This window comes from Pseudopipra pipra, chromosome 6, assembly GCF_036250125.1.
Source record: "Pseudopipra pipra isolate bDixPip1 chromosome 6, bDixPip1.hap1, whole genome shotgun sequence".
Taxonomy (NCBI): Eukaryota; Metazoa; Chordata; class Aves; order Passeriformes; family Pipridae; genus Pseudopipra; species Pseudopipra pipra.
In genome coordinates, this window is record NC_087554.1 from 46,093,705 (window position 1) to 46,237,883 (window position 144,179).

The following is a 144,179-nucleotide window of genomic DNA, read 5'->3' on the forward strand; positions in this document are numbered from 1 at the left end:
AATCAAGGTAGTTCTGTATCAATCACCAGAAAGGTGTATTTATGCTTACTAAGAATTTGAAGGAGATTGTAGAATTAGATGCAAAGCAAGGGAAGAAGAGACCATTTCATTGAAGAGCAGAGCATAATCAGAATCAAGGGGAAGGCCAACAAGGCTTACATCCTGGTGGGAGTCTGTTATAGACCACCCAACCAACATGATAAGGGTGATGAATTCTACAAGCAGCTGGTAGATGTCTCAAAATTGCCAGCCCTTGTTTTTGTGGGTGACTTTAACCTGCCGGATGTCTGCTGGAAATTCAACACAGCAGAGCAGAGGCAGTCTAGGAGATTCTTACAGTGTATAGAGGATAATTTCCTGCTTCAGCTGGCAAATGAGCCTACCAGGGGTGGGGCCCTGCTAGACCTGCTGTTGGCAAACAGAGAGGGGCTGGTGGGAGATGTGGTGGTCAGAGACTGTCTGGGGCACAGTGACCATGAAATACTAGAGTTTTCAGTACTCAGGGATGCAAGGAAGGCCATCAATAAAACCTCTACACTGGACTTCCGGAGGGCAGGTTTTGGTCTATTTAGAAGACAAGTTCAGAGTGTACCCTGGGAAACAACCCTTGAAAACAAAGGGGTTCAGGAGGGATGGACATGATTCAAGTAGCAAGTCTTGAATGCACAGGAGCAGGCTGTCCCAGTCTGCTGAAAGGCAAGCCGGCGGGGAAGATGGCCAGTCTGGATGAATAGGGAGATTTTAAAGGAAATTAGGGGAAAAAAGAGAGCTTACCAACTATGGAAAAAAGGTCTGGTTACTCATGAAGTGTTTAGGAATATAGTTAGGTCATGTAGAAAGAAAATTAGAGAGACAAAGGCACAATTTGAACTCAATCTATCCACTTCTGTTAGGGATAACAAGAAGTGCTTCTTGTTGCAAATACATCAATAGCAAAAGGAGGGGCAAGGAAAACCTCCATTCTTTATTAGGCATGGGGGGGAACATAGTCACCAAAGATGGGGAAAAGGCTAAGGCACTTAACACCTTCTTTGCCTCAGTTTTCAACAGTAAAACAGGTTGTCCTCAGGACAACTGGCTTCTGGAACTGGTAGACAGAGACAGGAAGCTCAATAGTCCCCCCCATAATCCAGGAGGAAACACTTAGTGACCTGCTGAGCCACTTGGATTCCCACAAGTCTATGGGACCAGATGGGATCCACCCAAGGGTGATGAGGGAGCTGGCAGAAGAGCTCGCCTAGCCACTCGCTATCATCTACCAACAGTCCTGGCTCACTGGGGAGGTCCCAGATGATTGGAAGTTGACAAATGTCATGCCCATCTACAAAAAGGGATGGAAGGATGACCCGGGAAACTACAGGCCCATCAGCCTGACCTCAGTGCCTGACAAGGTTATGGAGCAGATCATCCTAAGTGCAGTCACACAGCACCTACAGGATGGACAAGGGGTCAGACCCATCCAGCACAGGTTTAGGAAGGGCAGGTCCTGTCTGACCAACCTGATCTCCTTTTATGATCAGGTGACCTGCCTGACTGATGAGGGGAAGACTGTGGATGTGTCTACCTGGACTGCAGCAAAGCTTTTGACACCATCTCCCACAGCATACTCCTGAAAAAGCTGGCAGCCCATGGCTTGGACAGGGGCACCCTGTGCTGGGTTAGGAACTGGCTGGAGGGCTGGGCCCAGAGAGTGGTGGTGAACGGTGCCGCATTCAGTTGGCAGCCGGTCAATAGTGGTGACCCCCAGGGATCAGTGTTGGGCCCAATCCTGTTTAATATCTTTATCAATGATCTGGATGAGGGGATCGAGTGTACCATTAGCAAATTTGCAGATGACACCAAGTTGGGGGCGAGTGTCAATCAGCTGGAAGGCAGGAGGGCTTTTCAGAAGGACTTGGACAAGCAGGAGAGATGGTCTGATTCCAACAGGATGAGGTTCAACAAGGCCAAGTGCCGGGTCCTGCACTTTGGCCGCAACAACACCGTGCAGCGCTACAGGCTGAGCACAGAGTGGCTGGAGAGCAGCCAAGCAGAAAGGGACCTGGGAAGCTGAACATGAGCCAGCAGTGTGCCCAGGTGGCCAAGAAGGCCAGTGGCATCCTGGCCTGTATCAGGAACAGTGTGGCCAGCAGGACCAGGGAAGTGATTCTTCCCTTGTACTCAGCACTGGTGAGGCCCCACCTGGAGTACTGTGTCCAGTTCTGGGCCCCTCAGTTCAGGAAGGATATTGAGGTGCTGGAGCAGGTCCAGAGAAGAGCAACGAGGCTAGTGAAGAGACTGGAGCACAAGTCCTATGAGGAGAGACTGAGGGAGCTGGGGTTGTTTAGCCCGGAGAAGAGAAGGCTCAGGGGAGACTTCATCACTTTCTACAGCTCCCTGAAAGGAGCTTGTAGCCAGGCGGGCATCGGTCTCTTCTCCCAGACAACCAGCAGGAGGACAAGAGGGCATGGTCTTAAGCTCTGCCAAGAGAGAATATTAGTAAAAAATTTTTTACAGAGGGAGTAATCAGACATTGGAATGGTCTGCCCAGGGAGGTGGTGGATTCTCCATCCCTGGAGGTTTTTAAGATGAGACTGGATGTGGCACTTAGTGCCATGGTCTAGTAACCACTGCAGTGTTGGATCAAGGGTTGGACTTGATGGTCTCAGGGGTCTTTTCCAACCCAGTTGATTTTATGATCCTATGATTCTATGATAATAAAAATTCACTTTCTTTGTTTTATTAAAATATGCATCTTGTAAATTGTTCTTTTAGATGACTAGGTGGTGAAAGTTAAGTAAACTGACTGAGGCAAGGAGAGTATAACAAAATATCACAAAAACAATAGGAAGGGATTCTTTAATCTTTTCAATGGAGCTGGTCCAAAAATAATAATAAAATTTTAAACATAATCCAATATAGAATAAGCCTTGCTGTTGTATTATCTGATTCTGCCTGTTTTACTACTTTATCTACTATATTTTTAGTGTAATTATATGTTTAAGTATCCTTACCAGCAGTTATGTTCTTACCTGCAATGACTGCAAGTAGATATGAACAGGTGTGTAAAGAAAATGAGATTTTCTGTCTTGTAAATAGGTAGTTTGCCTTTTTATTGATTCTTTTTAACCTTAATTCACAGCAACATGGCCAAAATTTTTCTGACAACCAAAATATTTAGTTTTGCTAAATTTTGGATGTTTGTTTAGATTTTTTCAATTCCAGAAAAAGAGTAACTTTGTTTGGTAGAACAAAAGATACATGTAATCCTGTTTCTTGCTTTCAGTACTGATCAAGGAAGATCCAAGAAGAGTAGAGTCATCTACAGAGCACTATAGAAACACAGGAAAATCTATTAAAGACCTGCTTTCTTAGTACAATCTAACAGCTTCCTCTGATTATAAGTTCAAGGCCTTCCTGAGTGACAGGTTGTATCTTATGTTTATTAACCTTTCATAGATTATTCTTCTCTGAGTCTGCTTAATGAGTTTTTAAATTTATGTAAATTTTTGGCATAAGCAACACACTTTAACAGCAAATTGCACAGATTAATACTTTTCATGTAGGAAAAAAACAAACCAAAACATGTTGTTTGGTTTGAACCTAGTATATGAAAACTTAATTTGATTTCCATTGCTTCCTATATTTAGAGAAATAGTCATTGCATATAAACATGCCTTCCCCAGGCAAATAATTCTGCTTTAGATCTCTGTAATTCCTCCTTTATTTATGTCTTTTCTGCCTTGTATAATTTTAATCTATTTGTATGTTCTTAATATAGAAGTCATTTGTTTCCTTAATCAGCTTTCTGTCCTTTCAATGTACCTCGTCTTTTTCACTGTATCCCATTTTAGGATAAGACCAGAAATTAAATGATGTTTCCCTTTTCATACTTAGTCCCTTTCTTAATACATCCTAAGCGTCAGTTGATTTAAGTATTTCTTTTTTTTTAATACCAGAACTTGACATGGTTAAATATGTAAACACTTTTAAAAGACCTCCTTTGATTTCTAGGGAGGAGATAAGGAGGAATAAAGCTTGACATGAATATTTAAAATTTAAATCTATAAGATCTTGAAGTAAAAAAGAAATATTTTTCAAATTAGAATCTTGCTATAAACAGTGATTTAAAGAAATATAAACAACAAATTATATAAGTACTATATTAATTAATTTATCGAAAACAGTTGAAAACCAACTGCATAAAATGCCCTATGCATAATTCTTTAACCACACTGGCATTTTCAGACTAACTTTTCCTACTAATGTTGTATTTGGATATATTTTTCAGCAACTGTGATGTCTTTAATTTTTTTGCCTAACATAGGAAAGCCTTCAGTTCTCATAGGAAGTTACTGTAAACAATAAACAATAAAAAAATGCCTTTTGTGCATTCCAAACTCCCATTTTGGAGACTGGAGTTAGATGAATTAGCTCGTGCCAGCATTCTCACGTCTTCACTGGGAAAAATTTATCTGTCTCACTATCTTGCTCTCTGGAGTGCTTGCTTTGCTCCTGGTCTGCCCTTCCCCACCATGGAATTTGCACCACAAGCCTGTGCATGGGGGAGCATCACCCAGGCTGTCAAAGCTGCACACATCACCCCCTGACACACACATCCACCCCCTCTTCCTGGTCATCTGCCTCTCCACACCTGAAAACAAGAATGAAGCATTAGCCCCCTTGACTAATCACAATTTTTGAAATAATTGGTTCTTTTAAAGGGATTTTTTCCCTTCTAAATCTCATTCTGAACACTCTGACTTTGTGAATCCTATTTGAAAAGAACCACAAATGGCCTTTCCAATTTTATTTGAACCACACATTTAGCTGAAAAGGATAAAAAGATTTTGTGATTAAAAAGAAAGGGAAATTGGTTAGGTGACACTCAAGAGTTTTATCAGGTCTTCAATGATCTGTAGAAAGTTAAATATTTGTTCTGCAAAGCAAATTCCACAGCACATTCATCACCACTACACAGCTCTATGAGATAAAATTTAGCTGTGGGAGCATAAGAGAGAAGTCAGAGCTCTGGCACTCCACTGAAAATACAGATGCTGATTCTCTTTCTGACCTAGAAAATGTCACTTAACTTTGAGTCTTTCACCGACCAGATTTAAATAGGCAGCAATTACTTTTACCTATATCAAAAGGAGCTTCTGGAAATCATGTTTTACCTGGCTATTATGAGGGTGTGCAAAGGGAGGGGAGATATACTATTGTTTTCTTTCCGCTTCAGGATGTTTAGTCAAATTTAGTGGTGTGATATGATAGGGACAGAAACTATAGTAAATAGTCACTACTCTTTATCTTGCTCATCTGCCAATAATTATTATGATTATTACCTCTGCAACAAGCAAAGAGTACATTTTAATGCAAATTGAAATGGGACCGATTGATTTTTGTTTTAACATAACAGCATAAACTGAAATTGCTGGTAGATTCCAGCAGCTGAGGTGCTGACCTTGAGGTGGGCAATGTTTGCCTGTGCCTTCCACCGTATCACAGCCAGCATCCAACCACCTTTTTCTACTGAATGGGCCAGATATACCTGCTTTACTATCCTCTTATTGGAGAGGGTCTCTGTAGTTGCTGGCCACCTAAAGGTATAGGAAGTCAGTAGGTGTCCACACACATGTGTGTACACAAACACACACACACAGAGCTGCTGAACTGAGGGCGTGCTTGAGTAACTGGGGAGACTGAGATAAATATTTCCCTTGCACAGTCAGAGTTATCCAGCAAAGTTGTTTTACCTTCATGATCTTTCTGAGACGGGAATCTCTAAAACAGGACAATGAAGGTCTTAATGGAACAAGCTAGCTTTTAGTTTGTATTTGCCCTAAAGCCTCAGCACACTGTTCCAGCATCATAAAAGACTATAAAAGTCAAATAAATTATAGTTACAGCCACTGTAAGGCCCCTTTATAGTATGAAAGTGACAGAAACAAGAAGCAGGTATGTTTGCAAAGTTCCTTGAAGGGAGACTTGTTTGATAAATTGGAAAGCATTGTAATCTTTCAACTCACTAGCTCTAGAAGATTTCTTCAGTCTTTCCTCCTTTTGTTGTGAGGAAAGGTTGGCTTCCAATCACTTTACACTTTTGGCTGACAAGAATATATGGATGGCACTGCCATCCATATGACAGTATCCCTACTAACCTTATGAGCATGCTGGGGAGGCTTGCTCTCAGCAGACCTTTCACCACCCCAAAGACTGTCAAACCTGTTCTCACTCACATGTTTTGGAGTGTAGCATATCCAGCATGGGGGTTGTATATGTGGGAAGCTGAAAAGTTACAAGAAATGGGAATAAATTAGGAAAAGATGGGAAAAAAATATAAGAAGGTCTTTCTTAACAGTACCATGCAATAAAATACAAATCATGATCCACAAAGTGCTGAAACTCCCTGATAAAGGAATTGGAAATGCTGTTGTAATGAACAGCTATACTTCAATCATATCTTTAACTTCCTTCCTTAGATTTAAAATTCTTTATTCAGTCATTAATGCAGGTCTTGAAACTGATAGGATTTTTTTTTCTTTACTCCAGATAAAGAATTGTAAATTTGGCCTTTTGTGTCTGTATGATTCATTCCTGCAGTGTCAAACTGAAGTCTTTAATGTTTGGATTTGATAACCTGCTGCATACAAGCAATTTATCAAATGTGTTATTAAGTTAAAGGCTAGCTGATTACAAAAGATTTTTCTATTTGATTTACCAAAAGTGACACTGTAACCAAACACCCATACTCCCTTGTCTGCAATTGATCTATATGACACTTTTATCTCAAAAAAAGGAACAAAAAAGGGATAAATAGATCGGACACTATGAGTTCTACTTTCCCATCAAAAGTTAAACCAAAGTGTTGCATATGGAATGAAGAAGTGCTCATGCAAATCTCCTGCACAACAGACCTGAATCTCTGCTTGCCATAATCACTACAAATTAGAGGGCAGCCAGGGAAGCCAGTATGCCAGTATCAAAGGCACAGAAGAAAGCACATCCAGAGTCCTAGTTATGTTAAAAGCAAGGTGCTATGTAGAAACCTCATCCTTAAAGGAAATCTGATATGTAAAATTGCATTTTCTTAAGAAAAGAGAACCTTGATAACTCTGTCAAGGAAGGCTGTAGATCTGGATGCTGGAAATAGGAAGCAAGGGTGGCGAAAACACCACAGTGTAGTGGTTCACGTTTCCTGTTTAACCTAACTTGTTTTACATGCTTAAACAAGGACATGCAGTACCCAGAAGATCACATGCCCAGATCATTAGAAAGGCTATGCAACAAACAAACAAACAAACAAACAACAACAAAAAAAAAACCAGCCAAACAAAACCCAATCTATAAAGAGGAATCTGAGGTACCTTAATTTACTGAGTCACTAAGGTTCTAAGACTGTATTTATGGCTGTGATATTCAAGCTAAAAAATCAGTAATGAATTCTCATTAATCACCACTGGAACTTCTTGTTGCTATTTCGTGGGCCCAGACCACTGAAGAATTAAACACCCTCTGCCACTGGCACATCTATTTAGCACTTAGCAGGAGTTCTGCTCCCCCAGTCTTGATTTTAAAACTCCTGATACATATTTTACTCAAATTTGCAACAAAGTTCAAGGAAAAGAGGGTAAAATAAAAATGAGTGAGATAAGTGAACATACATTTCCTAAAAGTTGTGTGAAGATATATATACTAAGATAATTTTTACTTCAGAATGTATGAAAGCACTAATCTTGCCTTTGCTGTCATCAAAGTCAACAATCCACCAGACTATGTCATAAAGTGTCCATAACCTTATCTTTCTGTCTCAGAAGTTTTGTGCTGCAGTTCATTTCAGGCAAGTTAATCCTTATTTCTGATCATATTTACTTAAGAATTAGGGCCACTGGTGGTGAAGCCTAACAGATTTTGTACACTAGTTCATTAATGAGTTATTACAAGGGAGAGAATTTGAAGGTAAATTAAAGAGAACTTGAGACAAGTGCACACAACCAGCTGTCCACTGAAGCAACTGCCCTGAATATAAACTTACCTGAATTGTAAGTTTGTCAAAATTCCTTGGCTTAGAGGAAAAATGATATTTGCAGCAGGAGATCACATGATCCTCTCTCTGAGTAACAGGTATTTTCCTAGGAAATCTATGTAAAGATAGAACAGCAGTGAAAAAGCAGGAAACTTTCAGAAGTCATACCTTTAAAGTAACTGTAAAAAGTTTCTCTGCTGTACTTTTTGTGAGCCATAACTTACCCCATTTTTTAATCACAATTATGAAATTACAATATTATTAGTTACTAAATAGCTGAGCTAATGTTGAATGCATGGTAGCATAGTCCATGAGGGGGATCCCTAGAAGACCCTTTCTGGGAGATAAGAGTGACCAGAGCTATTTAATAGGAAGGCAGAAGCAAGGAAGTGAAATGATTTATATGAACGCGTTGTATATAACTCGCTCTGCTGAGGTCCTTGACAAGTTAATATTTGCTGTTTATCTCTCTTTATCCATGCCATGTGCCAAAAGGAGCAACATTAGTGTCTAATAGCAATATCCTCAAAGGTACTCAAGCAATTTTCTTCTCTTTTGCGCTTCAGGATACAGCCAGAGATATGTAGATAAGCAGAGTGACTGATTCCTAAGTTTTGTTAAAAGTAATATTCAGATCCTATCTGTTTACTCACAGGCATAAAAAGTTTTTTCTTGAGAAGAAGACAGTGCAGAGGTGACTCTTTGGATTTTACTTATAGCTTAGGAGTTCAGCAATGCTAGGAAGAGGATTATCTCTATGGGATCAGACGTTCAGAACAGTTTGACATACAGCTTTTGCTACAGAAATACAGAGCTTATTTCATTTTTGCAGTACTTACTCACTGTCACAAGAACAAGACGTGAGAGCACAGCCATTGCCTGTGAAGGGAACAATGACTAGAATCACTATTTCCATCCATCTGTGGTTTATGTCTCTTACAACTGATCCCCTATTTAATTGTCCCTATACACAGAAACCGATATTGCTCTGTTTGCAATTAACACGTATAGTGATGCTAAGCATTGCTCAAAGACAAACCAGCAAAATAAAAATTTGCATTCATAGCCACCGTTTATCTAAGCAGATTATAAAAATAGTGTACTAAGAAGGCAGAAATAACAACATCAGAAATACACTGAGCAGAGAGATTAACCTTTCAGGAGTTTTATAAATGTGTCAAGCCTTAAAAATTCAGTTACAAGTTCTTCGTGGAATAATTCTAATGAATAAATTTGTAAATATATTTTCTAACTTCTTCCTAAAACTCATGTATTATTTCTCCATTTTTCACAGATGCAAACACTAGTGAAATGATTAATGTAGTTAAGTCTATAAAACATAACTGGAAAAATCACTGCTGCAACAGTTTAGTATTTCTTTAGTTTCTCTTTCTTCCCTCTCGAAGTTAATCCTCATTAGCTCCACCCCAAAGAGAGAGAGCTTTCAGGGCTCCTGAAGCAGCTGTGGCTGTTCCTGCCACAGCATATGCTTTGTACTAGCTGTCATCTGGTTTTGTCCTTGATAGGAGAGTTTTGTGCTTATCCTGTTATCTTTCTGAGGCAGCTTGTAACATACCAATAGGCAATAATCAGAGTTCAAATCCAAGTCAAGCCAAAATCTGAACTAATGATTTTCCAAAGTAGGCAAACAATGAAAGATGCCACCACTGACATTCTCTTTACCCTATTTAAGTTTATCTGAATAGTCAAGGAGGGAAAGAGGGAAAGCACTTGTTACCTCTTCACCTGGATGTCCATGATACACCCTGAAAACAATGAGAGCATGCTGAACGGATGGTTTCCATGCAATGCTATCAGGGTGGGATACCAGGCTACATCAACAGGTAGGTTGTACTCTCTGATTTCTGAGGTTCTCAACCATGGCTTAAGATCTGATTTACTTGGCTAGCCCACTAATTGTCTTTACAGGGAATTCCAAGGATAAGGAGATGAGTTTTAACAGCAAAATATAACGCACTTTCTTTATCTTTTGTAGATTGCTGTCACCTATTCTTTTTACTGACTGACTCAGTGATTCCTGAGGATGCAAGTTACTAGATTCATTTAAGGAAGTTACTGTTAAGACTACAATTTGACTTTTTTACTGTAGAAACAGCGAGTTCCAAACTTCAGTCTTAAGTCCCATAACCCGGAACAAAGAAAACCAAAATACGATCTCAGAATCATGCAGTGATTTGGGATAGAAAGGACATCCAGAGGCCACTAGTCTATGCTGCTGTGAAACCTGTGCCCCAATAGGGAGTCAGTGACTGACATATGGAGAGATTTGCTTGCAGTTCCATAAATGCCTAGATTGTGTGTTGAAAGTGCTTTGATCAATCTTGATTGTTTCTTTTCATTCTGTTTAATAAAACAATAAATATGGAGCTCTCCAAACAAGGAAAAATTGTTCTCCTACGTGCCTAAGTGAAAAATACTCCATGGAGTTTTTAATGGGATTTGCTAATGCATATAGAAAATGTATCTCTCCTAAGAACCATGTCATATCTTTCAAGCAGATATTACAGGCATAAAGGAAAGGGAGCTGGAGAGAATCATGCTCTTCTTAGTAGTGCGCGGTCTTTCTTTGTTGCTTGAGAGATCAGATAAAAAAAGGAAGTTTCAGCAAGATCATAAGAGACATGGGCCCAAACCCAAAATACAGCCATCACAATCTTAGACAGGGAAAACGATGGAGAGGAGGAAACTCAGGATACGACAGACTCATTGACTACTTCCCTTCCTTTGAAATGCAGACTCCTCCTGCTTTCCATTAAGGATCTCAATTTCTACTCCAAGAAGTGTTCATGAGCCTTCTCTTTGTGTGGGAGAGTTGATAACTTCCAATCAATTAGACTAGACCTTAGAAAGACTTCTCTCTTCCTGGCTTGCTGTGACTCTGGTCTAGGTATTTCCTAAGTCATTACTTCAATATACTTCTCTTTTAATAATACGAATAGTGACCTTTACAGCTGAAGCCAAAGTACAGGTGGTGAGGCGTAACATTAATACTGCTGCTGTGGATTACCTTTTCTCATTCTATAGTATCAAATGTGAATTTATTTGATGAAAAAAGTAGCAAAATACTTGACCCAACCAAGACCTGTCAGTAACCAGGGAATGTGCTGTTTTAAATGCAGGTAGCAACATAAAATCAGGAATAACTGTGCTTAATATAAAGATCGAGAGGACATAAACTATTCATGAATCAATCAAAGAGGTCATAGCGTGAGTTGTTCACTGATTCATATGCCATTTTTATATGATTTTGCTCTGCATTAGATACCTTTATCTGCTATTTTTAATTCTTCTTGGTTGAGAAAACTGCTCACTCAAATTTCATATGTTTCCAAAGCCAAATATAGATATGAATTTCTTTGGATTTTAGACATATGTATGGTGTGAAAATTCACAGTGATTCATGTTAGGGAAGAGTTCTGTTCTCATTTCACACTCTGACAATCTGGAACACCTCCTTCTACTTCAGTGAAGACACAGTAGTTCAATCATAAGAGAATGTGGGTCCTTGACTTTAGTGTGGCTTTGTACCTATTGAAGCTGTATTTTTCTTCACTCCAGAAATATGCATCCCATAAACAAAAACTTTGCACAACAGTCTGCCCTTTAAAGCAGAAGAACAAGAACAAATGCTTGGGATTATGTCAACCTATGTTTATACAATTATGTATAAACATAGTTAATGTTTAAAAATCAGGCATCAGATTTTATAGAATATTTCAAAACCTAAAGGTGTAGAAGTCTCTTAGAAAGGTGAGGTACCTTTGAAAATATCCTGGAAATGTATCTGCTTTTTAAAAACTGTTCCCAAGCAATTCAGGATCATAGTCAATTATCAGCTACACAAAACCAACTACAAATAGCTATGCATTGCCATTATAAAAAAGAACCGTAGCTTAAACATGCAGATGGATTTGGCTAATGTTGCACTTTTTACACATATATAGGAACTGCTTAAATATAAGGGTAATGTTTTAAGAAAAAGCCTAATTTACCCATGCAAAGGCTATTAAGGCTTCTACAAAGCAGAAAATTAGTTAATGCATTCAAAACCTTGTTGTCTTTAAATTACACAGTAATGCTAACAGCTTAAAGGCAGTTATGCACATTTACATTTCTTCCCATGCCTGATACCACTGGTGATGAATTCAATGAAAAAATGTTGAAGAAGTTTACTTAAAGTGTGGAGAGATGAAGGTGGTCACAAATAGCTTTAAATTTTATTTGGTAAATTCTGGTATCTTCAAATTTAACTGCTTAAAGTCTGTCAAACAGAAATGAAAAAAAAACCCTCATTCTACAATTCAGATATAATTTTAGTCAAAATTTGCCAAGAAAATTGATTAGATGAAACAGGAAAAAGAAAAAGGATTACTAAATCTAGGCAATAAATTCTTTATGAATTATTTTTAAGGCTTCCTCTTACAAGAGTTTATAGTCTCAATCTACTTCCTGAGCTCCTATCTTAGTCTGTGCCAAGGTGGATCTATATGTTCAGTGACCGTAGCCAAAAAAATCCATCAATTTGATTTATTTTCTGTCTTTTTTCATGTTAATTGTGAATCTTAGGGGCACAAAGTGGTATCCCCAAATATCCTGTAAAAAGCAAAAGTGTAGAAAAACAAAGAAGCAGAAAAGCTTTTTTGTATACTCAGCAGAACCATGACGAGAAGTATCTCCTTGGGCTACTGCCATTATCCTAGCTCTACAGCTGACACCAAAATAGTACAGTAACTGGAGACACATAAATATCATGGATAATTATATTCCCTTTAGTTAATTCCAAAAGCACAGCCACACTTTTGAAATGTCACAGTGGCCCTGGTAAATCAACACTTCCATGTGTTTGACTGTGCTATGATGAGTTCCAGGTCAGCCAGGGCTACCCTGTGGCTGCCCCAGTCTCACCCTGTCCCAAGAGGTCCTGCTGATCACAGCCAGTGAAAGAGCCCCTGCAGAGATAGAGTACTGGTTCCTTTAGCTGCATCTACACATACAAACTTCTTTCTAATGCCTTGCTGGTTCATAGAAAATTGTTTCACTGACATTTGCTATAGTTTGGGGATTTTTTTGCTGAGTCAGTTTCCCTTAAAATAAAGATTTGTTCACATGAACATCAGCAGTTAGTCCAAGTGACCTCATATTCGTTATCCTCTTTGGGGATATTCTATGTAAGCTAGCTTGCATATTTTCTCTTTCTTCTAGATTTAGTTCCTTGTACTTCATATTTCTTTTTTAAGAAAGAGCAACATAGTAAACCCCTATTTTCTCTTAAGTTTGGGATGTCCTAAACTCCTCTTTGTATTTTTAATCTCAGACTTAGTGCTGTATTTAGTCTCAATTTTATTTTTTCTTTTAAACATTTTTGTTTTAAAACATAACACTTACTATTTTGAAACAGAAGCAGGTAGGATGAAATATTTTTTATTTGCAAGGTCAATATTTGTTTATCTGTGGGGCACAGTTTAACAGTAAGATGAAAATGGACCATAACTGTGAACATCAATTAGGTAAATTTTTTGATGGCTTCATGTCTTTATTATTGAAGGAAGGACTTCATAGATGAGGTGGTGACACTAATTTACATAATTTTAAAACAAATATTACTATCAGGGAAATGTGCACGCACAAATTCAAGGATGATTATAAGATTTCATTTAGAAACAAATGAAAAAAAGATGAAAGCACCTTCAAAATTCTAATCAAGATGAAGCTAGTTGTATAGAAAGTACGTTAATATTGAAACATATGATCATCTTAATATGCAACAAAAAGCCACTTGCTTTGTCTTGACTACAGTTTCAGAAAGCATTAGTTGTATTCAGTCCTGCACCAAAAAAGCTTTTGGCTGCACTGCAAAATAGGGATTTGAATGCAAACTGATATAGCAATTTAATTCCAGAGTATGTTTTCTTATTGTGGTTAGCTACCTATTTACAGTTTAGCTGTGGGAAAAATAAAAATTAATTAAAAAAAACCCACATTGTACATAAAATTATAGTTCACATAACTCTTCCGGCATATAAAATTTAACTGTACCTGTATATCATACTAGTATACTTAGCAAAATCTTATATATAGACCATTCTTATATTAATACCTTTATCACATTGTGTAATAAAATATATAAGTACATCACTACAATGAATTGATAAAGGCTTTTTATCAAAATGTGGAATAAAAAAAATGGAAAAAGAAAAAACAAAAAAGTATAAAGAAAAAATGAAAGAAGGAAAAAAAGAAAAGCCAATGTTAGTTCTTTTAGCAACATAAATGACTCTTGCTGAAATATTTCTTGGCCAGAACAATCGCATCTGTTTTTGCCAGCATAGCAAAAGCTGAATAGATTTTTGTTTGTTTTGGTTTTTTTCACGCTTTATCTGACATATGTCACAAAACCTACCAGAGGAGCCCACTCTAAAGGCTTCCCAGGGTCTTAACTAGGATAGCTTATATCTCCATTATTCCTCTTCCTTTACTCCCTGTATATGTTCCTTATGATTCTGATTTGGTTTAAACTTGAGTTTTGCTTATGTTATAACCATGATCTTAGGGTATGTATTTTGGTCAGTATTTTTCTTTAATTTTTTGTATTATCAAGAGAGTTTTATAAGGCAATAGAAACTGAGATTAGTAGATTTATGGTTCTTTATCCTGCAGGAATTGCCTCTGTTCTGGTAGTGTTTCAACAGACATGTTTCAAGTGGTACAATTCTGGGAGCTGGCAAGGTCTTACATAGCTCACTTGGCAAAAGAGCAACTTACCGCAGGGTAAGAGTGTGAAATTACAGCAACCTGGTAGCTGCCAGGTGCATGTTCTTATCCCACAGAAAGCATGGTGGAGCTTTCCTCTTACCTGCCAGCTTGTCAAACAAGGCATTGGGGCGCAACATGCAGCATGCACTGGATGCAAAAATCTTACCGATAGAAAGAAGAGCAAACACCATAGATGAGAAATCTTCAGTTATTACAAGCAACTACAAGATTGCTGGGTTTGTAGCTAACTACAAAGAGGAATGTGAACCAGAGTCTTTAGTTACTTATTTATAAACCCTATACTCACCTCTCAGCACACAACTTTTATCACACTTCTTATGTTTCATCAGTGCCTTTGGCCCAGAAACTCTCCTGAATGCACAGCAGCTTAAGCAGTCGAATGCAAAAGTCTTTACTCAGGGGTACAGAGGAGTAGCAAGAAAACCAGCTGAAAATTAGAAAACGCTCATACAAAGTCTATTCCCTTCTATAGGTAATACCTTCTCACTCTGCCAGCTCCTCCACATGTAAATCACATCAGTTTACACTCCATTTCACTGACTTACACTCTAGTAAGCGAATGTAAGTAGGCCTTAAGGTGTCTAACTGGGCATAAAGGACTCTAAATTACACATTTTAAGTGTCACCTCTGAACTTAGCTCATAGGTTTTAAACAAAAGCAGAGTAATAAATCGATAGTTTGGAAGAGGGAGGACACAAAATGTATGCCCATTTTGGTTTCTTGAGGTTATCACTGTATTTAATCAAAACTAATAAAAAGGTCCTGAATTTTTACTTGAAACCTTATTGAACTCAAATTGAGATATGCACTAAACTCTTAAAGCAATTATCTAAGCAAGTAACAAAAATAGAAAAACATGAAGACACTAAATAAATCAGATTTTGAGTTGTTTTTTCTGTTAATTTTTTTTTCCTTTCTCAATTCTGATCTACCCCTGAAAGAAAAAGTTTCAGACAAATGTATATTATTTTCTGTTTTGCCCCATGCTCTGAAATCTCTATTGTTAAACTTCATTCTGATTTACTGTCAGTTCTACAATGCAATATGCATTTAAGCAAATTGGTAATGAAATTTGTGGCAAAGCTACAAGGCTATGAATAGCATCTCAGAGTCACTGAAATAGTATTTAGAAAGAGTGGAATCTATTTATTACCAAATTACTTACTCCTGAGGTCAATTATTGCTACAAACATTTAATTACATGGTGATGTAAATTTGATGAGCCTACTCAGTAAAAGCCAGGCCTGTTCTGCACTTTGAAAAGGTGAATAACAGAACTGTCCCTCCATCATTCCAGTTAAAATTAATTGGTCTCTTAGAAGTCTAGTTATACAAAATATGCAAATTCTTTGGTTCATCTTCCCCAGAATATTATCTCCATTAACTTAAAAATGTACTGCGAATGAGGTTTCTCAAAGCAGAATAAAGAAATAATGTGACTTACTTTACTAATGAGAAAAAAATCCTGAGGGTTATATCTTGTTAAGGAGGGTTTTTGGAGTGTGGTTTTTGTTGCCTTTTTTTTCCCTGAGCTAGGGGGAGAGTTTCTTTAAGGTATGGTGTGGAGCTGAAAGGGAAATAGTATTTAAGCCAAGAAAGCTGTTATTACTAGTTCTCTGCCTCCACAGTTTTAAAAACAGATTCTGGTACTTATAAGAATGGGGAATTGCATTCCTCTGTGACTTCCTCCCTGATAACAAGTTAATTAGATGCCAAGTGCTAAATTCAGGATTCAATGCATTCAAAGGGGCACTTACAAAAGCAAAAGAATTTGGCATCTGAATAGCCTGTGTTTACTTCTGGAAACATTTATTTATTTTAGGGCTTCAAAATAATGACAATCTGTAGAATACAGCACTAACATTTTAGAGCACATATTTCCTCACAAAGACCTTTTATTTCAGTTTTAATATAATTCATATATTAATGATAATTATATGCCAAGTTCACCCTGCCAGTGCCACCCTGCTAGCTATGAAATCGAAAGACTCACTTTTGTGCATTTGCTGAACCAAAGATTTTCTTGAAATCCCTTTGTTGAAAGACTGCCCAGTGTTATGAATGACAAAATCTTTTGGTCTTCCTACAGGCAACATTTTCAGTAAAATAAAAGACAGCCCATCAATTTACCTTAAGTTCAAATCACTTCAGCCAGTCAGTTAAGAACAGTTAGGGGAGAGACTTTGTGAGTGTCAGAACCAGAAAGACCCAATGAATCAACTGCATTCTTGAAACACAAATGTTGCATATGTATCTGTCTTGTAGTGCCTCTAACAATAACCTGAAGGAGGTGATGAAGTGCCCTTTCTTCAAGTTTGCAGGTGACACCAAGAAGGGGGGCGAACAGTTGATACGGTTGAGGGTGGAGGGACCCAGACCTGCTGAAAGAATGGGGCCAACAGGAGCCTTATCAAATTCAGCAAAGAAAATGTAAAGTCCTGTACATGGGAAATAGAGCCTCTTGCAGTGTTACAGGCTGGGAATGTACTGGTTTCAGGCAATTCTGCTGAAAAGTTCATGGAGGTTGTAGTGGCCAACAAGCTGAGTAGGAGTCATCAGTCTGTACCTGCAACAGCAAGGGCCAACTGCATCCTGACCTGTAGGAATAAGAGGAGAACACATTCAAGAAATCAAGAGAATTGTTTATTCCCATTTATATTCCACTCTTTAGAACACTATAAAACTACTTTGTCCAGTTTTAGCCTACTCCACACAGTAAAGACATTGAAGAATGATAGAATCATCAAATCATAGAATCACAGAATGGTGACTCACAGAATCACAGACTAGATATCATCTAGTTCCAAGCCCTGCTGCTGTAAGCAGGGATGCCATACACTAAATCAGATTATTCAGGGCCACATCCAGTGATGAACACTGCCAAGGATGTGGCATCCACCCTCACAGTAAAGAATTTATTCCAAACATCTAACCTAAATCTCTCTTCTTTTTGTTTAAAACCATTTGCCCTTGTCCTGTCACTATCCCCTCTATTTCACAAGCACCCTTTAAGTATCTAAAGCTTGCATTGAGGTCTCCCCAAGAGACTTCTCCAGGGACAACAACTCCAGCTATCTCAGCCTCTCTTCATAGGAGAGGTGCTCCAGTCCTCTGATCATCTTTGTGGTCCTCCTCTGGACCTGCTTCACCAGGTCCAAGTCTTTTTAGCACTGAGGATCCCAGAGCTGGATGCAGTACTCCAGGTGGGGTCTCAAGAGAGCAGAGTAGAGGAGGACAATCACCTCCCTCAACCTGCTGGCCACACCTCTTTTGATGCAGTCCAGGATATTGTTGGCTTTCTGGGCTGCGAACATACATTATTGGCTCATGTACACCAGAAATTCCAAGTCCTTCTCCTCAGGGCTACTCTCCATGACTTCTTCTCCCAGTCTGTACTCATGTCTGGGAGTGCCTTGGCCCAGGTGCAGCACCTTGCACTTGTACCTCATTAGGTTCTTGTTTGCCCACATCTCAAGTTTTGTCCAGGTGCCCCTGACTGGCATTGCATCTTTTTGTGTCAATCACACCACTCAGCTTCTTGTTATCTACAAACTTGCTGAGGGTGCACTCAATCTCACTGTCTATGTTATTGATAAATATATTAAAAAGTATCAGTCCCAAGATGAGCCCTGAGGGACACCACTCATTGCTAGCCTCTCAAGCACAGAGGTGAGGCTCCCCAGTTTGTAGCTCCCTGGGTCTTTTTTTCTACACTTTTTAAAATAAGAGTGATAGTTCTCTTTTTCCAGTCACCACAGACTTCACACTACCACCCTGACTTTTTGAATATCATGGAGAGTGGCTTGGCAACTATATCAGCCAATTCCCAGAAGACATCAGGATGGATCTCATCAGGCTCCATAGACTTGTGGTTATTCAGCTTCATCAGGTGGTCTCAAACCTGTTTTTCACTTACAGTGGGAGGCACTTCCCTCCTCAGCCTTCATCTAGAAGTTCAGGGACTTGAGAGACATACGAGGGCTGACTGAGGAGAAGAACTCGTTGAGTAGCTCAGCCTTCTCCACATCTGTTGTCTCCAGTTCTCCTTCTCATTTATCAGGGGGGGTACACTCTTCTTGGGCTTTCTTGTCTTACCTATGTATTTATAGAATCTTCTTGTTATTCCTCACATCCCTTGTCAAATCCCATTCAATCCATGCCTTAGCCTTCCTAATTCCACTCCTATACACTCAGATGGAGAAGACTGAGTCTGCAGAGGGGACCAGTGTGATTGGGAACTGGACCCCTGGAAAGAGAGGTTGAGGGACCAGGTCTTGTTCAGCCTGGAGAAAAAGGTGGTCTCAGGGTGCTCTAACACCTGCATGGAGGATGTTGAGAAGACAGAACCAACCTCTTCACAGTAAAGCATAAACTGAAAGAAGAGTGATTCTCATAATATAGGGAAAAACTTTCTTCCAAAAAATGCAGTCAAGATTAAATAGGTTGCCAAGAGTACAGTCTGCATCCTTGGAAGTTTTCACGTTCTGACAGCATAAAACCCTGAACAACTTCATCTGACAATGAATTGACCCTATATTCATCAATGTGTTGAACTAGAGGGAAGCAGTACTGTAGTAACAGAGAAAAGAAAACCTCTGGAAGAGAAGAATTATCTCAAGTGTCGAGTTGTCAAGGATTTTGTTCTGAATGTCTATATCACTTGTTCAAGGTACTACTAGAGTTAATACACATCATTCTGAATAAAATCTACTCTTCCTCTTTCATGCTAATTTCCACCAAGGAAAACAAGCTATGCAGCACATTTTGGAATGACCATGTCAAAAGCTTTTGTACCAGCCAAGCTGTACCTAGTGGCCATGAACTTCGTAATATCTTTATCCATCAGAAACATATTTCATAAATATTTGTGATCTCTGATCTTAGAGATCTGGTTTACTGAATTTATATTAAATGTACCTCTTTCCCTTTGGTTTTGTCGCATTTGGGTTTTTTAAGTGTGAGTTATCTTAATAAGCAAGCAAATGAAATTAAGGTAAAGCCTTGCTTACGACTTTTCAGCCTATTTCTTTTCCATTAGAATGAAGGAGGGGATTATTTAAGAGGTTAGGTAGTAATTGCTGAAAATTCGTATCAAGCACCATGAGTCTACCAGGTAAACATACACAAGAAACTCATTTAAACATCCTTAATAGTAATTAGCCTATTTCCCCCTTAATACTATGAAACTATTATTGGAATGCTTTAAGAAATGCATTTTATTCATCCAATAAACCATTATTCTACATTGTGTAAATACATATCCAGTCATGTAATGATGCTCTTCTATTTGGTCATATTGTATATTTTACAGTTTTTTGAACTCTGTTTACTTTTCAGCTACAAGTCCAGTATACCTATGAAAAGCAATGGTAAACTTGGAGATTGCTGCAAACCTCCAGAAGTGTGCACAAACTTCCAGTAGGTACACAATTAATCATTGGATCTGCTGATATCACTGCAGCAACTCGTTCATAGTTCAACTCTTTGCCAACCAGTGCCAAAAATACTGGCATACTGCACCCATATGCATGTTTTTATGAGATCTAAAACTAATGCAGTTGCTACCAATGTAAACCCTTTTCTGAGATGTGGAGGATGCAGAACATCTGCTATCTGCTTTGCAGCAGGTATAACTGAAACTAAGGATTACATCAGTGAGAACAACAGCCTCGTTAAAAGAAATTCAGAATGAAAGGGTGAAGGACTATCCCTGAGAAAATATCAAACCTTTGCAACATCATTTATGTGAGTCTTTTCCAACTTTTAAGAGATGATATCACCAATCGCTCTGAAAATAGCTACTGCTCTTAAATCAGAAACAAAACAGGAAAAGCAAGCAGGCAATCAGACTGATGTCATTTTTATGACTTGAGAGTTCAGGGCCTTCAAGAAAACTTGAAGGTTTTGGGGTTTCAGCACAGCAAGACATCTACTGCCAGCCATGATGACTTGTGATTTGTATGGAGTCTTTTGAAAGAATGGAGTCCATGAGGGTTTACCTTCAGCTAATCATTGTCTTCTGAGAAGATAGGAGAGGGGGAATTTCCATCCTGATAATACCTAGAGACTCCTTCCCCACTCAACATTTAATGATTAACCACTGAGTAAGACGTCCACAGTAGATGCTCTGTGATTCACATTGGCTTAAAAAGGGCATTGCTCTTTGAACACTGTCCAGACAGCTTTGGGATTTGTAAAAGGCTGTCATATAATTTGACAATTTCCAATAACCTCAGCAAGAGACAGTCCTGTGGTGAAAGGATCCCTTTACAGAGCACTAACACCAGGTAAGCAATGGAAAAGACTGTGCCGACGTGTTCATCTGGAGTAGGACACGTCAGGAAGTGATATTTTGTCTTCTTAGCACTTCCAAAATCATATCCCAGATGTACGAGCTGTGCAGGGTGGGATGGGAGAGTGTCTGACCTTTTCTTAGTGTGCCAGTTTTGCTTAGTTGGCAGCTAGACTTGCTTAATCTAAACATACTAGGATAATACGGAGCGACAAGTTGTATAAAGTTGAATTTTGCTTAAAGATTGTATCAGCACAGGAAAATCCCTGGCTATGCAAATATATTTATTTGTGTCTACATGCATTTGTACACTATAGACTATATATGAAGATCCCTGCCTATGTTAGAAAGAACTGAAGAAAAATTATTTTTGTGAAATATTGCATTGCAAAAGGTAATAAAGCAAATAACCTTAATTTGCATTCGACACTGAAATAATAATGGTTTGCCCTGTTGTTTCATGGTTTGAGAAATACATCCAAATGAAAATAAAAAATAAAAAATATAGAAATGGCAGGCTGCTGGTTAACAACACACCAAATCTAGATTAGTATGAAACAGCATTCAGATACCCACTGCTTCCAAAACTTTCCTTCACCCCTACCTCACACATTTCAGTTTTCATAACTTTTATTTTCCTTTCAGCCTTCCTCTCACACTTCCACTGAAGGTTGCACAAATAGTGTAAATTAGAGTATTCCCTGCAGCTTTTTCTTTAGAGGATTCTTTTTGCTAAAGCTTTCAAATTAAGTATGGTGCCATGAGTCATCTTGTCACTCTTTCACTCTGCAGAAAGGAGCTGATGATAAGTGAGGGGTCACAGAAATGCAGAAAATACAATATAAGGTAGATGAATTATTTGGATTAAAGCAGTGGGAGTTGATTAACTTCAGAGGGGCTTCATAATACTTCCTCAACACACGACCAAAATATGGCCACTGCATTCCCAAAATGTAAAATAGCTCACAGCCTTCTTTATTTCCAAAATGGTTTTGTGCTCTGGTGGATGACCAGAAGGTATCTATTGAGTTTCAGAGATAGCTTATACCGGAAGATAGGGAAGGATTTAAGATATGTGGCCTAAAACACTGCTGGACCCATTCCAGTTAAAAATTCTTTCACCTCAATTTAACTCATGAAGAAGAATCTTGGTGGCAGTTCCATAGAGTGGTAGACCCTCTTCTTGATCACGAAATTGTGCCACAAGGTCCCAAATGCAGTCAGTCTGCCTATCCTTCCATACCTCCTTAGCTTAAAGTTGTCTCAGGCCAGTTCCTCTCATAAATTTACCTGGCAGTACTATTGCAGGAGTAGGAGGGCCAAAAACCATTGCAGTTACAGTCAGGTGGAGAGCCTGAAGCAATAACCAGTCAAGCACACAATAGCTCTAAATGATGCTGTCAGATATACAAACTGGAACAGAGTTTTTTCTTTCACCTGCCATTACTAAGCAGAACTGCGAATGAAAACTGATGTCGTCCCTGGTATACCGTGTGCTGTGTTTAGATAGAACAAAACCCCAGTGGTAACACAGGAGGAGAAAATTTTAAAAGAAGATACAGTTTGTGAGCAGGGAAAATCAAACAAACAAACAAACATGAATAAGTCATATCTAGAAGATTTCTATAAGGTATTTCATTTTATCTTCCACTTCATAGTTTCTTTGCCAATGGGTAGGTTGGGGTGATGTTGGAAGTTGGCAGCTTTTGCTCTCTGTCCTGCAGGGGCAAAAGTGGCTTTATAAAAAGTGGCTTTATAAGAGGAGAGATTAATGGGGGCATTTTCCCTGACCCTTTTTCATTTTCTTTTGTAAGTTATAACAGCATAGCCACTCATGCTTATTACATTCCACTTTGTGATTTAGGGCTTGAAATTCTGTGCTAAGATAAGGGGAAGTTAAGAAATGAAAGGGTAGGGGGAAGCAGGAGGGAAAAGGAGCACAAGACAAGAAAATCAGGCAGCATGAGAAGAGTTAGGTCCTTTGAAGCAATAAATAAGTCAAAGTTAAGAACTAATACTAAGAAATAATTAATCCACAGCATACTTCAGCATAGATAAATAAAATAACAACCTCAATTACACAAGTGGCAGCAGTGGAGCAGCCAATCCATTGGCAGAAAGGAGGTATAAGCTAGCAAAGGGGATTAAATGGCAGCAAAGAAGAATCAGTCAATAGGTCTAAGTGTGCTATAGCTTTTAGCATGACAAATTATATGGCAGGAACAAGCAAGCTATAAAATGGCTGGACAAAAAAGTGACAGAATTTTCCACAGAACACCAGAGATGCAGAGAACATGGGAAGTCAGAGGTAAAGACTTGTCTGTAGCTCTGAGGGCCAGGAAAATGGATTTCTTCTGGCTGCAGCAGTAGGTTTTTCACCAGCTGCCTAGGCAAAACTACAAACTTGTTCCATTCAGATTGTGTGACTATCTGCTTCTAGTGGAAGGTCAGAAGTTTCTCCAGAGCCATGTTATGTTTTATGCTGATGAGGATCAAGAAATAGACCAGAACTAGAATTCTTCAATCTTGCAAACATGGATAGGTGACAGGAGTCTTGGCTAAGTACCTATTTCTTGATTGTTTCTTGAGAATGAGTGGCAGCATTGATAACAGGTGATGTATTCTGCTGTTTTGGATGGAAAATGAGAGAGTGGCAGCTGGGATGTGTAGGTGGGTGATGCTGTAGTTGACAAGGAACTGGTAACCAACAAAAGAGTGGAAAAGAGAAAAAAAATATTTTGTTACTTAAGGGAGTTAAGGAGATGAATCCATTTTGTTTGTGATGAAAAGGTTCATAAGTCATTTGATCAAGTAGCCGCATGAAGAAAATAATATATAATCTGTAGTAGGGTTCAACAGCTGAAAATTCAGGATAGACAAACTCAAATGCATAATTGCTTTGAAGATAATTAACCATCATGATGGATTGTCTGGTTATATTTTCATGCTATGTATTTTTATTCTCAGTTAAAACTTACTATCATATTAAAAATATTTTAAAATCAAATTAGACATACTCTAGCAATGCTTCATAGATCCCTTACATGATTGTATTGCTACTTTAAAAATATAACACCTGTTAAAGATTGACTTGCTTAATTTCATGTACAGAGTGTATACGGATATAAATTATTTCTAGTATTTACAAAATTAATTGCAATCAAAAGTATATAAAAAGTTAAGAAGGCTGGTGAAGTATTTTTCTCTTTTGACTTGGCTTCTGCTCTACTTAATGCTATTTAATAGTTTGCATACACTACCACAAATTTCAGTTTTAGTGAAAGTATGAAAATTAATTACACAGATATGAAAGTAAACTGAGTCTTAGCAGATTTCTTGTGGCTTGATACTATTACTAGTCTAAAGAATACTGAGCACTAAATAGTTTGTTTTTCACCTGAGCTCAAGTAAATACAGTTCCTAGGCCTCTGAAACCAGCCTGCACTATGTAATGATACTACAGTTAGATCTGCCTGAATCTCTGCTAAATGCATAAACAAATAAACAAGACCATATACATATGTTTTCCTTTTATATAAACCGCTATAGTTTCATTGATTCCATTTAAGCTCACAGAGTTCACAGAATATTTTGAGTAAGAAGGGACCCATGAGGATCACCATGTCCAAACTTAAAGTGAATGGCCCATACAGGGATTAAACCTATAACCTTGGCTTTATTAGCACCATGCTTATACCAATGTACACCAGTTAAGAATCTGAACCACAAAGTGTGTACCATTTTATCCTTCTACAGGAATCTTCTGTCTCGTAGCCTTACCCTGCTCATGAGAAGGATTTCCTTGTGAAGGAAAGCATGCTCCTTTGTCCCATTTTACAGATAAGGAATACAGTATCTGTACACCCCGTAATTAATGTTTTGACATTTATTTCTTTCAAAGCAGCCCTCCAAAATTTGGGTTCTTCATCTAATTTACAAAGCACCCTCTGGAACCCAGCTCTGCCAGGTCTTTCAAAATAAGATGTAATGAATAATGAAACAAGTACCTAGGAGGAAAAAGATCTCAGAGATATGCATAAGCAGTTGCATGATAAGAAAAAAAAAAGGGACTATTTTAATTAAATAAAAATAAAACATGATGCGTAATAAATCCAAGAAGAAACAAAAATCATCAGCAACAGTACTTACCCACTTCTGGCCACCAATCTAGTCATTATCAGCTAATGACTGATAATTTTACATCACAAAAGAAATTATTTATAACAAGGGATTTGGAATGCTTTTGAGTTTTAGGCTATGTCAAGGACAATGTCCAGAGCATATAAAATAGACTAGAAAAAAGTCTGTAAGCAACTGTGGGGTATAACAGATCCTGAATACTGATATTTATCCTGCCTTGCTCTAGCACTTTGGTCTTATAGATAAACACTAGTGTTGAGTATAAACACTTGCTAAATCTGTTTAAAAAAAATTAAAAGCAGAAAGCAGTTAGCAAGCAGTAATGGATGATCTAGGAAGAGCAAATCATGAATAAAAATGCAGACAAGTGCAGAAAAACATATAGAGCATTCAAAATGCTGATGGATGACAGACAGTTCAATGTAGATAAATGAAATGTAATTATGACTTTGATGAGCCTTCATGGCACAAGACTACTCTTTGTTCGAGGTAAAATATGAGGAACATAGATGAAAACAGATGAAAAAAAGGGGAGACAAGTCATTGTGCATCATTAATGACTGATAAGAAAAAGAAAGAAAAAGACAAATCAATGCAATTAATGAGTCTTAGTAGTCCAACTGTATGTGTCTGTGGATTAGTATGTGCATGCTTCATGAAATATGATAATTTAGAAAAATAGTGAGAAACAAAAGGGAGCTTTTTCATATACTGTTAAATAGAAGGCGTCTAACTGAGCACTCAACTACAAAAAGATCATCAGTTTCCCTGACTTCTGCTTCTTCATCCATAACTTTTTTAATCAAGATATGTAACTTGAACAATTGGCCAGGTGGTTTATGGATTTTTTGCACATTTCTCTAAAGTGTCAAACAATGTCATGGCCAGAAGTAGCAGGGTGTTGGCACAGCTACACCAATTCTTTGATTCATGGCATCAAAAGTTGTACAGTAAGTCTGATCTGACTCGGCTGACTCAACAGAGTTTGCTCTGCAATAGCAAGAGACATTTTTTGTCCATCTCCAAGTATAGAATTCCAGATTTGTGATATTAACCAAACACATAGGAAGAAATTTCATGCTCTTTCTTTTAGTACAACTACAGAAGAGATATACCCAAAGGATCTACTCCCATGTCTCCAAGAACAGATTGCCTAGTAGATAATAAATTTGATCTTATCCCCTGCAAATCTAGAATAAGCCTAGCTAAGTCAAATAATGCAATCAGAGGATAAGGTAAGTGGCAGTAGACCGCATCCTGAGGATACGGGCAGTGAAGAGCTCACAGCTACTGACTGTGATGCACTCCTTATCTCATATATCACATAGCACAAATATGATACAGCATTTCTAGATATTTTAGAATATGGAAAGAAAGAAAAAAAAAGGGTGGGGGCAGAATCAAAACAAACAATCCAAAGTAAATAAATGCAACCTTAGAAGTAACAAGAAGTGAGATAAAACCAAAGTGTTGGCTCCAAGCTTCTCTCAGTCACAAAACTGAAAATCATGAGATTCAAAATCTGCATTTCTAGTGGAAAGTATAATGGTAATATACAACATGATGTGGAAATCTAACTTGATATTGACTAAGAATTTATTTTTTCCAATAATTATCTTGCTTATTTACAAATAAACAATGTGTTGGTTGGTGGGTTTGTTGGCTTTTTTTAAATTATTTTTTCTAGTTTGAGGGTTCTTGAAAGTTAAAGGGTTGGGTTTTTCATTTTGGTTTGTTTTTTGTTTATTGGGGTTTTTTTTGTTTTGGTTTGGTTTTTTTTGTTTCTTTGTTCTGTTTTTTTACATTAAATTAGAGCTGTGATTAGTCACTCATTTGCAATGGAGGATCAAGCAGAGCTGGTTAAATTTATTATCTCTCCTAGTTTTCCACTCATATCTTTCTTCATTTTCCCTCAACAGGAAGAGCTTTCTTAGACTAACAGTGACTCCTGATAGTTAGCAGTTTACAGCCAAGCATAAAAAAGAAAGCTGGAAATTGACCCTGGTCAGTGCTAGTACAGATTTTGCTGTCATCTGCAGAGGTTCAAGAATACATCTCAGTAATAACTTCTGCACAAAAAGTACCTGCAGGAGCACAGAAAAAAACTTTGATCAATAATTGCTTAAACCACCTCAGTTTAGGTGACTGCAAAAGTCTGCATGTCTCAAGCAATCACCTAACTGTAGAAATATCTCTGTCAAATTATCAACAATTATAAGGAAAATTATAAACCAATTGTTTAAAATGGTAATAGTGCATCTCCTCTGTGAGACTGTTCAATCTCATATACAGCAATGAGAACAACTATGAAAGGAGAAGCACTGATATCACCTTCAATGAGCTTGAAACTTTCTCACATGTAGATGAAACATTCTTTCAAATACATAATGCAATAGACGATCCAGTATGGGTTGGTAAAATTACCTACTGTCTGAAGAAAGAACTGGAGCTTCTTTGTGAGTTTATGATATAGCCCTTCAGAGAGTTGATGTTATGTATTAATCAAGTATTAGATGTTCTTAGTAAGTCAAGTGTGCAGTTACTGGTGGTTATTGTCATAAATGTCAGAGTTCTGGGGATACCCATAGGCCCTGACTGGGTCCGTCCTCCCATGGGAGCTCCCTCCACACCTTCTACACTGGTGCAGGGGCTCCATGTCAGTTTGGGGTTGGCACCTAGACCTAATCTGGTCACTGCTGGAGGTGTGCAGGTCTCGAGTCCTGTCTTCTGGATGGACCTTGGGCACACATAATAGCCTTCATTCCAGTCCCGTCTCCGGTCCTGAGTGACATCTGAGCCTGCCTTTCCACCCTGATGTGTCTGAGACTGTTAATGGACCCTGTTCCAAGCACCTTTCTCTGTCCACCCTACCTCACTTCTGCAGGACTGGCTGTGAGCACTGCCTCTTTCTGGGGTCACCCTTGACTTCCAGCTCATCCTCCCTTGTTCTTGCTGTTCCCCACATTAAGTCTAGCAATAAGCTGAAAATTAAGAGAATTCTAAGACTGGTCATAACAGTGTTCAATAGCCAACAGTGAGCCAGAGACCAGAGAAATGCAAAAACAATGACAATAGAAGTATATAATTAGCTTATTTTGTTCAATATTGGCTGGGACAAATTGTGTTCAGCAAATGCACAGAATTCCAAAGATGTACCTATAGTGAAAACCCAGCTTCTCTGAGCCTGCATAAATCTCTATGATGAACAAACAGTGAAAAACATACCTATGCTTCAAAATTAAAAATGAATGAGCCAAATCCTGAAAACTCTCCTCTCCTTAACTCACTGTGCTTGAATATACTAAAATTCACCAATAAACTATTACACAGTCAAGCTGCTTCATTCTCTTCAGGGAGGATTTCACTGTCTTCTCTAACCCTACCAAAAAGAATAGCTTAACTTCTTAGCATTCTTTTTGCCTGAAGTACAGAAAAGAAGGTCATTTTATGATGCAAGTAAAATGTTCAGTTTATCCTGGAGGTATATTCTTCACTCTTCTTCATAAGTACTCCACCTAGGACATTTTAAGTATGGTATGTTTAACTAAATAATCTCACAGTTGATTGCAAGTGAAATTTGTCACCACCAAGTAAGGAGAATTAACTGAATAGAAAACTCATCAAGAATTGAGGAAGAGTGTGTTTGAGTGGAAAGCAAAGAGGAAGAAGACCACAATTACTTATCTATTAATTCTCTAAGACAATTAAATATATAAATATGATCCAAAATAAGAACTTCCCATGTGCTGCTATCTTTGCATATACCTGGGGGTTTTTATGCAAAATATTCAATACTCTCTCAGAGGCTGAATGAATATGGTATATATAAAGGTGATATAGGTCATACCTCAGGGACTGTTCAAGCCCTTGAGAATAGCAAAGACTGCAAAATGGAAAACACAAGAATACCTCTAGAGGAGTGGAATTTCCTAGCAATGGCTCCGAGCTCAATCAAATTCCCTCTAAATTTGTAATCCTGGTGCAATTCTGCAGGTGGGTTTTCTCTCCAGAAGGTTCCCTCAGCATCCCATAAGGGAAAAAAATTTAGAATCTTTCCCAGATCTGCTATAGATAGTATGAATGAAATTAAGAAAAAAATCTGCTAGCACCAACCAATAAATACTCTTCATGGCATCTGTTAGTAAGTAGCCTTACACCTTTCAGCAATGTATTTCTATTATCCCATAGCACACAACCCTTATATTTCTCTGTCAGCAGGCCATGGTTACCTGGATGGGTGCTGAATCTTTCACTGGTTTAGCAGATCTAGTGAGATCTTTGTTCCTTCTGACAACATTTCCCTTAAATGTAGAAGGCAATGCCTTCTCATTCATAAAGAGATTATTGAAATGACATAAGCTCTCTTTTACTAGATAGTAAGAAAGAGCTTGAGGTCTGAACAAAATTAATCTGGTGACCTACATTTTGAAACAGTTGAAAAGTTGTTGACTGCTGTGACAACCTTCCTGTCCCCTTCAGTCCATCAATCTCTGACGTCCAGTGCTTTGCACTGCTGAAGAACAAGAGAAATGGTTTCACAAGACATTTTCACTGCCTCAAAATCCTCTCAAAGACCTGAACACTTACTAAAAATTTATTAGGATTCAAAACAGATACCATCTGTCTAGTCATTCTGCCTGTTCTGTTTTTTTTCCTTCCCTTTCAGGTAACTAGTTTGTACCACGGTGACGTGTTTTTCTGCCCTCTAGTAATAGCCTCTGAAAATGGGACTTCCTGGTGCAGCAGCATGCAAAGATTTGCTCATATATATATGAGTATATATGGAGGAGTAATCATGTAGCCTCTGCTTCTTAAGCCTGATGGTCAGGGTAATGGCTTTATATCTTCTTCTTTAGGTAATTGAAACCAATTTTCCTTTTCACCTACCTTTGACTTTTACAGTAATATGTTCTAAAATAAATAAACAGAAAAATTTAGACAGGCCTTTACAAAATGGTGTTACCAATTTATCAGAATATAGAGATTAATCCAGAAAATTCAAAAATCAATAAATTTCAATCAAAAATTTACATTCTATTTTGTATCTTATTACATATAATTAGCTGATACTGAAATTGGAAGCGAGTTAACAACAGGCATCAGATAGAGCTCAAAGTATTTTTAAAAACTGTAGAACAGAGTTTGCTAGTCTTGTGTAAAGTCTTGCATGGAAATTAAGCAAATATAAATCTATAAAAGCTATGCCATGAGCCTGGGGTCTATATTATAAATTGTAGCATTTTTTTATGTTATCTCTTTAAATAATATTGAGAGACTTTGACCAGTCTAACTGCTTAAAAATAATTTTCTCCTGTCCAAATTTTATGTATTCTCATAATTCTAATGTTCATTCATGTTTATTGAGCTGAAAAAAACTGGCTCCTCTTAGATCATTTAGAGACACTCTCTCAAAATTGTAACCATCCCCTTGCAAATACAAAAAGTTACAGAAAGGGACTCAACAGAGACAAAAGTGAAAGAATTATTGGAGATTGCCGAACATGTGGATAGGAAAGTACAAATGAACCTCATTTTTTAATCAGTAGAAAATTAGAATGAGTGAGCTTTTGAGGTCCCTTGGGAGACAGGCTAGATGGCCTTGTGATCAGAAAGTGATGCTTTCTCTAGAGCAGATTGATAGTCTGCCTTCTAGCTTTCTCCACTTAGAATAGAAGAAGCACGATCAATGCATAAGGGGCAACTTATTGAATGCTGTGTGACTTTCGCTGAGGTGTTTCAGCCCTACATAGTGCAGCAATAGTATGTCTGACAGAAGTGTGTGTATTTTTTTCCAGAAGCATAACAGTTCAGTGATACAACCAGAGATGGAAAATATTGTTTTATTTTCAAAGCTGGATATGACAATGAAAAGGACCTTAATGATTTTACTTAAAAAATGCAAAAGAAAAAACTTATGTCAGCTCTTTGTATGCTATTCAGAAGATTTTACTTATGCCTTCCACATTCACCCTGGTAAGCAGTTAGGTCAATCATAAATTAACTTTTCTTTTCATACTTGTGTTGATTTCAGCTTTTCTCATTATTCTATTTTCCCCTTACGTTTTGCATACCTGAAAAAAAACCCACAAATGAACCAAAAACCAGCCCAAAGAAACAATGTATAAGAATGTTTAATGACTGCTGGACTCATATCCGTTATGATTTAGCCACTTCAATTACCTTATCAAGTTCAATTAACTGTTTGTTGGACTAATCTGTAGTTGGATAACTGTTGTCAACATGAAAACTAAGTTGAGAAACAGCAATGTAGGTATAGAATTTTATCTTTCCTATAAACTTTTTAACTAAAATAAGATGGCATAATATCTGATGTAATTTTTCAGAGTTTGGTCAAAAGACACGGTCAAAAAAGTATAATTTTTATTGTTTAAAATATAATAAAATCTGTCAGTCCAGTCTTCCTGTCTTACCTATTTAACTATTTCTAACATGTCTATTGGCTGTCATCTGGGTAGATCTGTTTTGATTTGAACAAAATGTGACATGAATCTCTTAGGTATTTAGAATGGAAGGGGAAAAAAAAAGATTTTCAACAGATTTTAAGCAGCTTATTTCCTAGTTTTATTGGAAATCAACTTGATAAATAGGGTCCAAACAGAAAACCTTGGAACATCCTCCTCAGTCTCAATAACAAAAAAAAAAAATCTATAAGACTCACAGATTTCTGTGTCTCCTGGGACAAAGCAGTGAAGGATGGCCAAAGGCAAGCCACAGAAATAGTTTATCATGACACTGTCAAATGCTAAATGCAAAAATCCCTTGGACTAAGGCAGGGAGAACCTCTACTATGTCAAGGCTACAACATGCAGCAACCCAAACTATTATGCATACTCTCACAAGGTGACACTTAAGAACATACACAACTCATAAAAACAAGGTAACAAGGGCAGAATGGAAAGATAGAGGGAGGAAAGAGCTAATGAGAAACATCACAAACATGAATAGCTAAGTTTTATAACTAATTTTATTCAGAGATAAAATCCAATCCCTACACTCCAAAATGGTAGAATTTTACTATTTGAGTCAGTCAACAAACTCTATCAAAGTTTGTTTCAGAAACAGTATGGCATTTTCACACGTTAAACTCACCTCAGAAGTGAGAGCTCAGAGAAAGTACATATTGGGTATGAATGCTTTTCAGCCTAAACTAATTCTAGTCAAGTGCTTCATTTCTTCATTGAAGTGCAGAGGAACACATTCAAACCTTCATCTTGTCTAGAATTCAATACAATATAAAAATATCTTAACAACTCACTTGTCTGCTATTCTAAACATCCTTCCCTTCTCTTCCCTTCCCCTTCCCCTTCCCTTCCCTTTCCCCGTTCTCCTTTCCCCTTTCCTTGCCTTGCCTCACCTTGCCTCCCCTCCTCTCCCCTTCCCTCCCTTCCCCTCCCCCTCCCCCTTCCCTTTCGGTCCCTTTGCATCCCTTTTCTTCCCTTTTCTCTTCCCTTTCCCTTTCCCCTTCCCTTCCCCTTCCCTTTCCTTCCTCAAAACCTTTTTTTTAAGAAGCTCATTTCACAAAATTTGATGAAGAATGTACATAGTGACTTTTTTCCTTCTGTCAGCTGCATGAACTTAAGGCCTGAAGTAAAATTTTACATTACTGACAAAAATTGAGATTATTCAGTATGACTTACACCAGCCTTCCACTTACAGAATAATTTCCATCTCCTTTTACCCTCTCTCTTGCAAGCTGCAGAAATCATTCTAACAATATAGCTGGGAGGAAGAAAAATATGAAAAAGACACTTCCATTTTTATAATATATTTTAATGTTATCCTATTTCATATTCTCTTTAAAATAAGTGAGGTCATATTACAGATCAGCGGACCATCACTCCAGGCTGGCCATCTTGTATGATCACGGGTAATTTACAGACAGTATATTTCTATACTCTCCTTTCAGTTTACAGCCTTTTTACTAGGCAAAGCAGTTTGCTAGCAAATAAATAAATACATGCCTGACACATTCATAGTGTGGTAATGGTGGGGGGGGGGACACTGTCGAAATTGTTTGAAGTCGAAGTAATCAGACTATAACCACGATTAACGGGGGGGTGGGGGAGCGTTTGTAAGGAGCGTGCATCAGTTTAAACAGAGAGTGTTGGAAGGAGAGGATGGGGGAAGTTTCCCCCCGCTGGCCGGCCGCCGAGCATCCTACCGCTGTGCTCTGCTGCCACCTTGGCCGCGCCGTGGGACGTGCAGGCGGCCCCGCTCCGCGACTGCGGAGCTCCCGCTGCGCACCTGCGGCAGCGCTTCTTCTCCTGCCCACGGAACCACACTCGGTCAGGACTAGTCGCGCTCCCCACTCGCGTCACATGCTCTTACAATCAGGACAAGGATGCATGCGATGTCTAAATGGTGTGGGGGTTTTTTTTGAGCGGGGCTGGGAGTTATTCTTCAAAGGAAATTTATTTGCCTGCTGTGCTTAAAATCAGAGCTTAGGAATGTGGTTGGGAGGAGAATAACTTTTTTTTCTGTCCTTTTTGCTTACTGCAGGATTCTTCTCCTCCCGTGTCCAGCCTTATCTTACATATTTGATGAAGAAAGCACTCAAATTCCCATTCATACGGCACCTACCTGACTCTGTGTCCTTCCTGCTATGTGACCACTCTGCTCTGGAAGGAACTCGCGACAGCCCAGCCCACGAATGAGCTCTCGGTGGCGTTCAACTGCAGTTAGAGGTCGTGTCCCCACTTTTTTTTTTTTTTTGGTGGGTGGGAGGGGGGGCAGAGAAGGTGACAGACACATCATAAAGCACTGAAAACATATATAAATTAATATTAGAAAACCAGTGGAGTTTACTAATTTTGTTTCCTCCTCTACATCTTTGTGTTACAAGTGCTAATTCATTGTCTTGACATCAGGCTCTGAGCTAGTGGTACTGACTTTGAAAAGCTTTCATGCACTTCATTTCATCTTTGAATTGCACATGCTTTTCTCTCATTTTTAAGGCTTTCTTGCGCTTTGGAGGAAACATGTTCTGACATGCTGGAGTTTGGTGATGGTAAATATTTCCTTTGACTACAAAGTGCATGTGTGAAAAAAACTTTTTTTTTCTCTCATGGAAATATGGGTCTCACTCACTCCTGTCTCCGTTGTAGTTAATAACCTGTAAACGAGCTGAATCTGGAGGTCTGAGTGAAATAGTACTTTTGGAACTGTACTTTTTGTCATAACACGCTGAGGAAAGTGCAGAAGCTCTGTATATGCACGTATGAGAGGGATTCATGCCACGGATATGACAATTTGCATACTAGACTGGTGACAAAGAGGGACCGCAGGTGAATCCCCAGCGATCTGCTTTGTGGAGAGGATTTTTTCCAGCTTCTAATCACAGAGAAGTATCCAGCTCTCCATCTGCTTCCCAGAGCTGGCGTTTCTGATTTGTTTCAAGTGAAAATAACCAAGAATAGAAAATGGCACGTAATAAAGAGTCCCACGCCAAGCAGCCGTGTTGTCCTGTTCTTCTCTTTAAACCAGCGCTCCCCCCCGTGCTGAGGGCTCGGTGCCCGGACGACAGAAAGGGTTGCAAAGGGTTAAGCCGCTGATTGCTTGGTAGGCAAAGTTTGAGGAAGAATATGTTTGAGGCTGAGTACGCTGCAGCCCGGCGTTTGAAATCTGTCACCCTCACTTACGAGCACTGCATCTGTGGTTGTCACCCGTGAATAATGATCGCACGGCGATAAGATCGCTCTGCGGCGGTGCGCCGGGGCCGTCGGGGGAAGAAAAGGAAATTACGAGGCGTTTAGCCTCTTCAGCGGGGTGTTCTTCAGTGTCATCGGTGGGTGTCAGGGTCAAATGACCGGCTAGAAAGCAGCTTGGGAAGAAAATTTCCTTCCTCCTTTCTTTGAGAGAAACCTTCGGTGATGGTGATCAGTGACAGCTATGGAAAACAGAGACCTCGGTGGTGAACCTTAGAAACAGTACCATGCCGGAGCCCAGCTGTTCTGCCACTTTCTCCCCTTTCAACCTGCCGGACCCAGTGGGCTTTGGGTGACCTACCAAGGAGGACCCATCTCCACAGGAGCAGGTAATGCCCGATTAAGTAATTTTCTGGATTGACATGATCTTGATTTGACGAAAAAATTACCTGAGTATCATCCACTGACTTGAAGGGTAGACTGGCTGAGGGTCCAGAGGCAGGGAGAGAAACAGGAATGGTTCTGTTTAATCCCTCTGAGACTGTGGGGCAGGGAAACTTTCTGCAGTCTTGCAGAACTTTTTAACATTCCTACTTTCTTCCGTGACTGGGGGCACAGAGGGCAGAAATACCTGCAATCGATAATGGTCTGCTCTGCCTTATATGTTGGCGACAGGTTTATAAATACCGGGAGCATGGAGAACGGAGGGATGGGTGGATTGAGGATAAGAAAGTGTTGGTTTTTTTTTTTTCATTAGAAAATGCACTGGTTGTCCATCAGCTTCAGGAAGGAGATATAAATCATTGTCAAAAAAGTGCTCTGAAAAGTATGCAGAGGCTTAAAGAAAGAAAAAATAGAAAGAAAAAGAACAGATTTTAAAAAGTAAAAAAAACCCCACAACCTAGAACAGTCTTTGCAAAAGGGTATTCATTTGCCTTTGGACTCTACGGGGTTCCTGGTCCTTTCATCTCTCGGAACCTGCTGGGAGTTACAGGCAGACTCCACTACAGGGCAGCCCCTGCTCCAAGCCAGGGATGCAGGCTCTCCCCGCGGGTCTGACCCGTGCCAGACCTGCTTCTTCCTGTCGGCTAAGACCCGCAGAGGGCCCCCGGCTGCCTCCCCTCCATCCCGGGGGCGCAGAACAGACCCCGGCCCCCAGGAGGGGAGCGGGGTCTCGTCCTCCACTCCTTTCCGCTCCCTGAGTCTCCTGAAGAATGTCAGGCTACCTGCGCTCCTCCTTCCACGTCCACCGCCCCCCCCCCGCCCCCTTCCCGCCCCCCGCCATCACTCCGCGTAGGTGAGGACGCAACTCCTTTTCCGAGCGGGCAGGCAGCGCAGCGCAGCTCAGTTTGGCTCCGGGCTATCCATAGGCGGGGGCACTCCGAAGCCACCCTGGAGGGCAGGGGGAGGAAGCCAGGGCGGGTGCGGCGGGGCGGGAGCTGTGCCGGCCTGACCCTCGCCAGGGTTCGGCGGCTGGCTCCTCGGTACGGCTTTCTTGAGCCTTTGAAGTCGTGAGTAGTTTAGCCCCCCCAAGCGAAGGGTGAAGGAGGCGCGGAGCTAATGGCGAGTGATTCAGCTTTTGAGGTAGGGCTGAGCAAATACAAGCCACTGAGCAGCCAGGGGAAGCAAACCCCGAGGCATTTCGGTTGCCATTTCTGTTTCCTCGACACATGGCATTGATCAGCTCCCTCTCGTCTATCCCTCCCCAGCCCGTCTCTTAAAGTAACTCTCAGCAAAAGCCATATTGTGAATGTTTTTTTACTAATGGAGGAGTTTGAGGCAAATTCTCTTCGCACATTCCACGTCCTATCTTGACGCTCAAGTGTCCTATCACTCAAATGCTCCTCAGTATTAAACAGTCTTGCCTGTAAGTGGACTTGTCAGGACACGGCAGTAGCCTACTAAGGAGCTGGGCGGCGGGGGAAGGGTTACCCCGAAACAAGCGCAGACAGCCCGGGATGCACTAACACACACACTCATACGGACACACAGTGAATGTGCGTTGGAGACATGAGCGGAGGGGGAGGTGGGGGTGGTGGGGGAGTTGTTACCGCTTTAGGGCAAAAGGCGGTTTCTCCAGCGGTTTTGAAGTCTTTCTGACTGATGATGGAAATCAGAATACTAAAGGAGGTCCGTCTCTTCCCTGAGGGTTGGAGATTCTTTTATTTTGTGTTACATTTGTTGCGCACTGCTACTACCTACCTAAAAGTTCGCAAGGGAGGGAGGAAGGAGAGGGAAAGAAGAGGGTGGGGGAGGCGGGCTTGTCGGCGGCTGCACATGAAATATCGCCATGTTGGTGGAGAGCACGGCTGTAATTACTGCCAGCGAGGGCATCTCCCAGGACCGCAGCTCGGGGAGTTTTTCAGCTCACTTCCCGGTTTCCCTTCCGATACACCCTGAGAGTCCCTGGAGCGGCGGTGCCGGGGCAGTCCCACCGCGAAGGGCGGCGATACCCGCACCTCCCTCTCCCGCAGCGCCGGCCCGGCGCTGAGGCGGGGCGGGGGTCGGGGGTCTGCGCAGCCCCCACACACCCTCGGGCAGAGCTGCCCGCTTGGTTCCCCTCACTGAAAGCAGAGACGGAGGGCGAGTCCAAAGGGACGGAGCTCGCTAAACTGTCCTCAGCAAGCAAGGGGTTAAAAGCGGGCAGGGGGACAAGAGGGGGGGAATAAGGAAGAAAAAATCTAGCCTGACTTTGCCTCTTGGAAAGCTTTAGGTTGCAGTCCTGCCTTCCAAGCATTCTTTAAACTAGAAATGTGGGAGGGACTCCAGGAGAGAGAGAGAGATGGCTATCAACTGAATTCATTACTGTAAACATCTCCCTGGGGTGTCAGGCAGGGAGGAAAAAAAGGCACGACTTACATTAGCAGGGAATAGTGAGATCTGAGGCATCATTACTGCTAAGATCAGCCTGCAATCCCGGCTGGAGGCAGGCTCAGGACTTGGAGAGAGCCAGACACATACATACACACATACTCACATATATGTGCCCGATGCCTTCTCCGACTTCTGAGGGTCCTGGGTCGCCGTGCCTGCTCCTCATGTGATCCTTTCATCATTTCCAGAGGACAGGAAAAAAAAAAAAAAAAAGGAAAGAAAGAAACCCCAAGACCAAGCGTAGCCGCGGTCCCTTCTGGTTTATTTTTTTACCGGAGAAGGAGGAACGGCAGGGGGAAGAGCGAGCGAGGAGAGGAGAGAAAGTGCGTTGGGGATGCCAGAGCCGTGGGCTGCGCGCCGGAGGAGGAGGTGGCGGATCAGGGGGGAGGACGATGCCGCCGCCTCGTAAGGGCGGAGGAAGGCGCGGGGGTCGCTCGGAGCGGAGGCTGCCGGTGGGGCACGGGCCCACGGGGCCGGCCGGGAGCGGCACCGGGCGGAGGGCGGCGAAGGCTACCACCGAAGAGCGGCGGCGGCAAAGTTTTGGTGTGAGGGGCCAGAGGCGCAGAGGGGGATTACGATCGGTGCCGCCGAGGGATTCCCAGACGCCGCCAGGTACAGTTGGGGTTTCATTTCTCTCTCTTTTCCTTCCTGGTAATTCTAGCCCCGGGCGATTTAAAGCCGCGGTGCCCTTTGCCTTCTCCGAGATGGCAAAGTTGAGGAGCCAGGATCAGTTTGTGTCAGAAATATCGCCTCTGCCTCGTTAGAGCCCCATATCCGCGGCGCCGGGCACGCACACGCATGGATTTATGAATGGCCGGCGGCAAGTGCTAGGAGGGTCCCCGGGATATTTTACGCCAGCGTGTGGCTCAGGAGCGGGACGCGGAGCTGGCAGCTGCAGCCGGGTCCCGGGTGGCCGCGTTCCCGGTCGCATTTCAGTGGCGAGCGGGAGGGTGCTGAGCCTGGCCCCCACCCCGTGGGGAGGGCAGAGCCGAGCACTACCCCTGCGGCAGGGGGACCGGCAGGGCGCCTGTGTGAGCACCACCAGCAGTACTATTTGGGAGGTGGTTCGGAGAAACGGGATCTTTAGAGGTGAGCGTTGCTTGGAAGAGGCGGTCGGCTTAGCTCGGCGCTGCCAAGTATTAAGGAACCTACGTGGAGAGTCGGGAGCTGCGCCCGGCGGGAGGATCCATCAGATCCCCAACAGCAGTCTCCGGAGCGGGGCTGGCGGTGAGTGGGTGGGGGCGAGGTTAAGAGAATCGGATCAGGACTTCGGAATACAAAGGAGCCACTCAGAGACCTGAGGAGTTACATGGTGATCTGACAAAATAAGGACAAATACTGCGGGGATTGGTGTGTGTGTGTGTGTGTGTGTGAGAGTGGGTGGGTGGGGATGGTGTATGAACAAAAAATAGCAGGTCGCAAAAAGAAGTCAAGCAGCTGAAATGACCTCTCTTGAACATGATATAATACCCTATAAAAGATAAATAAACAATCAGCAAAGTAGGAGAATAATACTCTCCACCTTCTTTTTGGAGTGGGAATCAGTCAACAGGAGCTTTTAATTAATTTTAATGGAGGAAATCTGTTTTAAGGCTTACAGTAAGCTAATAAATCCAAGGCACAAATCCGTGTAAATTCCTGTACTGTGTATGGAAGGTACTGATTAGATTTCTTCATATGCTACTTTTTGCAATGCAGAGCTCAGCTAAATAGAAAGGGAGAGGTTCCTTGCATGAGGAGCAGGAAAAGATACTAAAGCAAGTCAGACCTCTCCCTCTCTCTCCCCCTTGCTCCTCTCTCTCTCTTGAAGACACGATGTATGTTGAAGAGAGGTTTGTTTCCTGCATCTAACTTTACAGTGCTTGCAGGGAAATTAAACCACTTTAGAGGTTGAGATTGATCACTGCTTGGGTTTAAAAAACCAAACTAACCATACAAAAACTCCCACAAATTTCCATGGACTTAATTCCTTGCTTCATTCATTGACACGGTCTTTCACCAAGAGCAATTTTATAAATTTGTAGTTTTAGAGGAAACCAGTGAATTGGTTTCAGATATGTGTATTTTAGGGAGGAGAAAAATCTGTCCTGGCATTTTTTTCAAAACATCTAAAACATCTCTATCCACTTTTCTTTCCTTTCTTCCTTTAAAGAGTCAATATATGCAATCTTTGAGACAGAAACTTTGCATAATTAAAAAGATATAACAGGTGTAATTTTAAAGGCACCATTTCTACATGATAAAAGTGATGTTAAATGTTAATCTTGTTTCTGAAAATGATGTGAGAGATTTCAAGAGGCCTGCTATTTAAATGGTCATTCTCTATCCTGATACAGTAACAAGGCTGTTGAGTGCAGGCCTGGAGTACTGTAGGTGAAATAAGTCAGAGCACTGTGTAAATACAATGTCTGTAAAACTACCTGTGACTAGAACAGTTATCAGTGTCTTTCAAAGTCCAAGGTTTTAGCAAGAAGTCATGCTGGAATGCACCCAGTGTTCTTAAGAGTCGCTCCTCACATACGTATACACTCTGTATTTTGTATAAGGTGATGTTGTCTGTGTTTGCTTTTGAGAAGTCTGGATCTAATTTGAACCACTATTACAAGTCACATTTATATCCTGACCTGCTGGATAGTTTGATTTAGAATGTAGACATATCTCCTTTACGCAACCCTACACCCTCCCAGTTGGAATCTGCATTACATAGGGTATGCTTTCCTTCAAGAATCAAGAATGTGCTTGCATTTAACTCTTAAAATAGCAGTGTCTAAAATGTAGGATGTCATTAGGGCTAACTTCCCTACCCTTCCCACAGCAAAGAAGGAGGGAAGACATAGTTTTACCAAGTGAAGAAAATAAGTACCACTATCAGGCTTTTCCTGTACTGCACTTTCCATTTAAAGAACTAGAAAGAAGGCACTCTTAAGATAATATTGTTTCCAGGAAGGTGAGGGCTTTATTTCTTAATCATTTTTGCTACCTCTTTAATCTCAAAACGGGTTCATTTTTGTGTAGGATACTTTCATGTAACTTTCAGGCTCTAAGCAGACAGATTCAAATCTAGTCCATTAGTGACCTCTATCTGTGAGAAGTGTATAGTCAATGTTTTTTTTTCCCTTTTTCTTCACCAGAGTGGGTTGGAAACACAGACTATACATTGTTTTGGTGTTTTATACTTGCAAATCACCTAGTTTGTCAGATTATCAATCTCATAACCATTACAGACAATGTGATTTCCTAGTGTTTTAAACAGGAAAATAAGAAAAGCAAACTCCAGTCCAAACATGAATCCAGAACTTTGAAAGAGCTTTGTACCTATTCCATCTGTTCCAGTGATAACATGACAAATATTTGCAAGAATCAGAAAAATACGAAGTAGTACATCTAGTGGTATTGAACATCATTACTAAAGGGATTGCATTTATGTCTGTCTCATGTTTTGATACTTACTCTAAAGCAGGCTGAACTTGTGTGACATTTTATTGCCCCTCAGTGCTTACATAATAACTGAAACTTGAGACAAACACTCAGACCAGATATACTATAAGTAGAGTTTATAGTAGCAGGGTGTTTCAAAAATGTAAAAAAAAAATTAAAAAAAATCCAGCTGTGTCTACATTAGGAATGCATGTCAGAGATCAAGGAAAAAGGGGTCTTTATAAACAGATGGACTCTTTTAGGGGATTATTAAACCCAGCTTCCCAGTACTAATTTGTCTCTTGTTTATATCCACAGCTATAGTCCATGTTTTTGTTAGTGATTGTAAATGGCAGTTAAGGACTTGATCAGCAAAATCTTTGGGTAGATGAATACCACTGTTTGACATTTACCAAATTGTAGTTGATTACCTCAGCACATGGTAATATGATGTCTTTAGGTGTTTCCTTCGCTCCTTCTTGGGCAGTCTTTTTAGGAGTCTTTCTGACAGTGCTATTTATTTATTTCCTTAAGAAACCAAAAGAGTTGGAACTTGCCCCAGAGGTATAAAAATGTCTTCTTCTTTTCTTTTTGTAAAACAAATATTTGTATTTTTCTCTTATTAAAAAAAACCAAAACCAGTAGAAAAGAATAATATATAGTTGTTATTTTTTGTAAAGGTCTAATTTAACATACACTGAAGATATGAGTTTTAGTTCCCCTACAGTTATATGTAACCTACAGTTTCCAAGTAATTGACTTCTTTTAAAGAAAAACAACCACAAAAAGATCATCATTAAAATATGTTTCTTGACAGGTATGTTTTATTCATTTATTTTAAACAAACCTAAACCGTAATCCATAGATGATAGGAAATAATTTTTTGAAGCAAAAACTGTTCTCTGTTTAACAAATTATATTCTAGTCACATCAAGCAATATGCCTCAGGAACAGTGCAATTTAATCTGATGTTTTCAGCCACTGGTGAAAGTGTTGGGACCTTCTTATACTTTTTTTTTTTTTTTAAATTGGTGATTTACCCAGTTCACAGATTTTTGTTTGGTTGGCTGGTTTTTTTCCATCTTTGATTCTTTCTTGTGACGTAGCCCCTTGAACTGAACCAAAATTAAATACTAGCAACAACTTAAAACCAATCCATCATGCTCTATTCAGCATTCCGGAAAACTTAATGATGCAGAACGAGATCCATAAAGTATCCCTTCTAAAAAGAAATCTTATGTTATCTCTCAGCTCTACCTATAAACAATCTCCTGTATATTTTACTTCAAGCTATAACTGCTTTATTTAGTATATTTTATTTAAAAATAAACTGTTTTCTAACCTAGTTTAATGCAAGGATGTATTTATAAAGACATATGGTGCAGAAAATTGTTGATCATTCAAAGGTACTGTCATTGAAACTGATTCTCAAATCCTTGCAGACAAAACTCAATAGGTTTTTGATGTACAGGATCACATCATTGCTAGACTTGGTCCTGCGAAGTGATGGTTTTACTCTGGTCCCAGGTGAGAGGTGACTTGCTTCCTACAGGTCCTGGTCAGTAGGATCTGCTCCTTACTAAGCAGAATATTAAAGGTCACAGATAATATTCTGACCTTCAAGTGAACAGGCTGCTTTCCTAACTCCTAAACATCAGCTAACTATTCACACTATAAATTATCATTGTAATTTTCTGCAACAGTTGTGGATTAAAGACTGCAAAACATCGCGAAGAAAAAGAATAATTTTGAGAGGTAGGTAGGGCAATAATCTGTAGATTACTGTAATGGTCTTCAATGTGGTTTTTCAAATCCCGGCCCAGGCAGAGATATGTCTTGAGCCACAGAATACAGTATTTACTTCCTTTTATCCTCACTTATTTGTGAATATATCACAGTGAAAATGTTTGGATGAAGGGACAGAAGTCAAACTTCCTTACCTTGTCCAAGTTGTCATTGGTAATGTAATTATCTTAAAATATCTTACAGACATCAAACTAATTCTTTCCTGAAAACATACTAGATGAGTAAATTAATCTGAAACTTTTCCACAGTCTCTCTTCAGACAAAACTGTCAAGACTTTTTTAATGTTGGGAATCTCGAGGGAGAATTACAAGCAAAAGACGTTGGGATTCCATATCTGATTTATTAGCCATTCACTGTCATGTACTTCTGTGTTCAGGAAGGTCTGGGCAGGCTAGACACTTCTCTTGTAGTAAGTACTGTAAACTGTATGGAAGTACTACATGACCTGTTAAGAGCAGGAAAGGTCAGAGCTCTGAATCAAAAGCTTCACGAGCACCTCCAGAGAACTGAAATCAGCGTGTGGCAGCGTCACTTCCAGTTCCCACTGGCAGCTTTTGTCGTTCCTCCATCAACACCAACAGGGGAAATTAAATTAAAGAGTAGAGCTTTTCCTGACACTACTTCCAGTCCTGCCACACATAGCAACACTAGTAGCTCATACCTCACCAAGCTGTTCCATAAGAGTTAGACAAGAGACATCATGTTAAAAAGCGTTGCCTTTGTGGGGAAGGGACACAGCATTGTCCTAGCACTGCTGGGAGACTTTGGTGATGCTCATGCACAGTCTTCAATCTTCACATAGGTTGCAGAGGATCAAACCATGGTCAAGCTGCAGTCATAGTATCATCAACTGCAGACTTGTAGGTTCAGAGTAACAAACATTTATTTCTCTTAAGATTTCCTGCATAAGAAGGTGACATTCACAATGTCATTGGAAACTAATATAACAAAAGTAATAATTATTTTATATTAATATCCTACTGATAGAACAAAAGATTTAACATGCATTTTTGAAAAAGAAGTGCAGATTTTATACATATATAAATGCATATATACAGTTTGTGTATGTGTTACATATATAGATGATTGTGACTTTGTCTGTAGTCACAAAGGTCTCCCTCAGCCCCTTCAAAGTGTATATAATTAATTTTAAATTGATTTTGTTGGTGAACTGCAAATCAAATTAAACAATAGGAAAAACTTACATTTTTCCTCCAGTGTTGGAAGTTTCTGTACTGGGTAAAAAGCCGAGGTGCTCCCAAGATGTATTGTTCCCAAGGTCAGTGGAAAGAGTCTGTAGCAAACTTACCTGTGCTTGTGAAATAGAACTTCATGGCTGTAATACTGCATTTTAAGTTAATGTATTTGATTCCAGACTCAATCATTCTTTCTTTCACTGGCAAGTTAATTTCACAGGCACTCTTCTCATGATTAGAGATTACTCATGTGAGTAATAATTTGAATACCCAAAAGTGATGTCATGGAGCTGTAATTGAAGATGATACAACCCCAAGAGTGTGTCTATGGTTATACTAGTGTATATATGCTTTCATTAGTAGTTTCTTCATGTGTGTATGAGAAAACAAGCTATGTAGGTACAAGTAGTTTAAATTACTAGGATTACATCTCTATTAGGATTATAGCAGTGTATGTGTTTGTTACAGGCACAGCCTGCATAGGTATACTTCTTTAAAAAATATCTGTGGACTAGGCATCAGGTGAGCATATCACTTAACGAATTTTGGTAAGTGAGGTGGTTTTAGTGAGCATGTTGCATGCCTGAAATGCTAATTGAAACCATATGAGGTGTCTCTAAATGAAGGATATTTGTTAGTAGTACATTATAATTTAATTTGTGATCTAGGAAGTTTTTCCTAGGTGGTGCTTCTTGTGTCATTGAGAGATTTGCATCCAACTAAATGTACTCTATTTAACAGTCTTGTTCATCTGGTTTCACAGGCCACCTCATTGGCTCATCTAGGTTTAACTTATCTTTAACCACTTATCTTTGGAGTTAGTTGCAAATGCTCCAAGACTAAACATTATTTCTTGAGTCGTATCAGTTGAAAACTTGCTGACAAGTTTCATAATTTGTTACAATTATGTAAAAAAAAAAAAAATCACTGATACCTGAATTGGTGTTATCCTGGATCAGGTGGATCAATTTAATACTTTATTGCTCTGTATGCATATTGCATCATGCGTACTGTAAGCCTCCACATTATTTATTGAAGAGAAATTGGAGGTAGAAAAGACATATAAGGCTAACCAACAGCTCACACTTATTTCTCTAGTACACTCATAACATTTTCATTCTTGATTTAAATGTTTTCAATATTTTGTCATTTTATCCTTTGAACTGCCCATAGAAAATTACTCTCCAACACAAAATAAACTAAACAAACAAAAACTGCCATTATTCAGCCTGTAAATTTCTCCTCTTTTAAAACGAATTTAGTAGTCTAACAACAAATTTCCTCACAGTGCAGATGAATATACAGTTAGGGACTGCTAAAATTTAACAGAACATGATCACATAGACACACAGAGTCATTCCCAACTACATTGCTAAATCCTGTAAATCAAATTGGTATATGCCTGACAGTGATTTTTGAAATAGCTCATTCTGGCCCTGTGCCATGCTGTTCAATGAAGAGCTGCTTCTTGCAACAGTTCAACAGTAAATTGAAAATGCATTTTGTCAGTAGAAGTCTCTTTTTTTTTTTTATTTGAGAAATTACTTTTACTGTATGACAAAATCAGTTTTAAAACTTATTCTTTAGAAGTTGTGCAGCAGAATAACAGGGAGAGATGTGTCTACCTCTATAGCTTTGAAAATATTTAGAAATTAATTAGGAAAGAAGCATAATGGATACCTCTCATTCTTTTAACAATGTACACTTTGAATGCCACAGACAGGGCCAAGTCCCTTTTAGTTGCCCACAGATGCCTAAGCATGTGTGGCAGAGCATCTGACAGTAAGGTTACTCCAATTGCTTTATCTATGTTGTGCACTATAAAAAAAAAAATATTGCTTTTGAGAAAACACACAGGATCACCCTTGAGGAGAAAAAGCAATGCAGAAAGAATCGTGCCTTGCAGAATATACCATCTAAGGAGTCTTTCTGCTGTGCCTTTTGGAACTGGACATGCCTGTCTCGTATTGGCCTTTTCAGCCACCAGTGTGCTTGTAACAAACGTGGGTAGAGCCCTTCCCAAATTTTCGTTCACAAAGCCCAGCCATGATGACTATAAAAATCTCTTTTTTAAAATCTCTTTTTTATTCATGTGATATTACGTATTTATAATGATAAAAATGCACATTGATGCATACAGGGACACCCACAAACAAAATGTAAAAAAAAAAAAAAAGATTTCAAGAGAATTAGAATGTCAAAAGGTCGTTTAGCAAAATCTATTTCCTTCTGAAGTTTAGTTAGCATTTTCCTTTTTTTTTATTATTTAACTAGGTAGTAGGGCAATCAGTGGTACTTCAGAACTTTGAAATAGAAATTATATATGAGTTTTTCTAGTTTGTTTGTTTTCTACCCTAGTGCTTTTCTTCTGCAGTTAATAGAGAACAGTTTTCACAAGTAGTACTCTGTTCAATGCAGTTTTAAAAGTTTGTGTGATACACCAGAACCTTAATTTTTAATTATTCCAGTAAAATGCAGTGATTGAAAATTAAATAAAGATGAAGAAAATAGCCAACACCTCCCCCCCAACAAAACAAAACCAAACCAAGAGCAAAGTTGAAGGAAACCCAAGCCCACAGGTCAGGAACCACGGGAATGTCAATGCCAACAAGATGGTTGTTTTCTGACCCACAGTGGATAATCTTATCGGTATCTATTTAACTTTATATTTAGTACGATATACAGGTTCCAACTAGATAGTCTATTATCACAGAAGTCAAACCCTCAGCTCTATCCTCAGATCAGCACAGTGGACCTTTATAAATCTGCAATAAATGAAATGTTAGAGGTGCTACCAGCAGCTCTGGCAACAGAACTGTTGATCTGCCCAGATTCTCTTTCCTGCAGAAATGTCTTATCGGCAGATCCACACATCCTACATGGTATGACTGTGAATTTACAGATAAGAGGACAGAATGACTGAAAGTGTATGGATGGCATGAGCATAAATAGGTCATGAGTTACCAACTGTGGAGCTTGATCCTGAGCACCAAGAGAGGCAATTATAAATTTCGGAACCCCTCAAAGGATAAGGAACTCTCTATGTAGAAGGGTTTTGCTTTAATTCTTCAGCCTTCATTTGTCCAAAGTTGAAAGTACATAAATCAGTCTGTACAAGGAGAGATGACTGTGAAATTCATAACCACTCATCTCTGTGACATTGATGGAAACTCTATTGGATCAAATGCATAGGTATTCTAATTATAAACTTCTGATATTCAGAACTTCCTTTAGGCCATCAATATCTCATATGCAATCATATTTTACAAGCTGCTGAATGATTGTCTGGTTATGCATGTACTGACTGAGAGAAGTCATCCTACAGTCTAGCCAAACAGCTGCAGAAAGATGATCCTTTTTAAGCACTAAGAGAATAAACACCTTTAAATTTCGGATAACATCAGTGTCAGTTCACAGGTTGCTTAGGTCTTGTGAAGAAATATTTGGCAGTCTTGGGAAGGGGTGCTTAAATATAGCGTTGTAGATTGTTTGTGTTGATCGATAGTTATGTTTGTCAAAAGGCATTCTTTTTAACTCCTTCAATGCTGCACTAAAAGATCATCTGCTTCAAGAAGACATAACGCAAAGATCTGGAGCCTTGCTATGAAACTTACACTCTCACTGCCTTTTATTGACATACATTTATATTCTTTCCTGTTTCTCTCTCTCTCACTGTCTCTTTATTTTTCAAATACATGCAGCAGCATAGGCCAAATCAGAATTTTTAGTTAGCTCTTCAGCTAAGAAGGATCTCTCTTTTAAGCTGGAGTTCATCCTCTTATGTCTGTCATGTCAGGTGCATTGAGGACACAAGTATCCTAAAGATACAATCAAAACTGAAATAATAATGCTCATGGAAGCTTTTATTTTCATTTAAATATTTCTCATATAATTTTTGAAGGTCAAGCATTGCAGTATTGTGCGAAGGGATGATAAAAGCAGGAAAGGGAAAGTGACTAGAAAATAACTGTGGGGAAACAGGATGAAAGTGAGTAATCGAAATTGTTCAGACTAAATGAAGTGCAGAGATAAACAACTCTCTGTGCAACAGAACAGGAAATTGGAGCTTCCTAATCATCACAGTTTTAACCTAAGCTGTTATTCATCTGAGAAGAAGACTGCTGACATGAGAGGGAGAGGTAGGACAATGCACCATCTAGGGGAGAAGCTGAGGCAAGAGGAAAGGATTTGTGGCATTCCTCCAGTTGTTTCTCTGGTGCGCATGGCACATTGGAATTATCACAAAGAGCTAATGCTGTCTTAGAGTGTATTACTTCTAGAACAGAAGCTTTACGGGTTTTGTGAGTCTGGGTTGTTGCTCTTCAGCCTATTCCCTCAATATTAGTCCATGTTCTCGTTTTGTGACCTTAGAAACTGTGTGTGTTAACCATGGGATGGATAAAGCAATTAGTGAGAAACTAGTCTCAAATTTTCCTTTCAGAAGTAGATTTATACACAGAATGTCTGCTTTACATGGATATATCAAGAGAAAATAATTAATATTATTTGTTATTTAAAATATAATATAGGTCCTAGCAGCTTTATTTTTTTTTTTAGACCTCTCATCTGAGAGAGAGAGAGAACCTTTATGTGACAAAAAAAAGACTGAGTTAGAGGAACAATGGGGACAATGCTATGGGAGCAAATAACATTGAAGTGGGTCTTTATTATTGTTGCTTATAAGAAAAATGCTGAAGGAAGTGTTCATTGTGCACTGTAACATGCAGAATTGTGATGTTTCTTCTGCGTCATCAGCGCATTCATGCTGTCCTGTTGATTAAATCACTGGCTAGGTCAAACATTGATCAAACTCTATGTTATGGTCTGCAAGTATGCTTTTGCCTCTTGGAGCTGAAGGCAAGGCAGAATTCAGCATTGGATTCTGAAAAGAGAGAGGGAACAAGAAGTGGTACACACTGAGGACTAAACTGGCAATAGCTGCAGAAACTCCCTGTGCATGTACATATGGGAGGGTTGGCATTTCTCTTCCCCCAGGCACACCAAATGCCCACAATCATCATCAGCACCAAGTCTGAGCACTTAATATGAAGAAGGAGATAATTTATGGTGAAGGTTATACTAAAGATAGATGTCCTTGCTTTGTTAGTGAGGGTGTGCAATTTTTTTTAAAATATCAGCCTTCTCCATGAGTGTTCTGATAGCAATAATACTTGGAACAATATGTAACTCTAGCTGTTTGCTTTCTTGTAATCTTTCAGAAAGTCTAGTAAAGAATCTGACTAGAATTCAATTACTTTGACTATAAAAGAGAAGAAAAAGCTCAGTGTAAAAATGGCACTGTATGAGTTAACATGTTAGCCCTTAATTCTTTCAGATCAAGCTTCCTGTGAGTAATAAAACACAAGGCAAATGAAGTTGGCTGGTCTCAGTCAAGCCTCTCATGGATAGTTGCCCACACGGGAATAACTACCGCATAGATTAGCTGTGTGAATAGTTCCAGGACAGGTGTGGGACTGAACTGCACTGGCAAAACTGTACCACGGAACTTGTGTGCAATGCTTCACTCAGTGGTGTCTGTCTTCCTTTTTAATGACCACTAAAATTTAGCTAAACATGTTTTTTAAGTAATCATTTTTAGGGAATTGGAGAAAACTCAAATTTTGTCAGATTTGCAGTTATTTTATTAGACAATTCAGAAAAAAATGAAGTACAAGTGAAAATTAAAATACCTTGAATTATTTCTTACTAGTCAACATTTAATTTCTGAGAACAGGAACGATGTTATGGCTTCTGATCCATCTTTCCTAACAGTCTAAAAAAATTAACAAAAAAAGTGCAGTGTTTATAAAGCTTATGAGGAGACAGAAGGACACAGGGTTTGTCCTACTGAATACAAAGTCTTTTTGTTGCTATTTGAAATCCAGGCATAGTTTTCCATGATCTATGTGAAATGATATGTGGACTCAGGTAAACCTACCACTATTAGCAGAGCCTTATTTTTCCAGTCCTGGTCAGAAGTGAAAAGATTTGTTAGGTAAGGAGGATGAACTGTGCTTTTACCTCCGCATGCTCTTCTTCCTCTGTTTTTACAAAGTAGAAGTAAACCTAAGTCACACTGTACAAGTCATTGTAAAAAGCACATTATCAGAAACAAACTCTGCACTATTTTTCCCAGCATAAAAATAAACAGAAGATAGGAGGAAGAGTTAATAACAGCATTCAGTCAAGGAATTCTGACGCATAAGCAGATTCGGAAGGCTGCTTGATGTTAGATGTGTAGCACTTGCATAAATCAGGGCTCGACCAGTTTACAGCCGCTGAATATCCACAACATAAAACAGAAAACTTCTCTGTTGAGCTCCTTGTTGAATCATGACTCTAGGCCAGCCTTCCTTTCTTTAGCAATAAGAGGAAGGGATTGCAGTCTGGGAACCGACACTGCTGTTTGTGCCCTGGCTGCCTCAGAATCAATAGAGGACCCTGCTCTTCAAATCTCTCACACAGAGTAAATATTTCTTTTCTTGATTTAACTAGTGATTTAAGGAAATGCTTGGTCATACCACTACCTAAAGTCAGGTTTACAGTACTGCTCTAGTTATTTGCCACACAGTTTGGAGTTTCAGAGTCATATGTGAACACAGTTAAGTAATTTATTGAGACATCTGTTTATACTGCAGTTATGTTTCTTATATCTGTCTCATAGCAATTGCTATGCCCATTGTGACTGACATGTTTTCCACGACATTTTTCATGCATTCCACCATCACTGTATCTAATGAAGCTTGATTTTCACATGCATATGACCATTGTGGGCCTGTAATATGGCTCTAAAAATTTACCAGCCTAACCCTCACCTCCTTCTTCTAGAGAACTACAAACATAATAGTTTTATGAATGCAACTCTAGGCTTTTGGTGCTTGCATTAAATTTCAAACCTACCAGTTTTAATGAATTAAATAATTTCTCTTGCTGCAGGAACTCTTTACTGCTGAAGTAGAGAGAATAATGACAGAGGTCCTCTATTATTTTGCTATTTTTAAATTTCAGCTATGCTTATAGTTGTGCATAGTCTGATAATGGTATAGTCTAAGAAAGATAAGAACAGCATGAGAAAATTGCTGTAATGTTACTGGAGATAATTTAGTATTGCTGCTTTGCAGGGGAATATTTACCTCCAGAATTTAAAGTGAGACTTTACACTCTTGACTCCAAAGAGAAATGGGCAGCAAAGTGTGTGGAGCTTTGCTAGCTGGTAACTGGTGTTGTCTTTTCATTCAGGATTTAGCGGCCTTTTTCCAGTACAAATTTCCGTAGTACCCCAGAGACAGTTAATGTCTAAGAATAAATGTATCCGTTTTGATAGTAGTTTCCTTTATAGAAACTAATATAGTGTTTTACAACTAGATATAAAACAATGTGAATAATAATGAGCTACGTTCTATTCTGTTCTGTGTGATCTTACTCTGCTCATTGCTGTAGTAGCCTACCACCAATATGTAAAACTTCAGTGAAAACTGCCATGACAAAAGAATTCTGAAGTGTTTGATAATATCAAATGTCTTTATGTCATGCCGAGAATTATTAATACACAACATGAGACCTGGTCAGTCAGAATTGCAAAGCTTTAAATTCCTTTCTGATCATGAAATTCAGGGCAGTGGTTTGTACACCTTGTTATTTACAAGTGCATTGATCATATTTATGGCTTCACTGACTTTATACACATGCACAATCTAGATAAGTAATTAGCAAAATGACATCAATTGTCCTGCATATTCCAACTGCAAATGGCAGCGTTGCAAAAGTTACTCTGAAGGGATTGTTCTTCTAGAAATGTAATATACAGCATCTCTCACCCTTGCTCTCTTTCTCTGTGTCTCTGTAACTACCATTGTAACCTCTAATGCTTAAAAGTCTAGATATATTGAAACCTAGGTCTTCCCACCAAGATTAGTGTGTTGCACTTTCACGGTCCTGTGATTCTATCTTATTTTAAGATCTTCTATCAGAGAGAGCTACTTTAGGAAGGAGTCTACAGGTTCACTACTAGATATCAGTACAAAGCTGTCATTTTAGACTGTGGGAAGATGAGATTAGAGCTGATCTAACAAGAAGCAAATCTCCCTTTCCTTTCTCCCAGGTAATTAGACAAGTTGAATTCATGAGCCCAGTGCATTGCCTGCTTTTCAGGCAATTTCCAGTAGGAAGATTCTCCTTAATATAAATAAGTACCTATGCTCTATAATTGCTGACAGTCATATGGGGAAGCTGCATTCTTTCCCTTATATGAATTGCTATGTTGCAAAGAAAATAATGTGAACCAGTATTTAAGTAGAGGAGATTCTTTCTGATAATTTTTCAGTGTTTAAGTCTTCTTGTGGTGTATCACTACTGATAAGGGAAAAGGAATTATAAAACCTGAAACAGAAAGAACTAATGTGTGACTCATCACACTTTCACCACAGATTTTTCTCCAGTATAAATATAGGTTTATTTTTCTAAATTCTGGAATTATTTTACATCTATATAACTGAAAATGAAGAGACTTACTCCTTGTTTCAAATCTTCATGCATAGACTAAAGTATAAAGAAAATGAGCATCCTTGTATCAGACCAATTGACAGTGTCACTGCAAAACATACTTAAGGCTGTAAATAATGAGAAACACAGTGCATGTGCAGACCTTTGTGAAATGCCTGAAGTAGAGAGTGGTGATGGTTTATGAGTCAGTGCTTAGATACCAGTAAATTAACAAATCAAATGGGTAACTACAGTGATCTGCCTATTTGTGCATGCTACCTATATCCATATTAGTTTAAAAAGCAATTGCAAAAGTCAACAACATTTTTGAAAACAGAATCAAAAGTAGTATATGTAGTCCAAAGGATATGTCCAAAAATCCATTTTTTAAAGCGTATTAGATTTTCATTAAAAACACTAATAGGGAAATGAAAAAGAATCCTCTACTTTTTAATATAAACTGTAAAAAAATTGCATTCCATAAACTGCAAAATTATCACACTGTTTGAGCAAAGCTTCTTGATTTATTTTGATGATTAGCATGCCATCCTGTAGAGAAACTCATACATGTGCTTAGTGTGTGGCCATTTTGGTACTTGAGTATGTGGGGCCCAGGAGAATAATAAAAATAAATCCAGTAAAACAATTGCCTGCTTCCAGCCCAAGTACAAACGTTAAAAATGCTACTATAATCAGATAATTCCTAAGGAAGCTGCAGCTTCAAAAATATCTGATTTTTCCATATACAAACTGAATTTGGACTAAGGATGGGAAGGTCATTTTAAGGCTGTCCATAAAGTACAGTGAAAATCTAAAGAATACTGTAGCAAAGAAACTATGCCTGTTGCAACTTCTGTATATATCAGTTTTTACAGAGATCTTCAGACAGCCGTGACTGACTTCTAAGGGCCTTGCTCTCCATTGTAGCAATGTAAGTCAGGAATATTTTCTCATGAGTATCTCTGTGCATATTGCTCCTGAAGGCAGTTGACTTCACATTACTTGATTAACAATTACTTAACTACATTACTCACTCAGCAATATCTAAGATTGTGGGTTTTTTCCCCCAAAGCTTAAAAATCATGCAGCTGTACTGCTGTCCTTTCATGCTAAAACAATTAAATTTTTTTTTGATGTCTTCCCTACCTTCCCACTGTCTCCCAAAAGTGACCAAGATGTTTTTCCTGTGAAATGCAGGCCCCTGTTTTTTGCTACATATGACACTGGCTTCTTCTGTTTCTAGCTTAATGAAAAATAAATTTGTGAAGCAGTCCCCCTTCCGCAGCTGAGGTCAAGATCTTCAGAATTCTTTATACTTTCAATCCCAGTCAAAGTCAACAGGTTTTGAACATGATAACCATTTTGCAGGCTCTCCACATATATTTAAACACATAGAAATTTATTGCAGCTATCTCCATTAGAAGGTTCAAGAAGCACCACCAATTACATTTTCATGTTTTTGAGTGAGAAAGATTTAATTTCAAAACATAGTATGACCTAAAATATAAATCTGAGACAGTTTGAAGTAAAAGCCCTTTCTGAAGCTCAAGTTTTCTCGTGGTGACTTTTTTAAAATTTTTTTTATATTTAAATTGTAGCCATATTGCCTGCAAAGTCCACAAAACAAAAGCAATAAGTAACGAAAGTGATAAGAATAGGCAGCAGGTTGTCTGGCATGCAATGAGAATTAAAACAAAGACCAATCTCCCTTGGTAAATGTTGATATGAATAATTAAATGAACAGTAGTAACATACAGTCTGACAAAACCAGTTTCCTTCAAGAGACTCGGGAGGAATTAAGATTTATTTCAAAGGAAAGCTTTTATGCACGTCTCCAACATCTTGGTTTCCTTGAATTGCAGAGTTTGTTTCTGTGTTAAAACTTCCTAAGCTAATTTCCCAAATAAAGAATGTTGGAATAATTTTTGCAGTTTCTGAATTTTCTTTCTCAAGTGTTTCCTGAAGAGAAAATACTGCAATATTGTAGTGGGTGAGATTCAGTGGGCTAAAAGAATGGCATCCAGTTATTGGTTTGATAATTAGCATATCTGACGATGTTAGAATAGAATATATACTCTGTAATTTGAACATGCAGGTCTGCTCCTCAGTTGGTCTTCATTGTCTTATCATTAGATTAATTGTACTGGTTCAAGACTTGAATCAAGGAGTGAATAGTCTACTAGATGATCTGATCTGATTAGCTTTCCAGGGTAACAAAAAATTAAAGTGAATGTAAGATATCAATGATAAATCCATTCCTCTTAAATTTAACTCAGTCATAAGTTTTCCTTCCCATATTACGTTCATAATTAGCTGAAAATTTTAGAAATATTTAAATAAATTTCAAATTAAATAAATTTCAAAAAAAACATTTTGATTTGGTGGAACAGGATATCTAAAGTGATGCAGAATTACTTATTTGGTGTCCTAAATACTATTTCAAGCTGCATAAAACTCTGAAATTTAATAGCAGTTCATTGTTACAGGTAATTGATTAGTTTGAATGTAGTCCATTTTTAGGTACTTCTGTGACTTAATAGCACCAAAATAGATAAGAATCTGTGTTTTAATATAAATGACTAAAGTTCCTGAAGTCAAAGACTTAGGTGAGGGTTTGGCCTTCAGCAAAATCAATAGAAATAATTCCCACTGACATCAAAGGAATGGGGTAACTTCTTCTGACTACCCTTTCCATATCCCTTATTAAGAATTCATTCAAGCACATCATTGAGTAGTTGCTAAAACTTTTAATATGCTTATGAGGTCTATATGCTTCCTCTCTCATGTAAAGGACTATCCATCCAACAAATGGCCACATATTTTTTATTTATTCTTTATTTAATTGCTAGTTTTAACTCTACTATAAAGACCTACAAGCCACCTGGAACGAGAGGTATTCCTTTTCTTCTTTCTCAGTGCACCAGTGGAACATGGGAACTGAGACAGAAATGCATCCCAAAGGGAGACAAAAAAATACTATACGGGCACCTGGAATGTAAGCTAATACATAGAAGTTCTGAGTATAATTCAGACTCAGTACTGCATGTTAGCATTTTTTATCAAAACCATAAAAATTACTTAAATGATCTAAAGAAAGTTTGTAAAACCAGGTTCCAATACATATATATGTATTTTTCAGATATATATTGTAACATTCAGGCTTGAATTCTTCACAGACCCTTAAAAACTGACTTTCTTTAATGTGTTTGTTTCCAGATAATTAGACAAAAAACCAGTGAGAGATGCTTAGTATCATTTGAGAAACTGAAAATCATGATATTTATCCTACTAGCTGGAATGGAATGCCATTTTTTCTCTTTTAGCCTTTGTCTCAAATAAACAGAACATCAGGATATTTTTCTAAAAGCAAACATTATTAGACAATCTCCAAGAAATTATGTAAGCCTCATTTCTAGGCACATATGGAATTAGCTTTGATAAAGTACCAATATATTAGTGTTGAAAATATATCTGCAGTGATGGAGTAGGTATAGTTGACATAAGGAAACCTTCTTGTTACTTAAGATAATTTAATTAACTGAGTTTGGTCGTTTGGAATAGCAAAAAAGGATTGACTAGAGTTGAGCTTATTGTAGGCTCTGTCTTTTGACAGAGAATGCACTGACTACAACATCGCTTTCTTCAATTGGAGCTTTGGGTGAGTAATTAAGAAGAACACATGGCACTGAATGACAGTAATAACCTATTGAACACTTGCAGACTTTTTGTCCATACATCTATTCATAAGTTCTCTTATGTGTATGCTCCAGGTCTTATATCCATAGACTTTACTTGCTAAACCCTTACGTCTAAATTTACACTCATTTCAGGAAACCACATTCACATAAGAGAAGCGCATATATTGCAGCCAACAGTTAAAGTCGTATATTGTAGAAATCTCTAGAAAGATGCTATGATAATTTGTTATTGGACTCTGCATGCCTCTGGTTCTTCTTTCTTTTCCTGGTCCTCTGTTACTCCCATTGTGCATCTCCTCAATCTCCTTTTCCTTCCTGATGGACTTCAGTGCAGTAAATCAGTTTAAAATAAAACATTGCAAGAGAAGCAATGCCTTGCTGACATAAACTGCTACATTGCACACAAGATAGGGAGGTATATTTTATACTTGATTACTTTAGGTGGATACTTTAGATGACATTAATAACATCAATATTTATATTGCCATAAGCTTAGCTTGCACTAGAGTGTCATTTATATAGTGTTATGTTTCCTGCAAGTATTCTTCCTGTCACATTAATTTCTGGCTTCTGAAGGTAAACATACAGCAGAACAAAGCCATGTGTATGGAGTTTCCAGTACTTTTAATGTTATAGCTATTAAAATAATGACCTTTATGCAGCCATCTGCGGCTCTATGCAATGCCTTCAAACTCAGAGGTTCTTTGAGATTATTAATAGCAATAACATTATCTGAGTAATGTGAGAACTGTGGCTGTCCAGATTGAATGTCACGGGTAAAATTGCATTGGAAAATATGCCCATCTGAATTGGTTAAAAATATAGGCATTAAATCAAAGAATCACTTCTTCCATTTCAATATTTCTTGAGCATTTTGAGCAAAATTCTGGAGAGTTTCTGTTATCAGAAAATGATTAGGATTATCAAGAAAGTATTGAAGATATCCAGACTAAGCTTTTACTAATTTTTGAGTGTTGCTGCAAAAACACTAAAAGCAATCAGTGTTTACAAATTTTTGTGATAAGCTTATTGAGTAGAGTAATGATTTAAAAAAAAAGTTATTTTAAGCAAATATCTGAATAGCTTTGTCAGTCTTAAAAGAAGGAAGATTTAAATCTGCTGGGCTATTCGAGTTTCTCCAGACTGATCAAAAATAGTTTTATTTCATTGTCTTTGTTTCACAGTTTCCAAAGATTTAGGATAGAAAATGTGATCATTGTTATTAGTAAGAGTCCCATACATGTAAACAAGAGTTTATAAAGTGTTTCCAGATCAAGTACACAAATATTGTATGTCATCATCATGTTCTGTGATGCAAATAGCCTGAAATAAGATCTGTCTTTTTTCAGGAATTTTGTTTATAGTTTACTTGATTCAATTTCCATATTATAATGTCATTTTCATTCTCTGTAATAAGTTAATGCTGTGCTGGAACTATTTAAAGGGATTATAGTGTCAGTAAATTTTAAATAGTGTTGCTTGCCTAAGCTTATATTACTGAAATAATGATTGATAAGCACTTTTGTGAAATCATGTGAAATCGAGTACATGAGAGGGCAAAAACTATCACCAGCACCACCAACAAAACAGCCTTTAAAAGTTTAGTAACTGAAGAGTTTAAAAATTTAGTAACTGAAGATCCACTTAGAGCTGTTGTGTTTTATTGATTAGAGGAGGCAGAATCATATTACAGAAACTGAAGTGAAATCCTGGCTATGCAGAAAATGTTGGGAAAATTATGTTGCCTTCAAAAAGATGAGATTTTGCTCCTGAGGCTTATTCCTTCTGTGTCTGCTGCTGACTCACTGAGTTTACTTGGTCAAGTCATTTAACCTTTGGTCCGATTTGGTTAAAAATTCTGACCAATCCCAGAAATTTTGTTCCAAACTGTGCCAGTGAATCATCTTTTGTCTCTAAAACACTTAAAGATGATGCAGTGAAAAATGATCTTTGTATGAAATGTCCCATAAAAATCTAGATATCTCAATTTCTTCAAAATCGTAGTCAAAAGCAAGAGAGGTTTTTTTGTTTGGTCTTATTGCTTTTATTTTTTTTTCCCCCAAAGGAAACATGCATTTTTCCCAACCAAATTTGTTAGTATTGTGGGGAGACACTACAGAAAGGAGATATATTTAACTCAGAAAGAAGATGTTCAAAAGTAGCTGATATTATATTACAAAAGTATTAGATGGATAGGGAGAAATAGAATATTCTAAAGTGTCTTTTTCCTTAGATCTGGAAGAAACTACATACTAAAGTGATTGTATTCTCCATAGTTAGGTACTATCCTGCTGAACTAAGTGCTACAGAACATCCATAAAGTCAAAAATTTATGGTCAGAACAAGTACCAGCTATTTATAGGGATAACAGGACATTCTTGGATATGAAAAAGAAATAAAAATTTATGGTTCTACGTGCCCTTGTACAGGAGTCAATAAGACAGCTGTTATTCATTCAAGAGTTAGGCACAAGCTCAGAAACTTGTTTACAAAGGTGAACAATTAAGAGTTTATGATCTCTTTAATGTTTAGGATCTCTTTCCAAAGCATTTGGCCACTGCTTTTGACTGGTCTAGTTTGTCCTTTTCTCCCTTCTGTGACTTATAGCATGTATTTTCCATATAAAAAAAAATATTTTTTCCACTCAGAACCTTGCCATTTACCATATTGTTAAAGAAGTTACACTATGTTCTTTTTCATGTATTTTTAGCACTAATCCTCTCATTCTGTCTAATACCATGTGGCCTTTCCAGTATTTACTTGTCAGGTTAGTACTGATTAAAATGAATTTATCTAAGATACCAGCCTATGTTACTGAGCTGTATTTTACGGAGATTTTTTGCATGTAACATTACTTATATTTCTGATTTTAATTTTCAGCCTGTGCAGCATTTTCTGCTTCTTGTTTGCTTTAATGAATTATGAAGATATTGTAATAAATCTGTAACAATTTTTGCCACTGTAGGATTAGTCTGTAACAATAGTAATGATATAATAACTTATTATCATAGCACAACATACTGTAATGATTTAATCTAGATGGGCTCCTAGAAAATGCCTAGTGTGAGAGTTTTTCATCCAGAAGAATTTGCGAGAGACCCAAAAGGCTTAGCATTTGGACCCTTAGGGTATGATATCTCAGTGTCATTTACTGGAGATACAATAGTGCTGTAAACATTTTTTTATTTCTAAAACAACATATAAATATAAACAAAATGAATCTGCTCTGAGTGACATAAATTTCATTATCCCTATTGTAGGGAAACAGATGAGAGAATTTTTTATAACTCATTCCAAGTAAGTTAAATTAGTTTTAGTGGAGATGACACTGAAAAACACAAAGGCAGACAGAAGGTCTAGTAGAAGCATGTATGTAAAAACTGATGGTTCTTCATCTGAGAATGCAGCAAGTGTTAAGGGTGCATAAATTTCACCCTGGAAACCTGGAAGATTTGAAACAGTAACTCCTGAAGCATCCTTCATTAATTGGAGAGATATGAAAAGGAAGGAAAAGAAGGAAGTGATCGTCTTTGTTAGTGTGGCTGAAGGGTCTTTGTCATAAGTAAGGATTCGAAACTCATTTTGAGGCAAATATTTAAGAACATAAATATCTGTGTAAAATGGGATGGAATACAATCTGCATTAGCCAAAGATAAAGGGTGGAGTCATGCTAGAGTAGCCTGGTAGCTGTATTTAACAAGATTACTGGTTTTCTTGAAGAAAATTGTAGGGTACCTTTTTCATCGGAACTTCAAGAGAATATCTTGGTGATATGATGAAATTATTTAGCTCGAGGAAGAGACTGAGAGACTTACAGGGTTTGAAACAGTTAGTTTTGTAAGTCTTAAAAAACTAAAGGGAAGAAAGCTAAAAACATGAGTAATTTGTCTCCAGAGATATTATTATTAGAATTCCTCTAACATTATCTTTGGTACTGACAATTATTAGCATTTTCATTTAGAAATTTATTTTATTAGAATAAAATTAACCAATGACACAAATATGAGATAAATTCTCATTAGAGTACTGCAGTAATATCTGAAAATTCTTTGACTGTTCTAAGACAAGAGTTATGATGAAATTAAGTAAAACAAACATTTTAGGTATTGGTATATTTTTATTGTTACTTAATAAAAGACTTGTAGGCTAGGAGAACAAGAGCTGAGAAGGGACGCTTGAATTCATGAGTCAATCACAAAACACACTTGAGGGCTTTGGCTATGACAGAGAGAGAGAAAGAGAAAGGAAAGAAAGACAGGAAGAGAGAACGAGAGGAGGAAAACATCTCATATATATGAAGTATTTCCAGTAGGTAATGAAACTTTGATGGTTAGTAGTAGGAAGGGTTAAAACTATTTGGCGCATTATAGAGAGTATTAAAAAAAATGTATTTGAACTGGAACAGGTACACAGACCAGCTGCTTTTACATGAGGGGACTGAAAGAACTGGATTTAGCCTAGCAAAATAATAGCTGAGAAAAAGTATGATTGCTTTCTATAAATAAATGAGGGGCATGAGGAGGATGAGTTATCTTTGCTAAAGGACAGGGTTGCATGGGAACAAATGAATATCAACTAGCTACGAATGCATTTATTCTGCAGATTCATAAAAAAGGTTTTAAGATGGAGCTCAAATGAGATGAATGGGATTATATGACATGATTACTTATGATAGCAGGGAATTGGATTCACTGACCCAGGATGCCTCCCCTAGTTTTACAGCATGTGCTCGTACAAATCGCAGTTCTGTTCTCGGACTAGTAGATCACCTATTTTTGTGATTAGTTGCTTCCTCTGCTGAGATCCTGTTCAGATTCAATTTTTGTTTCCAGCAGTGATGCAGTCAGAGAGTTGGGTTTAGATTTTTTCTTTTTTTTTTTTTTTCTTTTTCTTGCACTGTCCGCCCCCCCCCACCTCTCTCTGTTTTAAAGGTATAAGGGAAATAATGCTATGCTTCTGCATTTCCCAGTATTTTTGGCAGAAAAACAGATCAGGGTGAGTGAAGGCAAAAAAGTACATGAAAGGTAGTTGTAAACTTTCTGAGCAATAATTATGTATAAGTAGGTATGAAAAACAACCAGTTTTACAGCTACTGTAGCACTATTTCAAATATCAGCACTAATGTAAAAATGCATGTCACATTTTAATGTTGGTATAAAAAATATTAACAGTTACTTTGATTTAACAGTAAAGAAGTATTTTATTTCACAGACATATAGAAAATTCACATATAGAAATACAACTATTTCTTTGGAGATTTTTTTTTGGTGTAAGTTCCACTGATTCCACAGAAAGTTCTTGCTCTCTCAGATCACTGAGCTGATTTTGTGAGTGACCTGATGCCTTGAAGTGCCACATTGGCTTAGGTGACCTAATTGGCTCAGGTGACTTAGATGATCAAGGTGCATCTGCTCATGGTGACTCACATTTCTTTTTTGATGGGTGGGGTAGACAGCATTATCTTTTCAAGAACAGGCATTGTTGATAATTTGCCTAGAAGGACACGTGTGTAAGCCTCTATAGTCATTGGCTATGATGTTGCAAGAGCTTGTTAGCCAAAGAAAATGATGAGCAACAGTTAAAGTGCCATATATAAAAAAATCTCTTTAGTAGATGAAAGTTTCTCTTTGCCTTTCATTTTATTTTGAAAAATAAGTACAGATATCTTTGTAGTACAGCTGAATGATTTGGGAAAGTGGTAGCAGAAAGAAAGGAAATTTTGGGAAGACTTAAACAAGTGCTCAATTTTTTATCCATTCACTGTGAGTTGTGAGGGCTGGAGTCAGACAAAATGGTTAATCAGTCATAATGTTCAGAATTGCAGCTCCATCTTCCTGAGCATGTGCTGGGTCTGACTGTGGTATTGTCAGGCATGTTAGACAAATATCAAAGGAGTGTGAGAGCAGCAATGCAGAAAAATTCAAACTTGTGTTGCATTATGCCCTGTCAGTCACAGTGAATGTGGCCTGACACAGCATGGTATTTGTGCCCAGATGGTCTCAAGGGCTTAACATTCTTAAAAGGAAAGTTTCTTGTGAGCTAGGTTATTAAGAGTTTCATCTGAATAAGGAATGAAGGTTGTGGCCCTTTAGGAACAACAGTGTCCTAAGAGATTCCTATGTCTTTGTCAATTTAAAATGATGGCAAGCAGTAGCATCATACTTATTGTATAGCAGTATTTATATTAATAGCCACCACACAACAGCTGAAAAACATTCCTTTTCTATCTGGGCATGTCGCCTTAGTACATTAGCAAAGGTTCAAGAACAGAAGATGACAGGCTTTCGTAGAGAATCATGCTGTTAAAATAACATTCTCTCCTGTGCCATAGCTTCTGGCACTAGAACCCACCATCTTGTTATAAATTGCTGATATCAGTGTAGTACAGCATTAATATTATGTCTTTAACCCTTTTGATACCATTTCTCTGAGTAAACCTGTATCATATTTAGAAGGAAGAGAAAAAACTTCAAAGGAAAATGTACCCATATACATACGTACACACATACAGTGTATTATTTACAGACAAATTTCAGAACACAGACTTCATATTTTCTTTAGAACTCTCATCACTTTTACAAAATAATGACATTAATGATGATAGTTCTTTTCATGTATAAGTGAAAGAAAACTTAGATTCTGTATATTTAAAATATCGTCTTTCAGAAATTCCTGATAAACTCAGTCCACATCAATGTGTTAATTTCAGTACTAGAAGAGTTTAATGGAGAAGAAGGAACAGCACTCCTTAGCTGTTCCAGTGGTATTTTCTTTTATTTTGGTTGCTGTAACTCCTTTCACTATACCAATCATAACTCACAGTTCTTCTCTATTTAATGCTATGCAACTTTTAGATTACATCTATTACTGCGAGGCATGGTCTTTATAATTTTTTGTAAATGTTTTGCTCTGCTTATTCTTTATTCATAAAGGAGTACATATCACTATAGATATAACTGAATGCAAAGTAAGAAGACAGGTAGAATGGACACAGATTTAACCAAAGCTTCTTGATTTGCAATGGATTCATACTGTTTGGAATGTCAATTTACAACTTATGGATAAATTTCTGAACTTCACTACAGCTGAAAGCAGAGTAAAACCAAGCTGTGGTTAGTGACTTGAATAAGTATAGAAGGGTTTTGAACATTTTTTGGAAACAGGCAACACAGGTCACAAAAATGTTGGCCAAATCTGAGTTTCTTAACCTAGAATGACAGTGCTAATCACAACTCAGAGAGAAGTCTCTGTTAATTTAATACTTTAATTTAATTCTTCCTGTTCAACTTCTTAAGAAACCATCCTTTTTCTAGAACACGTGGTAAATGAAATCTTTATTCATTTTGTCTGCCCTGCATAAGTACACTGTTTTGCAGCACATCTCTTTCATGTATAAAACTTTCTCACACCACATACTGGAGATCCCTGGCTACACTGGGTCAGACCGTTTTAAATTCAACTTCTTTTCTGCCTTTCAAATGGTTATTTAATTTAAAATCTATATTTTTGCAGCCCCCCATGGAATGGAAATCATATGTTCTGACTTTCGCTTGTCTATAGTTAAATTCAAAGGTGATAACATAATAAAAAATTTATTAGATTTTCTGTTCCTGTGACCAAATTCACTGGCAGAAATTCTATTATATGCAGTTTGACCCAAAAGTATTCTTGGTATAATTCCATTAAATCTTGCTTTCTGTTTACATCAAATTCTTCTCTTATGTAGGGGGTCTGATTTGATATGGGATTTAACTTACAACATGTGGGATCAAAGAACAGAAGTTGTTATAAGATACAACAGCTTAGATTGCCAGGACTGACATATTCACCCCTGAATGTGTCTCATTTTCTTTCGGTGCACGTGCAGTGTGAAGGGACAGGAAAACTGAAAGAATGAATTTTTATGCTGCAAATTTGTATTTATTATACAGCCACCTCTAATAAGAACTCATCTGACTTAAAATATTATTTTGACTTTTGTTTGCTTGGAAAAGCACAGGGTTGTTCATATATATCTTCTTCCATGTTGCCTTTGCTGAAGTAAGGATGGATAAATTTCTTTCCATGAAGCCAATTACCCACTAACAAAACACAGCACACAAACGGAAAGTATCACTTTGATTCATCCCTGGAAAATAATACCATATCTTCCATTCTGCACCATCATGGAGGCATATGTCACTATTTCTGGAGGTGATGATAGGCTGGCTACCGGACTTGGACTTCTTTCTCTCCTCCTTGAACCAGCTCTATTTTTATCACTTCAAGATCCTGTTAGAATCCAGCAACCCCACTCCTTTGCAAACTACAAACTTCTGCAGTGTTTTTGCTGTCCCCTATTATCCAGTTACTGGTTTATTTCTGCTGATTTTTTTTCATGTTTGTTAGGTCTTACTCCACAATCTTTTCAGTTCTTCCCTAAATTATAAAGTGTAGGTGTCTGCTGCAGGGCACGGGGGTTTAGCTAAAGGCTGCCATCAATGTTAATGGTAATTGTGCTTAAATCTGTGTTCGGCATAGAGAAGTTTTTCCCTTCTTTCTTTATTTTGGTGGAGGGTGATGTGAGTGTGATTATTTTTTCTTTGATACTGTATTAAGAAGGTTAAGAATAAAGACATTTAAATGACTTCTCATTTTAATGCAGAGTAGAAAATATACCAAGATGCCCATACATTCTGCTGTATTTGCCCATCTTGTCATTTTAATGAGTAAAAAAGATTTAGTTTCAACTTCTTCAATTAGTAATTATTGTAGTGCTGGTTTATCAGACTGAAAATCTTGAACGCTGAAAGTCTCTATTCATAGAAGAAGTACAGCACAAGCTCTATGGAAGCATGAGCCATGTTTTCATCCTCCTTTCATACATAAATGTTGTTTCACTCTGTCCCTCCTCTTAGCCTAGAGGGATCTCCTAGTGAATAACTGGGTAGTTTCATCTCCATTATTGTTCGGATTTTGTTTTGGCCTCATAAGGGCCCAGTTACTCCAAATGGGAATTGTGATTTTTGCTGTGCACAGTGATACCTGCACTGGAATCTGCTTCCTTATTTCACACAGAACTGCCATCAGTTGGTCAGGTGCCAACAGCTGTCAGGTCCAGCTGAGATTGATTGGAAATAATATGCCAAAGTTTGGAGTATCTTCTCATCTATTTTTGAGTTTTTCAACCAAATAATTTCTCATAATTATATTAATCTAATAACATGAATACAATCCGTGTTCTTTTTGGGACGTTATTTCCAATCTGTAGTTTTATAGGATGAAGCTAGGAGCAGGTCATGCAGAAACTCTTATAGATCTGTCTGACTTTGATGTGGAAGGTAGGGCTAATTGCATTTGACCTCTACTGCTTTGGGGCAAATCTGATCTAAATCAGATCTAAATCCTGATAATTTTCTATTTGTACCTCTAAAACAATCTGTGAAAATGAGAATTATGTTGAATTTTATAATTTTTAAATATGCTTTTTGTCTAATAGTAATGACAAATAGAATTCTTGAGATTTTCCAAATCATCTTATCTTAGCCGTAATAAAAACTATTTTTTTTTCCAGACTTGCTAGATACTTAAAGCTAGTTCATCTGTCACTGCTAGCTGTGAGACTTGGACTTGGCTATGTGAATATGACTATGGCAGCTTATTGTCAGAATATATGCCCAGAAGAAATACTGAATCCTCATCTGTGCACATTCAGATCCACCTCTTCTACCTTCCTGGGAGGCAGCATGGGTTATGGGAACCTGGGCCAAGAGGAGGTGAAGTGGCTGATTATCTTTTCCCTGTGCAAAAAAGTGTGAGATTGGTTGGAATCAACCCTCAGAGTTGTTTCAGATCAGTAGTAGGAAGATGGTAGTTTGCATGAGCAATGAAAATATCAGCTGTGTTCTTGAATCCAATTTACGATTAAAAATCTAATGATAACAATATAGTAAATAACTTTGTAATGTCACTGATTCAGGATTTTTCATCAGAAAATACACACTGCTGAAAAATCCATACCAGTCAAGTACTAAACATCTAAAATCCTTTTAGAAGTCAAGCTACCTGTGGTTGCTTATAATACAGCTCTCCATTTTTCTGCCTCAGCTAGTTTGTCTATAGTATTTATCTACCCTACAGAAAATTTTGGTGACTTGTTCATGCTTACAACATGCTTTTAAATGTAAAAAGGCATGTAAATCAAATGTCATTGTGATTCATGCACTGCTAGCAATACTTATTCTGAAAAATTTCCTGATCTCACTCAGTGCTTGCCTGCCGTACCTTTAAGCTTCATTGATTTTTGACAGTTCTTCCTGAGTTGAGATCTTATTTTCTTTGTATAATCACAGTCTCTTAAATGGTGGGTATAATAATTTGGCATTTAGAAAATACTCAGGTATTAATATTGTTATGATTATGTGCTTGAAAATGGTGAACGTTATTAAAATACACAAACAAGTTTTCGAATGTAGTCCTAGGATTAGTTATCTCTAACTTTTTATTGAATATAGCTAGAGAATTTTATTTTCATGTCTATTATTCCCATTTGGATTTTGACTCAATAATTATAGTGGGAGCTAATTGCAAATTTTATACTTAGGTTGGCTCCAATTCCTTTACAAACAACTGCAGTGATGTCTTCTTTCAGAAACTTTCATATCTGTCTTAATTACTGCAGACATCTGATATTAGTCAAGAGATAGCCGCATGGCTTTTTCCCGAGCTATTCAGTCTCTGATTGGCTTGTAATACGAAGTGTTAAACATTGTAATTGTTGTTCTCCTTCTTATATGCTTATATATGCTCTGAGAACATTCTTCATTTTTGATAGTGGTTATAATAGTTGGGGTGGGGAAGAAGGCCAGAGCCTCCACATACATACATCCTTTTCTCCCCATTAGTTCAAGAGGAGGCAGTTGTGCTGAACACCCCATCACTTGGGGACACACTTGAGCCCTCCCTATAAACTCCACTATCTGACATATGTCTTCATGCTGTTCTGCTGACACTGTCAGTGAAACAAATGAAATAGAAGCTCCTGCATGGCTCTAACAATGGAATAGCTAAATTGTCTCAGTGGGCAAGAGCTGAAAGTAAATCTCTCTCAACAAGATTCATGGACTAGGAAGAGACTGGAAGTAGTGCATTGTCCCTCCTAGGAAACTCATGAGCCAGAGCCCGGGTACTGTCACCACTAGTCCCATCACCTGTTATGTGAAAAAAAGTGGGAAAAAAGAAATCTCTGTGGGGAAGCAGTGCATTGTTATCAAGATTAATTTATGGACACCTATGTAGCATCCTTTGAGCAGTTCTTCATATGCAATACATTAAATGCTTCAATGATTTTTGAAGCATATATTGTTTGCCCTGTAGAGAATATTCTGAATTTGTCTTGCAATCCAGCTTTGCTCTGGCCGAACAAAGTAGTACTAAGTAGTACTCCTTATTCCCACTTGACAATTCCATCACTAGCCTGGCCGCAAAAAATGGATTGCCCTGGGGGTCAGATGGGCCAGAGCCAATGGTTTAGCAGAGGCAATCACCTGGCATCTGCTTACAATTGCTCTCAGATGGCAAATAGTTGTATAGATGCTGCTACCAGCTAGAAGGGTATAGGGCAATATCAAGTGCCTCTAAATTTTGCAAGTACAGGAGCTACCTTGAAGCAACAGGTCAGGCATTATCATAGAGCAGAGATCATCAGAGCATAGGTCATCTGAGAAACTGGGATTTGCAAAGTCTTTGTGGCAGCATTTTGCTTGGTACAGATGTGAGGAGAATATTGATTCTGAACCAGTATCCTTACCATTGGTAGAGAGATACTGGAAGGAGTCTTGCAATCATTCACATCATTTGCTTTGCCTACTGTCATAAGCTACAGGTCAGAAATTATGTGTTAAAGCCCAGTTTAAGCTGAAAAGTCAAAACAGTTCTGGCAATAGGAGTAATATGGGAATCACAAATAAGAGCAACTTCTTACTTATGAATTTATTAGGAGACCCCCCATGTGATCCCCCATGTGAGCATAGGGAATAGAACACTACCTGCACTAGGAAGGACCACAAATAATGCCCTCTCTCCAAAAATAAGTGGGAGTGAGAAAACGATTGCTTTTAAGCCCAAACTTGACAAGAAGTTTAACTGTGAAAGCATTTTTTTCATCTACATCAAATGTGCACTTGAGAGACCATACTGCTGCAAGGAACACAGAACAGTGCCAAGAAATAAGGGGAAGGTGCATCCACTCCTTCTCCCCTTCACAAGTGTTGTCCAGCAGCCAATAGTAGAAAATGTACCAAAACCTGAATTTTTCACCTAAACAGGTGGATAAATATATACAATACAAGACCATTGGAGCCCTTGAAAAAATACAATGCAATCAAGAAATTGATTTCATCTATTCAAACCCCTGTGGGTAGTAAATTCTAGAGTATCAGGAGTCTTATCACAAGTTTATGTTGTTTTTATGTAGAATTTGTCTGTTCTGATTAGAGACCTTATTAAAGTACAGTTTATTTTCTGTTTTACACATTTTTGCATTTATCCTAATTATGGTTGTGCGGGGAAGTCTATTTGTAGATGTTTTACTTGTAACCATAACAGATGTTTCATAGCGTACTGTTCTTTCCATACTTTTTGAGTCCTTGACTATTTGACTCCTAAACTCACCATCTGCAATGTTTTCCCAGTAAATGGTCACTTACCAGTGTTTAATAGTAATTTTACTAATGTCTTTGTTAACTTATTACAAGCAAATATATTCAGTTAGGTGTTGCCTACTTGCTGGTATCCAGTCCTCCTTCTTTGATACTTAGCCTCCCCAAACCTAGACATTTAATTATAAAGAAGCATTTGAAACAAGTGGTTTATTACAATCAGTAGGTCAAGAGAACCTTTGCACACTTGGTCCCCAGCAGAGGATTGTCTGCTAGATATTATTTTACTTAGAGCTGAAATCAAGTCAGACCAAATTTAGTGAACTGGCCTAGCTGCATGTCAGTGGTTTTATAGGTTTTCCAATGTTAATTTTTTCTTGATTATGCATTTGCTGTTTTTCTGTTGGACTGGAGTTTCATTACTTAATGTTTCTACTCGAGAGATGAAAAGTCATTTAGCAGAGAAGTACATTTACTGTAAGTGTTAAATGCTCTTGTTATCTCCTATGGGTAGAGACTAGACATCCTTAAATCCATTCCTTTAGCAGAGAGAACCTCTTGCAAGAAAAATAGGTTTATTTCCTATGCTCTTTTCATTGATGCTGTTTTGGAAAAGTATCAGCACACTAAAGGAAACAAAATGTTCAGCTCACCAGTCTACGGGGAACTTGGAGCTGCTGAGACCCAATTATTTTGATATTTAAGAGGGAGAGAAAAACACCTTAGAAATTCTGTTTGAACAATTAAGAATCAAAGGAGTATTCATTTTCCAACCAAATACAGGTCTTTCAAAAATCTGAATGCCGTTTAGTTCATTTAAGTCACGGGAGGGAGAGAACATCAGTCAGAAGCCAGTCCACACTTGCTGAAATCCACATAACCTTCTGCAGTGGATTGTGCTTCACCTTGGGGAGTGCAGAGATGAGGGAGGAAGAATGTAGAACAAATGTGCAGTAGAGAAAAAGGAAAAGAAAAGGTGGAAATACAGACGTGTGCATGGGAACTTAGGTCATTCTTACAGAATAGAGAAAAACAAATACAGTACATGGTTCCATTTGAGTTCTTCCTCAGCATTACACTGGTACCAATGAGATCTTCATTAAGATAGACATATGGGAGTATCCATTGATGTTTTCAGGATAAAAGTAAAAAAATAGCAATGCCAGTAATGAGTTAAAGTTCTGGCTGGCATTTGTTAGTGAAACTGATGTAACATGCAGTGGTGTTTTTATCTCTGCTTCAAATTAAATCAAACCGTGGCTGCTGGATTTTACACAGTGCATGATGTTGCACTGCATCACCAGATGAAACTTTAGGATAAATTTTCATTTTGGAAAGTGAATTAGACACTTAAATATCCCATGAAACTGATAGAGCCCATTATCTTGTTTGTTATTCAGGTCTTTAAAAAATCCCTTGATGCAGCAATAATTGCTTGCCTGAATCAACTGAATTTATGTAAAACAAAGTTTCAGCTACTTTCTTCAAAATATTTCTCTCAAGCTTGTTACACTAAATGTCATTCAGAACAGTCCCAAGAAACTTGGAGAAAATTGCCTTTTTGCTTTTTTTTCCCCTAATGTACTGAAACTGCTCTCTTGCAGTTTTATGTCCTTGTCATTCCACAAAGTATTAACTGTGTCTTTCTACTGAGCTGCCATTGTTACCAATGTAACTATTGCATAAGCTGCAGAGCTGCATATCTTGAATTATAAAGTGGGATAGAGAAATCAAGTGAAGTGATTGGCATTCTGTGCAGTTAAGAGAATATAGCAGTATAAGTGAAAATGTTTGGTCCAGCCTTCCAGGCTCATTGACTTCAGTAATTCTCTCTATTCATGGGCATAAAAATTCTTTCAGGGACACACCCAAGGTCAAATCACGGGAACTTGAAAATAGGAAACTTTAAAAAATACTTCTGAAGATAAAACAAAGAGCCAACTGAAACTACTGGGAAATTTTCCATTGACTTCAAAAGGCAGTAAAATAGAATCAGAGCCATGAAACTTCGTACATGGAAAAGGAATCCATAACTATGATTTTGTACTAGTTTCTCAAAATTGTACTTTTATCATACCAGTTTCTTTTTCATACCATACTTCTTCTACCAGTTTTTAAAATTTCTGGTTTCTTTTGAAATAAAGCACATAGTCTTGCACCCTACTGCAAATAAACCTATCTCTACTTCAAAAATATAAAATACGAGAAATAAAGCATTATAGAACTTGAATATTCAAAATCAAGCAATAAAATAGCTATCACTCACAGTAAAGTCTTTTTTATGCTCTACTAACAATACCAATACTAGTTTAGTTGAGAAAGCATACAGGGCTAGATGGTATTCTGACATATTAGCATATGATATTGGAAAGAAAGTTACAATGGAGAGGGGTTTTTTTGTTTGTTTTTTTTAAGGAAGGAAGAACATTCACATTCTCAAACTTCATTATCAGAGTATGGCATCAGTTCTAAAATATAAATATTTCTCCACAAACCTTAGATGCATTTAGAAACAAACCAGGAAAAAAAGAAAAAGAACCTTTGTAAGGTGCTAAGAATTATACATCTCCTTTTCCCTCATTTCTTAAAATGTCCATGTAATTTCTTAAAATCAGACTTTAGTTTGAAATGTCAAAATACTGTACAGAATGTTCTCAGGGAGACAAGCACAATAAAATGGCTCATTTTCATCAATGGAAAATTTGGCCCTGGAAGCAGAAATTCCTGAAACTGGGAGAGATGCATTTGCATTCCTTTTTCCTTGTTGTTTGGGCAGATTTACATGAGTTTTGAGAAGGCTTTGAAAAGTGAATTGTAAGCTGTTGTGTTGAGTTTGTCTTACGTATCTTTCTATGAACATTTCCATCAGAAAAGCAATTCTAGGAATTATGAACACTGAACATGAAACCAAACATCCTCCACATAACTAGTGTGACCAACTGCAAATAATGACACTTTCAATAATAAGCCATCTCACAGCTGTAATTTGCAAAATATTTTATTGTTCAATTCCAAATAATTAATATATTTTAGAAAATCATAATATTTCTATCAAGAGCACCCCAGGAACAGAATAAGAGGTGTTGTTTTCAATTCATTATTACAATTTCTTTTTTTCAATTTGAGGACTAAGATACCTCATTCAATCCAATGAATAGTTGAAAGAATTACAAGTGGTGAAAGACACAAAGATTATTTAAGTTTGGCACAGACTTGTCTGCATAATGTTGTTGAATCAAGAGATTGGGGTAATCTGCTGTCATTAGCATGAGGTTTCTTTTTTTGCTCCTGTAGTAAAATAACTACCATGAATTCTACCATGTCTCATTCAGATCACATAAAAACCTGAATGCAGTAAAATATAGGCCCTTCAATTCACGTACGTCTCAATATTCCATGTTTATATTTCTTTTGCTTTCTTCTGTGCATATTTGACATAGTACGTGCAATTATTCTTTCTGGCTTTTGCTCTGCATTGTCATTCAAAAACCAAGAAGACAGACTCCCTCTGCAATTCAGAAAAGGCAGACTTGCAACTTCTCAGCATTTCAAAGGCCTTTTGTCACCCACTGTCAGAGCGAACAAGGTAAAACCAGCATGGTCACTTTAATAGTTGGTATTTAAAACAAAGATGGATTTGAATAGTTGCCGTGGCTTTCTGCAGTGTGTGTTTGTGCTGTTCTGTCACACAGCACAATAGTTTCCAAGCTGTCTTAACCACAGCATCAGGGGAAGTTGTGTACTTGTTTCCCTATAACCTTGTAAATCATACTGTCATTTACATGCTTTCAAGAAACAAAAGAATTTCTGCAAGTGCTTTCCTTAAATCGAGTTCCCCACTGTGACACCAGTTTTCTTCCATCTGTTTGCATTGAACGACTCTGTCTGAGGTTGGTAGTAAAGGCTCAAGGGAGAAAACCAAACCAAAATAACAAAGCTGGAACAGTCAAACCTCAGGCCATTAAGGGCCGTGTCTTCAAAGCTGTATGTCTAAGTAGAGAGGACATGTGGTTTCATTGATTGAATGCAGACTGGGAGACAGGAACTTGTAATTTTAATTTTACTTGTGCTTCCGTCTCACTTTGGAACCCTTAAGCAACTTTATTTAACCCTGCAGAAGACCTAGCATTGTCTTTTGTAGAGTCACAACACCAATCCCAATGGCCAAGGGACATTTAAGACACACTTTGAGTTGTCCTCATTCTGGTCTGCTCCAAAGGGGCAAGAAGGCATCCTGAAGGAAGCTCATAATAATCTCCAAACTAGTACACTTACGTGTACTAAACCACACTTATGTATGATCCTAAAGCCCTTGACCTTACTCCTTTATATCCCATATGCTGGGTCTTATCCAGCATTTCTTGGAAAAGTCTGAGGTGGCTTTGCTATTGTCTGTGCCAGAGCAGATTCCTCTTAGACTAAAGGTTTTCTACAGTATCTATATTCTACCACAAAGCTGTATGCAGTCTACAGCTGAACCCAAAACACACAGTCCTTGTGTCTCAATTTCTCAATCTAAACTGAAAAATAGAAATGCTTTTTGAATTCCAGAAGGAGGCTAATGATGCTTGTCATTCTGTGACTTAGCAAGGGATCATTAGCTAACCCTGGGAACAAAAGCAGCTGAAGAGAGAGACCTTATCTCCCAGGAGAAAATGGAGAGGGCCATGAAAGGATTCACAGCAGGAAGAACAAACCATACATCAGCTCCTAGCCAAGGTATTACCTTTCAGTGACAGAGTTGCCTGCAATAGTAGGGGTCTGGACTCCATGACTCAGGAGGTCAGTCCCTGGCCCATGTTCCCATAACATACAAACGAACCAGGGAATTAGCTCAACTCCTGCTGACAGCCATCTGGACAGCAACACAGTCAGTGCTGCTGTTCTAGGATGGAGCTCTCAAACTCCAAGTTGACATGAGTAGGGTGAGATAATTAACTGTATCTGGTGTTAGCAAAAAATACCTTCACAAAGCCAGCACATGACCATATGACGCTTGAGATTTTGATTCCTTATTTTGAGGATGGAAATCCAAAACCTTAAAAGTTTCAAAAAAAGTATCAGGAAAGGAAAATGTCATCTGTTTCTACTATGACACTGGCTCAGTGAAGCCTGAGATACTGCTACAAACCCTGTTTCTTTGCCTGTTGAACACAAGGAGCAGCGAACACTTTGTCTTGTTTATTTTCATTACCTTTGTAGTGAGATATAGGGGACAGCTTACCCACACAGCTTGGTGGAGAATGCTGGGTTTAGGTGCTTGGCTTTATTTTACCTTCTGTTATGCTCGGAAGAGATAGAGTCATCATAAATATTCAAGTGGGAAGCCAGATAGGATAATTGAATTAATCAGTCATATTTACTTAATGCTCACATTGAGTTTAAGAAACACATCCACTGGTATTATGCCTGATTATAGGTTTTGACTTGAAACCTGATTTGACTGTGAATCTTAAGACACTTGGCATTTCTTTTATGGTTCCTTCTCCTGGAACCTGTGGGTCCAGAAATACTTAAGCTTGTCTTTCCTGAGAGACAAGACTTTGTGATTACAGGTACGTGAATAAGGCTTGAAAATATGAATTCTAATAAATGTCCAGGCCACTGCAGCATTTCCTGAAAAATTAATTACTTCATCAATAAACAACACCGTTTAGAGCTTATCAGGGTGCAGGGTATTCTGCATTAGGAAGATGGTCTCATTTTCCATCCTGTCTTCATATACTGCTTCTAACTGTAAGACAGTTTTTATCCAAAGAACTTGTCACAGAAAAATCAGTGTCTACCAAGAAGAGAGACTGAAAAGTGGAGGTTTTTTCCTGTCAGTGAAGTGACACTAATCTCTCCAAGCGTCCCTTTTAGATGTATGCCTGACTGCTCCTGGATCAGTAATTAATCAAAGATTTGGTGTCAGGAAGAAGAAACTATCACAGGTATATTGCCTTCTTTTCACACCATTTCAGACTCTACTTCTGAGGAATAATCTTAAGTTGCCACCTCATTTTTCACCATACTCATCACCCACTCTAATGACTGATGGCTGGACACTACTGCTGTAGTCTGGATTTGAAAGGACAATCAGAGAGTGAACAGTGATGTGTATAATGAGAAGTACAACTGTGCCAAACAGATCGCAGGACATAATTATGCTTTAGAAATAAAGCAATGCTTGAACTTTCATGACTGTGTTAACAAAGTAAGATCATGTTCACTATGTCCTGCAATAGCTGATGCGAAAGCTGAGCTGACTCTCTCAGAGAGAGGCTGCAAATGCAACATGGAAAGGAAGTTCTTTTCTGCGATCACAAATTTGTAACTGCATTTTTTTGTAGAGAAGAAGAAAATAAGCAAACCTTGTTTGCTGTTACCAAAAATTTACTAACTGCCAATGCCAAAGCTGTCAAGAGACAATTTCTGGATTTTACTTTATTTAGTTTTAAGACATTCAAACAGCAGAAAAATAGTGCTTTCTTAGAAAATAGACTTTAAAAAGTGTGATTGTTATTACTTAGGTTAACAGTGGCAGAGGAGAGTGGAAGTTTTTGAAGTGTTCGTCCACCAAAAGGGTAGAAGAATTGATCAGGATGGGTGCTGAGGTATTATGGGTGGTGGTGGAATGAAACTGAGTGCAGAATCTGAAGAAGCAAAGTTGTGGTTATCCTCTGATTTTGTTTCTCTTTACCACTATATTTATTCTGAAATTTTATTTCTGATAAGTATCTAATTTCGAAAGGGAGACATTTTTGCTAAACTGTTCTTACATTGAAGCACAAGCAAAGTTGCAGATTCTATAGGTTAGTGAAAGATGAGGATCTTTCTAAATATCTTAGCTCAAAGGACATGAAGTGAGCTAGTGAGCAAGTCTTTTTTCAAAGGACTGTGTTTGACAATCTTCTCAGCAGTCAAAAAGAAAACGACATAACCTAGAAAGTTCACAGACTTCATAGAGACTTTATATAGCAGCTGGTCTAATGACCTCTTTCACCAAAGTTTGGGTAGGAGACTGAGAAGAAAGATCCCATCTAGATCATACAAAGAATACAAATGGAGTTGGAAAAAAAGAAATATTGAAGTTTATGCAAAAATTAGATAAATAAAACTTGCAGGTGTGTTCTAACTAGAACACTAGATTCAAAACAGTCTGAGCTTCAAGGCAATGCAATTCTATATACAGACATCGTGGCTTGGGCTTTTCTCTACTGGAAAGGTTCAGAGGTCACCGAAGGAAAGAGCCCAAAACATGATGATATGTTTCTGTTCATTCTGTGGTCACTACTTCACTTTATAAAGTTTCCAGCCCTTTAAAGCTGAAGCAGAACATTGCTATTTAGGGAACTAGAACTTACTGGAGCCCCCCTGTGCCTGGAAGCACATTTTTGCACAATCATTTTACCATTTTATTTTTGTACTCACCTTAAAAACGCATGACCTCAAAAGCAGAATAGACCAGTAAAGTTTCCCTTTTTGTTGCATCTGGAAATCTCAGGAGTAAATAACAATTGCTTGGCAATACATTATTTGGTCAGTTTATGTTTAATATTATATTTATGGTCATTAGCAACTATCCATAATTTCAAAATGCAGAATATGAGCTGTGTCAATGACTTATAAGCTATCACATACATTACAGGGTGGCACCATATCTAATTTTCTGACTCAGATACTCTGCAAATGTGATGGACAGGTCCACGCATTTCTGTTCTTGTGCTCAGTTCCTAGTTCTGACTGTAAGATGTGACTAACTAAAATGTAAGAAATTCTCAGCTGGCACGGATCAATAGTCCATCTAGCTTAGTGTTTTGTCCCCAGCAAAGACAAGAAATTGTTGGAGTTGCTTTTGCCATCCAGGTTCCCACTGTATGCACCCAACAGTGCCTGAAATGGTGGAACTAGACGTATTAGAGTGTGCATCCCTTTCTCTTCTCTTTAAGGGAACCTGCTTAAAGATCAATAAATTGTGGAATCCTTTCCACAGAAATTTTCACTTCACTGTCTGCTGTGCAAAGGAATACTTTTTTTATCTCTTTTAAACAGATATCTTACTAATTTTAATGAATCTCAGTGTCTCTTGGTATTAAAAATATTATTTTCATGCAAGAATTTTCCTAATTCAATGCTTCTTGTTGGGCAATGGGAGCCAGGAGCTTCCCGCATGAAGACCGGTATTTGCAGTTAATTTGCTACAGGTACCTATTCAAATCATTGCAAATTTTCTTTTCTTACAGTGTAGCTCAATGATATGTGGGAATTGAACTCAGAAAGTGACCAGAACAGCCACAACGAATGTGTTTAAACATTCAGTGCTTAGTCAGTCGTCATCTGTGCTGTAAAAGTAGTTAGTTATTAGTAATAATAATGAACACTGTTGGTTTGGCAAGCCTTCCTCCTACACAGAAAATTTGAATAAATTATTTTTGGTGAAGAGAGTTAATGCTAACAATTTTTTTTCTCTTGAGTACAAGTTAATTTTCTGCTTCACTGTAACAGAGGAGGGCAATATCTCCCAAGAGGCTCAAAAGCCTTGAAGATAGTTGCTGCCAGGATGGGTTAGTTTGAGCATGTTTTTGGATAGAGCATATGGCAGCATCTCTCAGGATGATGGTATTAGGAAATGCAGTTTATTTTGATTGAACTAGCAAGGAAAGAATTTATAAAATAATATTTTATAATTAACAAACTTGACTGCTGTGGTCTGAGCTTATTTGAGCTTGTATGAGTCAATAAGTCTTATCCCTTGGAGTAACTGCAACTATTATTTTTTTTGTCCTTTACTACTTCATACCACTTTTTGAATTAAGATCAGCTATTTACTGTAGTGGGTCAGAGATGCCTAGATAGATTTGAAGTGAAATCTTTGATATATTCTTGCCAAATCCAAACTGGGAGTAGGGTGGTCGTGAAGGTGGGTGAAGGCTCAGACGCCTTTCTCCCTTCTTATTTATTCTAATCCTCAGTGCCACTTTGTTTTCTAATCTGTGTATTCTGCATAACACGACACAGATGCAGTAGCCCAAAGACAGAGAGTGGAGTAAAAGGGGATTTGCACTGTAAGAAAATTTCCTTTGTGTAATCAAAGCAACATCTGCAGTTACTCAAGTTCACAAAATCCTTTTTCCAGGCTGCTTATCGGGTCTTCTGCCATTCATTTGTCCATAAAGCAGAGAATTTTGATATTTTTCCACATCTGCTCCATAGGGATCTTCCACTTCTGTATGTATGTATCCAACATGAAATGAAACAGGAAGGTGCAAGCCTATGCCTGCTGTTATACATATATGCAATAGGAATATTTCCATGGCCATCAAAGCTGATCTGCTTTTTAGCTCCCTTATTTTATAGCCCCCTATACAAAAGGACTATGTTGAGGTCAGAACAGATGAGCAGAGATAAAATTGCTGAAAATAGCATGGATTGCATGTAAAGCTAACGTTGTCTTTACACCTTACATCAGTAGGTTACAACAGCTATATGTCTTATTAGCAAAAGTATAATTAAAGAACTGTGCTTTTAGTATCTAAAAATTTGGTATAGACATATACCAAGATTCAAGATTTCCCATGCTTACAAAGATACTAGTATTAGGGACCTACCTCAGTTTTTAGTCCAAAGAAAAACCCATCAGCAAACCCCTAAATCCCTTATCAGGTCTTTGTATGAGGTTCATTTAAAGTACCCAGAGGTCTACATGGAAAATATGTGTCTTCTTATTTGATTCATGCAGTGACCTGAATAGATAGAGTGCTTTACAAAAAGAAGAAAACAATAATTGCATTTTTGAGCAGGCGTATTTTGCTGCCTGTAGAATAACTTAAAACTGTCTCACTTTTTTTAAAATATATTTCTCCCTTTGTCCCTCTCTCAGGTTTTGTTGTGCACTTTTGTTGGCCTCTCTGCCTTCCTGAACTCATTTGGGATGTCTAGTTTTGTCTAAGCACTAAATACTGATAAGAATACTGTTGTGATTCTGTGCTGAAAAGTAGCCCAAGGACACATATTGATAAGGACTCTGTTGCCTAAAATTATTTAGCACATGTTAGCTGGAATTTGCTTTTGGGCTGAAGGCCAACTCAAGGCTTCTGCACCTCTTAGGACGCACTTAAAAGTTATTAAGAGACTTTAAGTGGTGTATGAGTCTCTTGTTGGCTATCTGCACATGGCTAAAGATCACCCGCTGAGAAGTATTAATGGTAGAGGACTATGTTTTTTGCTTTGCTTTAGGTGTCTCTGTGGACCTCCTGGCAATTTTGATCTCACTGATACAACCACACACAGGCCTCGAAGGTAAAGGGGAGAAGTGGAAAAATAAAGCAGAATTGCTTTCTGTGCTCTCTTCCATCTTTGTGAGGATTCATACAAGATGAAAGCTTTTAACTTCGTTAGTGAACTAAGCTTAGGTGAGCTCTTTATAAAAAATATTTTAGATCCGTTATTGAGAAAATGTAATAGCAGAAACTTTAAGACAGAATACCAGGGGTTTATTCTGAGCTGAACTCTTTCTTCATAGACACACAGAGATGGCAGGCTCTTTCCTCTCTAAGTACTCTGTACGTTGTGGAGAAAATTAGACCTACTGTCATTGCTGTGTCCTCTTTCCTCTGTTCATGGTCAGAAGACTTGTGAGTCTGTATATCGTGAAACTGTTCACACAGAATGTGCTGTCATGCAGTCATCAGCATGGGGCAGAAGAAAAATTGGCTGGAGCAGCACTGGAAATTATGTCCATTTGACTCTGCTTTGTCTTTGAGCACCCTCTGTGTTGGCAGCATCTTTGCTCCTTCAAGGAAAGAGTATAGCAGAAGGAAGAGTGAGAAGTGACTTTAATCATAACTGCAGATGTAAACACCATTTCTTTTTCTGCTCTGTCTCTTCTGTCACAGGGAACTGAGCCGCTGCCAGAAAGGGAAGGTAGCTAGTAGTTTCTTGGTTTATGTAAACTCTTGCAGCCAGTGTTTAAACATATAGTCGGTACTCCTTCGTCCTGCAGGAACAGTGCTCTTGCTGGCTAACACTGTCTTCATGTATTATTTTGTGATCCCTGAAGACTTCTCATGAGATTCTTGTGGTTTTAATTCTGCAGCTGAGAATCACTGGGTTAGAAATGTCTATTTACTATTTCTAGCTTGTTCTTATTTCTACTTGTAGCTAAAACTGAAGCTGCCCCATGTTAAGTTCTGTGCAATCCCATGCAACCTTCTTTCCACAAAGAGCTTTCAAGTTAAATGGGAACTCTGAGTGACTGTTGGGGAAAAGTAGGTATTGTACCCTTTCACTAAAGGAGAACCTAACCAGAGCCAAGTGAAAAAAGTTTGCTCTCTCTCAGAATCGGGACCTGAGGATTCACTATCATTTTCTTCAGACATTTTAATTCTCACATGTGTACATTCCTAGGATATGTGCTTGACCATCAATACTGAAAAGGAACAACAGGACCCTCTTATTAAAAAAAGTTATCATACAGAGTTACTGGAATCCTGTATTAAAATTAGAAAAAAATAAATGGCAGAATCAAACAAAAATAACTGAGGGTAAAAAAAATCTGTTAATGGTGCGTATCCTTGATAAACTGGTTCTCTGCTACTGTGTCTGGTGTTTCTTTCCTCTCTGTACTCTTAAGAAAAATCACTGATTTTACTGGTACCCAGATAAACCATGGATTTTGAAAGAGTGCCTCCACATGATGGACGTTTTTGTATTGCTATAAAATAGTTACAGCTATATCTTTAGTGTTCTATATTGATGATTATTTTTTTATTCTGATGATATGTGGGAGCACAAGTTGTTTCCTGTATGAAGTGCTCTGTGTCATATCTGCAGTAGCGAGATTATTGCACTTTCTCCACCTGTGCATACAGAAAAGTGTAATTGGATTGCTAGGAAAAGATAACATGTCCAGATCCCCAGACTCTTGTCAGGCAGTGTTGATGCTGAGATATTGTACAGTCAATAAATAATGCAGCTATTTAGCTGAATAGGGATTTCAGAGGATTAGCTGTATGTTCTTCATTCATCATTTTAATATCTTTCCCATTTTCTGTTAACTGGGTATCTGATGGCAATTATTTAAAAATTTTGTTTGATAACCTTCTATTTGCCTGTTACAGGGGCTGTGTCATATCAGCAAGATTTGTTCTACAGCTGGGGAACTGGCCCCATAAGTGGCTACACCACACATCACAGGTTCTTTGAACCAGTTAAGAGTGCAAACAACTTTATTAATCTTTCTTGATAGCTCCTTAGCAATGTTTATGGAGTTTAGTGCTGTGAGAGAGCAGCATGTTAAGTAATATTAAAAGAGGAAGGAGAGATCTCCATCTGCCTTTGTTGGAAAGATGAAGTATGATGACACTTTCAATTTTATTTATATCAAAGTGCCTAAGAAGTTGAGGGGCAGGTAGTGTCATATTTTTTCTCTGGGCCATATGCTACAAGTATGGAAGATAAGAATATGGCAGCCCACGCTCATTTGCCTAATATCCTAAATGAATGATACCACACAAGGTAATGTGGCACGGTGCAGAATCTCATCGATGATGTAGCACCATGCAACACATTTAAAATGTGTCAAGATTTTGTCTCCACAGAAGCAGTACTTAGTCACTTAGGTCACTAAAAGCATCTTTTTCAAATTCTCCACAGACGTTTTGCCAGGCTGCCCACATATCTCTGGATAAAAGCAAACTGTTTGCTTCACAGTGTAGAATAATTTATAGGTAGGGACCAATTTGCTTGCAAAGAAACAGCAGGTTGTCATCATTTTTTCTTAGTACAAAGTGCATTATGCTAAATGCAGTACAGAACACATGTGTTCCAAAGGGGGAATTATTTTATATTAGTTTAGTATTATTAGCTTTTCTCAAACAATCGTGTCCAGTTTTGTCAAGGAAAGCTGTAAGCCCTCTGGAAAAGGGTCAAGAAGGCAAAGAAAGAATATCTTTCTTTTTCTTTCATTGTGATAAGTGCAGCTGTTCAGAGGCAGATAATTCCACAACAACTTTCATGGTTTTAAAATTTGGAATGTAAACACTGTTTTACAAATTCTTTCATGAAACGGAATTGTGTCCAAACTTACCTTTTGGGTAAAAAATTCATTTTTTCTTCCTCTATCCTTTTTCTCTCTCTGTTTCTGGACACAAATGATCAGAGAGCATTGGACCTCAGGCACATTTCCTATTGAAAACGTTATCAAAACTGACGAATCTCCATGCAAGGTTTTGATTTCAGTAAAATCATATATTTTAATGTAAATGTGTTCTGTTGAAATGTTCCGGATAGCTGCTCATGTGAAATTCTTTTCATCTGCCGTTTCCAACTTTCTCGATCCAACTTTACATCATCACATAGTACATTGCTGAGTTTATGGACTCCTAGATGAGATCCATCAAAACTATTTCACCTAAGATATGAGATCAGTTCTTTGGGGATGAAAGACTAGGGAATTAATTTGCTGCCATACTAAATAGATCTTTCTCACTTTTTGATAAATTTGACAAGTTTTGAACACTGCAGCATTAAACTGGTGAGAAATTAGACTAGGCCTTGGGGGAAGGTTAATAAAGACACCAATAACCCTTTGCTAGAAGGTGCAAAACTCCATTTAATATGAGTCCTTGAGGACATCATCTGTTCCTCTTTGCCCACTGGAGTGAAAATAGCATGATGGTCACCATCTGGAGTAAATTTTTAACAATCAGCAATTTTAAAATGAAAGCAAGGGTATTTTCTTATAAACAGATGCTTGGACTATCAATGACTTTGGGCTGCCTTGAAGTCCTACACAACTCAGAAGTTAAAAACCTGGAGTTCTGCACGTTTTCTTCTCCCATGTGTTCTGTGAGGGAGTCCTGTCTGCTTGTGCATAGGCAATTAAAAGATTTTGCTTTTTAATTTGCCATGTGTGTCCTCATTACCTTTTACTCTGACAGCTGCAATTAGTTGAAATAGTAAGTTTTGATGTTTCCTACATTAGAGTTCAGAACTCAACAGGCAGGATGTCCTTAGTGGCAGTTTTCCATTTCTAGAACTCTCCTTCTGGGTCTGCCAGAAGCTGAAATTATCAATTGCATAGGTTGATTTAAGATTAATCCATGCAGACAGTCATTAAGATTGGACTGGATGGTGTGAAAAAACAAAAGATAAATTTGGATAGATATGTTTTCCATTAGATGTTCTACAGTATATAATTTTTGCTTTTTATTACTAAAAATAATCTTATTTTTAAGACTATTAAATGACAAAATTTATATCGACCTGTATGGCATCTGTGTTCATGAGCAAGGATGAATATTTTTTTGCCACTAACTGGAAACACAGATGTTTCTGGGATCAGGGGTTTGTTAATTGTCACAGGTGATGTAGTCTTGATGAAGTTGTGCAACATCAACTTTTAAGAATAACTTCCTTCTGTTAAAAATCAATAACTGTTAAACACAGAAATGAAGATAATGTTAGTCTAGGCAGTCTGTATTCTCCAGACCTGAACTTTGGCACTTCAACGCCCAGTTATGCAGCTGAGCAGGGTGTGTGGCTCATCTCAGTTGCCAGAACGATGACTGGCAGCCTTGAGTTCATGGCCCCACCTGAGGCATCAGTGTTATTGATCTTGTAGCTATTTCAGCCCTGCTTCCTGGAGTACAGCAGTCAAACTACTGATTACATCTTGTAGTATGTTCTCTCTTTTGACCTGTTACTGGTTTCTGTTAATCTGTACAAGGAGAAAAATCTGCCCTACCCGAGCTTTTTCTCCCACAAACCTATCTTTTTTCCATTACTAGCTCTCTTTCTCCCCCTCCCTCTTGCATTGCCTCCTCATGCCTATGAAATAACTGCACTCTGTAGTAATTCATGAGTAAAAAACTCTGGAACCATGAAACACGTAAAATTCAAGCTGGGAATAATGCTTTTAAAAGAATACAGAAATATTATTTTTCCCAGTAACAAAGTGCTGTACTGCTCAGTTTGTCATGCACCAAACAAGTCAGCAATCACAGACATCTGTGAGGAAAGAAAAGTGAGTGCATATGTGTGTGGACAGACAAAGTGCAAAGAAAACGAGTCCCACATTTATTAATTTATTTGTTTATTCAAGGCAAGAAAGTTTCCTGCTGGCATAGCTCCCCCTCCTGGCAGTCAGGAATTGGTCTCTAGCAGATTCCTGTCGAACCTGTACAATACCGAAATTTCCAAAGACAAAGCTTTTGTTGATTATAATATCATGCCTTTTAAAGAGGGATTTCCTGAAGCCTCCATCCTTCTATGCAATGTGTCTGCATAATAACTTGCAGGAATGTAACTAGAAAGATACAAAAGGCTTGGAGAAGCAGAGGGATACAGAATAACGAGAAGGATGGCAAATGATGTCTTCACACCCATTTTGACAACATGAACCACTCTAAACTTTCTCCTGTCTCCACCAAGGCAGATCCAAATCAATTTCATTTGCCTCCTCAGGCTGCCTGATCTAAGCTTTTGAGAATAATTATAAGCTCAAATTGAGAGGCAAAACCAGAAACGTCCTGATCAGAGCAGAAAAAAGCACAACAGTTCACTTTTGTACATTTGCCGAATCATTTTACTAACAGTATTGCAAAGGCAATAATGTCTTTCTCTGACAAAATCTGTCCTTATAGACTTCACTGTGTCTGTAACAGTGTACAGAGATGCTTTAAGGTTTCCTTCGTGTACTTGCTACTGATCACTATCCTGTCATCAATATTCGCTTTAGAAGAGGACACCAAAGGTAGTTTCTTCTCCTCCTCGTCATCCTTTTTTCTTCACCTCTCCTTCTTCTTCCTTACATTTTTCATACATAATACACACCCATAACTATGAAGCAGTCAGACCAGCAGGCATGCAAAAGGACTTCCTGTAAAAGCATTTTGATTCCTTTGGGTCATTTTCCCCATACCTTTGATGTAGAGATTATAGACTCATCTTAAAATTTGAATTCAAAGTTCAAACCCAAGCAACTCATAGAGAAACATATACAGTAAACCATCATCTAAGGCTCCTAAACAGTTAAAAAAAAAAGGCAGGATGTTCATTCATGTGTAGATATGAATTCTACTTCTGTGAAAAAAAGAGATTTGTCAGGTATTATTCCATACTCTTTTTTATTACCAGTTGATAGAAAAACAGGGACATTTTTCTGAAGCACTAGGAACTCTACATACTAGGTTTCATATGAATGGAGTTAGATTTCTTTTCAGTTTGTCATTCAATTCCAGACATAATAGCCTTGTACTTACTGTATATTATAATTATGCAGAGTAAGATTATGACTTGATTATAACCTCTGTCTGCAGTATAGCCAAGAAAATTTATGCCAAATGGTTTAGTGCTAAGTAAGAGTCACTGGCTGGTAGCAGGGAAAAGAATGACTGTTTAGGTTTGGTTTTGCTTGCCTTTCAATTTATGTTGCGTGGCACTCAGGTTCAGATAAATGGTGAACTGCTAGGAAAAATGGTGCTGAGTGGTTAGAATATCAGAGAAAAAAACCAACTTGGATTCCTATGACTTCTTTTTGATTATTTTCACGATTCCTTGAAGAAAGGAATAGCCAAGCATTGTTCACTTTATGCCTTCTAAAAAATTTATGACCTTAATATAAACCATGGGAAGACTAATGAAGACAGACAGCCTGGCTTTAGAAGCACAACAAAACTGTGCTTATAACATAGGGCTGTAAGTATTCTATTCCTATGAAGGCTTGGATTCCTATGCTATTTCCTCCCTTTATTCTCTGTTATCTCCCTTGAATATCACTAGGTTCTCAGGTTGCCCTTGACTGCAAGTTTGAAAGACTGCATAATGAAAGGTGGGAAGGATGGCCCTGAGGGCGGCTTTGGAGCTTCTTTAGACACCATAGGCACAGCCACTGAGACAGTATAGTGGTCAGCGAGGTAGGAAAGAGTTCCACAAGTAGCCTGCTAGTGAGTTGATGTTTGCCCCCTGGATACCACAAATTTATAATCGAATAGCATTTTCAGTAATATATTATAAGTATTTCATGGCTATGCACAGTGAAATGACTAAAGCTGGAAGTTGTATGGATGATTCTGACCAGCAAAGGTGAGACTAATAAAACTTTCACCTTCCAACTTGCAGCCAGATGTTTCAACCTTTAAATATCTTTAATCAAAATACCTTATGTTTTATCAAGTACACAAAGCCAGAATTGTTCTTCTCCAGTTAGCATCAGTCATGCCAAAAGGGAATTTTTACAAGGCAGGTTTGAAAAAAGGCAGTGAGATAAAAATGTTGATTAGAAATGCCTCTTAAGATATGAAAAGAAACATTTCTATTGATGTCAGGAACTCAGGCCACTAAGCCAACTTTTCAGACCTGGCCTCCTAAAACATGTGATATGTTCTCATCTATTTCAATGCACTTTTCTCAACTTCATTGTACCATTCCTTAAATCCTAATGGGATTTAATATCCTGGCTGCACTAAGGCAGGAAATGTCTTATACACTTGGAAGATGTGACTTGTGCTCTAAGGAGGATATAGTGAGAAATAATAGAAATCAAGTGTACGGGATAGGAAATAGAAACAAAGATGACCAAGGTGATGATGGACAGATGTGTTATTATTGAGGCATTTGCGTGTTGATTTCTTTAATTTTAAGTTAATCGTGACAGTTTGCCTTCTTCTCTTCCTGGATTGGTTTATAGAACCTTCTGGCTTCACAATAAGCAAAGTTACTGCCATCTATTGTTTGAGTCAACTCGCAAGATATACAATCACAATAAGTAAGGAATGCCCACAGTTCCTCCACTTCCAAAATTCTGCTTCTGCAAATGATCAGTAAATTTGCAGAGACTCAGTTCAGTACTTGCAATCATATTGAAAATAGAGAGCTTGCTTTAGAGAGCCAGAATGCCAGGGATGGGGGAAAGCTCAATGACTCTACCTGCCTTCAGTTTTGGCAGTTTGCTAAAAACAAACTGTTTAAGTTTTTCCAGCCTTCTAGAATTTGCAGGCAATGCTTTTCCTTCACAGAGTTTCTTTTTTTTTTTTTTTTTAAATCAAGCAGGCTGTTCAGTTCTTCAATCTTTTTAATATCTTAGAGGTAGAAATTTCTAACACAGAGACACAATTTACCTTTGCGTTAGGGTCCCTGAGATTTGCTATGATCCCTATTATAAGTTACTATTAAACAGTTATGAAAGACTACTGAGCTAAAACTTTTCCCCCAAAAAATATTTAAGCACATTCAGTTATATCCTTGCTTCCTCTCTCCTTCCCTCTCTCACACCACACTCAACCCTGAAGTCATAAATATCTTGTTAGATATGTCCTTGTGCTCTTGCTTAGTACAATCGAGAGTAGTTCCAATGCGTATTATCCTAACTGATTTTTATTAAATTGGTTTATTATAGACTGATATCTAGAGATCGGGATACTGGCATTAATAAAAGGACTCCCTTTCTCATCATCACAAGGGGAGAAAACATTAGGAGATCTCTTTTAATGGATTTCTAAGGTCAAAATCCATGTAACAATAAAAAGAAGATCAACTTCGGAGTCTGCTTAAGTGACTGACCAGTCAGAGCTCTTTTATTTGTACTATCTAATGAGAAGTGCTGTGCATGTGACCCACTTTGCTTGAATCATTACTGAAATCTTTTATTCAGGTTCCATGTTTATTTAGGTAAGAGGTACACTGAGCAGAGTCCTAGAATAAGGTGAATGCATGAATCAGTTTTAATATGACAGTCCCTTCTTAGGACATTCCCAGCAAACCAGGAACAGCAGCTGCCTGTGGCTGCATGTCCTCAGCTGCGCTTTCTATTATACCCAGGAGTCAAATAAAACCTAATCAGCAATCAGACTTACTATCAGAAGCGAGCTAGTGCAGGGTATTGGCTCTGTTAGAAGGTACAGACTGTCTCTCTCCAGTGATGGAAAAGGAACAAGAGAACCACTATTAGTACCCTGTGTGGTCCCAAGCATCTCAGAGGAGGCTCTGCGCGTTCATTCGTTTTTTAAAAAGGGAGTGTCATGACAGATCAGAGTGCTATGATCTAGATGGAAGCCAGGCCATGCTAAAGGCGGATAAACTGTCACACTTAGGCTTGTTAGAATGTAATCCTGTTAAGAGTTTCTCCACAGCATCACATCATCTGACATAATTGAAAAGAAATCACTCTTGATTGAAATACATCTGCAAGAGAGAAAACCATGAAGAGTGGGGGAGTGACTATTACTGTTTCTATAAAAGGACAATAAACAGTATAGGCAGCACTACAGTATAATTTGCACTGCCTTTATAATTTGAATTTGTAATGATAAACTACAGGATTTCTTGCTTTTTATTTCCAATTTTTTGAACCTTGAGGCTGATAACAAAAGCAAAAGAAACCCACCATTTTTAAGCAGGATTTCTGTTCACTGAAATTCTGTTTCCTTGAAATCCTAGCGAATGAATTTTGATCTGGGTAAACAAAACCTGGAAAATAACTGTGCTCATGTGACTGCAATCCCAGAGCCTGATATCTACATATGCTTGGTATTTGCCAAGGTTTGTATCCTTCCCTTTGTTCAAGTATGTAAAACGCAGTATTTTTTACTTATTTTTTCCCAGACATTGGAAACAACATATAATAAGACAAGATAGCATCAAACAACACATACTTTCATTGCAAACTGTAGAGAATGGGTATGTTTGGTTATAGATCTGAATAATAAATAGTAGCTGAATAGAACTCATCCATACTAAAGCTAATGAACTGGTTTATGTAGCCATGCACAGACAACTGTATAGCAGAATTAAAAGCAGTGTGTACCCTTATGGTTTCAAAGAAAGTGTTCTACAAAACTGCTGTAGTTTGAGCTGATCTCCTAAAACAATAGCTTAGCAGATGTGGGCCTTTTCATCTAGTGGAAAGCAAGTTCTGAAATCTATTGACAGTACACAGTTCAGATCAGAACCAATATAAAGATGATAGGTTTGTGGAGTTTAAAAGGCTCTACTTGTAAGTTTCTGATTCACTCTACTGAGGTACAATAATATGGCAGTGTGCATCAAATTGGAGAATATACATAATGGCATTACAGAAATAGAAGCAGAACATTCCAGAGTCTGGTAGGAAATAAACATAGAGTGTGATTAAATAATTAAATAATACATACCGGAGTCTACTCTGTCAGGCATCAGTGAATAGCATTCATTGAAGACAGTGGTTCTGCCAAAGAAAAAATAATTACCTAAGCAAAAATTTCCACTTAAACTGTTTAGTTTTAGAATTTTAAACAGACTGTGAGAGAATGAAGACTGGAGTTACAGTACGCAAACACAAGTGATAGATCTAGCCTTCACTGAAGTCAATGAAAGTCCTTCAATCATTGCAATGACTTTGCATCAAATCTATTTCAAGACTATTTAACAGTAATATTAAGCTGATGTTTAATATTAATGTCTTTTTTTCCTTTTTTTTCCCCCAGAAATCCATAAAGAGCTCAACCTTAGAATAGTCTTCCAGTGGACTTGATCTTCCCTATTAAACATTTCATGCTATTCAGCTTTTTCTTTTCTCTTTTCTTTTACAGGCAGGCCAGATCTGGCAGATAGCTGATATGAGGACTTCTCTGAGTTCAGAAAGCTGAGTGTGACACCAACAGACTTCAGTGAAAGAAAATATCCCTGCAAGCACAGAGACTTTTGGTATCTAAATTCATCAGCAAAGTCATGGCTACTGTTTCTTGCAGCACACATGGAAGAAGGCAACAAACTTTGTAACCCTGGCTAACAAGACTGTGTTTTTCTTATCAAACGTAGGAGGTAGGCCAATTATAAAAAGATTATTTTATACTTAGCCTCCAGGACTTGAACTCTGGCCTGAACACTGGACATTAATAGAAGCCAATTTTAATGACCTGAGATTTTGCTACCTGTGCTTTATTATTGTTATCAGTTCTTAAACACTTTGGTACTTTATTTCTTTAGATTAGAAATGGGTTTGTGGACTAAAATGTGGCCCACAGATTGGGCTCTTCTCATGAAATCATGGCTTATCTTTTCCCTGGGGCTCTGCATGCAGGTCTCCAAAACTTTGACCTGCCCAAAAGTGTGCCGCTGTGATCGAAACTTTGTCTACTGTAATGAGCGAAGCTTGACCTCAGTGCCTCTTGGGATACCAGAGGGTGTAACCGTCCTCTACCTCCATAATAACCAAATTAATAATGCTGGATTTCCTGCAGAGTTGCACAATGTCCAGTCTGTGCACACAGTCTACCTGTATGGCAACCAATTGGATGAATTCCCCATGAACCTGCCGAAGAATGTCAGGGTTCTCCACCTGCAGGAAAACAACATTCAGACCATTTCTCGTGCTGCTCTTGCTCAGCTTTTGAAGCTGGAAGAACTGCACCTAGATGACAACTCCATCTCCACTGTTGGCGTTGAGGATGGGGCATTCCAGGAAGCCATCAGCCTCAAGCTTCTGTTCTTGTCCAAGAATCATTTAAGCAGTGTACCAGTAGGCCTTCCGCTGGACTTACAAGAACTTCGAGTAGACGAAAACCGAATTGCTGTCATTTCAGACTTGGCCTTCCAAAATCTTACAAGTCTGGAGCGTCTGATTGTAGATGGCAATCTCCTTACTAATAAAGGCATAGCTGAAGGCACCTTTAGCCACCTCTCCAAGCTCAAGGAATTCTCAATAGTTCGGAATTCACTGACCTACCCTCCTCCCGATCTTCCAGGGACACATCTGCTGAGGCTTTACTTGCAGGACAACCAGATAACCCATATACCACTTACAGCCTTTTCAAACCTCCACAAACTGGAACGTCTTGATATTTCCAACAATCAGCTTCGGATGTTGACAAAGGGAGTATTTGATAATCTCCACAGCCTGAGACAACTCACTGTAAGGAATAATCCCTGGTTATGTGACTGCAGTATTAAGTGGGTCACTGAATGGCTCAAATTTATTCCTTCTTCCATCAATGTACGGGGTTTTATGTGCCAGGGACCAGAGCAGGTCCGAGGTATGGCAGTCCGGGAGCTCAATATGAATATGTTGTCATGCCCCACCACCACCCCTGGTCTGCCACTTATCATCACCCCAGTCCCAGCTACAACCATGCCAACTACATTAATTCCCACCTCATCGTTTCCCCTCCCAAGTAGCAAGTATAATCCTCTCACTCCCATCATAGCCACACTCCCCACTGTGCCTGACAGGGAGGACAGAGAAAGGGTGACACCTCCTTTATCTGAAGGGATTCAACTCTTCATCCATTTTGTTAATGACACTTGCATCCAAGTCAACTGGATGTCACTTTTTACCGTAATGGCATATAAACTCACATGGGTTAAAATGGGCCATAGTCTGGTAGGAGGAATTGTTCATGAACGAATAGTTAGTGGTGAGAAGCAGCAATCAAGCTTGGTAAATCTGGAGCCCAAATCCACTTATCGGATTTGTTTGGTTCCACTGGATACTTATAACAGTTACCGAACTGGAGAAGACACTGTCTGTTCAGAAGCCACAACCAAGGCTTCCTTTTTGAGCAATGGCAGCAACATCCCTTCCAGTCACGAGCAGACAACTTCTCAGAACCTAGGCTCCCCATTTCTGCTGGCAGGGTTGATTGGGGGTGCAGTGATATTTGTCCTTGTGGTCCTGCTCAGCATTTTTTGCTGGCATATGCACAAAAAAGGTCGTTACACCTCCCAGAAGTGGAAATATAACCGGGGCCGTCGGAAAGATGACTACTGTGAGGCAGGGACCAAGAAGGACAACTCCATCCTGGAGATGACGGAAACCAGCTTCCAGATTGTCTCCTTAAATAATGATCAGCTCCTTAAAGGAGATTTCAGACTGCAGCCCATTTATACCCCAAATGGGGGCATTAACTACACAGACTGCCACATCCCCAACAACATGCGATACTGCAACAGCAACGTCTCAGACCTGGAGCACTGTCATACGTGATGGTGAGGGAAGATGGGGGTGTCTAGGACAAAGAGGAAAAAACTCCAGAAAAAATAAGACCCCCAGCAACAATGAAAAGAATTACATTTGATAAATGTTACAAAGATGCATTTATGCATTTGAATACTCTGTAATTTATACGGTGTACTATATAATGGGATTTAAAAAAAGTGCTATCTTTTCTATTTCAAGTTAATTGCAAATGGTTTTGTAACTCTTTGCTTTTTAAATCTTTAAAAAATATTGCTGAGTACTGTACAGGGTTGTACAATAAGAACCCAATGTCATGGCAAAGGAAAGAATGACTCATTCTTCAAACATTAACCACTTTGCTGTCGAAGCTGTCTGAGGGATGTTAAGTTTCTAAGCGTCCTGAATACAGGAAAATAAGTGCATATTAAAACGGTCACTAGGAACAGACAAAAGCAATTCAGATAAAATGGGTACAACCCTTCTGACTGCAACAGTAGTTGCTGTTGAGCTTCAAACAATTGGAAATACATGTGTTGCCCTTTGTCAGTTCTGCATTTCCTACCTCCAACTGAAAGCTGGAGTTCTGAGTGCTGCCAAAAAGGCTACTTTCTTGTTTGATTAGTTTTCTCCCAATATACCTGGAATAGGAAAGGTAGACAGAGTCAAACTCAAAGGGACCTTGACTCCTATTTGCAAAAACTACTCTGAAAATGTCCCCCAATACTGTGTACTTTTATCATAGAAAATCTTTCTGCTTTTCATTATGATTTAAGAAGCTTTAGGCATTCTCTGACCCTTCTCAGTGGGAGGTGAAGGTTATCAGAATGTAACAGAGAACTGTCATTAAGTTGCACGTCTCTTTAATAGAGGAGCATTTGTTGACACAGCGTGTTCAGGTAAAGCCTGAGTGAGAAAAATTCTGAGTTGCTCCCAGTTCTGCAGTATTCATTTACAATTTGGAATCTAAAAGTGTATATTGCTGAAAACATGGTGCAAAATATAATGCCGATGGAAAGGTTGCTATTGATTTTTATGGTTCAAGCTATGTTTGACTTAGGAGTCTGAGTTATGTTCAGTATGGAGAAATAGAAGAAAAAAGACAGAAAGAGAAAACAAATAAGAAATGTATTGTAAAATTTATTTAGTACTGGAACTCCAGGCATATTATAAATTGAATTACCCCTCTTCTATCTTAAGTTTTCCATAATGATCTGTGCTTTACAAGCACTAGGTGGGCTTAGAATTTGCTTTTTTATTCTCTCAAATTCTTTAGCTGCAATACCTTCTGAGTCTTTGAGCTTTACATGCACTATGCAAAATGTCATGTTTGTATTAAAACCAGGATGCAGCTCTCCAAATTATGCAATGTTCCAGCCACTCTACTGACTCAATGACTGCCAGAAACTCTGGATTTCTTGCCAGCTCAATGGTGGAATCTAATTCTTTGGTCTTTTTCAGTTTATTTGGTTTTTGATGCGGCTCATTTTCTCCTGAGGTTGGGACAAGCTAAAGTTCACATCAAAATGAAAAAAAAATAAATAAAAAGATGGAGACAAAGCTTCCCTGAGGGAGTAGAGGGAACCAAAGAGAAAACATTTTACAGTGACCAACTAGGACCAAGGAGAAGTTGTAGCAAGTGGATTGAAGCAAAGGGTGAAGCACTTTCACTGTGGAATGTTTAGACTTTTCACTTTATGAGGCTCCTTATGTTGGGAGAGAGGGTTTTAATCCTTTCCTTTGCTCATTTCACTCAACCCATTCTTGAAACTCAGCAGTCCATGAGCATGCAGTTTCTGAAGTTCAAATCACATGATAACACTCATTTTCTGCAATGGTGAAATGAACCTAGTTATGATTGATGGCATTTTATAAGGAATCACATCCTTCCACCAACACCTTTTGTAATCACAGTTTGAAATTCCACTCTATATTCTATATTTGCTATTTTCTCCAGATATAGCAGGTATTTTAGACAACCTGTGTGTCTATTGTAATAGTAAAGTCATTTAAATTGTGCTGAGTAAAAGGTTGCCATATGATTTGAAATGGTGTCATTCTAAGTAGAAATGTCTATGCAAAGTGGGTTTTTTTCTGTGATTTCTTTACTGAAGATGATGATGATAAGGTTGATATTTTTGCTTTTTTTGGTTAATATGGTTTAGGTGCCACAGCTCAAAAGACAAGCAGCAAATAGTTGTGCTTCTGCACACTTCCACTGCATTGGAGTTTGCTTGAAATTAAGTAAAGCATAGATCCCATTGGGTGTGGACATAGTATTTAATTTCACTGAAATAACTAGTTGTACATTTGATTTCAAAAGGCATCCTTTGAAAGTACATGCTTATTAGTATTTTGTACTTCAATGACTGATGCAGGAGAAATCTTCTGTTCTAGACCTCAGGATATCATAGTTTCAAGATAAGCAAGGCACCTTATTTTTAACAATTGACTTATTCAGGGAGTTTGGCTGTACTGCGGGTGAATGATCCACAAGCCCAAACTAATGACAGCAAATGTTACTGACCTAATAGATCAAAAAATCAAAATTATATTAAAGATAGCATAGTTAATGCTTCATGTCAGTATGAATAATAATATATATATTGGTATGGGATACTGGCAAAAGTTTATTTTCTATAAATACTTCTCTGAAAAAACTTAGCAAACCACTTATACAAAAAGTTGTGGATAGAGCTGGGAGTATTACCTAAAAAAAAATCAGATTTGTAGTCAACTGAAAGATCACGTTTCATTTGAAGAATGTTTCTCCCAATTCCAGTTGTTCTTTTGGTGCAAAACAGTTAATGTATTTCAACCTACAGCAGAGTTTGTGACTTCTTAAAGTGCCAGTCACACAAATATCTGAGACTTCATTTCAGATCGCATCTGGATAAGTACATAATGGGAAAATTTCACTAGGTAAAGTATTTAGAAAAAGAGTTTAAAATGGACAATGATCTTTTGGCAATGTAAAGTTTAAGATTAGTAGCTTTTTCCTTAGGCTTTGTAAAAATGGGGTCATCTTCACTTAGTGCAAATATCTGACCACCTATAATAACTAAAGACTGTAGAGCAGAAGTCCCAAAAGTGTGTATATACAACTCATCCAAAATGTTCACTTCAAAGTCCTAATTTGAACAGGTTCATTGGACCTGGGGAAAAATTATTTTTTTACAATCAAAATCTCACTCATCTTCCATTGTATACTGCTAGTAGCTGACATAGATGTGCAGAAAGATTGGTTAGGGGAAAAAAATAAGACTGTAATTGAAATTATGCTAAAGAAGTATCACAACACTGCTGTGCCCAGTTCTTGGGTTCCTTCTGAAGACTCACTTATTTGCAGACAGGTTCTTATTTTCACAGATTCTGTTGCTGGCAGAAACAAACACCTGATTAATGCATGGACTTTGTGTTAACAAGTTCTTATTGGAAACATTAGTAATGAATTTATTCATAAAAATATTAAGGGATGAAGTTACTTTGGACTGAAAAGATAGCAGTTTTCCCTGTAAGCCAATAAAGGGGCTGTTTTACCTGACAGTGAATGCCACGTAAAACAGAGAAAATTAAGTACCACATGCTATTTGCTACTAGAGTAGTTCAAACTGCATTTTTCTCTCAATCATTTTCTTTTTTCATGAAAGAAAATTTTTCCCTCTGGGAAAATTATTGATTTCAGTTTTGCAAACAAAAGAACCTTATGCATATTGTATTGTTATTATGGTTTTAAGGGTCTACATAAGGCACTTTATTAATGGTATTAAAATAAATGTTCAGTCTCAGCTTCTGACAGTAAAGTGGTTAATTCTCATTGAATTCTACATTTATAGTACTTCTTCACCTTAAATTTAACATGGAAATATTAAATCTTTTTTCTTTAGAACTCGAGAATAATGGTTTTATGCATGACTTAACTTCACAGCTCAGTGGAAAAACAAAACACGAGTGCCAAACCCAAAAGTTACTGGCTCTGAGCCTCATCAAATCCTGCCTGATGCTCTCTTCTAAACACAGAGGTAATCCTAGGAAACTGATGATCACTCCTTCCCTGAACTCTACTGAACAGGGCACTTTGTATCCCAGATGATACTACAGGCAATATTAAAACATTTGGCATTAAATTTTTGTACAGCAGTAGCTCTTTTAAAGGACGCTGGCTAGTAGTCCATATGGAAAACTAGCACAGAAGAGATTTGGCAACCTTTTATTATACTGGGGCTCTGTGGAAATGTGCCTCATGAGAGCTGAATTCTGATCCTCTCAGAAACAGATAAGCTACTAAACAAATTGTTATCATCAGTTGATCCCAAGTATCTGAAGATGATGTTTCATAAAATTGATTTTAACTGAGACATGCACACTTGATTCTGTTCTGTGTTTGGTATACTTTCTATCTTTAACATGGAAAAATAGATGGTTTGAAGTCTGCATTATCTGTTTTCTGCAATCTGCCATGTTGCACGCATTGTTAACTTCAAAACCTCACTATACACTATATATTATCTTGTTGACATATTCAGTAAAGAGTTATTTAAAAAAATACATCAATCTTGCTGTATTTATATGAGCAAGTTAATTAAAATAAGGATGTGGGTATCCGAAAGGGACAAAAAAAATCAATCTTCTGTACTTGCATTCCTGGTAATATTTTCGGTTGTTCTACTGTCTGTTCACCCTCTATTCAGTTTCTAAAAGACAAATATCATCTTTTGTCTCTCAAAGAGTTAAATAATTTGTTACCTCAATTTCTCAGATTTAGTCTTAATCTTTATAAGATTATCTCTTTCTGATACACATATAGGAAAGCACTGTAAAACGAGAACAGACTGTATTCCAGTGTTTACAATTATTAGGTACACTTAAGCAGCTACACACAGCTATAACAAATATATATATGTGGAATCTGTGACTCATTATATGCACAGTCATTTGATAAATGCATTTGACATTCATCCTTGATAATATTGAACCTGTCTTTTAAGTATTATTATCTATTTAATCTGTTTCCTTGACATGAAATGTGATTTTTTTTTCCATTCTCCCTTCAAAATTGTTCTTGAATTTTCAGAATGCACAACATTCAGACATAAGCCTTAATAAATTTTTGTATAAAATAAATCTTATACATAAGATATATGTTAATATATGCACTATATATAAAGAGACGCTTTAGTTACTTAGAAATGAAAATGATGCCTCTTCTACTTACATATATTTTTGCTTTGCCAGAAAGTGAGGTATTGAATGTTACAAGTTGTGTCTCTTCAAAGCTTAGAAATGTAATACTGCTGAGTGTCACAATTCCTCAAAAAATTATCTTACTCTCTTTCTTAAACCCTGAATATCATGTAAAACTACTGACGGCTCTGTACCATACATCCACATCAAGTCCTGCTGCCTTTCCCCCTTAATAGGTTTTCCCTGCATTTGATGCTTCTACTGAACCATATTAGACCCCGGTAACTAAACCTTCTTGCCTTACTACAAGAAGGTGGACAATAGAGCTAATGTAAATGAGAAACACCATCATTTATGTATTTCTGACAATAATGACATAATAATTTTCAATTGAAAACATTGTTTTCTGTCAAAAAAAAATTGGCAAACACCAACTTCATCAGATAATCTTTTAATATCCCATTTTTTTTTATTGCAGTACAGATAAAACTTTATATTTCCTTTTGATACTTTTAAGCCCACTTACCTGGAGCTGTTCAGACACAAAAGTGTGTATAAATTTCTGGGCTTGTTTATAGAGGATTTAGCTACAAGGATCTCCCAAAACAAACACATGGAGGAGCATTTTTCTCTATTGTTCAGTCAAAATTTTTCAGTATTTCACTTTAAAAAGAGTTCTTCCATCTAAGAAGAGTACCATATGGAGAAACAGCATTCCACCATTAAAATATGAAACAAACATTTTAATGCTGGTTGAAGTGCTACTGTCAGTGAAGGTTGAAACTAAAAATCACTAAAATACTTCCATTACATAGAGAGAGGCTTGATGAATTTTTTAACAATAATTTATGTTTCTAAAACAAATTAGTACATTTTAAGGTGAAGTCTTGACCCCACTGATTTCAACTATAAGTCACAATATTTACAGGAATAATACATCCGAAGGATTATTAAAAACATGCAGTATAACGTGTCAAACCATGTACTCCCAAATGAAATACATCAATTAAGGAGTAATGTATCTGTCTCTCAAAAAACTAGGGGAGCTGTGAAATAGACTGCAGAAAACGAGGGGTGAGATAAATATGTACTCAGTAACATTGTCCAATATAAAGCCATCCAAGATAAGGGCATTTAAAGCCACAAACATGCCACTGAGCATAGCAAGAATGTTCTTTTACACGAAGACACATACATTTTCTGCTTATAACTCCATATTATGGCTAACATGTGACTGCAGAAATGCATGTATGAATATTCAGAGTTTATAGTATAGTTACTCTTTGGTGGAGATGTCTTATACAGAATAAGAACCTGGACATTGTGCGCTGGGTCTGTTATTTACCTTCTCTGTATAGAAAGGATTCGATTGAAGAACAAAAGTCATGTTGATAGCACTATCCTGTTTTTCTAACCGTAGAATGCCTCAAAGCGTTAAGACAGTATAGAAACTATTATGCAAACATCCAGCTCAGATGCCCATGTATGTTTACAACTTCAGCATGCTGTGTGCAAAAGCAAGAAGTCTAGGATTGAGCTGAGCACAACCATTCTTGAAAAGCACAACTGCCAGAAAGATCCTGTATTTCCTGAGAGAAATCAGTATATTCACTTCTATAAACCTTGAACAGGTGACCACACACATAAATAAAATTCTTTCTGATGAGGATTGAAGTAATGTGTCTAAAGATGGAATACTGTAATTTTCCTACTTTGAAAATACCTGTTTGTGATGAAGAAAAGGCAGATTTTGTTATGTGAAGATGAAATATAGTAATAATGATGTAAATACAGACATACTCCTCTTTAATGACATTTTATGGACACAAAAAAAGACATACACATATGCTATATATATATATTTTTGTGATATAATTTTAAAATTCCCTGAAAATTATCAGGGAATAATATCAGACTCTTCAGATGAGATCCACTTCCAGCACGTGCAATATTACAAAATATTTAAATCTTCATAAATGGTTGCAATGCCTTTCAATTAATAGAAACAATAAAATGTGATAAAATTAGTATTTACAGAAATAATGCACAGTATTAGACTGTGCTGTGGTAGAAAGAGAGAAAGAGAAAAAAGAAAGAAAAAAGAAAAGAAAAAAGAAAAGAAAAGAAAAGAAAAGAAAAGAAAAGAAAAGAAAAGAAAAGAAAAGAAAAGAAAAGAAAAGAAAAGAAAAGAAAAGAAAAGAAAAGAAGAAAAGAAAAGAAAAGAAAAGAAAAGAAAAAAGAAAAGAAAAGAAAAGAAAAGAAAAGAAAAGAAAAGAAAAGAAAAGAAAAGAAAAGAAAAGAAAAGAAAAGAAAAGAAAAGAAAAGAAAAGAAAAGAAAAGAAAAGAAAAAAAAGAAAAAAGGAAGGAAGGAAGGAAAATTGAAAAATAAGAAAGAAGGAAGGGAGGGAACAGGAGTTGTCTAACTTACATCTGCACGCAAAGTGCATTCTGTAAAGTGAAGGAAACTGGATCCTATGTACCCAGTGTATAATTCTGACCTCACATAACTCCACAAACAGGTTTAAGTATTTAAAGGTGAGGAACCAATACATAATTCATTGGTCCCTGACTTATGATGCAAATGTTAAGAATTTTTTAAGAAGATTTGAGAGTTGGTATGAAGTCCAGTTCTGCATTATCTACTAAAGTGAATATTAATCAAGCAGGGCAGTAGAATGTCATTGTAAGTGAGGACTGCAGAAACAAGGCAAGCACATTATTAATTTTCACGAAAATACTACTCCTAGCTGGCAAAAAGCACGTGTGAGTTATCAAACATATATGACTTAGAAAAATAAAGAAATGGAAACTTGAGAAAGGGGTGATATTCCAAATTATTATAGTTGGTTTAATAGTATTCAGTTGAGTAGGCAATTAAAGAATTAGTTCATAAATGTATTGAAGCTTTTCATATTTAAGGCCCCAGGGAGCATATATTCTATTTCCCATTCACAAGAAATGAGTTTAGGCAGCTTTTTACTTACATCTGCACTGGGGGTTAGTTTTGAAGTCAGTGTTTGCTTTTTTAATTGGTGATGTTGTTCATTGGAACTCTGTGCATGCACCAATTTACTTTGTCATCTGTGAATAATTTGAGGGATAGTCTATTTTATGTGCAACACTTGCCTTCTTAAGAAATATGTAGTTAACTATATATCCATACCTTTCTGCTTTTGTTTTGGCTTTCCATTTTATAATTTAACTTTACAAAAATGGAGGAAATTTGAAGTAGAGCAAATTTAAATTTTTTTCTGCTACAATTACAGCAAGGGTAAGGCTGTGTCTTTTTAGCAGAAGACAAAAATTAAGAATACTAAGTTAAGAAAGAAATTATCTTAAAGAATTTTGCTATCAATTTTAAGTTAAATTAATTATTTTTCAACATTTAGTTCTAATAGCGATGCTGGGAAGTTGAGCTAGGAATATCGAGTAAATTCAGGTTTGTGGTTATAGGACCTTTGTGTCCCTAGGTTCAGTTTTACAGATTATTACTAGTAGCTGCACAAAGAGAAGGAAAAAAAAATGTTTTTTCTTCCTTACTCACGTATATCAGATTTCTTTTTGTAGTGATCAAAGAGGAACACAGCTGCTTCACAGAGATCTCCCTCAAAAAAAAAGGTGTCCAGAACAGAAAGAAAATACGTGGCATCATGGCAGAAGTAGATCTGGATCATGTTATGAGGGATGCAGCAAATTACAGATGCTCTGCAGCATTATATAGGACCTTTAGTTCATCCAGGGCCCTACAAAGGTACCTTCATTGAGATTCATGCTCTTGGAGGTATTCTGTCAAAAGGCACAATCCATGCCTTTAAAAGCTGGGAAGGATCTGAGTTCTCTTTCATTTTGTGGACCTTTAGTTACCATTTCTGGAGGGCCAGGTACACTGCTATTTTCAAGAAGGAGTGTGAAACAAAGCAAGTTTGAAAGGTCACGTTTTCAATCACTCTCCTCACTCTCCTTTTATAAATGCAAATTTTATTAAGGTCCTTGAAGGCAAATTTCCAAACTATGACACATGTGATCATTGTGTTAGCCTCAGATCAGACACTCCTACTTTCAGTTTGGATGCCTATTACATTCCTCCATCATTCCTCAACTAATTAATTGTTTTCTTAATGTCTGAAACTAAGCAGTTTGTACTATTGCTTATTTGTCACAAGATAAGGAAAAAATCTACAAAATAATTTTACCCGCAAACTGTGATGACTACTCAGCAAAGCTAAGCTACAGAAATGCTGGCAGCAGAGTGAACCATTTGTCATGAAGTAATGATCTTCTACTGTGTTATCAATTCAATTTATATCCAGACTACGAAAAATCCAGAGGCACCAATGTCACAATTTCCATTGCTTTTGCCTCATTTCTTCTATGACACATCAACCTTCCATAGCATGATTGGTTTAGAGGACAGATTGCTGTTTTATGCCTCATATGATTATGTCATAAGTGTTTACATTTAAGATGGAAATAAGAAAAACAAAGCTCTTTCTGATTGCCTGCATTTTTTGGCTGCTCTATTAGTAATTTACTCTGTATCTGTCCATTGCACTATTTGTTTCTCAATATTTTTACACGTTAAGACACACACACATAAACGTGACAATCACACTGTACTTATACATTTTTATGTTTATATTCAAGTACTCAAACATACATATACACATATATATAGACACATGCTATGTGTATCTGTAGGTGTAAATATGGATTGCTCTACTAAGTCCATTACAGATCTTACACATCAATTCAGTTCTCCCCTTTCTGAGACATCTCTAATTCAGTTCCATTTAAGCTTGTGAGAGAGAGTGATGTCGAATAGCATGATTTTTTTTTTAAACAAACTGTGTTCTTAGTATTAGTGGGAGTACCTTTTCAATAATGTATGTGCTTTGGTAGCCTGTGCACTAACACTTGAAAACTACAGAGGAGATTATCATAGCTGTTGGAGGTGGATAGTGTGCACCTTCCGAAACACGCTTCCGAATGCACAAAGCACATCTGAGGAATCAGTTTATAGCAGGACTGTGTGGTCCCTAAATAAACTGCAGACAGAGAAGAATGTGGGAGGAGACTATGTAACTAAAATCCAGTATGAACAAGAAGGGAAAAATTCAGATATTTCTACATCATTAGCATTACAGTTGACTTTCTATGTAATTTTATTCTCTGTGGCATATATTTCTTTCCTGGTATTTGACAGTCTTTCATTGTCATGTGAACTGTCTTTTAAATTATTCTTCACCTTCTACTTCAAGAAGAACCTGATTTTTTATATGGGATTTTTGTGGAATGCCTACAAGTGAGTGCCTCTGTCATACATGAGGGAATGGATTTGTGTGTAGCAGCCCAAATGGACAGTGTTCATTGCTGCTCATCCTCCTCAATTCATTTATCTATCTATTTGAAAAAAGATGAACAACACAACCAGTTCGCTATCACAGGAAGACTTAGAAGTTTGCTATGAAATATTCTTCCAGTGTTTAATTTTGCAGATTCTCTATTTGTAGCAAACATGCAAAGAAATTTGTGTGCTGCACCAGCAGCAGCACGTCTGCCTTGGTTCCCTGCTATTCCACTTACATTTGACTTGAAATAGGAAAAGCTCACAGCTTGTTTCTGTTGCTCATACATAGCTTATATCCTGACTCCATAATTAAAAGGCATGAACAGTCACATATCAAATTCAAGGCTTAGGAGTTGCAGGGCTTGGGACCATGAGTGTGTGCCTGAACATGTAATAGCATACAATTTAAGTCCTCTGTGCTCCATACATGGCTCCTGTCATCTCTGCTGCTCCTTTCTGAGACATCTCTAATGTAGAAAGAAGATAACTTCCTTTTAGATCAATAAACATATCCCTTCTATACAGTTTATGATCTTTCAGAGATCATAAATTGTAGTATAAGTATTATTTCTCCCAAGGTGAGGAGGAAAGAATGAGATATGTCTCCATCCATTCTTCACGGGTGAAGGGCAAGTCATCTGTCGAATGATCTGACAGACTCCCTCACTGACTCTATGCTTTCTCCTTGTGCTAACCAGGCTCCATGTTTTGTAGTATTCCCATCTGCTCTCTTTCTGTCAAATATCATGGAATCATAGAATCATAGAATATGACGAGTTGGAAGGAACCCATTGGGATCATCAAGTCCAACTTGATGTATGTTAATATGTTAACTATGTAGTAAAATATATGCCTGTCCATGCTTATGCTGCAGTTCTGATCATTCAGAACTCTATGCTTTACTGTATAGCCTGTTGAACATTTTTTTAGTCATTAGTTTACGTATTCTGGTTTTGATAGGACTCTTATCTTAGTTGTTGCTCAAGATGTAAACAAAGAAGGGTAGGTTATTTCATGCAGATTTGTGAACCTGACATTCCCCTCTTTTAAATACCTATCTTTGCAAATTAAAGCATATTTTACTGTGATTTTGCAGGATTTGTTTTAATACATAATATTACATACATATTGCTTAATATATATCTCTCATATTCAGAAATACAAAAGGACAAAAAGTGCACATTATCCTAGAACTTGTCAGTAAACTTATTGTTTTTCAGTTACAGATCATCTATAATAGTAAATTAACTGGTAAAAGTAATGAAGTTCCTTCTAGTTTCTGAAGTTCCTGTAACAGACTACTCTGAACTTCAGAGCTATTTGGGGCAGGTATGGAGAAAGAGATAGGGATTTGAAGGACAGAAGTTGTGCCAATACAAAATGTTTTTAAATAAATATGGGCCAAAATAAGAGTTCTGTTCAGACCTAGAGTATATAAATACAATTGTGATAAAGATGCAAACTTTTTTTTTTTTTTTAATGAGCAGTGTTCTCTATTTCTGGGATTTAATTTTAAGTGAAAGAATTAGAAGATCATTAATTATTTTTTTGTCTGGATTGAGAAAAAAAATCTTTGTTTTATGCATTTTGCGAACTACTCTTTTTTAAAAATTTGAATAACTCCTGTTTCTTTTTCCATTTTTCTCCCCAAGGTCTGCTAAGTTGCAGTGAATTTGGGAAGCTGCATGCTTGTCAGTCAACACAAAACAAACCAAAAATATCACAGCAGATATTCCTGCATCTTGCTATAGAAGATGAACTGTTTAGAGATAAACTTCTGCAAGCCTCAATAATCCAGCAAACTGTTTGATCAGGGGAAAAAAAATTATCTGTGTTTGAAAGGCTGACATTAATTTGAAGTTGTAAAGAAATTCACTGTCAGGTGAATGCCCTCTCTGCTTTGATTCTAAAAGATGACATGTACTCATTTGAATTTAGCTTTAGACAGCTGATGAAGAATGAGTGAAATAACCATAACATAGAGCAAAGTTATGACTAAAACACTAATAGGATTACTTTGGTGCAGAGTATTATATGCCTAAAATTACATGAATTTTCTCAAGTTAGAATTTACTGCTTGCTGTAAAACACAGGTGTGTTTTTTAATGAACATTATGGCCTTCAAAATTTAATGATAAGGATATTTCTCATAATTATTCAAAAATTATATTTCAGAAGCCATCCTTCAGAAAGATCTTTCAGCCGGGCTAAATAGTAGTTTTCTGGTGTATTAATTGCTTCCAGCCCTGACAGGTCTTTAGTAATGCTTTTTTGGACTTGCTTGCAGGTTTTTTCCTTTTGTTTTTTCTGCTTGACTACCCTGGCTGGAGCCAATTGCGTGAAGTGTATGCCATATATTTCCATGTGCAGGTTTTTCTCAGGGCAACCAGGCAATAGGGAAGAGGCAAAATAGGACAGATCCTTTTGGTGCTCTGATGGTGACCCACAAGCAGTTTGCCACACAGTTTCCCTGTATGGGTTAACACAGAGCCCTCAGCGGGTGCTGTGAAGGGGGAGAATTACAAGAGCATGATGGACCATTGCCATGTCTGTCACCTCTCAGCATTGCACTGCCTGCTGTGTGTTCCTCCAGCATTCAATCTAATGCACATCTATCAGCAAATGAATCCCTGCTGAATGATCTCTAGTGTGTTTATGAGCCTGTTGAACAACATGACCGGCACAGAGAGGACTTAGACCTGGTTTTTGAGTTTAGCTTCATATTCTTCAGTTTCTTTCACCAACTATATACATTTCATTCTTGGAAAAATGATAGAATTATAAGCTAAACTGACATAAGCAAAACATTTTGTAACTTACAGCAAATTCTGAGTTAATACTGAAGTCTCTAGTTTTACCTATTATATAAGAATTTATGTTCATGTTTTTAATAGGATATCCACATCCTTAAAGAGCACTTGGACGTGTCTCTTTATAAAAAAAAGATTAAGAAAATGTAAATTTCATGGGAGTTTAAAAGGAGTGAAATAATCTGTGGATCCTGTTATACTCTTCTTCACAGGGAATTATTCTAACAGTTTCAAGTTCTAGAACAAATCTTGAAGAATATCTTTAGCCAAAAACCTTATAAATCCACCATCAGATTAGAATAATTTATGTGGAAGGCCATCTAGCTCGGTTATGGTTTCTTCTGTAGATCCACATCTGCCATTTCTAACCTTCAGTGTCATCTAGTGCATAGAAAATACAAATTCTGACCCCAAAATGCTAATGATCCTGAGTCTGCATACCTGTTGATTCTTGCTTATAATGGGAAAAATGATACCTCCTTTACTGACCTAATGGAGATAAGCTCTATGAAAAAGCTAGGCATTATTACTATTTTACAATATGCAGCTTTGCTGAAAAACAATAGATTTACCTGTAGGCATTACCATTTTGACAGCTTTCTTTAACTTAACATATGAACTCTACAGGAATTCAATACAATGGAATTACATCATCACAATATCCACACTTCTGCTTAAAAACATTACGGGTAAAAGGGAAACAATGATTACATGTAAAGCCAGGAGTTTGTTATAGCTGAAATCTTAACAGTCTAATTAGAGAGCTACCCAACATCTAACTCTAACAGAAAATGAGGAAAATAAAGAACAAAAAGAAGAGGATACCACCATACCAAAACCCCGAAACTAGACCAAAGTAAAAAAGTAAAGGCAAACCAACCCTAAATAACAATACAGTTAGAAGTGTATCACATATCCTAGGTGCTAACAGTTTTGCTGGTAGTGTGCTTGTCTTCTGCTGCCCTTTGGGATCCTTCCATCTGTTAGGGTAGCATATGGTAAATCAGTAGCACCCAAACTACTTAACAGGGAAGACTATGATGTAATTGTTGGTTTCTTCTTCACTTCAAGATCTGCTGGGATAATTTTTGTTTCTTTTCTAGTAGACTTTCATACCTTGCTTTTTCTTCATTGCTCTGCAAGTCCACAGTACATTAGATTTACTAGGTATGATGCATTTATACCCCAAATCCCAATTTTGTTCACATCTGCAATTCTTCAACTAACTGTTGATCAGTTGTTCATAGCCATGGGATTTCCAGTGTCAGGCTGTGACTTAACTCTTATCCCCCATCAGGATTTCTCTGTACTGCTTCCTGTTCTTCCTTTCCTCAAGGACTCCACCAGCATACTGGGACTGTGATTCTCTCCACTGCATCATTCCATTAGAGTCCCAAATATCTCATTTTATACAGAACAGATACTTTTTACAATTATATATAAAACTATGGCTATACCATGAGAAGACAAGCCATATTAAGACCAATTAAACATGGTCATGTGGTTATGAGAGAAAAATACTCTTACAGCTAAACTGGGTCAAAGCAAAGTTCCAGGCAGATGGAAACAAGGTCAGACAAAGTAAGTTGGACAAAGCCATAGTCCTGAGGCCTCATAAACTAAGTAGAAATCCTGTGGCCTATTTCTAGGAATGAAAATACATGTTAAAAATGCTGTACTAAAGTTCCTGTACATGCTCTGTAACCTAGTTTAGAGACTAGTACCTGGGCTATTGTAGGAAAGAATCTGCTAAAGATTAAAAAGCATTATCTTAGTTGTAGGAGTACCTATAAAGTTGCTTAAAGTGCTTAAAGACATAATTTAGTGTGTGGTTTAAAAAAACTGGTTGTTTTTAGCTTTCTACTACTACTGCTCTACAATTTAAGGTCAATGATTTGATCTAACCAAAATTTCTGAAAGAGAATGTACTATGGGAGCCCATAACAAAGTAATACTTTCTGCAGTGATTCAGCAACTTTAACTTAGATAGGGAAAATCTGATTTTGAGATGTCTTTACAAGCTGTCAATTCCATTTTAGAAGACACTCTCCTTCTCAGTGTGATGGTTAGCTTCTCTAATGAACTTACATTTCTCATAAGACTTTCCTAAAGTCTTATTCTTATGCTCTGGCTTATTTTTTTTTCTGACCAGATTCTGAATCTTTAACCTTACCACACATGGATTTGTAAATTTATAGTAGGGTTATAGGCTTTTTTTAAAATCTAATTAAGGGTTATCAGATGGTGAAATCAACTTGCCTTTACAACAATTAAAAAACTTCCTTTCTTAAAGGAGGAAAACCCCGTTTCAAAAGAAAATATAATTTCATTATTGCTACGTATTCACAGACTTTCTGCTGTTAAATAATACATCACTGAATAGATAGTGCTGAAATGAGTAAACCTTCATAATAACTGTTTTCTGTTGAATTTTCAAACAGCTAATATAACTGAAGGCATATTTGTACTTTAGCTCTAAAATTCCATACATTGATTTTTTTAAAAAATGCTAATGAAAGAGAATGCCAATATAAATTGATTGAAAAGACTACCAGTGTTGTTTACATTCCTCAAATGATCAAATGAAACAATTTGAAGTTGTTTTCAAAGCAGGTTTTTAATATAGCAAAAACAAGCTCCTGAATATGCTGCTTTGCCTCTGATCATTGCTCAGCTGAATGTCCCCTGTATGTCTTTTTTTATTCTTGAATGTCACTCGTTTTTCTAGTGCAGATATGATACAAAACCAGGTTTTTTCAAGCTGGCAGAATTCTGTTTTTAACCAGTGGAAGAATGCATTCTAGTCACACTTCTGTGCCCTCCCCATCCATCCAAATATGACTATAAACAGCATTAGATAGTTTTGTCAATTTATCTGGCAAGGGGTTTTTTTCCAAAGCTTTACTTAATTTTAAGTATTTCTCAAAATGTTTCTGTAGCTAAATGTTAGCTATTTTAGCTGGTTTGCTCTTCTTAAAGAAAAAATCTGTTTATTAACAAAGTTTCCCTTTTGATACTTCCATAATTTCCCTTATGCTTAGTGTTCACACGATTATTTTTGGAAGACATAGTATTTCAAGTATAGAGAAGTATTACAAGTCTGTATCTGTTTCTCTTTATACTTTTGTTCTTTCCCTTTTCCCCATTTCTTTATCACTTCTCTTATTAATCCTAATTCTGTAGAATCTTTAAGTGGACATATCACAGAATTCTTCCCTAAAATCTGTCACAAGCTGCTGAAAAGCACAAGTTCCCACACACAGTTCTCTCTCCATGATAAAGTTGTTGCATGAGCAATTGATGAAGCTGATGTGCTATGAATTTATTTAATATGTCCTGTATCCTTCTCAACTCTTTCCTCTTTTTTCATGTCCACTTCAACTTTGTCCTTTCCTTTGATTCATTCAGTTCTCACCTCTAGAGTAAATATCTCTGTTTTGACTGCACAGCACTTTTAGCTCTTTCTGTATTACTTACCACAATTTAAATATTAATCTAGCTGGTTAATAGGCAAAAGATGCTGCAGGTGACTGAGAGCAGTGATGCAGAGTTGTAATGGTAAGCTAGTGCAGGGATTGACCAGCTGGTTGAGATCTATCTAGCTTTCCCAGAGCAGTTACAGAGTCTTTGCACTCTACCCCACCACCAATTTTCACACATTTTCTTGCATCTGGCTGTCCCTGAGACCCTTTTATTTTACTGCTTGCTAACAACAAGCAAAAAACTGAAACCAAACAAACACAAAACAAAACAACAAAACAACACAAATAGATGTGACCAAATCTGACAGGCAGACACAGGATAGAAAATGTTTATGTTCTAAATAAAGAAATCAAAAAATGGTGAAGTGATGCTGCAACAAAATCACCTAAGGAATTACACTAGATCGACTGAATAGGGAATAACAGTGTATTGCTATGATAAAAGAGTAAAAAAATTGAACAAGTTGCATTTAGGGTTGTGTTAACAGCAATGTCACGTTTAGATAAAACAGGGTGATTGCATAAGCCTCACTTAGGGATAGAGTCTGAAGATTTTAAACCCAGAAAGGATAAGAAGAATAAGGGAAAATAAGAGGATGCAATTCACCTAGTGCCTCACTTTATTCTTCTGTTAAATAATTAGCAAGTGGACAGCATTCATGAAAGCCCCTTTACGTTTTAAAAGATGTCTTTGGAAAGAAACTTCATAGCCTATACTTTGACATAAGTTAGGCAAAACAGATGTTCCCCAAATGGTAAGATTTAAATGTAGATTTTAATTAACCTGGGTGTTGAAGAACCTCTCAACAGAGGTTTGATTTGAGGCTTTGCTGTAAGCTTGCTTATTATACTATGTTGTATAACACAGCATTGAATGAAAGCCTATTTTTCTGTATTCCAGAATATTTTCTAATTTATTTAAACTTCAGTCTAATAACAGCATTTCTAAAGAAATGCAAACAAATCATTATGCTATTTTTTTACAATTTCTAGAGGAACTAAACTGCATTTTATATCTGCCATAGTGTTTCAGGAGGCTTGGAGGATCTCAATCTGGGATGGAACGATCTCATTTAGTGAAACATTACTTAGTCTATAGATTAAAAAACTATGTATCAAGCCATCAAATACCAAACTTAAGTATAAAAATAATGAAAATTTTGAAAATATACATTTTGCTGGATCCTTCTTTTATTTGTGCTGTGGAGTATTTGGTAATCAGACAGATTTTCAGACATTTTTGCACAGACAATTTTAAATTTAGGAAAAAAATATTATGTCAATTGCATACTTTTACTTGGTTCTGAGTTTTAAAGATGGCAAAATTGTCACTTATGCCACTGGTGACAAAATCAGAAGATTTATAAAACCAAAAAATTTTCAGAAGAGAATACAATACTGATTTCCTTGTTAATCAGAACTCATTCCATGCAAGGAAAGCCTAGAAATGTGGAGAAAAAGTAAATTCTGGTCTCAAAGGACATATATGAATTTCAGCACTTTGATGCATCTTAAATGAAGATGGGATGCTCAACCTTTTAATTTACATCAATCCACAGAAATATTTAAGAAAGTTAAAAAAAAAAATCAATCCCACAACAACATCTTTTGATTCTGATCTTACTTTACTGTCCTACTTTCACAGCTTTGTTTGTTTCTACAGTTACATAAGGTGAATTTCACATTTATTTTGGCCAAAAATATTCCAGCAATAAAAGTGTATAAAAAAATGAGTAACAAGAATATGTTCCTATGTCATGCCTCCAATATCCACACTCCTCAGCATAGTTTAACAGTCCAAAGAAGTTTCTTACTCATTGATTTCTGCCTTTCAGATTTTTTTACCCGATCCACTGTGGAAAGTGCCTGGGGACTAGGAGGGCATTTCATCTGGTGGCCCCAGTGATTACCAGTGAATGCATAAGACACACAGGTTTTCTAATAATAGGTTTTAGTTTTACAAAGACAACTCCAACCAGTTCTATGTATTTTTTGTAACTGCTTCTGTAAGTGATTGCCACCAAGATAATCTGTTTGATTGGTTTCTGAAATGGCAATTCTGCCCTGAACAGACCAGGAAACAGTATCTTGATCTCTCAAATTGTCTGTATGAATGCAGATTTGAACATTTTAAGCAGAATCTGACAATATAAACTGACTGAAACCCAATGGAAGTTTGGTTGGTGAATCAGTTCAAAGTTACCAGCAAGTTTCACTTGAAGCACCTTCAAAAAAGGAAGTGAGAAATCGTCATTGTGCTAAACTGTTGCCAAGTCATATGGAAAATGCATTTTCAAAATGTCCTTACTGTGTCTCAAGGGCTACTTAATTTTCCCCAGTCCTTGTTTCCAGTGCCCAAAACTCCCTGACTTCATACTACTGGCTGCAACTTTGTCTGATAGGTTCTTTGTCATAGCCTTCAATTTTATCAGAAACATTTTTCTATTGATTTTGCAAAATGTGGCTTTTTAGAAAGAAACACCTCCCAGAGCAGGATGATATTCTTGAATGAGTTTCCTTTCATTGCTGGTGAGTATATCTGACAGAAGAAGGGTTTGGAATGCCTCCTCTTTCCTATGACCCATGTTTATAACCTCTTTACATCTGTAACAGACTTTCAAACTATTATTGTGCACAGTTTGTAGTGCAGCCTGACTGTGTAATTTCCTGTCATTGTAAGTAGATTCATTAGCCTGTCCATTTCCTTAAAGGCTTCCCTCCCAAGAATTTTGCATCTTAAAGCAGTTTTCAAGGATTAAGGGTAGCACCAAGTCCTCCACTTCAAAAGAACCCTTGAAACTTATCTGGCTGTACCACATCTTCTAGGTCCTTTGGCCTTTGATCATTTATTGTTGTGTCAAATGCAATGCGGATTTTAAATCATCACATAACACTCTGAATATATGAAGTTCCTCCTTCAATCTGCTTCACAAAAACATATCCATTGAGATCTGAAGATTTATGTTTTATCTCTCTGTACGGGTGTATAAACTGATGAACCACACAAATTCCTGAAGTATCTTGTAGTAGCCAGGAGTAAATGAGGTAATACTATGCTGCAATTGCAATCTCTTTGGTTGTATATATTTCAATTTAGCCTTAAATGTTTTGATGAAAATGCATATTAAATAATTTATTTCTGGACAATAGGAGACAAATATCATCGTTCTGTAATTCTTTAAAAGATCATGAAAATTGTTTTTTCCATTGTTATCTGAAAGGACAAAGAACTTGCTTCAAGATATTAGGTAGTCTTGCCAGGACTAGAGACAGGGTATTTTTCTCCATCTAGCCTGATCCATAAGGGCGCCCACAATGATGGTGAAGAGCATTCAAAATGGCTTCTGGACCATCTGAGAGAGTAACTTAGTGGGACTTTTCTGGAAGAAAATACTCTTTTCAGATTTTGAGGTCTGGTCACAGAAGCTGCAGCAGTTGTACTTCACTATGCCTTGTAGGATGAAGAAGAATAATTTTTTAAATGAGAATCCCAATGTGATACCTGAAAAGTATAGTGTGTGTCTAACAATCTGCAGGTCTATCTCTGATGAAGCCCCTCGTCTTTGTGATGTCTCTCTGTATAGAAACCTTTTTCCATGAACCATTTCTTTTTTATTTTATGCCTGCAGTGGCATGTTAAGACAAGATCTTCTACATAGACTTTCTTTTCTGACACATAAAGTCTTCTTGTGGTGTGTGATGGTGCATCCCACCCCTCCTATAGGCTGCACTATGATCTGAAGGGCTGATCTCCATACCATAACTCCTCTGACTTCCCAGTATTTGTGTTAGTGAGTGAATGCTTGGCTTGGATGCTCTTAGCTTGCTGGCAGTTGCAGTTCTATCTGTGCTGTCATCCAAAATTTCTCTGGTTTTAGCCATTCAATGTTTATCATGGAAGAAGAGACATAATTTCAATCAGTGTGCTTGCAAGGAAGCAGTAACTCCCACTAGTGAGTCCCCACACTACTCCCACTCAAAGATAAATTTTTGCTTTTCCCCAGCCAATACCTGCAACTGTATTGTCTTAATAACACTCCCCATTCCTCATGATGTATTCTTGGATATAAAAACTTTAGTCTATTCTGGTTTTTTATTCTCCCTCACAGTCCTATATTCTACATCTATGTTCTCAACAGACATATTATGTCTTGCTTAGCTGTCATCAAAGCAACCAGTTGTTTCTCTTTGTGCAGCTGCAGCTCTGACTGTGACCATTCTCTTGGGTAAAACATTTCCCAGTCAGGCAGAAGATTTTTTATTTTGCAAATTCCCTGTGTCTTTTAATCTCTGGTAAAAACGTACTGATCGAACCTTCCTGTTTTTTTCTTACCTGTTCAGTGAAGTGAGCATCTCTCCTTGATAGTACCTTCAAAACAAGTGTTCTTGCTTGTTTAATAGACTAAGATTCAAGTGACCAGGCAGTAGAAACAGAAAATACCTTGGCTGCAGCACTCTTGAACGATTCCTTTGGGACCTTCAGGTTTAGTTGTACTGTTCACATCTTTCTCTCTCAATCTTCTGATATAGACTCTTATCCTTGCAGCTTAAAGAATAGACTTTTACCTTTGGAATTTCTTGCATCAATATTTAGGGAAGCTTTAAACTTGATAAAACCCCAATTTTAAGGATCTCGACATCTGTTGATTTTAAAAAGCATTCTGCTAACTGAATGTATTTTAATGTCCACAATCTGAACCAGATTAAGGGAAAATGTGAAAAAGTATTTAAACCTTTAAATATACAATGTTATAGATACTTGTAAAGGACAGGTAACAAATGAACATTACTGAATTGTACTAACATCAGATTTTTCTGTCTGTTGCCAGATTTAGTTGAAGACTGTCATTCGAGATGGATCTCCATCTTAGAGCATAACTACTTCTTAAGGGCTTCTTCACAAACAATAAAATGTTCTCTTTAAGACACACTGAGCTTTACCTGTTTGTTTTGTTTTTGTTAGTGTAATTTTTCTCCAAGGAACTCTTCAAGCCCATAATTTCTTGGGAATACATGTCTTTCCTTATGAAATAATTTTCTCTACCCAAAGCTTTATTTTACCTATGAGGATCTAGAGATAATTTTGATATACTTCCTATTAAATTACAGTCCCTTTTTTTTTAATTCTTTGAAAATGAAAAGTCACCTGTTCTAGAATTGCCTATTAACATTTCTTGAATTCTTTTAGTAGTAAAGTGCTCTCTTCCCCATTTGATTACTAAATGTGTACATTCCAATGTAAAACATCTCCACTAAAAAGCCTTAAATATGATACTAACTTGCAAATTGAAAAACATACTTAATGCAGGGTTATAGTTGGAAAAAATGCCTGTCATTCATTACCAGCTCTTAGCTGAGACTAGGCATGACATTATTCAGCACTTTGAAATAATGATGGCTTGGGATAAATGCTGCCTAAACTAGTTTTGAGGAATACTGTAGTAACTCCCAACAAGCACTGGAGCAGTGTTTTCCCATGAAAAAACAGCAATATTTTGTTGGAAATTTTAAAGTCATTACCAAATATTGTAAATCTATTGAGGTTAGGTACTTAGATTAAAATTCCTGAAACAGAACTCAAAAAGTGAGCATATAATTATTGAATCATAGAAAATTAGTCTGGGAAGGATATTCTAAGCCCTGTAATCCTTCTCTTTCTTCTGCCTGATGACATTCCAGGTAGATGTCCATCCAGCACTTTATATTTAGTGATAAATACCATGTCCCAAAGAACTGTATTTGGAGTTTAGTTAAAGTTTTCCAACGCCTTGTTTAACAATTGCTGACAAATACCTTATTACTTATCCTATTAGCCCTGGACATGGAGAATGAAATGACACTTATTACTTGTTTCTACCTGACCTCTTTGATTTTTAACACTACTAGTTTTTCTAACCTCTGTCATGTCTTGACTAAGCAAGGTCAGATCCTTCAATCATTGTTGTTCATGCTTCTAAGATCTTTTATTTTTCTTCTTTTCTTTCCTCGTGAATCTGTCCAAGAAATATTTTTTTTTTTTGAGTGCATTACAAAAAACCGACATTTAATATTGAGATGCAGCCAGTGCTAAGGAAATCAGAGTTATCTTTCTCTTAGAGCTGTTGCCCAGCTTTGGCATTATCCATTTTACAACCCAGCATTGCAGAATTGATTCCTGTCAGCTTGTGATAGCATCCTCTTCTCATGCTTTATCCATGTGTTAATGGTCCTTGAAAGACTTCTGGTGGTTCTGTGAGACCCAAAATTTCGTTTTTAGAAATTATACTGACCTTACCATGTATGTTATATTCATATTAATTCTATTTATTTTTCTGTTTTGTTTTCCAGCATGAAAGTCAGACATGCTGATCCTTAGTTGTCCCTAAGGGCACCTTTTTAAATTATTTGTGTTTATTTCTGTGAAGCATCTTTCAAAATTATTAGATTTTTTACTACCTTTCAGAAATTTAATTTCTGAGTCCCTGTAGGACTCAGAAATTAATATTGCATGGCTAGGCTATTTATCTGTTTATTCTAAAAACTCAATTTGATGCTCAAGTTAAAAAAGTTCTGTGATTTCCGAGAAGTTTCTGAACTCTGTTCTTCTGAACCTTCTAAACTATATTCTTGTCTGTGTGTCATGAATACAAATGCAGATATGAAACTGATGCATTCATGCAAATTCCCACTGTGCCACGTCACCCCTCTTTAAGCTTTGTAAGTTTGTAAAATCATAGAATGGTTTGGGTTGGAAAGGGGGCTCGAAGATCTAGTTCCAGCCCCTCTGCTGTGGACAGGGATACCTTCAACTAGATGAGGTTGCTCAGAGCCCCATCCAACCTGGCCTTGAGCACTTCCAGGGACGGGGCATCCACAACTTCTCTGGGCAACCTGTTCCAGTGCCTCACCACCCTCGCAGTAAAGGTTTTTTTCCTAATATCTAATCTAAACCTACTCTGTTTCAATTTGAACCCATTTCCCCTTGTCCTGTCACTACATGCTCTTGTAAATTGTCTTTCCTGTAATTTTTCTGTAATTTTAGTTCAGGTACTGGAAGGCCACAATTAGGTCACCCTGAAGCCTTCTCTTTTCCAGGCTGAACAATCCCAATTCTCTCAGCCTTTCCTCATAAGAGAGGTGCTCCATTTCTCTGATCAGCTTGTTGGCTTCTTCTGGACTTGCTCCAAGAGGTCAATGTTCTTCCTGCATTGGGAATGCAGCACTTCAGGTGAGAGTCTCACCAGAGTAGAGTACAGGGCCAGAATCCCCTCCCTTGACCTGCTGGCCACACTGCTTTTGATGCTGCCCAGGATACAATTAGCTCTCTGGGCTGCAAGTGCACATTGCCAGCTCGTGTCCAACCTCTCATCCACCAGCAACCCCAAGTCCTTCTCGCCTTGATCTGTTCGTCTCCCAGCCTGTATTGATGCTGGGGATTGCCCCAACCCAGGTGCAGTACCTTGCACTTGTGAAATCTCATGATGTTTCTATGGGCCCACTTCTTGAGCTTGCCCAGGTTCCTCTGGATGGCATCCTGTCCTTCAGTTATTGATGGCCCAGCATGGAACTAGTTTTTCTCCTGTACAAGGTTCTGTTGTATATCACTAATTTATTCATGAAAATGCCATATGAGACAAAAGCTTTACAGAAAACAGACTATATGACTTCTACAGCTTCATATCATAGAAATGAGATTGACTTGTTGCTGTTTGTGCTTTATGGTCAAGGTTGGCCCATATTCATCATAAGTTTTCCCCAAGTGCTTACAAATCTGTTTTGTTTGCTGACCTATTCAAGCTAATAGAAACTAAACTGTTTGTTCTACTATCCTCAAATTATCCTTTGCCATTTTGTAGTTTAAAGATGTGTGGAAAAGAATAATTTTAATAAGATTTACAGCTTCTACAGCATTTATGTAATAACAAGAGGAATTTTAATTAATTTTTTCCTACATTAATATCCTTTCACAGATACCTGAGGGTCATGACTTTTAAAATGATTGTAAATATCCCAATCTTTAGTTTTAGGTCTCATCTGAATATTGAGAACTCAACTCTTTTATAATCTACCTTCAGTAAACCACATTGGCACCACTGTCTGTGGAGACAGAGACCAGATGGGATGTGAGCACCAAGTGCACCTTCAGCTGTCTCTTTTTAAGTCTTCTAATGACTTAATGGAAAATGGTTTCTTTGTAAGACTCTTTAGAAATGGGCATGGGAGACAATTCTCTGTTGCTTGCTCACTGCTTTGTGAAGTAGGTACAATGAAAATTTGCAAGATTCTGAGTAAATTTTTTTCTGTCAGAATTCAACCCTGGATTTTATTTCATTTAGTCCCCTGGCACCTAAAAATAGAAGGGCAAAATGTCCCCCTAGGCAGAGTATAAAACAGACCCTCTATTTATAAGAGATAAGGCCTTTCTGATATTTCTACAGGCCTGGTAGATGAGGTTGTCATTCAAGCTTTACTGATCTGAAGGGGTAAAAGGCATAGTTTGGGGTATGTGTTGTCTTATTTGTAGTAAGAACTACAAATCACAGTCTGCATTCAAGCTTCAGTTTCTGGGGCAGTTCCAAACAGGAAGTACGAAAGCAGGCAGTTAGCTTATTTTGCACTGGAAAAAAAAGGGAAGATAATATGTCTGTCAGATTCTTACACTGTAAAATGTTGGAGTGAAATCCTCATCCCTTGGAAGTCAAAAAGAATTTAATACAGAGATATTTTTTGTTAAGTCCTAACAGACTTTAGTAAAACTAAGATTGCATGAAGAAAAAAATTCTGGAACTGAACTGCTGTGCTAGATTGTATGAATTTATTTTGTCCATTTTAAAGGCAAAGTAACTTTAATAAAGAATAATCTTGAACATAGTTTAATCTAGCTCATTCTCTTTTAGACTGAGAGAGAATTCAAGTGGGCACATCGTCTGTTACCACCCCTCAGATTTAACTTCCATTAAAGACATAATATCAGATAATCATGTGGGCCATGACTTCGGCATCTAAAGCTGTTGTGATTGTAGATGCAGTAGCACATAGGAGTTGTTACTGAGTTATTATTGATCATGTTAGAACTTAAATTAAACCCAACAGAGAACTGAATCCATTTGAAAATGCTGATCCATATGTCAAAGTTCTTTGATACAGAAATTAAGGAAGGGCTAATTCTGTTCTTTAAAGTACAGGAGTCTCATAGGAGATTGTGTTCTAACTTCCAAAAACACAGACTCCTTCCTGAGAGAGATTTGATTCTTTCAGGGCTAGAAATAGCTTGGTGAATTTTTGGAATCAAAGGTTTGGATGTTGGCAAGTCTCACACCCATTAGGCAGAAAGTAGGCCCACAAAGCTATTTTGTAGCTTTCTTTGAATTATACTAATTAAACTTTATTTTTTGTCTTAAAAAATACAGTTTAAAAACCCCTGCATGATCCAAACTGCATGCTTAATGCTTATATAGCAACCGAAAATGTTCCTCTAGATAAGTGATTAAGTTTCAGAAGCTGTTTTTAAACTGCATATTTTCATTAATAGCATATTTCCATGAAATGCAGATGCTAAATTTCCACAGTGTAGAATTAACACAATAATTGGCTAGAGCTGTGTTAGTTTTGTCTTTCTTAAGATTATATTGGGGGACAGTTTAGCAGATGTCTGAATGACACATTGTTAATAAAAAAGGCAATGCACTGTTTGAAGAGATGTTTTTAGAATTCTTTTTTGTATTAAACCCTATACAGACTGAACACAAGCCTTAGGCAAATCCAAGGAATAAAATGGGAAATAAATTGGATATAAAGGCCCATATGCTGTGTACAAATCAGGTCTATTATCTTTGCTTACCTTATGGCAGAGATAGCATTTATAAGCTATCTTTATGTCTGAGCAGAGATAAAAACTCTATGTTAACAGTACATTGTAGCTTATCTCTCACAAACAGGTGAGGAGTCAGCTCTTTCTTTAGGAAGAAATAACCACCAAACCCCACAAAACTAGGTGTGTATATTTAGCATGTTTGTTTAATTGCAACACAGTGCAAACATAACTAATAGGAGAGATCAGCTTCTTCTTCCCAGAGCAAACTATCCCATCTGCTCAGCCTGAGCAATACCAGCTAAGCACCTGCCATGTCTCCACACATACCTGAGCATTAGAATTCAATCACACCACTTAATTATTAAGTCAAAAAGCCAGAAGGGTCAAAAGTAATATTCCTTGAGGTTGAAAAATGTCCAGGTTAGATAAAAGTCTGGTGACTTGAAATATATTTTGATGATTAGGATGAATTTTGGGTTAGGGTTTTTTTTTTTCATTTCTTTGATTGTTTTAAAATAACTTTTCTGTGATTGCAAAAGGCTTCCTACTTTCAGATGTGCTGTTGAATATGGGAAATGTTCCTGCTCATACATATGAGAAAATCAAATTCATCCAAGCTTTGCTGATGGTGTTTTAATGTGATACTATTTTCACTATCATCCTCATTATTTAAAGTTAATCGTGGTTGGTGACTTAGTGATATACATTGGGGGATTATATTTTTCATTTTTTTCATTAGCATAGGTAGACGTTGTGGTTAAAAAACCACAAAATGTAAAAAAAAAAGTTAAAAATGCTGGAACATCATCCTGTTTCTCTTACATATTTCCTATGTTGGTTTAGCCAAGTCATTCAAACTATTACTGTAGTATAAAATCTAGAATTAGTGCACCTAATGTATTGAAGTGATAATGTTTAATGTTCTCTATTATTGTCTTTGACTCAATTCTTTGTAAAATAGGGACAAGACAGTGATATGCAGCAAAAAAGAGCTACAAAGCTAAATCTATTAGCATCTAAATTATAACATAAAAGGATTCTAGGAAAAGCAATGAAGGATATACCTTTATTGCATCATCTGTCTGTGTATACCTTACTACGTAAGTACTCCCACCATCTGCTGCTCACAGCATAATGCAATACTAACCCTGTAAAAGAAACTGTTCTCATTTGGATTAATACATCTTTCACTTGGAGCTTTGAAAAAATGCCCATCTTAATCTAAGCACACCATTATACTGAATAACTAACAGTAATATTTATCAACCATATCTAACAGCACACACAGCAGTGATGGAAGGTATCTGATTTATTTGTTTTTCTCCTGCAGTACACTATTTATATTGTGATCCATTAAAAAACATGACTGAAACACAGATTACCTGTTTGAATTCTCTCTGTTGCAAAATTCTGTCTCACTTTTGGAGGTGCAGGGTGAGCTGATGTCTTTTTATGAGCAGGAGGGTCTGTGGAAGTAAGAGATGCCACAGAGAATGTGACGGGTTAGCAGGGACAGAGGAAAAGGGCAAACTGGGAACATCCAGCAGGAGCAGAAAGGAGGACACTCCTGAGAGAAGCAGGGAGCAAATACATAGCCAAGTCAAACAAAACACTAAATGTGGAGTGTGTTATAGCTCGGAGGCCCTAAACATTGCTGGGATAAGAGAAAGAAAGGAAGAAAAATCCACTCTGCATAAGTATGTGTGTGTGTAGTTTTAAAATCTCTTATTTTAATCTGTCTCTCCTGTGCATATCATATTTTCTTCACATTCTTTAAAAAAATATGCATTAGGTCTTGTAAGTGGAATCCAGTGAGAGAACGAGAAGCGATTGGAACTAACTGAAATAGAAAAAGTTCGATTTAAGCATTAAAAAAAGAGAAGGCTTTTTTTCCTATGAGTGTGACTGAACAGTGGAACAGATTGTATGGAGAGGCTGTGGAGTTTCCATCCTTTGAGATATTCAAACCTCAGCTGCACACAAACCTGAACAACCCACCCTAGGTGACTCTGCTTTGAACAGGAGTTGGACTAGGCCAACTGTGATTGTATCTTGGGAGAGGTTCTTTGGTGGGGAAAGGGAAGTTGACATGTTTATTTCAATCAAAAATATTTTTTCTCTTTGTTTATTTAAGCAAATGTGTGGACATATCTATCCCTATCCCCTGGCTGACTTGTACTTCCAGAACAGAACCCTAGAAGTAGCTAACATTTATGTGAATATGCTGCTGCATCAGTAGGTCCAGGTAGCTTCCACAAATTGAAGGCACAGGGACACAGCGGGCAGCAAAGGCCACTAGAGGTCACACAAACTATTTAAAAGAACATGAACAAGGTAATTTATACTCCAGTTAGGAGCCTTTCCCCCTTTCACCTGTTCCTCTTTCTTGGCAGTCTCAGGTCTTCCTGATACAAGGCTGTGGTCAGGTATATTTAGCTTGTTTTCTTCCTAAGCTTGATTTTCAGCTTTGGTTTAGTCATGTGGAGATAATATCACTTTATGGAGAAAATTCCACTATGATCACAGGCCATGAAAATGTCAAATAGTGGTAAAAAATATAATGTAATGCTAGCTGAAAAATGTTTTTCATGCATTCCAAATACAGACTCTGTGAGTGTGCAAGACAGAAAATGGGAGAGCAAGAGTGAGCAGCAATAGCAAAACAGTATTCATCCTCCCCAAATCAATTAAGCTTTACCAATTGGCTTCACAATTTCCAAGATCTGTTTCATTGGGTTTTATAGCTGGACCTGAGATGAAAGAGAAAGGACAGTCTTTAGTGATAAGACTGCCCCACCCAGAGCTTTATCAGTACTTTCACTCTACTCTAATATCCAGTCTCCTGACTTATAAATTTGTAGTTTATTTTCTCACTAATGTCCCTTACTGTTTGTCAAATGTACATGAAGAGAAATAAGATTTGAAATAGTCTTATATTTAGGTTGTTTTTTTATTTATTATTGTTTCCCCTTCTCCCTTCTCATATTTGTCTATTTTGCCTAGAAAGGCTATGTATGGATTTTTATGGATTCAGTATGTCATACTGATTTTTCAAACAGGGTAAAGACACATATGTGAGGAAGCAAGAAGACAGACCACTGCAGACTTGCCAAGAGCTGCAGTGTCCATTCCTTGTGTTCAGTGCACAAAATAGCAAAACATTCTATTTGTAAATGAATGAACAAACAAATAGGATTATTTTAATCCTCTACTTTGCTTTAGCTGTAGTTATCATTTGTCAAGAACGTCCCTGATAATTAGTTCTCCAGACATCAATTCAAGATGCTTTTAATTCCTGTTCCTTCCTGAATATTTTTAGTCATTATACCAGCTAGCCCATGTCTCGTGTGCTAAACATGGTATTTCTGTACCTCACTTCAGTTATGACAATGACTCAATGTGATGGTACTAATGATGAGGGTCATATAGGTTGTGGTGGATGAGATAAGGCTTTACTGTTGTATGGAGATAACATTTTTGGAATTTTGCAAGTTAGTCAATAGGACAATACATTTTTATTTGCTAAGTTTTTAAAAAACAGGGAGAAAGAAGGAAAACATCCACAAAAACCAGAAGACAGTTACTGTAGAACACCTGGTAGCCAGAGGGGATCCTAAGTCACTTTTATGGTTAAAATTAAGACTGCAACTTGAGATTCCTGCTGTCCTTGACCAAGACAAAATCTCTAAAGTTAGTCCCTTTCTAGCTTCTCAGTTTAATCTTCTCTGCATTGGATTTTATAGAAGTGCAGAGTAATTTGGATATAAAAACATGTGTGTTATATCCCTTAATATCTTTTGTGCTCACCAATGACCACAGCAAAATATTTCCTTTGCTGAAGCCTCCAGTAAGACAGCTAATGGTCCATTAAAACATCTCTACTTTAATGCATGCTTTGTACTGTACCACAGGAATTCCCAGAGGAGGGAGGAAGAAACAGAGGATTTAGTTTTATGTAGCAAGAAACATGAATTAAATTCCTTTCCCCCTATAGCCAGGGTCTTTTGGATATCATAACAAGTAATTTGAAATGGAAATCTGAAGAATGAGCTGATTGCATATGGCAGGATACCAGATGCTTTTTAGTTAAATAGTTAATTAAGGGAAAAGGAGCTATATCAGTCATGAGTTGCAGATTTGTAGTTTTCTTCATAACCAAAATAAACAGTTTATGAAAACACAGAGCGGGATGAAACTTTAACATAAATCACTTCATACACTGGGTATGTAGGATCCAGTTTCCTTCACTTTACAAAGTGCATTTTGTGTGCAGATGCAAGTTAGACAACTCCTGTTCCCTCCCCTCCTTTGTTCTTTCTTATTTTTCAATTTCCCTTCCTTCCCCTTCTCTCCCTCCTCCTTCTTCTCTCTCTTTCTCTCCATTTATTCTGCAAAACCTTCTTTTATTGCCAATGTAGAAATTACATTTTGTATCATTTTTCCCCCCCCAAAAAAAGGAAGTCAAAAAGTCAGGAAATAATTTTGGAAATCTAGTCCGTTTAGAGTAATTATTTTGTTGATCTGTTGTGGCTTACTGAAGAGCGTGTTTTAATGGGTTTCCAGGAAAGCTTAATTTGTGCATTTGCATGAGTTTTAGGATAACAAGGCTCAGGAAAGTGACCCTGCACGACCTGTAATATGAGACAGTGTTTTGTGAAGCACATCTAATGTCATTTCTGTAGAGGTAGTGATGAGGGAATGAATGCTATTTGCATGAGGGATGCCTGCAGATAATCTCATTAATCTTTCATTTTATGGACTCTGGTTTCAAAGACAGACAGAAGGGTCTCAGAAAGTACAAATGCCATAAAGGCTAGTGTTTGACCATTCAGGGTACAAGCAAGCATGCTACAAAGTCTGCTTAAATGTTACATTGAGCAATTATACCTGGCTCTGAAGAGCTTTGCAACTCTATTGGAGCCTGGAAAAAGGCTCACACAAATACAAAGCAAGATGCTCGCTTTTAAGTACAGGTGAGAAATACTATTAATATTCTCCATTAGTATATAATACTAGGATTTCTACATTACAGGAGGATGTGAACAGATGCATTGCTACCTGAGACACACCATAGATAGGGGTCCAGGAACAGGGTAATGTGGACCCTTATGCATTAGTGACAGCATTCTACTGCTGATGCTCAATTACTTCTGCATATTGCCCACCGAATAGTCCAGGAATTGTCATATTATTCTCTTGTAATCCTTCTCATGTGCTAGTGATGAGAGCTTTAATTTTACTTTTATTCTGACCCTCTGCTTTTTTAAAGCTTTGATACTTTTATTCTGTCTCTCACAGTATCCTTCTGGGCAAAATGTCCAGCACACAGCTGGAAAAACACATAATGCAGTGGGTGAGCAATTGGCTCATGGGTCGAGCACAGAGGGTAATAGTGAGTGGTGGAACATCAGACTGGCAACCTGTCGCTAGTGGGGTTCCACAGGGCTCCGTCTTAGGCCCTGTGCTCTTCAACATCTTCATAAAGGACTTGGACACAGGACTGAAAGGGATACTAAGCCAAGTTTGCAGATGACAACAAACTGGGAGGAGCTGTTGACTCTCTCAAAGCCAGGGAGGTCCTGCAGAGAGATCTTGACCTTGACATATGGTTAGCAATCCCCAACCATATGAAGTTCAACAAAGGGTAGTGCTGGATTCCGCACCTGGGATTGGGCAGCCCTGGATGTTTGTACAGACTGGGAAATGAGATGCTGGAAAGCAGTGCCACAGAAAGGGACCTTCAGGTCCTTGTCAACAGCAAGTTGAGTATGAATCAGCAGTGTCCTGGCAGCCAGGAGGACCTGGGGGGGCATCAGGCAAAGCATCACTAACCAGTCAAGGGAGGGGATTGTCCTGCTCTGCTCTGCACTGGTGTGGCCTCACCTTGAAGATTGTGTGCAGTTTTGGGCACCACAATATAAGAAAGATAATTAAGCTATTAGAGAGTGTCCAAAGGAGGGCAATGAAGATGGTGAAGGGCCTTGATGGGAAGCCATATGAGGAGTGTCTGAGGTCACTTCGGCCTGGAGGAGACTGAGGGGAGACCTTCTTTCAGTTTACAACTTCCTTGTGAGAGGAAAACGGAGGGGCAGGTACTGATCTCTTCACTCTCGTGACCAATGACAGGACTAGAGAAAACTGAATGAAACTGAGTTGGAGGAGATTTGAGTTAGACATCAGGCAAAAGTTTTTCACCTAGAGAGTGGTTGAGCCCTGGAATAGGCTCCCCAGAGAAGTGTTCATGGCACTGAGCCTATGTGAGTTCAAGAAGTGTCTGGACAATTTACATGGTGTGATTCTTGTGATGTCATGCCAAGAGTTGGACTCAATGATCCTAATGGCTCCCTTCCAAGTCATCATATTCTATGATTGTATAAAACCTGAAAATGAGCTTGTGCTTCAGCCTAGTATCCCCCTATCCTTCCCTCAACCCTGTACCATTAAGGAGTAATGATACAGGCACCAGGGCACCTCTTGAGATAGTCTGCTTTCCTGAGATGAAAGCTCAGTGACTTTTATGAAAAGCATAAAAGTCCTATGTTCAGTAAGCAGCTCACTCTCCTAAGGACCTACTTTAAAGCATCAACAAGGTTTCTAGTAGGATTTTAACTGACCTTTATCTAAACAACTTCTCTGCAAAGCAGCACATCTTCTGGTTCTCCAAGGTAGGACTTAAGACAAATTTCACTGTCTACCTATCTGTGTAAACAGCCCAACTTTATCACTTCATATACAGCTCAGAGTGGGCTATGCAAATCAACTGGGAGCGCATAATTAAAAAAAAAAAAATCAGTTATGAATGAAGAAGAGAATTTAAGGGAACATCACAGTTACTCAACTTAGTACTCACCAAGGACAGAGTGAGATTTGCCACAGTATGTCAGGGCAGACTTTTCTGTCCTATCCTGTTCTGGACACTGTGGGAGGTCCCTCTGAGTGCTTGGCATGACACAGTCACTCTGTCTACACTTGCCTAAAGACGAATATGTCCAGAAAGAAAAATGTGTTTTCTCTGTGTATTTCAATATATCTTCTGAATTTGTACCTGGCACCCGAAAAATAAAAATGTCTCTAAGATTTAGTCTCCTAAATGTCTTAATCTCATTTTAACCTTTAGGACTTTTTTACTGAATAATAATATTGTTACGCGTTTTCCAGTTGTTACATAGGACAAACTGCAAAGATTTGAATTGAGCTTGTCAGAGGAGATACAGCATATTGAAGACCTCAGTGAGAATTACATTTTCTCTGTGTCACTACAACCTGAGCATTAAAAAAACTGTTCTAAGTAAAGTGCCACCCCAAAACCCATACATTAGTTGGGAGTTTTTCCCCCACAGCAGAAGACCATCTACCCCATTCAGACCAGTGTAATGTGTCTACATATGCCATTGACAAAGAGTCTCCTATTTGCATTGTAAAGGGACCAGCCCTGCAGTATTTTTCTGATAGATGAACACAAGAGAACACACTTTTAATTTTATTTTTTTAAATATTATTTTCTATTTTCCCTATTTTTCAAAGCACAGTACTTACCTGTACTTACTACGAGGTAGTAGCAGTTCTTTGCGGCTGCATGCAGCTTGGGAGAAGCACACAAGGAATTTTTTTACTCTGTTAAAGCTTGTACAAGTCTGTATGGAATGGCTATTCTAAACTAAAGGAAAGTTTCCACAGAAAGTTTCTGAAACTCAAAGTGGTCAGAGCAGAAAAAAAATGGGATTATGACCTGTCAGAAATCAGCCAGGAATATGTGATTTACTTACAAATGATCCCCCTACAAGTTCTAGAAAGCAGGCAGGCTTTTGTAAATGTCTGTAGAACCACTTTTAGCTCATACTTAGTAATTGGTTAGATATCAGGTTGACCGTGTCCCTTTACTTTCATTCAGTACAATTACATTCTATGTACTTTTAAGGAGCTGCATCATTTCTACAGCCAGATAAGAAATTGCAGATTTATGAACTACTTTATTAACCATTGGCTTGCATCCCTAATACAGTAGTCATCATACCCAGTAGGACTGTTCAAAAATTTCTTCAAAGCTATCTTGGCATGACTTATTTACAGCAGGGCTTGAGAAACCAGACTCTGCACTCTTCTCTAAAACATAATTCTGTTCATCTCTATGATAGGTAGGCAATAGTTTATTATGAACCCAATGAGGCTGTGGGCTTTAATCATCATTTGTAAAATATTGAAAAAGTACTGGTTTAAAGGAAGTAAAATGACACTGGCTGCTATTATGAGTTGCATCTCCCTGATGATACATATACCAAATCCTGCTAACATAAAATCTAGCACACAGTGAAGCAAGAAGATCCTTCAGAGAATTATTGTCTATTTCATGATTTACTCAAAAAAAAAAAAAAATACAGCCTATATAATGTTGAGGTGCTCAGCATTTTTTATTTTAAAATATTTTAAATTGCTTTATGAAAATCCCATTGACTGATTTTTCCTTGGATGGAACTAAATGTCCTAAGTTATTAAGGCTTTGATTATGTCAATGAAATTCACATCAACAAAACTTTGTCAGTATGAATACTTTGGTTCAAATCCCTTCTGTAGGTGTGTTATCAAAACAGAAAGGGACACTTTTATGAGAACTTGGGGTTGAAAATGTGGTAAAAACAGGATCATCAACTTGGTTTGTCCCTCTGAAGCATATCAAACAGTAGAAGATTGTGCAGTGAGTAAATTACACTAGTACACAATTAACGAACAAATATAGAGCTTTTGTAACTACATTTAACAGCCTTTTTACCATGAATAGAGGGTGTAGTCTTGTCTTCTGTATACACCAATTGTCTTGAGTCACACTGTATGTGCAGATATTGTGGATATTATCTGTACCATTTTCATCTGCTTGGCTGTCAGGTGGGACACTGAATATGCGAACAAACGACTCAGCTGCTTACCCATATGCACACAGAAATCAGTCCCATCCCTCCTTCCCCAAGGAACCATATGTAACATTGTTTATAAAGTTAATAAAATAGACATACTTTTTGTGCAACTAAAAAAGGGGAAGTATTTTTATCCCTTAAAGTCAATGTAACCCTTAAGGATCATTAGATAATAAATCCTTTTTTTTTTTTTTTTTTTTTCTGAGAGACACTGAAGATGGAACTTTAGTATATAGCATCAGTCAGAATCTGAGTTCTTCCACTCTCACTGTAGAGTTGTTCACTCGCTGGGATGCCACAGAAAGTCCATTAATGTCAGCTGCTTTTGTAGCATGAACTTTTAGCACTGGTATGAGGATTTTTGGCCTCTGTCTCTTTGCTATCAGTGGTAATACTTGAGAATTATCAATACACAGAGCTGAATGCAGTAGCAGCAGCTACAGGTATATATAAAAATATATATAGGATTGTGCCTAGTGCTTGTTCAGTGCCTTATGATTTTCAGACATGATCATTGTTTTCTTGTATAGCTGTAAAGTGCAAATGAGCTGAATGAAATGTGGGAGAGAAAAGAGTCTGCAGATAATCAAACAAATTCATAGGAATTTTCTCTCTCGCTTTCTTCCCCCATTTTTTTCATATGCACACACAGACACATACAGGGGTTTTTACATACCATATGGTCTGAAAGCAAACTTTTTTTTTTTTTCTGTCTTTCACTGTGATAAGAAAATGTCTAGCAAAATGAATTGGGAACTTTGTGGATATTTATATAAATTTATGCATGACACTAATAATAGATTAGCATAGCACGCTACCTGTCAAAATAATGCCAATGTCCTTTGAATATTATAAAGAGACATCCTATTTTTACTGAGAAGATGTTGTTTTGTGGTACCACTGGATTTTACAGCCAAGTGAATGACCTGCAGAGAAGCTTGTATGCCCAATTAACCCCTTTTAACTCTATGCAATTACTGTTCACATCCATTACACTTTTGATGAAGAACGAGCATTAACAATCACACCATGATCTTGTACAAAATAAAATTTTAGCAGTAGTAATGCAACAGCTGCCAGGATATAAGAAAATCGTAAGAATAAGATATTGAGTTATCATACTATGCAGCATAGAATTTTCATGAAATGAAGAGGTTATGCACTACTGGGCTGATTGCTCAGGCAAGTGAAGAAAAGATGCAAGGAAAATGACTTTCAGTCTGTAGCTCAGGCCCAGGCTAGATCGCTTGCTCTCATAAATTCAACTATATTAAATCTAACTACTAATTTATATTCATGCACTGTTAGGTAAGTGTTGCATTGTCCTTATCAGAGCCCAGAACATAAAATGTCCACAGCACATAGCTTCTTGGTCATTCTCTTTGTGTGATGAGTTGAGCTGCTGATAATAGAATATATTAGAAAAGCATCCTAACAAATCCTTGTCTTGTTTATGCTTTCCAACAGAGTTCTCGGTTTCTGAGGGGAATCTAACCAAAATCCAATATTTATCTAAATGCAAGATGGACTTATTAATCCTCTCAAGTAAGAAAATGTTAGAAATATGCTGATTCCTTTGAAACCAGAGTGCACAAAAAAAAGGCAAGAAAATAAGTTTATCTGTTTTTTCTGATTTTCAACAATTAAAAAAAAAAGGTATATGACCTGAGAATGAGAGTCCAGAAGCTCTCTGTGAAGCCAGGCTAGCATTTTGAGAGTCTTGGACTGAAATCTTGGGTGCTTCACACAGGGATACTAAAGAACAAGGCAGAAAGGGTGACCAACTGAAGGACATCTCGACTGTGGCCAGTATGTTCAGTATATGTCCTGCTGACAGGTCAGGACAAGGTGAACGGCAGTTGGCACTTTCATTGTGCTGTCAGGAAATGATGTTGCAGGGAAATCTGCAGGAATTCTCTTTGACACAAAAGGAATACAGATTACCATGAAATTTTAGGAAGACTTACAGGACCCAAAGCCACTGAGGGTATGTTGCTCCACAGAAGTACCAGAACATTTTTGGTACTTGTCTTTTTGTCAGTCATCTCACTAAACCATCTTGCCCTGTAGCTGTATGATCAACAGACCTGGCAAAAGGGAAAACTGCAGTAGTATATGTTTAGGAGCATGGGGGGTGTGTGTGATTTTTTTTTTCTGCAAGTTCTTAGATATTGTATCAAACTAAATAAAATTGACACCTTAGAAACAAACAAACAAACTAAAGTCCCACTAAGTGAGAAGTCCTAGCATAGCAGTTAACAAAAAATACTCTGTAAAACAGAAAAACTTCTGTCATTCTACAACAAATAAAACAAAAAAAGTAAAGGCCTAAAAACAATGAGATCAACTTGGTGCAGAAAAGCTTTACCTGAATCCAGAAAGTTAGTATCATCTAAGCAGAATTGTGCATAAAAAAGAGATCATTATTTGCATGACATTTTCTGGTTATCAGAAAAAGAACTGCTCGGTTTATAGAAACTGTAGTTGCCACTGTTTGCACATTCCAGAGAACATTCTTGGTAAACCACAGCTTCTACTCAGCTAAAGCAACATAGAAGACACAGAAAGACTTTTAGAAAGCCAAACATAGAAGTGGAATATGAGCCTGGAAAATAAAGACAAACTTCACTCGTCTCATATAAATTTACAGAAAACAGCAATTGCAGAGAAAAAAATAAAGAGAAGGAAACCTGGAGGAAAAGTTAGCAGAAGTAAAAAATGTTGCATGTTAGTTTTTAAAAAGAAAGAATAAATAGGTACCTTACTGGCTTATTCAAAACCAGTTTCTGTTGACTTTTGAAGGTAGATTGCCAACTGCTGAATGAGGTTGGCTTATACTGAAGAATATAAATGCAGAGTCTCAGTGAAAGGGCATCCAGAGAAAAAGATGTTTGATCAGAAGTAGCTTATTTCACAGCTGTACAGAAGACGGACAATATTTAAGCTGAAGTAGAAGTTACACTTCAAGCTTTCACATATTAGGCTTTTCAGGCAGATTTGGAGCCTGACCTGAATTTGTTGTAGCCGTAGGATAGGTGCACCTTAAGATAGTCATCGTGCAGACTTGAACATTTGAAAGCAGTGTATTTTTTAAATTTTTTATTGATAAAACCTAGTTAATTCATCTTATCCCAAGTGGTCCACACTTCTGTGGAAAATCAAAACAACAGGAAAAATAGGATTCTTTTTCCATGAAAAGTGAAAAAAACCCACAACCATGGATAACAAGCAGGCGATAAGTTTTTGTTAATTGTAAACTTTCTTTTTTTTTTATTTCCTTCATTCTATTTTATTTTATTTTTAATGTAACAGAGGAGCTGTCGTTCAGATAAAATAAATTTCATATCCTGCAGTTACAATACAAATAAATAAATTGGCAAAAATCTTAGTAGCTAATGTATATAAGTAACCAGTTAGTTCAAAACTAAAATAAAATTTTTAAATCTGCATATGCCCTGTCACGTAACCTTCACTTGATCATCTCTTTCATAACTGTGTCTTCATTAGGATGTAAGAGCCACACGGATCATGTTATTTTTTGGATAAGTTTAAAGAACCTGACCTGCATACTAAGACGACTTGCAGTATGGTACTGTCAATTGTTTTAGCAAGTGACACCAGTATTAACTACCATAATAAATGGAAGCTTTTCTCCAATTATTTTTTAGAGCCTGACAAGCCTGAAAAAAACAGGCAGATCAAGATAGAATCAATGACATGGAAATACGGACATTTTCACTCCCACTGAAATCAGCCTACCTCTGCAGGCAGGAACCTGTGTTCCTTAGAAGTTACCACAATGTAACCACAACCTGACAACGCTCCCTTTTTCTTAGCATTCACTTTGTTTGAGTGTTGTCACTTGACAAAAAAGGTTATTCTGACAGATCAGTATCACCAGAGTATTTTCAGCTCTAAACTAAGCTGGTATTCAGGGAGCGTGTGATTCACAAGGCCAGCACAAAGTTACCTTGGTAGTCACAGGAACAAGACTTACTTCAGTGTAAGAGAGACCACAGGAAAGTGAAGTGACTGTGACTCTTCCTCAGTGAACTGGACAGCAAATAGATTGCTCAGAGTACAGTGTGAGTCCTTTGATAGCTTCACTGTCTTGCAACTGCCCCAAGAACTGCAAGGGTGGCATGTGCTCAATGTTACAGTCTTGGCTTCTTTGCAGCTGCAGTTCCATTTCTTTACATAATTTGTACTTTGGCACTAGAAAAAGATTATAAATGAAGTGTTGCTTTCAAAGTTTCAGACACCAAAATTTTTTATTATTATTGTTATTATTATTCTGTTTGGCAAAGGTGGCTTTAATTTGATGTTCACAAGTGCAAAAACCTGTCCCCTCAGAAGTTGGTCAAACTATTAATTTTATAGCAAGGACAACAGAGTACAGTAAAACCTTTTCACAAAGCCAGACAGCTTAACCTAATTAAATGGCTGTTTTGACAGGTGGTTTAAAGTGGAATGAATGCTATTGAGAATGGGTACAGAGTCATATATGATGAGTGTCTGTGTGTTTATGTGTGCAGAAGAAAATGTGACTGTGCAGGGGGTGACAATACATCTGTTTCCATAAAGCATTTTTTTCTCCAAAAGCTGCAGCTGTTCAAGATTTATAGATTTCTTTCAATTAATTGTGTTAGATATATTGACTCAGGTGAATAACTACACCTGGGCTATAGTAAAAGAAAGATGTTTATGAAGGTCTGTTATGTCATACATCAGGGAAAATGAGATATACGTTTTACAAGGGGAAACGAGCCTTGTAGGAAATATATAAACATTGTCATAAGGGATCTGATTGCTGGTTCTGCTCAACATCACAAAACATCTTTACCCCAGTAAAATGGTGTGTTTGTAGTAGGAGATAATGAGCATTCAGGTCTCTAAAAGCATGCTTAAAGGGCCTCTGAATCCATCAGAGTTTCAGCAGTTTGGACAGCGAGCCGGATTAGCATCCTTGATCCTCCATGCAGAAGACCCCTCCTCACCCACCTCCTGTCTGCATGAATTCTCAGGCACTCCCATCTGCAGCTGCCATCTACATATGCATGATTGACATGCAGAAACCTAGCCAGATGTAGTTGCCAAAAGAATGTTTTAGGTTAGCTGGTACTGCTCTTTTTATAAATTTTTTTTAGAATTACAATGTCCTGATAAACTTCCTAACACTTTAGGTGTTAGGAAGGGGGGACATAAGGGGACTTAGGGCCTAAACTTCCATGTCATCTCTCTATCTGATTCTGTTTAGTTCAGGTAACATCCTTATTATTTTACCTTTACAAGTCAAGTTTTGTGTGCTCAAGTATTTTCATACTCTCTTTATTGTTTTCTAATGGCAAGGAAGAAATTTTTCTTTACTGTTCCCTATGCAGACTTTCAAGGAATATTAACTGTTGCCTTAAAGTGACAACAGTTTAAGTTTAGCATCAGAACAAACACACTCTAACAAGGTAACCTGACAAAACTGTGGTATGATTTTGGCTGAGTTCACCTATCATGCCAAGAAAGGTGAAACTGTTATACCACTTATCTCTGGGCCTTTGAAGATTTTGTGTGGATTTGGTGTGTTTTGTTTGTTTACCTACTTTCTATAGTGCTTGCAGTCCTGAGGTTGTGCAGTGGATACAGCACAGTAAGATTTAAGCTCTATTTTTTAATATCTACCGAATTACTAATGCTAAGTAACTATGAAGATAAGCAGTCTGCTTTAGGTTCATATTCAGTTTTTGCTACTCTGATTCTCACTCTGCTGGTATTTTCAGAGTTCTATAGCTCATTCTCTGTTAGCTGTGGCACCTATTATGTCACCAAAACAGAAGAAATACTTAATCATCTAAACATTGCTCTGGTGGGTCTGTTGGTTATTTCTGTTTTCTTGTATGAATGTTCAGGGAGAGTTTTGCAATGTGACCTGATGGTTTTGAAGCATGGAGAGAATCCACAGACCAGACCCTCTCTGGGTTTTGCAACTATCTCCCAGGTGACCTTTGGTTCACATTCAGTGTTCTCTTTGCACATTTCATTTAGTTTGTTTTATCTTTTCTTCATATTTAAAAAGTATTCTCTAAAAAGATTCACAAAATTTCTTCAGTATGTTCCCACTTAAAGCTCACTTGAAACTATTTTGCACAGTGATGCCCATAAGAAACTTCAAAACTCTTACTGCTGCTATCAGTGAAAACCACCCACCGTGTTAATCAATAGTCTCACCATTTCTTCGTGCTTCTTAGTCTGACTGAATCTATGAGTTGTCTCTGTGGCTGTCTCTCTCAATTCTTCTCTGAGGTGTGTTTGGCCCAATAGTGTGTCAATGAGCAGATGTCTGAAGATCTGAAGGGACTGAGAGACCAATGAATTATATTAATATGTGCCTCAGTTTTGCCCATGCAAAAGTGAGAATAATATGAGATTATTCGAACAAGCATTCTGGAGTGCAATGAAAAAAGGAATACGTATCCTAGGGATAATTTTTCATCTGATCAATGGTAAAAAAACTTTTTCCACCCATTGGTCATAATTTTATGTACACAGCCCCTACTTATGTAATATTTAATAAGCTAGACATGTTTTGCTAAATGATTTCAACCAAAGTAAACCTAAAGTGTTAGGAAGTTTATCAGGACATTGTAATTCTAAAAAAATTTATAATAAGAGCAGTACCAGCTTACCTAAAACATTCACTAAGTTTCAGAGACTTTGCAAACCACATTTAAACAGCATAGGAAGCCAAGGACCTCAGCCACTGCATCACAGGTCATTATCAGTTGTGTCAGATAATGGGAGAATTGCAATGGTGGATATGGCTTGTGAACGTTTAAACAACATCTGAGAACTATTCCCTCATTTGTGACAAATGCATTACATATCAAATGTCTTTTAAGTTATTATCAAATTGGTAATTAAAATGGAATCTGGTCCAAGGAAACTAGAGAAATACATAGAGGGTAAGCAGAGTAAAAAAATATTTTGTACAAATGATCAAAGGGAGCAGGAAAAAAAATAGACTCACATTAAGCAAAGCATAGTAAAATCTTATGTGGTAGAGGAAGAGGATTCTATATTTTAGATATTTCTGATTTACATGTTCATCTAAAGCTACCTCATTTTTACAACTCTATCTGAATATTTTGCTCTTGGTCTGACTATTAATCATTTTGTTCCACCTCACACGGCCATTTGGCTTTCCTCCAAGACATTTCAGCATTTTTTCTTTCTGAGTCTACATCTGTAAAGATAAAAATCATTTATATAAAGAGGCAAAGTTTCCATGTTCTTTTCATGATAACTGGCAGCCCCTATTTTTCACTCAGTGTTGTGAGACCTCTAATAATAACATCAGAAGAAAATCCAAGTAGGACAATGGATTTAAGGATCTAAGTTTTATTGCATCCCCGATTGATCAAATAGATGAACACAAATCAACCAGTTAAAAAGCCCAGGTACTTGCTTTCATTATACCTGAATCCAGGAAAGTATGTTGTCCACTTTAGCGACTGGAGAAAACTTTAATTTTTGTCCAAATTTGACTGATGTTCATGGGCAACTAGTTGTCCCAAAAGAATTTTTGCCAGAATAGACTGTCTGTTAGTTATGTAGTGCATTAATGGGGTCTTAGGAATAATGAGTAATAAGGAGAAAGCAAAAATTAAGACAGGAAGTGTGGATAAAAACGGAGAGAGGGCAGAGTCAGGGTTTTGAGTTCTTTCCAAGAGGGGTACAAATCAAGGTTACCAACAGAACCCGCTGTTTTATTGCCAATGTTTGGGGAGTTGACTGAAGTAATCCCAAAGTATGAGAATGCTGCCAAGGAGTACTAAAAACCTGCAGTTCCTATAGATTTCAAACAATAAAAGGGAAATTTCAGGACAATATGGACTTGGAACCTAATGCATTTAGTGACAAATTAATTCAGAAGAAAAAAATATTTCTCCTTAAATTTGTAAGCTGTCTGGTGTTTTCTATGGCTTCAGATTCCACTGGGAATGAAAACAAGAGGGTTTTACTGCAGAGGGAAAGGCTGTAATCCATTGGAATCTTGGCATAAAAGTAAGGAAAAACAAATTTAAGATGGAGCAAGGCCAAGGCCAGAACTGCAGGTAAGAGGTCTAGAGAGAGGACGTTCAAGGAGACAATACAAATGCTTGAACTTGGGTTATGTACAACTTGCCCAGGAACTGGTCTGTAATCAAACAGAAATGTCATAATTTGTCTGCAATTAAATCTAAAAACCAGAGTTTGAAAGCAATTCACTTGATGTCTCCCTTCAGCACAGTTTCAAACATGTCTTTTCACAGCAAGTCTAAAAGAGTTCTTAGAAGTTTGCCTCCATAACACATTTTCTTCAAGGGAAATGAACAGTCATCCTTCACATGGTAATTAACAGGATTCTTTCTGACTTTCATTTTATCATTGTGAAACAGCTATAACTGCTTTATGGTGAAGAATGGTCACAGGTTTGGTTTCCTACAAGCTGTCTTTCAGTTGATCCCTTTTACAACCCCATCTAAAATCAACCTTTCTGATATTTAATGTGCCCCAGCTTCTCAGAATAATAAAGGAAAAAATGAAAAAGGAATTTTAATTGCACCTATCTTTTACTATATTTAAAATGCACCTATCTTTTACTATATTTAAACAGAATAATCCTAACTTTCCTTCCTTGTTTAACTCCACAAATTAGTTTCCTTTTTAAGCCTAGATTTGTGTTGTTGATCAATGTCTTTGGACAGGGCGATGTAGAAGTTACAAAAATACAAAGAAATGGCTTTTCATATAAACAGTGCAACAGTTGAAAGAAAAAAAAAATCACCTCAGATGTAATGGACCTGATTTTCTTTTACATAGTTCTGGCAGCATAAAAAAAATCTTAGAGTGGGCATAAATTTTATTTAAATACACTTTAGGGTTCCTTTCTGCTGCCAGAATGTGTAAAGGGGCCTTTATGTAAATAAGAATCAGGGCCAATGTATTTCAGGATAAAGTTTCTTTGGAAATCTTTTCTATACCTACAGTCATCATATTTTGAGTTCTGGGACTACTCATAGATTAAGTGTATCAGATTCTTACTCTGAATCAACAATAAGTGAAGTCATCCATATACAGCCAACAGCTTATTTCCATTACAGCGTAAAAGAAACGGTGAAAAATTGGACAAGTAGACCTGAAATTACCAAGACAGTAGGAAAAGAAGGAGTTTAATTGTAACAAAGGTAATAATTAGCAATTCTGAGTTCCTTAATAGACAAGTTAGGTACTAAAGATGCTTATGCCATTTCCCACACTATTACCATATTAATGTCTTCTAGTGACACTTTCATGATGGCAAGCTGGAAAAAAGATCAATGGAAAGAATTGAAAAGTTTCCCAAAACTCATAATTCTTTCTGGGAATAATAGAAACTTCATAATAGCCCTGGAAAAAAGTATTATTTTCATATATTGTTGAAGGATTCATAGTGAGCAACTACGATGACTAAAATTTATGAAGTAACTTTTCCTTATCACCTCATAATTCAAACTGTGAGGCAGCCACGTTAAGTTCTGAAGGCCTTTCTTCTGTCATAAGGTACAAGGAATCTGGTGTATCTTTTAGATAAAATTCATTATTCATTCATTTTCGTATATTTGATTTTAATAACACCTGAAAGTATCACTAATTATTTTCTCTGTGGGCTTAATAATGTGCATATTGATTTTTATTAATGTTGACCTTTACAGTGTGTAATTAATTACTTTTTCATAAATGTTTTTTTCCAGGCATGTCTAAGTAATAGAATGAGTGAGTATGTTTCTCGTGTAATAGCAACACTAAACTACTCTGACTACAGTCAGAGTTTTTATTTCATAATTGTTAAATGAATCATATTTAAAAGACTTTTATAAGAATATACTAACTTTTATGCAACTTTTATTTTGTCAGAACTTTGGAATAATTATGATTAAAGAGAAATGTGCTTTTATATTAAAGAAAAAAAAAAGGAAGAAATGTAGCTTAAAATGATGCCTGAGAGAGTTAAGGACTAACTATATAAAAGAACTTGTTAGTAAGTGGGTACCTGGGAGTACATAATGAAACTGGGAATATTTCTTTTTTAAAGCCACACTTCTGAATCTCAGCCATGGTTTTCAATGTGAGGGATGCCAGCAGTGGTTGCAAGAAGGTAATTCAGGTGGCTTATCTGAAATGAATTGTACAGTCTCATCAGAGAGTGAATTCACAAGGGCCCTGGATACCTGCATTCCAATAACAGGCTTATCTACCTGCAAACTACTCAGTCAGACATCCAGGTGTTAAGCCCCTGAAACAGGATCCCAAATTCTGGGTGATGGACCTTGGCTTCCTTTGTGGGGCATGGGGAGAGACAACTGTCACCAAATCACAGTGAGACCTGTCCTCCACATTTACACTCTCCTCTCCAGTCCAAAGTGGGAAAAGCCTGGAATAGCCAGTAAAAACAGCTATATATTTAGCTCTAGAGTTAAAGTTTGGGTTAGAGATAGAGTTACAGTTGAGAACAACAGAAAAGCTAGAACTCCAACTGGATCAGAGTTGGAAAGTGAATGTCAAAGATTTGGATTGACTAGAAAAGGAAATGCTCTTTGGAAGCCCCTTTTGTGCTCTGCCACTCCTCCAATTGTAGCTATTGGCTTTCTATCTCTCAACCCAAGTTCTAATCCTAAACCTAAACCTAACTGGAGACAGAGCCAATATTTTCACACACAAAAACATTAGGGTTGGATTAGGAGGAGGATTGAGACCCATGGATAGAATGCGGTTGAGAAGACATTTGTCAAAGTGAGAGCTTCTGTGTGTTAATCTTGACTGTTTGGATGTCTTTAAGTCATTGTAGAAAAGTGTCAATTCATGTGTGGAAATAGTATAAGCTGCATGCCATTTCTATAGTCTCTCAGTAGGTCTTGTTAGAGTAGGCTTACCAATATACTCATATCAAATGGCTTCTGGACTGATAATGGCTTATGGCAGCTGGCAGCTGGCTTAATGTTTGTGGAGTTGACATATGATGGCTTTCTCTGATCCTTTTATACATATCTTCTTCACTACCTCATAAAGCAGAGGCCAGCTCCAACAGTTCATAAAAACTTGAAGAATAATCTCACTTTATTGCACAATTAGTGTGAAGTAGCTTTTGTAATGGAGTATTTTACCTAGGGCAGGTCTGTTATAATGGAAATAATTTTCATGCTGATTGATGTTCTTCAGGAACATGACGGACAGGAAGAATGGAATGAAAGACTGCAATAAGCTGGAGATACACAGAACACAGAAATTTGCAGAATATCCTTCAGGCAACTATAGAACAGTGAAGAGTACTTTCTACCGTCCAGGATAATGTAATTGCTGACAAATTTACCTGTGGTGGCTAAAACTTGGACCACACTCAGATCTCTCATGGAGGTCACTCCTTCACAGAAAATATATCTGATTTTGTACTTATCACAGTTTTGTAGCTCCTATGGATGAAGAGAAAGTACAAACAGTTTAACCAAATGGGCAAGTAGTAAACTATGACCACTTGCTTATTTGTACATGGTATATTAACATCAGGTAGAAGTGTGGGGAAGATAGTTTTGTAATGCACAGATGCAAAGTTCATTATGACAACTCAGTCTTTTTTTGTTTGCTAGTGCAAATGTATCTGTCCTGGTGTATTGTTTATACTTTCCATATATGTGTATACACAGCATCACCCCAACTTTCTACTTTTTTTCCTGAAATCTTGCATCTATGAACTATTTTGGTGCAAAAGAATAGAAGATATTTCAAAGTGGAATTGAGCTTATCTGTTTAATCACTATGGGTATTTTTAGTCATAATAGCACATAACAAGGAATCATTAAACATCTTATTAATACTAATTCCTTTTGATTTCTCAGGTCTCAGTTTGTTATGTAACTATACTTACTTGACAATAGACAGGCACATATAGCTTATGCAGAATGCATGAAGTTACAGGTCAAATAAACATATGTACCTATCAATAGGATGACCAATACTAAAATTCAGAAATAATCATTCCAAAAATTGTTATTCCTCTTTTGAAAGAAGTGCAGTTTCTTGGGCTTGTTTCATTTGTTTTGTTTTTACTGACACTTTTGTTTCCATTCCAATCACAAAATTTCCTTCCTTACATTCCCTCACATCTTTATTTCTTCTCCCCAAAATTTATGAACTGACAAATAACTGATCTCTACCTGACAATGCCTCTGGATCCTCCAAAATTATAAATTCAGAGTTTGCACATTATTTTAACATGCAGACAAGATACCAAAGGTTACATGTAGACTTCTTTAAGTGAACGTCTGTATGGTACTTGTAGTCCACTGAAATAAGTGAAAAATTATTTTAATCAAGGTAACTTTCAGTACCTGGAAGACATTGAGGATTGGGGTTCATTGGTCATTTCAATGCCCTGTGGATGTTTGCTTACATATGATAAATATTTTAATATGTCAGTTGAAGATAGAAGATTTCTTCTTTTTCACTCTCTTAGGCACTGCTGAATGATGAAATAATTTCTGTCAGCCAGGGTAAAAAAGGACCAAGTTCCCTATGTATGTAGCAGAGATAGATAAGATGATCTGAGAATTTCAGAAATATGCGTATCTTGAAAAAGGTCTTTGACTTCATTTCTTCATAAAGCCTCATTTCTGAATAGGCACTACAGGCAGTAGTGTGGATTTATCTGTACTTCTTTCTTCTCAAACTTAACAGATTTAACAAATACATAATTAATGCTTGGCTAAATGCTTAAGTGAAGCAATCATTATTATACATGTCAAACTGAGGCATGCAATGTGCAATTGTCTAGTCAAAGGTGAAGCTCAGTGTCAGACCTGGGAGCAAAATCCAGTGCCCTGGATGTAAGCCCTTTATTCCAACTGTAGAAAATATTTCTACAATAATTTATATTCAATCCGTTTTGCATTGACATTGAAGGAAATGAAGACAAAAGTATTTTTACTGAAAATAGGCCACAAGGTGATTGTACATCTATTTCAGGAGATGAAATTTGTCATATCTGTCCAAAACAGGGCCAAGAGACCATGAAGCCTCCCAATGTTGTACTTGAATTGATAAAAGGGGGAATGTAATTAACTTGTCAGAGATTAGAGAAAACCAAGGTTATTTCCCTTTGCTGATACAGCAACAAACGAAAAGAGGGAATGTTCTTTTCATCTCTTTAGTTCTTAAATAAATACTCCATTCTGAGGAGCAAATGATATCCATTTTGTATTGAAAATATAACCACTAGAGGGTATCTGTTCAAAGTCACTACACACAATTTCCAGGGATTCCAGCAATGCTAAATGATACAGACCAATCTTGCATGTAGATACACTAGGTTTGGTGAAGGAGGAAAATCATAAAGCATCGTTGCATCTACTGGTTTTCCTCTTCATTTATTCTTCTGCAGATTACTGGCTGTCTTGCCAAAATGAAATTGTCCCTGTTAGAAGAAAAATAAATTATTTCACTATAAAAGTGTACTATAATATCTTGATATGTATTGATTCTATTCTGCTGTACTATTTAACATCATAATGAAGGATTGATACAATTCGCTACCTTTCTAAGCTAACCCTTTATACATCTGTAGCTATAACCAGTCAAGGTGTATTACTTTTGTCCTGAAGTTTTAGTCACTTAAGTGGCCAGAGATATTACCAAGGTCAAATAAATACACAGTAGAATTCATTTGTCAGATGTTTTTTGCTTCTCATAGACACTTTGATTCTGATTTTGAGGCCTTGTTTGGATTTATGTGCAGCAAGCTAGGGAAAATCTGTCAATGATGGGAAAAATGTTACTTTCATGATGATTTTAAACCAATCCTCTATCTAATAAACAGAACATGGGCACAATGTCCACATTCTCTGCAGGTGGATCTCTGTGACTTTTTATACAAAAACATGAGCCTATAAGATGTTTATTGCTGTTTTTCCTCAGCTAAAAAAATGAATGATAATGTTATTTAACAAGTTTACAGGATTTAACTAGTTTACAGGGTGGTATTATAATGTGATAGAGAATATACTTTCAGTCTTTTGAAGACAGGTAAGCAATCTGGACATAGGTTATAATACAGGCATGGATCAAGGCATAGACAAACAAACAAGGATTTTTCAACAGGAAGATTGTAAACTGGTAACCTAAGTCATCTGAACTGCACTACAACTTGATAAGTGCTGTGCCACCATGCTACACAAGATGTTAGGATAGTTATTTTTATCATTTTGAAAGTGAAAAGACTTTGAATTAAGCAGGTGAACCATGAAAAATTACACTGAATTTCCGCCCCCAATTATTGAGACTTGGAGAATCTGTCCTGGACATATACAATTCTGAAGAATCTGGATCTGTAAACAGAGTTTTCTTCCTGACCTGTTCCCCAGAACAACCCTGTTTTGACCTCTGTGTTGCAGAGAGGATTTGGTAGACAAAAAATACCAAGTGCTTTGTCTGTGAGACCCCTGCACATTTTGATTTGAGGTTTAGGAAAGAAACCAACATTCCTCATAAGTACTTAGTGGCATTTAAGTCATGAAGTTGCTGTGCTCTGTTGCAGTGTAACATCACAGCAAATCTTTGGATTCACTGAGGCTGAACTATACGAATTCAAGCCCTTTCATTATCCAAACCTGATAAGGGTTGTTTAGTTTTTTGTTTCTTTGTTTCCTAAAATCATTTGGCTAAAGGAAAAGTCCGTAGAATTATATATTGACAGGTCAGCACAAAGTTCATAGTGAGCAGACACTGAAATTTAACAGCCAAGTGTTTTATTTCTTTAAACCTAAAAGCAACTGCCTTTGTTTCCTAATTTATACTTAGCCACAAGTGATTTGTAAAAAGAAACATTGTGCAAATAATCATGTGAAACAAATTAAATATGTCAGGATCTGGATCCAGTCTTATCAAATTCCTTTATTTGATACAAAATAACATCATTAGGAGCAGGTGCATCCTGGGATGTATTTTTTCTCTTCCAGGTCTTGATGCTTCCTTTTGGGTGACTGTTATAAATACTAATTTAAGACATGCCTAGCATTATGGAAAAAAAGGATATTTAGGAAACTGTAATAGTTTAGATTCACTGAAGTTAAAAAGGGCTTGCAGCCAACTACACCGAGCTGTTTTAGCCTCGGATTGAACATGAGTCACAACACTATAACCAAAAATAAAGTATACGTAGTAGTGCTTAAAATTAAGAAAGACTAAAGACTCAATTTAGAGTCAGATTTTGGTTAGTACAGTAATATCGTAATTGAAGAAAGGAATAAAAGACAGAGTTCAAGACTAATTTTGTGATGTTGCACACATATATATAAACACAAAAACTTAGGAAACAGAAAATATTCTGAATAGTTAGTATATAGAATGAAGTGTTTTAAAAATTGTGGTTAAGACATGGCTACCAAAAACTTTGAGTTCCACTGAAGATCATTGCAAACTTTGTCTCTAGGAGTACCTCAAAAAGTCTAGAGGATTCATATCGATGCCTATGATACCTGATCTCTTTTCAAAGTATGACCATTGACCTCAAGGACACTACATAACTGAATTAAATTAAGTAAGAAGTTAAGCAAAAGTTAAGTTAGAAAATCATGATAATTTACCTAAGAGGCATGGGAAAATTCTTTAGCTGCAAGTAGACTTGTTAAACAATTATAGGAGAATAGAAAAAAAAGGGATAACTTCTCATTCCTCATATTCTAACTTATTCACAGTTGACTTCTGGAAATACAGATCAAGGTCTAGTAGTCAGTGACATGTTGATGAAGGACAGTTAGGTGGAAGTGTATTTGCCCTTCAGATTGCTGTCACTGACTCAACAAAATTTAATCCCTTGCTTTTAATGTTGCCTAACTGCAGTCTCTTTGATAGTTTATTGCCTCTTTTCAAAACAGTTGCTGAGATCTTTGGTGCACTACTTATATCTCTTTCTCTTCATTTTTCATCCTTGTTAAGAAGGGCTCAGATGTTACCCTTGTCTTTCTGTAATAAAAAGAAAAATAATAATTAAGGGTTTATTATTTTATAAAAGGATATTAGCAACCTTGGTTAGACCTGAAAACATGAGAGGGGAGAGTGAAGTGAAATTGAGTGAAGGAAAATTTAGTTTGAGTATCAGGATACAATTTTTATAATTGAAATTTATGTCTGCAGAAAAATTTCCCAGAGGGCCTGGTACAAATAATGCAAAACTCATTTGAGTTATTTGTGGCTGAACTAAACCAGATGACCTAAGAGCTATTTACCTCAGATTTATATGACTTTATGAAGCTGCATTACATGGCCTTTCGAACTAAGTATATCAATAGTATCTTTATCAACACTCTTTTTCTCAAAATGCTTACCAAATTGATAAACAGGAATTACCTCATCTATCAGTGAAACACAACAGCCATACAATGACAAACAATTGTATGGTTTTATGTATGGTCTACATAAATTTTGAACAAGACTTTAGAAAGTAGTCTCACATAAAAAAATGTGATTATGATTCAATTTGAAATGTGTAGAATATAAAACCATAGCTACTCCCATTATGAGTAGATTTTATTTTAAAAAATGTTGCCTAATTTTGTAAAAATAATACATGGAATGAAAGTTTTCTTGCCTTATCATTGCACCATAGTAACAAGACAATACAGTACTAAAACACTTAGTTCACTATTAATATAAAAATAAGCTACTAAATATCA

General features: G+C 37.3%; 1 protein-coding gene and 1 long non-coding RNA gene across 7 annotated transcripts; one reads left to right on the forward strand and one right to left on the reverse strand.

Moving 5' to 3' along the window:
* Window positions 1-32,200: 32,200 nt before the first annotated feature.
* LOC135416134 (uncharacterized) lies at window positions 32,201-37,961 on the reverse strand. Of its 3 annotated transcripts, XR_010431457.1 has the most exons (4): window positions 37,876-37,961; window positions 33,835-35,735; window positions 32,909-32,973; window positions 32,201-32,469 (listed from the first exon to the last, which is right to left on the reverse strand). It is a non-coding gene; the product is annotated as an uncharacterized LOC135416134 (long non-coding RNA). The 3 variants fall into 3 exon arrangements; XR_010431458.1 differs by lacking the exon at window positions 32,909-32,973; XR_010431456.1 differs by lacking the exons at window positions 32,201-32,469; window positions 32,909-32,973 and having other exon boundaries at window positions 33,623-35,735.
* Window positions 35,151-96,469, forward strand: FLRT2 (fibronectin leucine rich transmembrane protein 2). 4 transcript variants are annotated; one of them, XM_064658908.1, is made up of 2 exons: window positions 35,151-35,287; window positions 89,559-96,469. In XM_064658908.1, the coding sequence occupies exon 2, from the start codon at window positions 89,963-89,965 to the stop codon at window positions 91,949-91,951; it is 1,989 nt and encodes a 662-aa protein (XP_064514978.1). In that variant the 5' UTR covers window positions 35,151-35,287; window positions 89,559-89,962; the 3' UTR covers window positions 91,952-96,469. The 4 variants fall into 4 exon arrangements, with proteins under 4 accessions (XP_064514978.1, XP_064514977.1, XP_064514980.1 ...); XM_064658907.1 differs by lacking the exon at window positions 35,151-35,287 and adding an exon at window positions 38,256-38,384; XM_064658910.1 differs by lacking the exon at window positions 35,151-35,287 and adding an exon at window positions 38,778-38,861.
* Window positions 96,470-144,179: the final 47,710 nt, after the last annotated feature.

Excerpts from the sequence above, each read along its gene's own strand:
- FLRT2 (XM_064658908.1), top strand. The coding sequence starts at position 89,963 with ATGGGTTTGTGGACTAAAATGTGGCCCACAGATTGGGCTCTTCTCATG.